We start from the raw sequence: 126,436 nt of genomic DNA on the forward strand, positions 1-126,436 counted from the left end.
ACTCCTTTCTCTAACACCTTCCAAGACCACAGCCCTTACGGTTGTAACAGTCAAGCAGAGGCATCTGGAAGACATCTGTCTCCAAGCCCTTCAGAAGCCCTCTGCAACATCTCTGCCTGGCCAAGCTCTCCCATCGCACCTTGAGCCGTGAGGGACTGCAGTGATGCACTGGTTCTCTAGCAGACATAAAACATGTGTTGCTGAGTGCCAGATCTTTTTCCCTTGGCCTGTTTATAAGAAAGGATGTCTGTGTCAGGCAGTCCTCACTTGGCCAGGCTACTCAGCACATGAAAGACACCAGTTTTGTGCCGTTAGTCATTTAGGCTGCTTGTTTTTCCCCTGCAAAACCAACATTATCATATCAGATTTAACAATACCTGTAGGGTTTAAACCCCTGGTGCTACATCTCATGGAAACTTTGGGCCAGACTCTGAGCTGGTATAGATGGGTATAGCACCACCAAAGTTGTTTTCAGCTGCTGTAAATCGGGAAGGATCTGGATCCTTTGCCCCTGGTGTATCCCTGCATGTGTTGTGACTTAATAAGCAATAGCTAAGAATAACATGTAGTCTCCCAGCCTGAGTGCTGTGCAGAATATCAAAGAATTTCACCAGGAGTGTAATAACATGACTTTGTCCTTCACAATCATAAAAACGTCCTCACCTCTCACATCGAGGGAAAGAGTGAAGTCACATACCCCCTAAATTATACTGAAGTCAACAGAAGCAGCAAAGTCCTTATTTTACCTGATGTTCCACTTGAGAAGGAGCAACGTGAGAGCCTCTGTCATGGCAACTGCTCGTCCCTAGCAGACGAGCTGTCTCCAGGCCTCTCCGATTACATCTCTGCTGTTATAATTCATATCCTGCACTTATTAGCGATAAGGTCAATGGGAGCAAATACAATGGGAGCTGCTGAAAACTCTTTTGTTGCACATGCTCCCAACGACACTCACTGTGCTACAGAAACCAAAAATAACTTCCTGATCTCCCAGAGTGGCATGGAAAATATTTCCCTATATTTTCTAGGTTATGGATAACTTCCCTTCTTTAGGTTTGTGGTGGCTATTTCTCCAGGAGGGCTGAACACAAATATCCCTTGGGGGCATGTGTCATTTTCCTCTGTGCCCTGCAGAAGTGCTCTCACCCTGGAGATCTCCATGCCCTCCTTACAAGGGCAGAAAATCACTCTCCCTCATTTCTCTGACTCCTACTTATGCATACCCAGCTTTAACTCAGTACTTTTCCCTTTCTTTCTTTTTTCCAACATCCTCAGCCTTACCTTTTTACTAGTATGAGAGTGTGAGCTCTCAGTGCATGCCCACAGCAGAGAGCAGAGCGTGTCTCTGTTTTTCCTCTAAATGAAATACACGCAACTCCTGAAAGTCCCAGAGGCTCTTTCCTACTTGTTTTTAGGCCAAGAGGAGAAAGTGCTCCAGGAGCTCCATTTCTTCCCCAAGAGCAACCACATCTGCAACTGCTAGACAGCACGACAGCAATGGACCAGGAAAATTATTTCTGCTCAAGCAATCTAGATTTTTTTTTCCTCTTCTTACCACTTTTCCATTTCTTTCTGTGCTGTCTGTCACTGCCTTCACCTGGCTCTGGCTCTGAGTGGCAAATGCAGAGATTGTCTCTCTGCACTGGCAGGGTCTGCTCTGCATAAAAGCTCATGAATTATCTTTGATGGTCTGCAAATGCTATTTGGTTTTGACATACAGCTGTAAACTCCAGAACCACAGTGAGTGTCAGAGGAGACAGGAATGGGATATGAGAATCCAGCCATGTTGAGAGTGATCAAGTATATCCAGGGGCCTCTGTGAAGGTCAAGTCCTGCAGATAAGTCACCATATCATAAAAGCCATTAGAAAAAATTGCTTTTCTAGTGAGAATCCCGGTTCCTTTCCCCCCATGTATCTGAAAAAACAACTCTTACACACAAGAGATGAACCTAGAACCATTATTGCAGTGACACCTGGAGATCTCAGAAGCCAGCAAAGCCCCATTGTGCTGTCATATGGAGACACATGGCAAGTCCCTGACCCCAAGTAGGATAAACAGGCAGGGCAGAGAGGGCAGAGTAGGGACAGGCAAAGTGTTCCCCTATTGGGCAGGGAAAGAAGGGACTCAAAGCCCCATCACTATATTGATTATTGCACTGGCCACAGAGAGGGATTCCCTTGCTGGGACTGATCAGTCTGGCTGACCCCAGACTCCCAAAAAAGCACATGAACTTCTGTGGTTTTAAGTATGCTAAAGCCTTTGACTTTCCCTGATCCAGCTGCAAAAACCACCAACTTTCTTGACAGCTACAACTGTGGTAATGACTCATTGTCAGAGCAAACATCTGTGTCTCATCTAACATATGGTGCAGCACAAAAAGGGACCAAGTTATTCTGTAAAGAAACCAACAATGACCTGCTGATCAGGCCAGGAAGAGGAAGGCTTCAAGCTGGTTTGCGCTGCTCTGCAGTCTCTAGAGTACTATTAACATGTACAAGGATATGCAAGACCTGGAACGGGGATCACATGCCCTTTTCTGACCTCATATGCTGCATTCAGTTAGAGACACACAACTTGTTAAAGACCACAACTTGTTAGCAGCCAGCTGCTTGGGAAGCAAGCCTGGATTCAGTAGGAAGGATTGAATCCTGCAGGGCAGGAGTAGGATCTCCTCTGAAAAGCAAAATTCCCAACACTCACTGTACCAAGCCTGCAAGGAGTCCAGGAAGCTCTGCACACCTAATTCTGCCAGCAAGAATGTCTTCTACTTTTAACCTACCAGTAGAAATAGCAGTGACACATGTTGTATGTGTGCAGAGCGGTGTGTTTGCTCTCTCAGATGGAGAAAGAGGATAAGCAGGCAGAGTTACCATAGCCCACTGATATCCTATCACAGAATCACAGAATCATCGAGGTTGGAAAAGACCTTGAAGATCATCCAGTCCAACCATGAACCTCACACTGACCGTTCTCAACTCCACCCGATCCCTCAGCACTGGGTCAACCTGACTCCTCAACCCCTCCAGGGATGGGAACTCCACCACCTCCCTGGGCAGCCCATTCCAACGCCCAACAACCCCTTCTGCAAAGAAATCCTTCCTAAGAGCCAGTCTGACCCTGCCCTGGCGCAGCTTGAGGCCATTCCCTCTTGTCCTGGCGCTTGTTACTGGATTCAAGAGACTCATCCCCCCTCTCTGCACCCTCCTTTCAGGGAGTTGTAGAGGGCCATGAGGTCTCCCCTCAGCCTCCTCTTCTCCAGACTAAACCCCCCCAGTTCCCTCAGCCGCTCCCCATCAGACCTGTGCTCCAGACCCTGCACCAGCTTCATTGCCCTTCTTTGGACACACTCCAAAGCAGGACATCCTGCTCCATGTCCTTGGAGCTAAGTGATGTTGTGGGTCACACTGGGAAGGGCTGTCCTCAAAAAGCCACTGGTGGTAGTGGGGACTTAACCTACACTGGGACATGGTTTGAACAATTGCACTTTGGGGTGCAATTCAGAAGGATCCTCTGCACAATCCAGATGTGCCGTGATGGCCATGAACCCCCAGCCTCCAACATGGCTCCAGTCATGGGGAAGAGGGCCTGCAAGCCTGCAAGCTGGACTCAGTTATGGCCCAGCTAACAGCCAAATGCCATGCTGGGGGACAGTTGAGCCACCCAGGAAGTCTGGGAGCCTGGATATCATGCTAAACATGATTATTTAGCCTTTGGATACCTCGGTCAGGGCCCTGGCTTTGCAGCAGGCAAGGAGGCCAGCTAGCTTCAGGTCACCAGTGTCACCAGAATCAATGACTGGTATCTGTTAGGAAAACAGCCCAGAAGTATCCTGCTGCATTGTCACCAGCATGTTACCTCTGAGGTCATGTCTAGTCCAATCTTTTAATCAAAGCAAGGTCTGCTATGGGAGTCAGACCACGTTCTTCAGGGCTTTACTTAGTCTTGTCTTGAAAACCTCAAAAGATAGAGATCGCACAACCTCGCCCTGTCCTGTCCATCCAGGCAAAGAGCTGATCTGGGAGTCCCACTGAGCAAACCGCCACCTCCTTCCCCTGCATTGGCTCAGGTAATGAAGCCATGGGTAGCCCTACTCTGTGGAACATGGGGCCTACACATCCACTGGAGCTGAGCCTGTAGCACCTCCAGGACCAAGGAAGGCTGACACATCCCTGTGTACATGGGGAAAAGCTCTAGAGACATCAAACCGTGCACAATGCTGAAAGTCCAGTGTAGAACTTGCTAAAATAGTCCAGAGTTGTACTTGTTGCCTCTGCTCATTGCCAGCTTGTCCCCTGCCTTTCCAAGAGCTCTAATATCCTACTTGGCTCCCTGCTTTTACTCTCTTGAGTCAGGCAAAGCCACAACACTGCAGATGAAATGAGAACTGCCATCCCAAAAGATATCATCTCTTGGTGGCTTGGCATCATGATCCAGGCCTTGAAGGAAGGATAATGCAGGAGCAGAAACTCCTGCTTCAAAAGGTGCCTCCACACAGGCAGCAGAAGGATCTTGGTGGCAGTGAATTGCTGAAGCCTTCAAAGGGACCTGGGAGGCTGTCTCAGATACTGCTGCTGGGAAAAAGTAGCCTGGACTAAAGGAGGAACAACCTTCTGGTTGCAGTGTTGGAGTCTGTGTGGGGCTGGACACATCTGCTCGCATACATGGGTGTCACATGGTGGCTTGTGTCCTTCACTTGCAGGTCAACATTGATACACACAGGCAAAGCATAGCCCAGGGTCTCCCTCAGGCAGTTTGATGGACACTGAGAGGGAAAGAAACATCTTTCCAGTGAACTGCGTGATGTTTGCTTCTCTAGCACTAGCAAGGCCCAAATTATGTGGGGTGCTCCAAATGAGAAAAGCAGAAAGCTCCTCCAGAACGCTGGAGGTTGGGTTTTGTACTGAGACTTATGGCACTGGGGAACCTAAGGACTTTCAAAAACCCAGTACAGCATTTCAGCCTTAGCTCCCAGCTGCTGCTGTAAAAACCTCGCTTTGGAGTCTCCAGCCTGGGATGTCCAAACAGCTGGCCAGATGTATTGGAAGTGTGTTCTTAAAGTGGGAAAATGACCCAAACATCTCAGCTATCACTGCAAAATCCCTCATTCAGTTTCAGATCCATTGAGGAAGGGAAGAGTTCAAAAGAGTTATTCTTTATCTAAATCAAATTTGGGTGTTCAAATGCTCCCCTGGCATCAAAACTAAGGTAAAAGAGCTTGAACAAAAATCAGGGACATGGAGAAATCTCCTCCCCTCCTTCCCTCCCTCCCAACCAGCCACACAACCACTGCCCAAAGTCTCAGGCAGTCTTCTTGGACCTTGCACCATTGTCTCTCCTAACTGCATTGTCTCTCCTGCGTCACTACAGACTTACACCCTTTGCCTCCTTAGGTCCAAGCCCATCTGCTGTCTGGACCAGACCCACCACAGGGCACATGGTCTATGGCCATTTCTCACCCCCATGTGATACCCACCAATACCGAGATGCAGCTCACTTCACACCAAACTCCTCCTGTGGTCTTGTCCTCCATCCCAAGCCAGATCCCCTCCAAGCCTATGGGTTCCTACTTTCTTCTCACCTCAAACCAAGACCCCAGCCCTTAGTCTCTGCTCTCCACCTCCTTGACCCTGTTCTCCCTGATTCCCTGTCTTCCTCAAGAGAAGCCTTCCCTACACCCATCCCATAAACCTTACTAGCCTCCTCTTCCTCTTCCGTGCTTTCGACATCCTTCATGGCCCAAACCATGGGTGTTTCAGAGCCAGCCCACCCCAGTGTAGGGAACCATTTGGTTTACTCCTGTTCTCTTATGGGATCAGATGTGACAGCAATGAACACAACAGAAAAGCTCACACTAGAGGCAATAGGACTGGACTGGACTTCAGATCTAATGACTGGGAACTATTTCAAGTGTCAATCTTTCTTCTTTGTTGTTCTTTATCCAAGTTGAAGCTAAATCTTAATCTCCTTAATCCCACTATTTCCATGTGAAAGGTCTGCGGGCAATGTGGGAGATAAACTCATTTATTTCTCTTAGAAGTTATGTCAAGGAGCACAAGGGAAGATCCGCCTAGGCAGGAATTTTTAGCTACAGTCCCCCAGGGTGCGAGAGACGTGTTCTTTTTTCAAACCTGATTAATTCTGCATCAGTTGGGCACATTACAGACACCATTTTCCTGAAGTCTACAGTGTATTCCCTGGGCCACAGCTGCTGCTTCTGCCACTACTTGCTATTTGTGGAGTGATTGCATCTGACAAATAGCAACGGGAGAGATTTCAGGAATGACTCAGAGGCAAAGGCAATTTCACATCCAATTTTACATCCAAGGACAGCTTTTCACTGGTTACAGAAATACGAACGAATGAGGCTTATTCCCGCTGCAGCACCCTCTTGGGATCTAGTTGAATGTCACATCTTAAACCATGGGCAGTCCATCGCCCGTCAGCTTTTCTCTGCTCCAGGCACAATGGACAATGACCATCAAGTCCTCAGCACATTTCTTGGGTTTCTCCCAGGTTGGTGACAGCATGCCAGGGTTCGATTCTACCCTGGAGGAGCTGACAGTGATGGGTCACTCCATCCTGTCCTACCTTTGTGAGTCGCCAGGACTTACTCACTGGCTTTTGTCTCCCAGCCTGGGTGTTCTGAGACAGTGCACGCAGGTGTGCTGGGATCTTGCTTATTTGCTCATCTAGGGGTCATTTACACCTGCCATTTTTGTATCCTTTTTGCTGTTTGTCCCTTCTGGTGTTTCTACATCATTCATCCAATCTCCATTCTTGCCAGTCTCAACATTTCCATTATAACTCCCCAACATACGCAAAATCCCTTCTTCTGCTGACAGCATAACACACCTTCACGATAGGGAAAGGTGTTGCAACAGAGGAATCTGCACACATAGACCGCAGCTGAACCAACCTGGTCTGAACCTTGTCCGTTGCCCTTTCAGGCCCACAAAGGGCATATCTGGGACGAACACACACTTTTGTGCCTCCCACCAACCGACTAAAATATGGGAAAACACAGGGGAATGGCCTTGCCTGGGAGCAGTGCCATTCAGCTATCTGGACAGACGAAGGTTTGCTGACTGCTTGATGGTAGCTTAGAAAGGCATGTCCATCTATGCTCAACAGCAAAGCACATCTGAGACATTTCAAACACAGTCCCAAGCTCCTGTGGGTAATATTGCAGGATCAGCAAGTTCAGGCTATTGCTCTTCAAATCCCTTTGCTAAAAGCAGCTGTAAAGTTTTAGCCGCTATGTTATAATCAGCCAAGAAACATACCCTGAGCCAGGGTTGTATGTTCACACTGAGCTGTTCCTAGGGGATCATTTCTCTTTACCAGTAGTGTGAATTTATCTCAGGGAGGGCTAAGACAACAGTAACCCTCGCTTCCTCCCCTCCAGCAGCATTCAGCAGAGCACAAGCTCTCTCTGCTCCATCCTGGGGAGATCTGTAACATGCTGTCTCCTCCTGTCAGCCCTGCGGCCATATGCAGCCCTGGCATGGTACTATCTCTTCCACTCCTCAGAAGTCCAACTAGCCCGTGTTCCCTTTGGAAACAAGTTTCTGTGTTTCATCACCAGAGACAGATGTTGGCCTCCTGTGTGCCACCTCAGAGAAGACAGCATGTCCACCAGTTTTGCAGCACATGGCACCGCTGGTGCAACCTGCCAAGGTCAGCATGGTAAGAGCGTCCTTAGGCTGTGGTGATGAATTAGCCACAGCAAGCAACCAACATAGCAATAACGAATGCTCAGGTTCCATCAGGGTAATCAGAATTGAGTCTGTTCCCCTTCACATCTAGTCCTTCTCATAATGCTACCCAAAGTCCATTCAGGAAATAAAGCAGCAAGCGGCAGATGTCAGTAGAATAGCTTGCAAGCTGCAATGTTGCTGAGCTTCTGATACAATCCCAGAGCTGGCATAATCCCCAAGCAATTAAAAATGGATCTTGAGTGCTCAGTTTCCAAAGCACCCAGGATATTAATTGCTGGTGATGGAACATCAAGCAGGGTGGTATATGGCCACAGTGGCAACTCCCCTACACCTGCAGGACCCACCTGCTAATGGAGATCTAGAGAGCCCTTGTCCTCCACTGTCGGTAAAGTTGCCCCTGATACCATGTCCCTGTTAGCTCTCCACATAGAATCATAGAATTGTTTAGGTTGGAAAAGACCTTTAAGGTCATTGAGTCCAACCAGTAACCTAACACTGCCAAGTCCACCCCTAAACCATGTCTCTAAGCACCACATCTACACCTCCAGGGATGGTGACCCAACCACTTCCCAGGGCAGCCTTTCTGCGCTTGACAACCCTTTCAGTGAAGAAATTTTTCCTAATATCCAATCTAAGCCTCCCTTGGTGTAACTTGAGGCCATTTCCTCTCATTCTATCACTTGTTACTTAGGAGAAGACACCAACACCCACCTCAATACAACCTCCTTTCAGGTGGTTGTAGAGAGCGATAAGGTTCCCCTGAGCCTCCTTTTCTCCAGACGAAACACCCCCAGTTCTCTCAGCAGCTCCTCACAAGACTTGTTCTCTAGACCCTTCACCAGCTTCGTTGCCCTTCTCTGGACACACTCCAGCACCTCAATGTCCTTTTTGGAGTGAGGGGCCCAAAACTGAACACAGTAATCGAGGTGCGGCCTCACCAGTGCCGAGTACAGGGGCAAGATCCCTTCCCTGTCCCTGCTGGCCACGCTAGTGCTGATACAAGCCAGGATGCCATTGGCCTTGTTGGCCACCTGGGCACACTGCTGGCTCATGTTCAGCCGGCTGTCAATCAACACCCCCAGCTCCTTTCCCGCTGGGCAGCTTTCCAGTCACTCTTCCCCAAGTCTGTAGTGTTGCGTGGGGTTGTTGTGACCCAGGTGCAGGACCCCACCTCTGTCTCTGCTTCTCCAAAGCAAGGAGCATCATTCATACTGCATACCATGGGAACAGAGAGACCTGCGCCAGACTGTGCCTGTCAACTCAGAAAACCATGTGGACAGTAGCTGCTGTTGCTCCCAGCTTTTAGTTTTCAGAATCTGGCTTTGTTCCACATCTCAACAATATTCCAAAAGTTTTGAGTTTGGATTTTTTCCACAGAAGAAGGTGACAGGTGATATAGAGGAGGATGGATGAGGTATTTCTTTTTTTCTAATTGGGGTTCAATTTTGATGTGCTAACTTTGTGTTAAAATATCATTATTTCACAAGTTAGAAATAGTCTCAAAACACAAATTCAAAAAACATCTTTCAGAAATACTAAAACTCACCTTTTCTCTTACCATTAGAAAGTGGGTGAAATCCCCCCAGCTCTAGGAACCCTCCACTTCACAGTGAAGGCACATTTGCCTCCCAGGAGAACATCCTCCTACCTGTGATCAGGATGATCTGTGGCTACAGGCAGTGATGCACACAGAGCTGTCAGTCCAAGTGAGGGGTTGGAAATTCAGGTGGGAACCCTTCAGGGCAAACATGGCAAGTGCCACCCTTGCAGTTCTGAGCAGCATCACTCTGATGCACTGCCAGAAGCCAACCCTTGACCACCACCTCTGTAACACCAATGCCTCTGCACTCCAACTATTCCTTATTTTCCTGCTATAATTCCCAACCCTGGAAATTACACCTTTGTGCATCTCTCCCATTTCTAGAATTTGCCCATTCTGTGATTTTTTTTTCCTGCTCTCAGGGCTAGCCTCGAGCACCTTCACAGACAGATGTGCAGCGAGTCACTCCTACCTCTTTTTCTATGGTCTGATCCAAGGCTCAGCCTTTTCTTTGTGTCTTTTTGAAAGCAACGTGTTTCACAATGCCGAATCACTGCCTTCCAATTTCAGGAGGACTAATAGCAGAGATGATAATTAATATGACGGACAAGTAACAGTAACTACCAGTAGATATTAACACCTATTTTTACTGCCATTGTTATTAATATTAATAGTAGTAATTGCTGTTATTCCTCCGGCAATTAGAAGAGTAATACTGTTATTGCTGTTCTTATATGCTGTTGTCGTTGACCTGTAACCCTGAAGCACCTCAGAGTGCTGGTCATGGATGAAGACACCCCTGTTCTAGGCTTTCTATGAGCCAAAGCAGCCACAATGGCCCGAACCCCAAAACACAAGCCAAGAGGCTGCTTGGGGAGATGCTGAAATGGAGATGAAGGAGGTGGGGATGCAAGACATCAGCATCAGCACCCTGGCACAAGCAAATGGGTGCTAGCATGCAGGTCAGGATATCCAGAGGTGTTCCCCATCTCCAAGCAGTTATTCCTCCATGGACAGGAGGCAGCTGCAGGTTACAATGCCTAATTGTAGGTGTCTCCATGGGTGTTAGGTGTCTGAGCTCACATTACAGCCACCAAGCAGCTAATCAGCACCGTCAGTGAGGACTGATAAGCAATTTAACTGACTGGATGTACAACTAACCCACTTGCCTAAACATAAGCACCACACGTTATTTGGGGTGCTCGGATGTACCTCTGACTGAACCCCCTCTTTGTGGCACAGTTCCCCATCAGTTATATGGAGATATTATGGCTCACTGCTCCACAACTGCATGTTTATCCTCCATGATAAGAGGAGTCCAGAGCTCTGCGCTTAACTGATAGACATCAATTATATCACTAACACCGTAAGAGTTTTGTTTTGTGGCAAAGACACGATACTCAGCGCCTGATTTAACCCACAGTGCTGGACTCCTATATGAATCTCATGTCTGGATGTAAGATCTCAAAATGAGCCAAACACTACAAATACATTTTGCATATATGTGCACACTTCGATCCATCCTGGAAGCCTATGACACCTATGGATGAGAAGACAGTCCAGGTACATGTGCTGACCACATCTCTAATTCACCAGTCAGGAACCTTGCATAAACAAGTGTTGTTCTGCAGGTCACCCTCTGCTCTCCAGGAGCCACACATGAGAAAAGGGACTCTTTGTCCTCCCCCCAGCTATGCAGCAGGTTGTACGAGAGACCTCTCAGGGTCCACTCCCACCTGAATTATCCTGCAATCGTAGGCTCCTGTAACAAAGCATGGATGTGAACATCAAGCCCAGCAATGTGGTCTCATGTCAAGAAGGGCACTTTAAGGAGCAGTTTTTTGTTGATTCCAGAATAACAGCATTTGTCCCATTTGTCCTTTGCTCACATCAACTCTGTGCCAGGAGGCCTGGGGTCTCTGCCCTGACAGCAAAGCCCAGGTTGGCCTGGGCAGACCTGGCTGTGGAAAGCCTGCCCAGACAGGGTGGCTGGGGCACACCACTGCCTCAGTCCAACTCTGGGCAACAGCACAGCAGGGCCAGAACGTTATCTCTGGCCTCTCTCCAGCAGGTGACTGACCTTCCTGCTTCTGAACAGGGCTTTTGCCAACAAAACACATGATCAGTATTTATTTGTGAGCCAGGCAGATAGCTAACAGCAGTTAACCCGCTGCTATTACAGTCGCCTTTCCTTATGCGCTTTGTGAGGATGACAGCTTTGAGCCCTGGACTATGGCTACACAAACCAGACTGGCTCCCCGTCCCAGGATGCTTTTTCTTTTTCTACATCCAGGTCCTCCATTCACTGTATCTCATAGGACAACCTCCCTCTACCCAGCTGGCCTGCCCACACCATGGACAGACACATCTTTCCCCAGGACCATGAGTGGTGCAGAAGAAGTATAAAAAACAAAGCTCCTCCCTGTTAACCTTGGTGATGCTTGTTACATGGAGTCCCTGATTTCTTCCTCTTGGCCCAGGGCCTGATTTTTGTTACAGCAGGGCCTGTTCTTTGTTACTCAGTGCCCTGTTTAATCTTTTACACCAGGGCAAAGTCGAGATGGGACAGACACCGTGTTCCCAGGACCTCAGTGCTTGGGGAAGTGCCACACTGCTGGGACTCTCAGGCTGCCCGTCCCGCATCTGCAAGCCCACACCAGGCTGACCCAGGGACTCACTCCCTGCTGCGGCAGAGTCCTCCTGAGAGACTGGGTTTCAAACCTCTGTTAAGTCCACATCAAGCCACAGATCTCCCAGTTAATAACACTCCTGTTCTTCACATTCTGTGCCTACTTGACCCACACCCAGTTCCTTGCCTTCCCCACCCAAGAAGAAATTAACTCCTACCCACCCACAGCAAGACTGCCTGTCACACCCAGGGAGCCCCAGCTGTTACCTGGTGACCTGTTAACAAACACAATCTCTGTGCCACAATGCTGACACTCTGTCTGAGGCCGGAAAGGTGCCAGTGGGCATCCTGGTCCCTCCCCTGGGGTCAGGAGCACCTCTGCACTCTCCATCCTCATGCATTGAGGTTATTCACATTTCTGGTGGGTGAGCCCCTGGCCTTGTGCTCTTAGGAGAGGTTTGCAGGAGGAGAGATAGTTCATAGTATAACAAAGAGTTAGCATGGTGTGCAGAGCAAATACCCGATGTGTCAGAGAGCTGATACAACACTAACCCATCAGTATTTTGTGCAGCAGCAAGAACCAGCAGCTGGGCTTGATCTAGGAATCTCTTTGCAACATGTACTGTTGATGCAGCTCAAGGAGCTCTGTGTATGTCATTCACTGAATCGTCCTCTCACAACCCCAGAGCCCCAAGCACTGTAAACACTGTGGGAACAAGAGCATCAGTAAGACATAAACAGGAAGACTAAGAGAAATTTGTGTGTCACCGATGGGAGGGCCTTGTTTCCAAAGTAACTGGGTGGATCTTGAAACCACTGAGAGCAGGACTGGAAAGGACATGAAGAGGTGACCTCGTCCCCCCTCTGCCCCAAGGCAAGATCAAGCTTGCCTGGACGAGTCCTGAGAGCTCAAGTTTACCCTGCCCTTGAAACATTCAGGTCCACAACATTTGTTGCTCTGCCAAGTCCCTGCCTCAGTTTCCCTACCTGTAAAAGGAGGAATGACCAGAACAAGCGTATCCATTGCTGGGTTACTGGAGAGGAAGGAAGTGGGGAGGGAAACCTTTGGCCGATGGTTGGTGAATTGCAAACATCTGGTGAAAAGCAAGGAATAAGCCTGGAGCAGTGTTTACATATGGGTGTTTACACCTGCTGATGTGAGTTTGATACAGCTACAAAGTGCTGTCAGTGTCTTACGCAAGATGGTCTGAGGGTGCACACATGTGCATGTTTGGTCCCTCTTGTGCTCCTCTGAGCATCAGATGGGCATTTGCCTTGCAGAGGAGTTCCCAGCACACGGACTGTGACCAGATTTCCAAGGGATACCAGGCATCTCCATTTAATTGTTTGTAGCAAGCTTTGGTTTTTCATTCTATTGGGCATGGAAAAGTGTGGGAATCACTGGGCTGGATTTTCTAAAAAGGTCAACGTTTGGTAGATTAGGCCAGCATCCTACTTCAGTAAGGAGAGTGGCAAGAACATTATTATTTGTGTCCAATACTGCCTGTATCTGACACCCATGTGAGCACATGATTGCAAGTACACTCAAAAGGGTGTATTAAAAAGGGCGGAGTTTTTATGGCACTAATTGTGATACCTTTAAGCTTTGAACTCTACTGCTTTGGAAGACATCCTGAGCCTCCAGAGCTGGTTAATGTGGGTCCAGGTCTCTGGTCAAGACTTTGCCTGAATCAGTAACTCTCGATCCTACGCAATGTCATGCCACCAGTTTGGACTTGAATATTCATATTGCATCAAAGCAGGCCTCAGACAGTCTCTGTATGCAGCAGACATCTCAGAGAGCCTCACAGATGTCTACTAGCCCCTCCTACCACTGCAGAGAGACACTGCAGGATCTGCCCAGGACCTATAGGTTCTCAGTGGATTCTCCAGTGCCCCATATTAAACATTATAGCCTATCCCTGTGCAAGCAAGCACTTACCTTGCTTCCCACAGGTACCACTCCTACCCAGCCATGTGAGAGACAGGGAAATAAATGGGCACCATCTCTCCAGTAGGTATGTTAGATGTAACTAAAAGCAAGAAGAGAACCTGTTTGGAGACAGGAGGTGGTGAAGGCTATAACACAGGCTGTGGTTCATTGCATCCATCAGAGGCACAAGCCTATTTCAGCTGGCTGAGATCACTATCCGATGGGCTGCACCTCCACTGGAAAATGTGGGGAGCCACAAACAAAGCGAGGCTGAAAACCAGGCTTTTAAGCCCAGATGCTCTCCTGTGCTGTAACAAACATTCAAACACACATCCCAGAAAACTCCAGTAACTCCAATTTGCTGAAGGAGCGGGGGGAAAAAGCAAAGATGAGTAGAAATTTCTTCTCAAATTTGGACAATAGTTTTGGCACCTGCCAGAAGACCAGAGCAAACTCAGCTGAAGTTGATTCATTGTCCTATACCTTATTACGTTCCTAATTTAGCTCTTAAGTCACTGCTCCAGTCACTACTTAGAACACTAAACCTGTATCATTAAATCATCTCACAGCCCTACAGGGAACAGTTAAGACTCAGGATGGCCTCTCAGCATTACTGCACAATTTAGCTCTGTTTAATTCCTGTTAGCTGAGAAATATGATGAAAATGTATCTAGGAGACCAGTGATCAGCCATACAGCTTCTACTCTTGACAGATGCACAAGCCCAGCTTTCCATTGATAGTAATTGCTGAAAACTAGGACCTCGTGATTTATCCAAGGCTCTTGAAAGCTTGATATCTGCTGTTCTTCCGGCACGGAAATGCAAAGTTTAAATATAAAACCTGCCTTGAAAAGTTCTGTGCAATCCAATCAGCCAGTAAATTTCTTACAGTTGATAGCACAGTGATCCTGGCATAATCCAATGTTTCATAAATGTCTTAAAAGATTAAGGCATCATTTTCTGCCCAAATGACAGAGAAGATTCACATCTCTTTGGAGTAAACACTGGCAACAGTCTTGCATAAGAGCCAGCAATATTGCTAAAATTCTCCTCTGTGCTTCCTTACAAGGGCAATTACATAATCAGAAGCCTTCATCTATCAAAAGCAATCCTTTTCATTAAACAAGATGCACTGGTGTAAGTGCCCAAGCGCACATCAAATGGGAAGGAAGGGAAGGTAGCTGGATTGCATCACCCGACTGACCTGGAAAGAGGATTTTAACCATTTAATGACTCACCCCTGCTTGCTATTTTCTTTTGTTAATTTCTAGCTCCAGTTCTAGGAGTATGTTTGAAGGAGTGAACCAAGTCTCTCTGACTCATGAATCATGGTCTCCAACATGCGAGACACTGTGCTTACAGAGTCGCACATGCCCCATCCTTCTTTATAAAAGACAAGGATTGTACCTGCAAAGGAGAAGGGGTCAGAGGAAGACTCTGGCTGAAAAACCTGTGGGTGCAGCACTCCCAAAGAAACCTCATCTGATGCTTGCCAAAACTCTGAAGAACTAAGACACCATCCTGCTCAGCCAAGCTCCCTTAGGGACTAGTAGTTCTGCTGCTCCCTCTGACAGGGAGTCCTTTAGTTCCTAGTTTATCCTAAACAACAATGAGATCTGCAATTACTGCCTGAACCTTAAGGTCACTGCAGACAGGAGCGGGTGTCTGCGCGTGAGTTTGTCATCTAGGTTCTGTAGCATCCATGGAGAGACATCGTCAAGGATGAGATGTCCTAGTCATGCCTGTTTCAACTGACTATGAAGGGTGAATCTGACACAATCTGCAACCCCGCAACTACTTCTCTGCATCAGTTCTGCAAACAGATACAGCAATGGGCACTGTCTGCACCACCTCCTGATCAGTAGAGAGCTACAGGTAACAGTTGTCTCAGGAAAAATGACATCAAAAACCATATATGTGTCCCAAAGGACCGTGTCCAGTTATAAAACCATCAAATATGCTAATTAACGTGTTACAAAAGATCTCTGCTGTATTGCTAATGAGAGTCCCTGGGAGAGCCTAGACTCTGACACAGTTTGCTGCATCACAGGAAAGCCATGGGATCTCTTGCCCTCACTGAAGCTTCCCCTTGAGTTGGTGGCTCAGATTAGGACACATATATTGTTCTCAAGGGAGAGAAGGCCAAACTGTGCAGGGGCTCTGAGGATACCCATCTGGGTTTGGAATGGACCTCACATCTCTGCTTTTATTGGCTTTCATGGTGCATCTGCAAAGGGAAAGAAAATAAGGGACAGAAAGGACAGGATTTAACACACGCAATCTCCTCTCAGGCAGCTGAGTGAGGGATGTAATTCACTGAAGTGCCTTCCCCCAGCAGGAGAGACCTTCCTGACTGCTGCTAATGAAATAGCAGGAAACAGTATTTTCCTGCTCAGACCTGGCAAGCAAAGAGCACAGAGGGGGGATTTTTGGCAGAGTTCCTCCAAGGGACCAGAAGGTAACATGGTAATTGGATGAAGGCAAATGGGAAGCAAAGAGAAGGAGTCCACAACAGCAAAGTTGCTAGGGAGGAGGTCAGAATCTGTGAGACAGCTCAGGAGAGAGTAGTGAGCTGGAAAGAGAAAGGAAGCGAGCACAAGGAGGAAGAGATGGAGCGAGGAAGAAATGGGACAGGGAAAGAGGGGCAGGAGGTGGGTATCCCCAGAGAGTTCCCACCAAGGGCAGAACTGGAAGAGTCCTGACACACAACACAGATGTGACCTGCTAATGTGTCTGGGCCTCCTAGAGGGACCATCTCCCCTACAGAGCAAAAATGTGAAACCAGATGGATTTTGTTCAAATCCTGAAAAGATCCCACCTTATAGCCAAGCTTGTGATCTAAAAGTCACATGTTGTCTTTCACTGCCATTTTTCTGGCTTCAATTCAGGCCCCTTAGGTTTCAAGGCTAAAACAATGCAATATCCCACCACCACAACCCATCCAACTTCAATGCTTTACTCCAGCAAATAAATTCCTGACTGAAGCAGCAGCTGGTTCTCATGACTGGCAAAAGGAGTTGCTATAGCCAGCACAGAGACACATACAAGGGTGGAAGTTACTGCTGTGGCCCTCTCTCCTATCACCAGTATGACCCAGGACACAAAGCCATCCTCCTGCAAAGTTTTGGTGCTATATCAGCTCATCCAATCCAGAACTTACAGAGTGGGGAACTACAAACCCAAGAAGATATGGGAGAGTACCTACCAAACCCTTGCAAATCATTCACTGAAACGGACAAGCTGCCCTTGGAGAAGTGGAACAATGAAACCTAATTCTTTAAAGATTGGAGGGGTTATTAGAGAGAGAATTTGGAGATTTTTAGTGGCTTCTGCTCTAGGATAATATCTCATGTACTCATAGCATTGTATTTCCATTAGTGAAGGGACTGAAAGAGACTTTTCCTCTATCTGGCAAACAGTATTTGCAAAAGTGGTAGGAATTTTGATATCTACTATCTTTGGCACTTCACCAGACTCGGCTGAAATGGGTAAATGATTCAAAGGTATGAAAGAGTGAAGGGGAAAAAGCACATCAAGAGAAAGCAAGGTAGTATTAGCTTTTTATCTCTAGTATATCAGAAATCAACATCCTTAGCTACTGACTGGTATTCATTAGCTATTGCAGGATCTGGCCTTCAAAAGCTCTGAAAAGATGGCTCAGTCATTTCAGAGGTTCAGGATGATCTTGCCACTTCCAGTTAGTATTTTCAGGAAAAGCTGGGCACACGCTGAGAGGAGGAAAGTAAACACAAGGCGATTGACTGATTTTTTACATACGTTCACACAGGCAGTTGAATAGACTCATTGAAAGTGTGCTTCAAAGCCAGGCATGAGATTGATTGCAGAAAACAAAGGTTTTGGTGGAAAGCATTAGCACTGGAACTAAATATCTGTTGTGCTCTGTCCATGGGAAGGCTGCAGCTTATCTCCCGAGAAGTGAGAGAGCAACCCAATGCCACCAGCAAAACAGAAAACAGCAGCAGGCTTAATCAATAGCACTCAAAGAAGAGAAAGTGCAGGGACAAGGTGTTAATACTGTACTCAGCGTACAGACCTGCTCTAGGAAGGCACCTGCAAATACTCTAGGATGATGGTGGTGACACCAAGCTGTGTGGTGCGGTTGACACGCTGGAGGGAAGGGATGTGCCATCCAGAGACACCTGGACAGGCTGGAGAGGTGGGTCCATGCCAACCTCATGAAGTTCAACAAGGCCAAGTGCAAGGTCCTGCACATGGGTTGGGGTAATCCCAAGCACAAATACAGGCTGGGTGAGGAGTGGATTGAGAGCAGCCCTGAAGAGAAGGACATGGGGGTGTTCGTGGGTGGAAAACTGACTGTGAGCCAGCAATGTGCGCTCACAGCCCAGAAATCCAACCGTCTCCTGGGCTGCATCAAGAGAAGTGTGGCCAGCAGGTCGAGGGAGGGGATTCTCCACCTCTACTCTGGGGAGACCCCACCTGCAGTGCTGTGTCTAGCTCTGGGGCCCTGAGCATAAGAAGGACACGGACCTGCTTGAGCAGGTCCAGAGGAGGCCATGAAGATGCTCAGGGGGCTGGAGCACCTCCCCTGTGAGGACAGGCTGAGAGAGTTGGGGGTGTTCAGCTGGAGAAGAAAAGGCTCCGGGGAGACCTTAGAGCGGCCTCCCAGGACTTAAAGGGGCTACAGGAAAGATGGGGAGGGACTCTTGAGCAGGGAGTGTAGGGATAGGATGAAGTGTAACGGTTTTAAACTGAAAGAAGGTAGATTTAGATTAGATATAAGGAAGAAATTTTTTACTGTGAGGGTGGTGAGATACTGGCACAGGTTGCCCAGAGAAGCTGTGGCTGCCCCCTCCCTGGCAGTGTTCAAGGCCAGGTTGGACGGGGCTTTGAGCAACCTGGGCTAGTGGAAGGTGTCCCTGCTGGGACTAGATGATCTTTAAGGTCCCTTCCAACCAAACCATTCTATGATTCTATGAAAAAAGGCTTTTAAGATCAATTAGTCTTTGCAAATGATCCCCTGCGATCAAATTTCCATGGGTGCAGGGAAGGTAACACACAGGTTGTGGTGGGAACTGGGAATACCTCTCCATCCTCTGAGTCTCAGTGGGGTAAACATGATGCTGGGACAGTAGAAATGTCAGAGCCTGCACCAGACAGAAGAAAAAATACAAGGAAAACTGCTGATGTTGCAGCCAAGGGGATTGAAAAGCTGAACTGACTTAAAGCAGGTCACTTCCACAGAGCTTGCAAACTGCCTTCAAATTATCCGGTCAAATGAGTGTTAGATAAGCAGAGAGTCTTTTTGGGCCTTCGGGGGAATTCAGACAAGAGGGTTATTCAGCAGCTGGGTGATGACTAAAACTTTCTGAAGCAGGTGGGGGATAAATCACTGTTGCAAACCTCAGCTGGAGCTTCGAGGCAGGTTGAGAGGGTGTCTGAGGAAACCTGGCTGGCTGAGCTGCGGCGGGGGCAGGGTCCATCCTGCCCAGCTACCACATCCCTGAGCTCTTTGAGGAAGCTGATTTCAAGAAGGGTTTTTTCTCTTGGGTTTGTTTATCAGCCAGGTTTCCTAAGTGACTAGGAAATCCCCTTATGCAATCACTGTGCATGTCTGTAACTGTCCCCCTGCCCAGCAATTTTTACCCCACCAACCCAGGGCTTTCAGAAGTCCAAAGAAAGTTTTTTCCTACACACACTGTGAAAATGGGTGGGTGAGGAGAGCAAAGTGTTTGGCATCAAAGAGTTTGAGCAAAGCGTCATGGGGCCACAGTCCCTCTGTCCCCTCCATAACACCAGGGGACAGCAGCAGTCCCTGTGGAACAGCTGGAGGTGCCCACCCTCAAACACACATCAGATTGTGGGGATGGACAGGAGATGGAGAGCATTCCCATCTGGTGGGGACCATCTCTGCCTACCTGCAGCCAGGGCTGGACCTGCTCTGAGACCTCGGCTGTGTGCAGAGGAGGGACCTGGAGAGTGCCACATCTGTGGTTTGGCACAGGGCTATCACAGGAGATAGCACGGCTGGAGACGGAGAGTGCTGGGAGACAGGAGTGCTTCTGCCAGTGTGTCACTGCAGAGCTGGGCAAGCTGCCCATGCTCTTATGCCTGCAGTTCTGGCAAAAACTGGGATACAGATCTGTCTCCACGTTGGGGTCTGAAATCCTCTGAAGGAGGCAGGGGATGTGTGTCAGCTGTGCCAAGCCTATCCTTGTGACCCCTGAAAAGGGAATGTGCACGGTTTCTCCTGCAGACAGTGGTTAGCCGTGCCACATAAATCAGCTGCTGATGTTTCAAAGTATATCACTAAGGTTAATGAAGGATACTGAAGTCATCGCTTCCCCTTTCTCTTTCCTTCCCTCTCCTTTTCAAAACAAAGATCTTCTCCTTCCTGTGCTATCTGAGAACCACAGAATAGTTTCTGTCAGAAAGGAACTCTGGGCATCTCCAGTCCAATCTCCTGCTCTAAGAAGGGTTATCTTCAAAGTTTGATCAGGATCTTACCCAGGTGACTTCTGAGTATCTCCAGGTGTGGAGATAGCACAGCGTCCCTGCGCACCTCTCCCAGCACTTACCCATTCTCAGAGTGAAAATGTTCCCTTTGCTGTGCAGAGCAGCATAACAGAAATGTGCACACTGGTGTGAACGGATAAGTTTTGTGTGGACAAACCAGAAGGAACAAATGGCAGGGGAAGGGCTACACAAATGGCACATGCTGATGGCACCTAGTAGAACAAGTCAGCAAGACCGCAGCACATCTCCGTGCACCATCTCAGGACACCCAGGATAGGAGACAAAGGCCAGTGAGTAAATCCTGGTGACTCACAGACATGGGACAGAACAGTGAAATTCAACAGGAGGCATCCCTTGTCCCCCACGGCTTTGCAGGGAACCCTGGACAGATAACAAGTGTTTTTGTCCTGAACTGACAGGTACACACTGATTGGTGTTTGTGAGCATGAAGGTCTGAATGCAGTGAGCGATGATGGTTTTTGGTTTGATTTTGTTTTAAAATTTAATCAACTCCCCTCCCTACAAGCTCTCACATCATGCATTACTACATTGTTCCAACGCCATTTCCTACAGCCGCAACTTGTGTTTGTTGCCTCATCCTTTCACAGTGCACCTCAGAGAAGAGACTGTCTTCTCTATAACCTCCCCTTAAGCAGCAGAAGACAGCAATTACATTCCCCTCATCTTCTTATTTCCCAGGCTGGTCAAACCCAGCTCCCTCAGCCTTTTCTCATGTTCCTTGTGCTCTCCACTGGACCTGGTCAAGTTTGTTGGTCTCTCCCTTGTACTGGGAGACCCAAAATTGAACACTGTGCCCCAAAGTGAGGGGAATCATCACTTTCCCCAACCTGCTGGTTATGGAATCTGCAAGGCACATACAGGAGGACAAGCAACTCCCACTAAATTCAGTGACAGGTGAATCAAAGTCATCTCAGAAGAGCCTGATAGTCCAGCTCTCCCTCCCTGCACCACGTCTTCAGAAATCTCATCTGAGAACGAGCCAACAGATACCTCTTGTTACGTGCCAAGTATCTGGCTGCATGAGCAGTGAGAACAAGCTCTTGCACCTCTGGCAGCAAATCTTTAAGTATTTGCTAATGTGAACTAACTTTCCCCACTCCATTTTGTGTGTCTACTCCGCTCTGGCTGATAAATTGGCTCCCATGTCTTCAAGTCTGCTGAACAAAAAATAGTTTAGGAGCAAACCTAAGAGAAATGAACAATGGAAGGTTCCTGCTGGTTTGGAGATGAAAGGGTGTTTTTAAATAATTAAGAAAGTATGGGGTTTCTTCTTTACTTGTTCCAAAGCAGGAGCTGAGATTAGCTTTTAATTATTTCCTCACCCCTACAGCCTTCATTGGCAAGTTATTCCCCTGGCTGATTGAGCTCGTCATGGTCCAGAAGTCAGAGTGGGAGGCTGCAAGACAGGATGTCTGGGTTCCCTTCTGAAGCCTGTCCCTGACCTGCTGTGGGAAACACAGCTCGTCCCAGCTCCTGATGGGCCACATTTGCAGATGGCGAGGCCAAGTCTGCCTGAGCAGAGGTTTTATGCAGCATTCATCACTGCAGCTGTGGTTTCCACTTACCATTATGGCACTGGAATGCTTCCTTGCCTTATGAAAGTGTCAGGAAGATTCGCTGATGTTTGCCCAGTGCTGGACAGATGTGAGGACAGGGGAAAGATTCCTTCCTTCTCATTGAGCAAATGTAATTCTCTCTCATGATGTTTTCAAACCCTGCCAGGATCCCTGTGCTTGCCTTTGCCTCCTCCCCTCTGGTGGCCCTCGCGGACTGAGGTCCCAGAGCACAGCCTCTCCACCCAGCACAGCAGGAACCTTCTCATGGGAGAAATCACGGTTCTTAAAAAGCCCTTCTTTCTCACACCTTGCTTTTGTGTCCCTGAGCTCCTCTCTGGACATCCTTTTCCCCAAAGCTGACTTGGCCATCTGCTCTGGGGCATGAGAAGTGCCTCCCCAGCTCTCCTACCTTCCTCAGACTGCACTTGGGCTAAAGCCAGCAGCACAATGTCCCTTGGTCTGAGATAGTGGCGGAGAGAATTGAAAGTGGTGACGTACCACCGCAGAGGTGACCCACCCCACGGTGCCACCACAACAGGGTGCAGTTCAGCCTGGCTGCCACTCGCTCTGTGCACACTCTGCAATGCAGCAGCCTTTCTCCTGTGGGGGGCCAGCCAAGAGCTACACTAGTTCAAATGCACGAAGCCAAGACAGGACCTGCCTCTGGAAGAGACATCCCGTTCGTTTCAGCTGTGGTCCCACTGGGTTTTTCATTCTCCATGCTGATTTCCTGCATTCATTAAGCACCTTCTGATGCCTTGAAGGTCCAGTCTGAGCTGCCAGAGAGTCTGCAGCTGGGCTGCTGTGTCCCCCAGGTCCTTCTGCTGTCTGGGCACAGATCAGGGTCTAACACATGCACAGCTTGCAGGATGCACCAGACAGACCAAGTGTGGCCAAGCTGGTCACACCTGCAGCCCCATGAGGTTGGGTATGTCAGGAGCTCTGGTTTTGTGGTCACGTCCTATGCTAGGTGGACCTTCACTTCTTCCCAATATGTCCTGATCTTCTCCCCAGCTGGCACCCCTTCACCTTTCTCTTTGCTCTAACCCTTTCTTTAGCCACAGCCTAAAAAGAGAGCACATGCCACTCTTCTCCACATTGCCCCTCAAGAGAGCCGTGGCCATTTTTCCAAGTCAACACCACCACGGTGGCAAACGCCGTGGTTTTAATGAGCCCTGTGGGCAACAGCCACTGTGAAAGCAGAAAAGCAGCAGCCAAGCAGTATCACAGGTCTGCACAGATGAACTACTATTTGAGCAATGAAGAAAGAAATCCTATTTTATGTCACACTGCATTTTCCCTGCTCCACTCCCTCTTCGCTGCCTGGAGCATAGACATTGCGTTGGATTTGTCCCCAGGAACAAGAAGCAGGACAGCTCTGAACTAGCTCTGCTGTCTCATACAGCCCAGTGCCTGCAAAAATCCACATTGCTACCAGCCGAACAAGCTGATGTTGAGTGCTGAGCCCATCTCCGAGGCTCTTCTGGGTCACAGATCAGCACAGCTGTGGGGCAGGGGTGCCCCAAGTGCAGAGGGACAGCAGGGGTACAAAACCAGCAGCATCACTTCAGGAAAGCAACACACATCTGGCTGCAGCGGGGAAAAGGGGATGAAAAAATGCACTCACTTCCAGTTAAAGGCTGACTTCAGTGAACAGTGTTTGACTTGATGCCAACCCCAGAACCGGCAGATGTTGAGGAAAATAAGCAACCCAACAACAAAAGCCCAGAGCGAAGCATTCCTGCAGTCACAGGGGGAAGTTTCATGAGGCCTTAACCCACAGGATTTTTTTAAACCTTATTCTTTAACGCAACCAAAAAGAGGGCAGCCAGGAAATAGGAATCTCAGCTGTTGAGGGGACCTTCATCCAGCCAAGTTTTCAAACAGTCCTGAAACCTTTCCCATGAGATAGTTTCTGGGATGACCCAGCCACGAGCAGCCTCTTTCCATCCCAGAGCCTCTGCTGAAGCAAGGCTCCTGCAGTTGCCAAACTTCCCAGCTTCAACAGAGGACAGCAGTACGAGGCATCAAGGAGAATTTACGCAGAATACATCCACCTCTCATGAACAGAGAGCTGCCTCCCAGCATCACGGCTCAAGCTCATCCACCAGGCACAGCAGCACATCCTGGTCGCTGAGTTAAGCAGTAAATTGGGCTCCTGTTTAAGAGGAAAAGAGTTCCTGCAACGCACCATGGTGCCTGGCCGCAGTTTACTACTTAGCATGGAAGCGGTTGCCATGGCACTGCAAAGTAGGAGAATTTCTGGGCTGGCTAGGATTAAGCATCGGCTTTCTGAAGACCAGGCTCCCCTCACCAAGCACCTCTCTGGAATTTCTGCTGGGCCCTGCTCTGCTTTGCATGGGCACATCCGAGAGTCAAGGGGAGCAGCTCGGGAAGGGGTCCAGGAAACACGGCGGTGGGCTAAGCGCAGGACCCCTGCAAGCTTTTCTTGCAGGGAAACAGGTGTGTTGCAGACAGAGACATTACACATCTATAGGTCTCCTGCTTTTCATCTCTTTTGCTCAGCGGTTTGTGGCCAGCTCAGCGTCAAGGCATAAGGATGGCCCCCTCATCTCCGTGTCAAATTTTCCCCACATTTATTGCACAGGAAGCAGAGATTTTGCAGAGTGCCTTGATCACCATGTAACGGACCCACAAACCTTTCTCAAATGACTCTGGCTAAGAGGGACCAGTGACCAGCTGCTGTTTCACAGAGTCACGGGGTTTAAGGCACATGGGGTGTACAGTGCTAAGAAATCTGCCCTCTTGCAAAACCCAGCACTGACCACCTCTATCAAGCCCACAATTTCCCTTTAAGCAATAATTTTGCTGTGTTGATTTAGAGATTTCCAGCAATGGAGAACCTACTCTCCACCAGCTACCCCAAGTGGCTGGTCACAGTGATTCACAGCCTCCACCAGTTAAAAACAGGAGGGGATCTGACTGAGTCTGAACATATCTGGTCTCTGCTCCAAATCAGTGGACGCAGTTTGGTTTTCTCAGTGTGACTGGAGTGTTGTTCACCCCTTGGCACCTCCGGGTCAGCTCCTTCATTTCTGCACTTCACCACTGCTTTGGGCACAGCTGTGTCTGGTCATATCCAGTGGCTAAGAGCCGCCTGCTCTGTTCCTGCTCTGATCTCCCTGACTTCCCTCAAGGCCATAGGTCACACAAGACCTTCTCAGATGCTCTAAAACCAGAATAGCCACCCTAGGGCTGTGAAAGGCCAAACCAGCATCCTGCCTCTGCCAGGAATGTTTCTCTAAAAGAAATCATAATGAAGGTGCAGGACAGACACACAGTCATGTGAATGTTAATATTTGGGTGTATTTTTATTAGAACTCAACATCATGTGCTGTCAGAGTCTCCAGTGACCTCCAGCACACATTTTTTTGTGATCCTGGTAATGCCAGCAGCCTGGGACCTCAGTTCCAGCTGTCCTGCCTTCTTCCTGCCCCATGGGTAGAGGCAGGTAACCTGTCCCCAGAGCACCTCATCCTTCCAGCGAGAGAATGCTTTCAGCCTGGAGACAGACATTTTTGTTGCATTCAGGTCCAGCATGCAGCTTGTTCTCCCCAGGAGCAGCAGATCCCTGGGGACACTCTGGGGATCTGCAGCTCCCCATGCTGGAGGTGCATGGTGGTGGGGGGAGGACTGGGTCTGCCTTGTCCTCGAGTCCAAACCCCTGGCAAGCGGGTCATTAAATCCCTGTGATAACCCCCTCCAAGCTCTGATAAACCCAAACTGCACTAACAGCCTTTTGCATGACCTCAGTGACCTGCCAGATGGAGACCTTACCCCCTGTTTCCACCTCGCACATCTCTGTGGCCATTTCATCTCTGCTCTGGCTACCTCACCAATGCTGTTTTCTGATTTAAGTTGAACCTTCTCCCCAGTGTTCAGTGCTGTCAGAGAAGCCACCTCGCCTTTCAGCCACCAATTTCTTGGATGTCTACAATATGCAGCTCCTGCCAGCTGGGACACCGCAGGATCCATGAGCAATGGAAAAGCCGCAGGGATGATCCACGTAATGCCTGGGCTGCAGCTGGATCTCAAGAGGAGCAAGAGAGGGAAAGCTAGCGTGTGAGATCTGACAGGCTCATAACAAACCCAGCTGGCTGGCACGCACACTGAGCCCAAAACACCCCAGGCCACCCCCTTCCCACCCTCCTGATACCATCACACCCCTCTGTGTTTAATTAAAAAAGGATTAAAGCAGGCTGTAAGGATGTGGGTGATGGCTGAGGTCAGGGGGTGCCTTGCAAACCTACGCCAAACCCCACAGCTGGTGCTGGGACAGTGGGCTGTCTGCTGGTGACACCAGATTCTCCAGGACTAAGGCAGGTTTAATCTGAGGCCCAGACAATTTATCCTGGCTGCTTGTCTCTTCTAGCACTGGTCTGTAAGGAGAGCTGCTGGGCAAGGATGGGATCAGGGGTAGAGGAGCCTGCAGGGAAACGCTTATGCCTCTGGTAAGTGAGCAAGCAATGCTTGTGGCATGGTTCCAAAGCCTCCATGCTGTCCCACTGACCCTTCCCGGGGCTTTGTCTCCTCCCAGAGCTCACACCCTTATCCTGCACGAGCCACATGCAACCACCCCAGCCCTGGCAGTGAGGTTTGGCTCAGGCAAGCAGCTCTGTTGCAACAGTGCAAGCCGTTCCAGCCTGCTCCCCATTTCCCAAAATATGAATGTTTCACCAGGGCAGAGCTCAGAGGCTTTTCCAGTCAGCCAGATGCCAGGCAGGTGGGTCTTTCCCAAATCCATCCCCACAGAAAGCCCTGGGATCGTGTCTGTGGATGAGGCACAGTACCAAGGACTCCCCCCTTACCTGGCTGGAGAAGCCATGGTCAGAGATGGCTGGAAGTCACAGAATCACAGAGTCATCTAGGTCGGAAAAGACCTTGAAGCTCCTCCAGTCCAACCATTAACCTCACACTGACCGTTCTCAACTCCACCCGATCCCTCAGCACTGGGTCAACCTGACTCTTCAACCCCTCCAGGGATGGGGACACCCCCCATCCCTGGGCAGCCCATTCCAACGCCCAAAAACCCCTTCTGGAAAGAAATACTTCCTAAGAGCCAGTCTGACCCTGCCCTGGCGCAGCTTGAGGCCATTCCCTCTTGTCCTATCGCTTGTTACTTGGCTCAAGAGACTCATCCCCCCTCTCTGCACCCTCCTTTCAGGGAGTTGTAGAGGGCCATGAGGTCTCCCCTCAGCCTCCTCTTCTCTGGACTAAACCCCCCCAGTTCCCTCAGTCGCTCCCCATCAGACCTGTGCTCCAGACCCTGCACCAGCTTCGTTGCCCTTCTCTGGACACGCTCGAGTCATTCAATGGCCTTTTTGGAGTGAGGGGCCCAAAACTGAACCCAGTCATCGAGGTGCGGCTTCACCAGTGCCGAGTACAGGGGTGAGATCCTTTCCTTGTCCCTGCTGGCCACGCTATTGCTGATACAAGCCAGGATGCCATTGGCCTTCTTGGCCACCTGGGCACACTGCTGGCTCATGTTCAGTCACATCTGCACAGGGGTTAATCCTGGGATTGAGGCCTCAGTATCAGTGAGTTCACCTTCAAGGGGGACACTTATTCACAAGAAGATGGAGAAAACCCTAGCTGACTCTGAGGCCACTCCTGCCCTGCACAGAGGTCTCTGGGAGCAGAGTGGATGGCATACGTGGGTAACTCCCACAGGGAGACAAGCAGAAGGCAAAGCTCAGCAGGAAGGGTAGGGGCAAATGGAGAGACTGAAAGCTGGAATTTGCTACCACAGAAACAAGGACATGGTCCCAGGTCTGAAACCCACCCCTGAGTGATGGGACACTCTGTGTGGTGGCAAGAGAAGAGATGTCTCAAGCTGGTGGATGGACCGTACTGCACCAATGTTCCCATTGGGAGCCCCTGGCCTCTCAGCTTGTATTGTTGTACACAGAAGTGACCTGCAGGACGCAAGTTGGTCCCTCGTCAGCAGCTTCATGGCCCACCCAAGCCTATAACATGGGGCCGGTCCCTGCAGGGAGGACAGGTGAGTCCATGGCATGTAAGTGCTCCCCATTTTACCCAAATCAGTCTCACATCCCCTAAAGCATTTCAGTTCAGCCCCAAACCCACCTCTTTTGGAGTAGCTTGGCCATAACAAGCCTGAAGAGCTCAAAGAAGTTCCTCGTGGCCTTTTGAGCTCTTTCTGCTATGAATCCATTGCCTTCCCCTCCACAGCCAAAGAGCCCCTGCTCCCCTCAGAGCAGGCTGCTCTGCACAGGAGCTGACCTGTCTTTTAGGTATTTCTAAATGCTCCCAGTCCCAGCGACTTCAGTAGTTGCTGCTGTCCCCTAACCAACCCATTGTCCTGTCACCCAGCCTTGGAAAGTTTTCTGCCTCCTTACCTTGCACTTGCCAGAGACTGGCTGATTCATCCACTCTGCCTCAGACAACCCACGCAGCCACTGATGATTGAGTTACTTAACAATTAAGCAGAGCCTTAAATCTTTGCAGCACTTAACATGTATTGACTAATTAATCCAAGCGCCTATCTGAGGTAGGTTAGTTCAGTCTTGCGTGTAGCTTCCAAACATGCCCATGGCTGCCTCGCAGGTCAAAGGCAGAGGTGGTAGTAGGTCCACCATCCCCACTGCCCACACCTCTCCATGGGACCCATGCAGCACTGCCCCTCTGAGCTGTAGGACCCGCTGCGACTTCAGAGGTCACTGGGCCCAGGGGACCATCTCCCCAGCCCAGGGCTCTTGCAAAGCTTGCCCCTGAATGGGTTTTTATCCTGCATCTTCTCTGACCCTACATGGTTGCTTCATTCCCTGGCTCTCCCCCCACCAGCAGGTCACGTTGCACATCCAACAGCTGAAGCCAACTTGCTCGGACAAGCAACGAGCTGCCTCAAGCTCTGCCAGACCTTGAGCACAGGTGGGAAAAACCTTCCCCTGGGGTCCTGCTGGCAGACAGCCACGAGCCCTGCCAATGCAAAAGAACAAACCTGGCCTTCAGGATGGTGACAGGAGAGCACAGCACATTGCCCTGCTGCATCCTGCTTAAGTGCCGCCCAGAGGGAGCCAGGCTTTCCCCACAGCTTGCCCTATTAAGCCTATTCACACAGGCTGTCCCAGCCGTGTCAAAACCCACGTCCCAGTCTCGGCTGTCAGCAGGGAGCGAGGCCAGGCATGGGAGGCAGGGAACACGCTCCCTGCGTGAATGAACTGCACAGGAGCTTTGTGCAGATGAGCGGGCTGGGGAGGTGCAGGGACGCACCCAAGGTTACGCAGAGTCTGTGGCAGAAGTCAGTACCTAGGCAACTCCTAGCCCTGGGCTTCAGGAGAGGGAAAGGGAGGAGGTTTCCTGTATCTGAAGCTACAGGTAGAGACTCGGAGAGCTGAGCTGGGTTCCCAGCCACACAAGCCTTGGGGCCTGATACTGAGAAAATCACCTAACTTTTCCCTTTTTCCTCCAACGCAGTCACTTTTCACCTAGCCAAGACTAAAGGAAAATGCCACGTCCTTGTGTCATGCAGGTTCCCAACTGTTAGCTAAGGCCAAGGCAGACATTAAAACTCCTGGCCATGCCATGGTCCTCTTGCACTAAAGAGTGCAGGATCCCCCACAGCACAAGGACAGAGTCCCCAGAGGTATGTGACACTGTTTGACTCCCTGACACTAAAAGGCTTCAGCCCATCTGAGTCCTTTGAGCAGCTCATGCCCTTTCCCTGCCTCCCTGGGCTTCAGTGACATCCCCACTCCCCAACAGGCAGGTGATGAGGCTTGAGAAATGCTTGATGCACAGGACCTGGCAGCAGAGAGGCACTTCGTCAACCTGGGGAGTCACGAAGCAGCCAGCCGGAAGAGAGCTCAAACTGAACAACCTTGCTCAGAAAAGCCAGGACCAGCAGAGTCAGAATCTGCTCAAACCTTGTGGAGTCTATAACAGCAAGGTACTGGCTTGAAACAAAATGCATCAGCATGCACGTTAAGGCATCTCTGCTGCTCGTAGTGGTACCCTTCCTGTGCCCTCCATCTCACGCTGCTGAGGACGGCGTTCCTGCCCACCCCGTGGATACACCATTTGCTTGCTTTAACATGTGTCTAACACCAAAGGCAGGAGAGAAACTTCCTCTCCCTGTGAAATTTGCCCCAGAAAATCCTGAGTTGTAAAGCAGAGGAACTTGTAGACCAGCGCTTTACCTCTGGGTCATAAACCATCACATATACTAGGAGGGAATTTTTATTTTTTTTTCCTTGCTTGAATATGTGCTGATCTCATTCATCTTGGGAAAAGCACGGGGTGTTCTCATCCAGGCTATACCTGGCAAGCTGCATACACTGTGACAGAGGGAGCGAACTTCTGAGCAAGCTCTGCAGTGGCTGCTGCTGGGCTTCTTGTGGTTTATTTCTTGAGCGAGAGGCCGGCTTCTTCACCTGGCATTCTTGAGAGAGATGAAGGGTAAGTCAGCAAATCAGCTTCGTGCACTGCAAGCATCCTCTGCTTCAGCCATGGCAGAATTAGCTCAGGTTGGGATTTGCTGGTAGCTGGGCGAGAAACGTCTGCAGGGTTTTCTCCCCTCCACCTCCCCTGGAGGGAGAAAGCAAGCAAATGTTTTTAACGTGCTGCATGGAGGCAGGTTGCAGGAGCTGTGGTACCCGGCATGGCTCAGCAAGTACTGCCGGGGAAATCAACAGGGAACGTTCCTGATGCTATTTTAAACACCGGCAGAAAACTCGAGCTAGCAACACTGAATTTGACGGGGCTGCACAAAGCCAAGAGCAGCGACGGAGGCATGAGCTGCCTGCCCGTGTAGCAGGGATCCCACACACCACAGAGCGAGCTGTTCCCACCGATGTGTGGGCTGCTCAGTCGGTCGGTTGGTTTGTTGATATATTTGCTAACTACGACGTTGCTTTGACATGTCAGCTGGCAAGCCGGCGTCTGGATGCCTCGGTGTCACGCAGGCTCCTCCGTTTCAGCCCTGGGGAGTGCAGCTTAGACTCGCTGGCCGGGGTTAAAAATGAATCGCAGCTAAGCTGTTCCAAGGGATCCACGCTGCTGCCAACGTGAGTGCTCCACGCCTGCCAGTGCAGGTGGAAGTTGCATGTCGGTCTCCAAGGGGGGATGCAGCTCTTTGCCGGGTGACTGCTGAAAAACACCCCTGTTCTGCCGGGTCTCTCTGGAGCCTCTTGCCTTGCTTGCCTGCGAAAGGATGGAAAGGGCATGTTGCAGGATTGCTGCAGCCCGTGGGTGCTGCTAAAGGCAGTAGGCGAGATTAAAGGCGGTATCTGAGAATAAAGATACCGCAGCAACCCCTAGTTTAAGAATAATGAATATTGCAGGTCTGGCTACTGCAGGAAACGTCCCCTTTGTAAATGGTGCTGTTTGGAGCAAGAAGAGCAATTATGCGGATTCTGCTGCAGCTCATTTTGGTCAGTTTAATTTGGGAAGAGCATGTTTGCTGGCAGGTAAAGGAGGCAGCCTGGGAGACTGGTTAGGATGCAGAATTACCAGACCAGGCTGGTGTTTCAAAACGGTATAATAATCTCAAGGCAGGGGAAGACAGTCCGGTATGTTTTACCTTCTGAGATAGTCAGGAGGGCTCCTCTTGTCTTCATAAAATATTAAAAAAAAAATAATTTTCAGAGACAGAGCCTGTTTTGCAAAGCCCAGACACCACGATGATGGGCGTCGCTGAGACCAGCTGTCTTGCCTTCCATCTGAACGCCAGGCCTTCCCAGAAATGCTGTTTGTGCAAGCAAAACGGCTCAGCCACGGGGGCTTTTTTTAACGCCTTGTTTTGCGCGTGGGTGCGAGTGTGTGTCTGTGTTTGTGGGGAGGAGGTGTGAACTGCTCGTACCCCAAGTCTGACTTTGCAGCCGTGGTATTACTGTAGCTGTGATGATGGGTATTACGCAGGGCTGTGCTTTTAAAAGGAGAGCTCTGGCTGGGTTTAACATGACGATCATTCCTGACGCTTTCAGTGCTCACGGTCTCGGGCATCTCATAGCTACAACTGGTGCCTGTTTCTCAAAAGCTGGTGTCAAATGCCCAGTGCTACCAGGGGACATCCTGCACTGATGCAGCAAGGATACGAGGTCTGAATTGACACATAACTCCAGCTGGGGTGACGTACTGAAAATGGCAAGGAGGGCGACTTGGCAGTGTTGATTTGGACAGGATGGAGTTCAGAAAGGAGGGCAAATAGCAGCGAATCTTCCTGGAGAGGAAGCGACCAGGGATCAAAAGGGAGAGGAGGTGTTCGTGTGTGCTGGGACAGTTCCTGGAGTGTGGAGGGGGCGAGGGTATGTAAGGCAGGGACTGCTCTCTACACTAACTCATCACCGACTGTGCTCGCCAGCGAGTGCACAAAGCCACAAATGAGGGATTTTGTGTGCTTGCAAGAAAAGGGACCTTTGCTCCTTCCCCACTTCCCTATTAAACTTCGCATTGCAAACTCTGCTTCAGCTCTCCTTCCAGAGGGAAAAGAGCAGCTGCTGTGAAGGCTCATTTTTTAAAAGCAGTAGCACAAGGAACCTAAAGCACAACCTTCCTCCTGCATAACTTTAGGTCCCAGCGGCTGCTTCAGGACTGATCGTAACCAAACTCTTCAGCAGCGTAAGGGCACTACCTCTGCAGAAGCAGCAGTCTGCCATGGATTGCTATTTAATTTTCTTTCACTACAGTTTTTGCACTAAATTTATGGTCTGTATTATTTTGTTTAATGCTGTTGAGGACAAAGGGCCCTCTGTACTGAGCGACCCTATTAAAACATGCCTATTAAGCCTCACCCTATGAAACCACAGGGGCTGACTGCTGCAGGCTTTGGTGGCAGTTGTGCTGATGTTTCTAGTCTTGAAGATTACAGGAACTGAGCGTAGAACAACATCGCTGTTGTCAGAAAGGCTGGAGGTCTGGTGGTAGGAGAGCAAGAACGGTGCATGAGGGAAGGCTTACAGCTCTCTGGCTTGCAGAAGACCTTCCAGCTGTCCTTCACCTTCAGCCTTCACCCAAGGTGGAAAAGGAGCTGGAGGGCTGTCCCGTCACGGCTTGTTGGTAGTTCGTCAAGCAGGGGTTGGAAGGAGGCTCCAGCTAACAGCTGGGCATTCCTGTCATTTATTTCCTCCAGCACCTCATGCTGATTCATAACCTGGATCTCCAGGAATCTCTTCATCCACCTCTGAAGGATGGTCACTGCTTTGCTTGGCAGTGATCGGAAACCTTATAATCTGCTATTGAAGTGGGGGTAGCATTTTAGCCCTCCCACCTTCCCACCACGAAGGGACCAAGCACCACTAGCAAAGTGATCCCAGCTGAGCTGCTCTCCTGGACTGACATCCACAGGGTGCCTCTCTCTGCCATGAAGTCGTGTGTCAGCACAAGCTGCTCTGAGAAGATGGATCCAGACCCAAAACTAGGCAAGGGCAAAGACCTCCAACACCCCAGAGCAAGGGGGATTAGATCAGACACAAAGCAAACACCTTGCCAGTGGCTGCACACATGCACTGAAGTAACCACAGAGCCCACAGCTCCAAGACAAAAACATTAACCTGAACAGCAGCCAGATAATTTTTTATGACAATGCACCATTCTGGAGCAATTTTTCCAGCACATTCCATGCAAACAGGTTTTCCTTGAACACCGCAGAGCAGCATTTACCATCTCATGGCAGCTCTTTTTTTTCCCTAATTGTAAGGGGTGGGAGGGCTCTTCATGTATCACTTAGTGTCTCTATGCAGGTGAGCAGAGAGTCTGAGCATCCTCACAGACACAAAATCCAGCATTAAACTATTTCATATGACCAGTTCTGCTGAAGTCAGACAAGATCCCACCTCTCCACAGAAATCTGAGGCCTTCAACCTATCACATAGATACCAGACTAATAACATGTCCCTTCCTCTTCTTATCACCGCAACGGCCTTCCCAGGAAGGGTGTGTTGACTCTTCCCAGTTTGCGTGCAATAGATTGCACTGCAGAAGTGACGTTGATCCTTCAACACTGGCAGTACCTATTGGTGTCTGTGATATTTTGCTAAATTAGCTAAATTACTGGTGGTAAAAAGGGGATGTGGAAGGAAAATATATAGCATCTGTAAAGTCAGGGGAGACATCCCACTGCTGGCCCAACGCACCCTGTGTCCACTCTGACCTGGAGTTTGAGCTACTTTGAAAACAGGGAGTTTTTAAGGCATTATTTGTCCCAATTTATCAACTTTCATTGCACAACAGCACCTCGGGGCAGCCAGGATGTATCACCAGATGCATTAATTGTGCTTCTTGGTTAGTGGTGAGTGATGGACATGTGCTATTTGTTCCGAAGAGAATGAAATGGCTGGAGTCTCTCCCTTCCCACATGGGAGAGCTGGAGGGATGTTTCAAGGGAGCAGCTCTGCTCCTTGGCAGACACTCCTCTTTGATCCGAGCTTGCAAACTCATCAGGTCCCTCATTTCTGTATGCAGGAGGGAAGAGGAAGCAAAAGCAGCGCTGCCTCTCCTGCTAGTCTGACCCTTGGTACCCTCTACATTGGCCTGATTTGAAGAGCAGCAGAAAAATTGTATTTATTGCAGACAGTCTAACAAAAATTTCTCATGTTTTCTTATTCAGCAGAAAACTGATATTCTAATTCTTCCTTGATCAAATTGGATCACTCTGAAAAGTTCATTCATTTTAACCCACCAAAAAAAGGACTGGGGGGAATAAAACTTGAGGGAAAAGAAAAACCAAACAAAAAAATTGAGTAGAAATTGAGTATTTTCCTTATTTGCATTGTGACGCACTAAATAACGCTCAGAAGTGGCAAATGCCAAGGGAAAACTGTTTCATCACACAGTGTTACAAAAGAAAGAAGCAGCAAATCCTACAGTCATGCAAAGGTGGATTGAGCCCTGTCCCTGTGCAATGCTGGAGTCAGACTGAGTAACCTGCTAGGTCTCCTGTACACGTCCTTTCAGACCTATTTTGGGGTATTTGACATGATCCTCAGCATTGTTAGACACGGCAGCAGCTTCTGGCTGGAATCACAACTGTGTCATTAGCTGGGGACTCCTGTATTTGACTAATGTGTTCATGAACATTGAGCAAATACCTGTTAGGAAAGGGAGAGGATGAGACGGGTTTTTCTCAGTTTGTGGTCCGTGGGCCACCCATCACTGCCACAGGACACACTGTGCTTTGGCAGGGAGGAGAGGGAGTTTCAGATAACAACTCTCACACACACAAGCCAACAGAGAAAACAATGATAAACACACAGATTAAAATGCAGCTTAACTTTGCTTTAGCGACCTATGAAAACCACAGCAGCGGTATTGCACAAGGCGGGATTTGCACACTTAAGTCCAAAGATTAAGTGGCCACAGGAGTGAAAAAACTTTGACAACTGCTAATATATTATGCAGTCCTTGTCTGAACATTCTGAGCATCTGAATTTCCCCCTTAGTGAGCTGCATTAGGCTGCAGAGCAGCCGGCTATCGGGAAGCTTTGGCAGTAACGGCGGAGAGGCTGGATGCTCTTGGCATCCATTTTGACAAGTCTATTGTGCAGATGAGTTCGCAGAGCCACGCAGGGTACCGAGGAGAACAGTGGCCTCTTCTGCAACCGGGCAAGAGCTGTGGCTCTCCACACGTTGTACGGTATCCGCTTCAGCCTCCGGCACAAAGCCCTGTAAGCAACGGAGCCGGGACCACGTTGCCTCTTTGTATGAAGTCTGGGCAGACACATCCAGGTCACTCGCTCCAGACAGCATTCACGACCTGTGTTTTTACCATCTTCCAGTCGCCCAGAGGGGAGCTTGGAGCCTTGGCAGCAGCCCTGCCACTGTCTCCAGGGTCCCTGGGCTGCGCTGCCTGCTGGAGCATGGCCGGAGCGTGTGGCAGCTCAGGCACTTGGGAAGAGGCCACCACATCCTGCTTGGATGTGATGTGCCTCACACCACGTTGCCTTTTGGGTTCATTTAGACACACAGCTCATTCTGCACTGGCTGAAGGGAGATCCAAGTACAGGATTTAGCTGTGGCTCATCCTCCCTTTTCTTCTCCTCATTGATCCTCTAGGAGAAATAAATGAAAAGGAGAATGAAGGTCACCCATGGCCAAGACAAGTCCACCCTAATCTCCCTCTGGAGCCTTGGTGGAGTCCAGCATTCAAGCTCTGGGATGTACTGAAAATGAATAAGTGAGCAGGAAAGGCCAGATTCTGGTAGCTGTGAAAAGGAGAGGCACACTTTACCCACACCATTGAGAGAAAGGTGAGGGTTTCCCTCTGCTCCCAGGCTTTGGACACTAAGGTGCATGGGCTGGCAGACTGGAATACAAAACACTGTGCCACTCTTCTTGTCGGGCTAACAGGGAGAGACCGCACTGCAGAAAACACAATGGCTTCAGGATGATGCTCGAGGGTTCACAGTCGCGGGGGCAACTCAGTTCTGTGCATACTCCTTCTGTGCTTGCTCCTGTGGTATTATTATGCCTTGTATGCATTTGAGAGAGAAATAATATCTGTCTGACAGTCCATTCTTCTAGCAGATCTTCCCTTTTGTTTCTGAGGCCATCTCAAAAAAGACTGTTCTCTGCCATCCTGGAGAGAGAACCAAAAGTGCAGGATCAGCAAAAAAGATGAACTTGCTGCAAGTAAACTTGACACCCCCTGCAACACCCAAGAGACCGGAAACTTCATTTGCTTTGTTTCTACACAACTGATCAATTGAAACTAATCAATGAAAGACTGTGGGTTAGCATGTTCCTGCCTCCACCCCACGGGCTGGTGATGCCACCTGATCAGCAGATCAGAGTTAGCACACATGCTAACACACACGCAGGCACACCTTCCTCCACTGACATCCCTCCCACAAGCTTGTTTTGGCTCTCAGTAAGGAAAAGCCAGTTCAAAGAAATCATCCCGGATGATGTGACATCTCACGGATGTCTAATTATTACCTAAAGCTCAGCCTGGATAAAATAGAGTTTTTGATATCCCTTTCCTTCCAAGCCTTCTCCCTAGATCTTCTGAAAACACAGTGGGCAATACCATGCGTTATCTGCTATGCAGACACAGCTCCTGAATGCTACCTCATACCTCTCTTTCAAGGTCCATGAATTTAGGCTGCAGTTAAACCCTGTGGATTTTTTCAAGCCCAGCTTCTCCAGCCCTGCAGGTAAATCTCTTGCACGCCTCTTCCTTCCTTTGTCACTAAAGTACATTCCATGGGCCCTGATCAGGCTTCACTCTTACCCATTCAGGATGCCACCATGGAGATTTTTCTCCTAACCTCTCCTTTGTCTTGCTTCCCAGTCTGCATCCCTCCACTGGCTTCTCCCTTCCCGTAACAACAAACTCAGATCTTCACTCTCAAAGCCCTGTGACTTCTCTGGCCATGGCCATTCCCACCAACAACCAACCCACAAAGGCAACCAACCTCCTCACACTTTCTACCACATGTCTTTGGAAGGGCTCCTCAGAAACATCCAAAAATCAACCCCATGACAGCCCCCCCAGTCTGTGGTAGAAACCCATCTTTGCCCCCAGTAACTGCACAATGGTCAGGTTGCCACACAACATACTGGCAAACATCACTTTCCTTCCTCACGTTCCCCTGTTTGCCTGAGCCCACACATTTTTCTATGTCTTAATCTTGGAAGGTTTTGTTGTGCAGCATGCTTAGCCCAGCTGCAGCTTCTTGTCCTATGGCAACAAAACCCAGGAATAATAATAGCAAGGTGATGATTCATTAAAACCAATAACCTCAATAATTAGGCTTACTTAACATTTCCAATTGTATAAACAACTGAAAAAAAAAAGATCTTAAGCTTTTCCAATATTTTTTACTTTTCCAGCTTCTCACACAGAAACTGTCAGTACCGGGCACTTGTCTCAGTCATATTTCCTCTCTACACAACAGTAAATTCATAGAGTGAGGTAAAACCTTTATTGCCCATATTCTGTTAGTGCTAAACACTCTCCAGCACCTCTTTGCTTCCGAGCAAGGAGGAGCCCAGCTGCAGCCCTGCCTTGGTGCTGACACTGTTCCAGCTGACGTTGCTATAGGAAAAAAAAAAAACAAAGGCAGAACTGTCCAAGTTTCAAGTTCCTGAAAAATCTGTTTAAATCAGCAGGGATAGAGTCTGGATGCAAATTTCTCTCCAGATCTGATGGTCAGTGGGTGAATCTCTGCCATCCACCACTGCATTCAGCTGCTGCTGGCTGAAGTTGTACCCTGGGTACAGACTCTTCTCTGCTACCCCCCCCCCCCCCCGCTACCTGCCCCTCTCTAAATAACCCTTCCTGCCCACTGCCTCTTCTCAGAGACAGAGAATGAGGTGCAGACCAAGACAAGAGCTGCCCATGGGATTACAAGAGGGTGTCTGTGGGATAAAGAGCCATCAGAAGTAGGAGAGCACTTGGGATAAGGCACCTGAGGGACAGATGGGCAGGTAGCCTGGGGGCAATGGGGCAAACTGACTGGGACAAGGTGTCTGGTGAGATAAGGAGCAGTCCTGATGGCTGAGGAGACAAGGAGCCAGGGAGGAAGATATAAGAAGACTGAGCTGAAAAGGGGATCGCAGGGACCAAACTGGGCATCAGATCCCTAGGCAGAGCCTCACGCTCCACTCCTCCTTTCTCTGTCCTCCCTGTATTTCAGGAGCACCAAGACCTTGTGTTCAATTAATTGCAAAAGATCTCAGTACCCTGCAGCTCCCAGGCAGACTGGCAGCAGGAGTGGCTGCTGAACCAGTGCTGCCCTGGAAATGGCTACTTAGACCCCAGCAGGGCAACTGCCCTGATGCCAGCTTTGGGGAAGCCATAGTGTAGACAAGACTTCAAGAACTCGACCTCCAGGCTGTCAAACCTGTCCTATAGCCCTCACACACACACACACACACACAAAAAAAAAAACCCAACCAGTGAATACAATAATATGGTGTTAAAAATGGAAAGTGCTTATGGAGAGAGATCAGCTTGCTTTGTTACACAGTTGTATGTTCTGGGGTTCCTTTTGATGTAAATGTGTGAAATTACACATTTATTGCAAGATTCAAATGTAGCCATGGCAACGTGATTATCAAACAGTTGCATATGGAAGTGTAAATCCATACAAGTTTCTGGCTGGCAAGATTAAACTGCCCAGCGACAGGCCTCAATGTACGCCAAGCCCAGGCTCTCCATGTCCAAAAAGAATCAGTTCTGGCTTTTGTGCCCAGGAAAATTTCATTTCTTTGCATCCAGATTGTCTCCATTCAGCTGGGCTGACCACCAAGCAGATGCAGAAGGGCAGCTAAAGAAGCCATCATGCAAAAGATGCATCAAGCATCTCCCTGCACGCTGCTACATGGGGCAATGCTGCCTTCAACAGAATCACAGAATCATCAAGGTTGGAAAAGACCTTGAAGATCACCTAGTCCAATCATTAACCTAACATGGACAGTTCTCAACGGGACTGGTTTAAACAAACTCCTTTGCTCAGCCTTGCAGGGGACAAGAAGAGTTCAGCCAGGAGCTGTGTCTCCAAAGAGCAGGTTTAAGTTACACCTCAAGCAATCATCAGGCTGTATTCATAGATTTACGTGCAAGAAAACAGGCTGGGCAGCCAATGGCACCGTGCTCGGACCAGCCAGGGCATTCCCCCTCCCACGGTGTGCTCATGTGACACCTATCTGGTGACATCCAAAGAGGGGACAAGCAAAGCTGGCATGTGTGCTGGCTGCAAATAAGAAAAGGCTGTGCCCTTACGGCCTCAAAACCGTGACCTTGATGGCCATTGCTTGGAAACAGGGCCTGTCAATTAGTTTTCCACAGCCAGAAGTTACAGGCTGAGCCATAGTACAGCAGCCAAGAAAAGTCTTCTGCCTTCTCCCCTAGACACGAGGCAGGCTCCAAAACCTCACACAGTGGTGTTTGCACGTAGACTGTGCTCAGCTCAGAGTCCTGTTGTGTCCAGAGTGATGAGTATATCATCAGGTGGACTGTGAAACAACCACAAGACTGTTATTAAAAGAAAAAAAAAAAAAGGAACACGCACCCCAGCACGGAAACAGCCCAGTGGGGAGGAACTAAAAGTTTTAAATAGACACTCAAAGTTTGGCAGAATCTGGCTGTAAATGAAAACAGAGTAGTGGAAGTGCACAAATTTGTCCTTGTTTTGCTTTTTTCCAGAGACTTGAGATGGCTCTTTCACTGAGAAACATAAAAGTAGGGCAGAGTCCTCCAGCAGGCACCCGGGAGGTATCCACAGCCCTGAAGTTTGGGGCAGGAGCCCTGGCATCCCTCTGTAATCAGCAGAAAAGCAGGTTCTCTCCACAACAATGTGGTGATCAGCTTAGTCGGACACCTAAAACACCTGATGGCAATGCCCCCAAGCTGTCATATAGGAATTCACAGGATGGCTTCCTCAGTAGGATGTTCCTATACTTAATTAACCTCTGATCTCCAGCAGGAACATCTCTTGTTTCTGTCTCCAGCAAACAGCTCTTGTAGCGCTTTGACTAATAGATTAGACAATCTGCTCAAATCTGACACCTTCTTCTGCCCTACGTATTTCTGGGGACCCATCAAACCCCTTTTAACCTTCCCTCCTGCAAGGCAAACACACCAGAGATCCACCACGCTCTTGTTTCCAAACCTTCCAAGTATGTAAAGTCCCAGATCAACTGTCCTCAGTTTCTTTCTCTGCATTGTGAGGTTTTATAGCAGAATGTCTTTAATTTCTCTCACAGACTATTTTAAATAGTACTGTTTTACAGGAAATTTTTGTCTTGAAAAAAATACAGGTTTTTGTCACTAAAGCCCTTTCTCAGTAAACACAAGGCTTTTGATTTTAAAAGTGACAAATATTGGTTCTTAATTTAAAAAAAGATCAGTTTCCCCAAGCTGTTTTAGAAAATGAATAAAAAACTATTGCTGTGCTAATTGCTATTACCCAAAGAATCTTCACATCAGCTCCTGCCTGTGGCCATGCAGATAACAGGTCGTTCTGCATACAGACTTGCCCTTCCAGGCTGCAGCAGTTTAAGTATCTGATTTTTGATTAGCCATGAATTATTGCTAAAATAAAGGCCCTGCCATTAACGTTGCCTGATGCAATGCCCTGACTCCTGCGACACGGGAGTGCCGGCGTGCTGCCAAGCCATCCAAGCCACGCTGCCGCGGCAGAAAATGGACCAAACCCCTTGGAGAGGGGAGATGAAGATGTTGCCTGCACCTCCTCGTTCCCCTCGCTGCAGGGCCCTTTGTAGTCCTCTGATCTCCGTAACCAGAGAATACTAATGGCAGCACTGGAGTCTGAAGTGGCTTAAAGATTTTATTTTATTGCTGGATTAGGGCTGGGCGGGTATGAAATCTGCCGGTGCTCCGCTCAGAGCAAGTCAAGAGCTTTCTGCTGCTCGCTGACATGAGTATGCTGAGCGTACTGGCCTGCCCTGCTACAGCCCAGCTAACTGCTTTTATGAATGGAGTTAAAAACAACAGATGCTGTGAAGCTGTTGCTAAGAAGCTTTTTTTTTTTCCAGTGTCCTGACTGCTCTGGCCAATATAAGCCACAGCGCTCCCAAGCACTGCACAGCCCTGAAATCAAGGAAGTGGGCAGGAAAAGAAAAGCACAGGTTCTCTATCTGTTCTCTGCCTGCGTTTAGTTGAGCAATTATACAATTCCAGATATGTGATTATTCCTGGCAAGGTTTATTCATCTCATGGGAGACTTTTGGAATAACACAGTGCTTTTGTAGGGAGTGTCAACCACCAGGCAAACATGCTGTCCAGATCTGATTTTTTTTTTTTTTTAAATATGTAAGTAATTGTTTCTTTACAGTTTGGTCTTTGCCTTCTAATGACTCATATTTCTACCTTGTCAGCTTTCAACACAGGCCCTGCCCTCCCTCCCAGTACTACAGTCCTCCCAGATCTCACCCACTGTGCCAGGTCACCCAGGGTGAAATCGTGAAAGATGAGAATCCATTTTGTTGGCACCCTGTCCAGATGTTCTGCTTACGGGGGCTGCTTTTAGGGGGGTGCAGAAACCGTGGGCACGGCAGTCAGAAGGCATAAAAACGAGGCACAAGCTTGCCTCTAATACATTCCAATAGAGGTTTGTCTGTGGTTTATTATTTGGACAAATCCAGATGCATTTTCACAGACGCAGCGACAGACTCTGATCCCCAGCACTGCTTCTGTGCCAAGTGTCTCATTGCTGTTCCAGCCTCCTGCAGTGCAAAAGTTCTCTTCAAAATAAAGAGGAAGAAAGCTTAAACATTCATAAAACTAATTCTTTAGCTTTAATCTCAGTGAAATATGAAAGTATCTTTTTAAGAGGGGTTTTTTTTGTGTAACTTTTCCCCTTTCACTCCTCTCTGAAAAATGTATTCAACTTGAGGCAGGGAGCAATTATAGAAAACTTCAGGCTGAATGGTTAAAGCATGGCCAAATTGTAAAGTAATTGGAAACACAGAAAGGAAAATGTTTGGCAACATGGGATAAAAGGTGCTATGTAAGTGGAGTATTCATTTTTACTGCAAGCTCTCCTCTCTCTGATATGTTAATTGTGTTTTGCCTGATCCCTTGACAGTTCATTAATTTTTTTCCAATTGCAGGCTGTTGAGTGCAGATAAATTTCAGGCTATTATGGGAACACCCTAGAAGTTTGTATAGAAAGGAAACTCTCTGTTTCCTGTATCATCCTTCTGGGGATCTTGAAAGAGTTCACAAAAGCCACTTAACCAAACTTTCTTTGCTGGATAACGGAAGGAAAGGAAACTGTGAACAAGCAAACAACACTCAATTCCATGAGACAAGAGATACTCATAGGTCATTAGAGAGAAAGTAAAGTCAATGAATGCAGCGCACACACACACACACACACAGAGAAACTATCTTGTACTCTGACAGTAACAGGAATTTCTGCACGTATGCACTATTTCTGATCTGTGAAAAGGTAAATCATGCAAAGTGTCAGTGAGACGGGTGGTGGAATATCTGTCCCTGCAATGCATGAAATCTTTTCGCAGTTTTTTGCAGATTAAATAATATATCATGGGCTGAGTTGGAAATGGTCATGAACAGCTTCACTTTCTTCCTGTCATTAACAGCACGGTTGCCAGAGGTCTGCTACAACCAGCTCTGTATATTTTGTCACGTACAGATCGAAAACAAAGGTCTGAACAGCTGTAAGTTTTCTGGGGGTTGCTTCAAGCACAGAATTCAGACAGAGCTCAGAGGACTGGGACAAAACACAGCCTCAGGTGCACAAGTGCAGCCTCTGCCTCTGAGCCCTGGAAATATGGGGACTCCAATTTATAGGGTTGTCCCTGTTTCTGAATTTTATGCCAGTTTTCTAAGGATGTGAGGTTGGTCCAACAGTATGCCCCCTTTCCTGACAATTTTTAAACCTCTTGGCTTCAGCTGCATTTCAGAGGGAGCTCAAAATCACAGAGTGGGTGAAAAGCTGCAAGTTTGTTAAAGTAAGTGCTTAGAGAAGGAGATTTGCAAGTGCCTCATCTGGAATACAGATTTTGTGGTATTTGATTTGAGTAAATCCACTTGGTGGATCTTGTATCCGCTTAAACCACAGGAAAACTTCTGGTTGAAGTTTGCAGCCAACAGCAAAGCACAGACCTGTAGGAAGAAATAGTTTGGGGGAATTCTTCATTAGCAGTAAGCAGGGCAGAGTGGAGGGGAGGGAGTGAAAGAGAAGCAGTACAGCAGCATCTCTCATTTCTGGGAAGTGAAGTTCAAAAGAAGCCAGAAGGGATGACAGAAAGCTGACATCCCCTACAAAACACTCTTGTCCCTCTCAGAAGTGAAAGAGTTTCTACAGCATGTTGATTGAAGTTCAATATGAAAGGACAAGGCCATCTGACAGGTGATTTCCAGGACTATCTATTAGGAGAAAACAAAATAGATTTCAGCTCCATTCAGTGCCCCACAGTCCCCAAACACTGTTCTGAACTTCTCCAGCCACACTCCAACCACAGCCTCTCCAGACCACACTGAGAGGTCGTGGAGAACAGTGTTGCTCATCAGGTGTCGAAAAATAAACCTCTAAAGGCAACGTCATGGGTTTGTTGGGCATCTCAGGAGGAAGGTGGAAGACAGAGTGAACTATGGAGCCAGCACCAGCAGGTCTCCAGTTCGGGTCTGACAGATGATAAGAAAAACGGGAGGTGGATGATGTACACTCTGTACCTGTTGTATCATCGAAGAGAGGATTTCTGTCTCCAAGGGCACTGACTGGCAATTTTTGAAAGGCATTTAAGAAAATATCAATAGTGAAAACATTTTTTCTGGCAGATTCTGCAACATATGCTTCTGGTCTGACCAAAACCACTAACAGGGAAAAAAAAAGAGCAAGGAAAATACATGAAACTTTTGCCAGCTGGAAAAAAATTATTTTGTTCATATTTGCAGCAATGCATTCAGGCCAGTTCTTGTTTAACTGGGACTGGGGAGGGCCTTTTCTTGGCAGAAATACAACTGATTACTCGACAGGAAAAATCCAAACTCCTCAAAAACATTTCTCCTGGCCTCTTAAAGTTCTCCGCAGCAACAGTGCTTCCCTAGGGAGCTTGTTAAACTTCCCAAATAACCTCATTGCTAGGAACTTTCTCTCTTCTCAATTTTATTAACTTCTTTGTCTAAAGCTGTAACCTCTCTAGTCTGCTCTCAAGGTTGTAAATATTCTCCATTCAAATAGTCACCTTCGGAGCTTCTGTCGTCTTTCTGTGCTCTGGCCCAGGTGGGTGCTAAGAAGTCCTTATGGACAGTATCTGTCTGCACCCAGCGTAAATGCATCGCCAGTCCAGAAAAATGGGCTGAGACCCATTCAAGGAGAAAGGATCTTTATTTCAGTTCTGATATGTTCAGCAAATATTCCCTGCTGCATTTCATTCACTAACAATAGGAGAAAAAAAAACAGCAATACAAAACTTTTGGTCCTGCCAAAGCAGCCCTGGGTCTTTGAGGTACTTACGTCAGGAGCTTAGTTGCCAGGATCCCTTTATAATAAGGGAAGAAGCTGCTGAACTGATAGGATTGTCCAAGTAAGTAGAGCAGCAGGAAAGCATGTCCCTACTACCTTCCAGGTTTCTTTGCTGTTGGCACAGTGTTCACACACAGCTCTACAAAAGAGCAGTGCCACCTCCAGGTCCCCTTCCGGCACGTTCTGTCGTAGCCCTGGGAAGATCTGGGAAGTGTCTGAGGAAGATGATGAAATTGCTTGAGAAGGAACTGGGAAGTGCAGCTGTTTTTATAGGGGTCAGAAGTGAGAACTGGAGGGTGACTTACCCTTCAGTACTGCATCCAGCTCTGGAGCCCTCAGCACAGGAAAGACATGGAGCTGTTGGAGCCAGTCCAGAGGATGCCACAAAAATGATCTGATGGCTGGAACACCTCTCCTGTGAGGACAGCCTGAGAGAGTTGGGGTTGTTCAGCCTGGAGAAGAGAAGGCTCCGGGGAGACCTTAGAGTGGCCTCCCAGGACTTAAAGGGGGCTTATAAGATGGGGAGAGACTTTTTAGTAGGGCCTGTTGCAATAGGACAAGGGGTAATGGTTTTAAATTAAAAGAGGGTAGATTCAGAACAGATATAAGGAAGAAATTTTTTACAGTGAGTGTGGTAAAACACTGGACCAGGTTGCCCAGAGAGGTGGTAGATGCCCCATCCCTGAGGTATTCACAGTCAGGTTTCCAGCGCTCTAAGCAACCTGATGTAATTGAAAATGTCCCTGCTCATTGCGTTTGCGGACTAGATGACCTTTAAAGGTCTCTTCCAACCCAAATTGTTCTATGATTCTATGATACCCTGAGAGACACAATATTATGTGAAAGGGCCTGACTATTACCTGCCAGCCTCTGCAAGCTGAAACAAGCTTTAGGACCATCGCATGAGTCAGTGTGTGTGGTTTATCCAGCAGAAAAGTATTCCTTTTTTTTTTATGTAGGGTTTCCCACCAAATCAGCTAGATGAACTGACTCATCCTGAGCATATACAATCACCAGATGAAAAGGAAAGGAAAAGTTTCTCCTTTTGGGAGAAAATAACTTTTAAATCATTTTAGCTGTAAAGTGAAACTAGACCCCAGCAACAGCGCGGTATCGACACTGTTGCTTCAGGTAGAGGGACCTCCTCAAATCAAACTGCATGAAAACTGATGACTGGGGTGATATTGAGTTCTAGGAAAAGGGAGAAATTGTTGAACACAACTGTTTTGAGTTAATTCCAAAAACTGTGAATATGTCAGTGTTCACCCAACTTTTAGGGGGAAAGAGATAAAAGAACCCTAAAAAAATCTCAGTATTTTGCTGGGATTTTAATTTCCACTCCAGTCAACTTTGGGCTTTAGAAATGCATTTTATTTTTTCCTCAAAGTTTAAAATTAATTTCACATGAAGCACTTTGGGGTTGCAGTTGTTTGACTGTGTTTGGAAATTCAAGCAATTAGAATAAAAAGTATTCACCCAACTCATTTCAGCTTCTCGGTCACAACTACAACAGTGTGCTTGGGGTTATTCTTGAAACTTGGGTTGCTTAAGTCATTTAAATAGATTTCTATTTCAGAAACAAAATGAGAGCCAACAATTTCACAATTAAAAGCTCGAGGGCTACAAAACTTGGCTTCACCTAAGACTCTTAACATTGTTTTTATTATCTTAATCACTAGGTTCTTTACATACTAATTTTCCATCCCATTGCCAACCGGTGCCAATCCAACTCGCTTTTCCATCACCCAGGTGAGTGTTACTCATGTTTTCAGGGGGATGTAAAAAACCCCTGAATATAGTCAGCACAACAGTGTCTATTTTTGTGACTGCTTGTGGACCTCTGCTAACACTGAGTCATAGCTGCAGAAGTCACTAGCTTAGATGTAGCTCCGAGTTGTTTCCTAGGATTTTCCAAAAATACAGAGAACACTGCCCGTTTTCCAGATGCAGTTTTGATGACACAGGGATAAACAATTTGAAATCCTGTCTATGCTGGGACCCAGAATATTGCAAACACCGATTAGATACGTGACCGATTAGGCAAGGGGAGAGATGAGATAAATCACAACACGTGGTTGTAACAGGCCTTAGCAGAGCAGAGAGTAAAGCGAGTCCTCCAGGAAGGCTAGAGAGGCTTCAGATCCCACCTGGGTGATCAAAACAGACGTGCCCAATAACACCTGCATAGTTTGAATCCAGCTGTAGCTAAAAGGCTGCAAAACAAGAAGGTCATGTGAGTAGAGATAAATGCTCAGTTAACTAGAGGTCATGTTTTAGTGTCTAGAGCTATAGACTAAGCATTTGTGTTGCGTGACCAGATAAAATACGGTACTTTATACTGGACTAGCCCAACTGGCTTTCATCTATAAATTAATCCATGAAACGTTGTGTTGTTATGAGAAAGCATTAAGGAACCAAGATCTCTCAGGTGAAACTTCAGTGAAGTTGGCTTTCCGGCAGGCTGCAGGAGCCTGTGCAGCCAGAAAACTAACCGGTCTTTTTTTCTGTATTCACCAGTGTAAACTGGCAACAATACCGGCCAGCTTTCACCAGGGTAAGGGAAATGTCAATGAAGTCACTTGAAAATCATCTCAGACTTAAAGAGCCTCCCGTACTTCAGGCTTTGGTTCAGGATTTTGGGTCTTTGCAAACCCAATAAGATGAAAATTTATCCGTTTTTCAATTTGGCTTTGAGTGAAAATAGAGAGACCAAAGTACACATATCCCTGTGCAGCAATGGAAACCTCATAAACATCATAGTCATGGTTTAATATGAGGCAGCTCGGAAGGAAAACTGACTAATCTCAGCTCATTGCCCAAGCGGAGAGAAACAGAAAGAGTAAATAGCATAAAAAATAAGAGGTTCTGGTCTCTCCATTGCAAGGGGAGAAGTGACTGAACTGAACAAGCCCTGCAGTTCTCAAATGCTGTCTAGCAGCATTTTAACTGCTTTTGGCACTTAGGTGAGGACTGAAAGCCACAGTTCTTGCAGGCCTATCAAGTCATCCCTTGTCAACTATAAACTGCACTGGAGCTTAATTATTTTGCAGTTTTATTGTGAAGATAATTACAGACCACATAAATTCAAGAGGCAGGATAATTTTTGCAGCCATTAATACCACTTTTTAGCTGTGCAATCCAGGAAAATAATGATAGGGAACTCTCATTCTTCAAGGCTTGAACTCATGAGGAGACCTCCCAAGTGGCAGCAGCGGCAAACGCATCTTACAGGCTGTATTAGACTCTTGCCAGGATAACTGCTCTCAGTTTGAGCCTCCACCATGAACCGTTTATTTTCCATACGGGGATGGTGTGGGAAGGTATAGCTACTGCTTTTACTCCAGGTTTCAGCTCAGGAGAAAGGCAAAAAGACCCTACACCTGCACTGCCCTGTTTGCTTAGGACTGTTGACTTTGCTCTAGGGTGACAGGAACCAGCTGGCTCCAGATGAGTAAAATTTGGGCACGAGACAGGGCAAAGGGCAGGGTCACGGTCTATAGCTGCAGGTCCTGTCTGAAACCATTTGGCTCTCAGAATTCAAAGTCAGTTTTGGCTACCACAGGCAGCCTACACTGACCAGCAAACCTGCCTGTCTGGGTCTCAGTCACACACTCACACGCAGCATCCTGCTAGTCCATGAGACCTTCTGAAGACTTGTCTGCGTCCAGACAAAACACCTTTGGTTGGCTTGCCGCAAGTCTACAGGGTTCATCCAACAGGCAGAAACCAGAAGCATCCCAATGCTTTTAGGAAAAAAAAAACCAAAACAAAACATCAAGGGACATGGGCCATTTTATGCAGCCATTAAAGTTCCAGCTTAATGACAGCATCTGCTGGGGGAGAGTAGGAAGAAGGATAAACAGCAGTTTGAAGCCTAGAGCACGAGCTTCCCATCAGATATCTCACCCTTTGTAAGAGATACCCTGGGGATAAGTTACAGGCCAAATGTGTAAAAGTTGAGACTCATTTTTCATGTCTTGTTTACAAGTGTCCTGGTTGGAAGACCTCACCTGGGCTTCTGGGTGCTCAGATTTGCTTCAAGTCTGGCCTCAGGCTTCCCAAACCCATGGCCACTCCCCATTAGGAGACACCTCTAAGAGTTGGCCGTGTCAAGCATCATTAAGTCTGAAAGCAAGTCAAAACAATCCCGAGGGCTTTTGTCTATTCAGATGAAGAATTACCTTTTTTTAAAGTCACAGCTTTCAAGGGTTTAAGAGCAGCAGCAGTCTCATGAGGTTTGGATAATCTAGGAATCCCAGCGTTTCATATAAAGCAGTTCACACTAGATCTGAGCACTGGCAAACAGTCAGCTAAATCCATTATCGCATGATAATGCTCAAACATTTCATTAATTCCTAACCAGCTGTCCTCTGCTCCCTTACCCCTTTCATCACACAAACATTTCTTTAACAGTCTGAGGGAGGGGAGAGGGAGGATCAGACACAGCTTCGTAAAATTCCTTCACCCGCTTTGCCTGCGGCAAGTTATTTCTTTTGACACGCATGTAAAATAATATTGGGGGTGTTGTTTGTTTGGCTTGGCTGGATGGTACATTTTCATAACAATTTTGTAAGCCAAGTACCTGTGAAATAGAGTAGAGAGAACTCAGGGCAGCTTGTTGATGACCCTGCCGCCCGGTTAATTAACATATCTCATTAAAATAGGGAAGACCCCTTGCTCTAATTTCTATGCCAAGACAGAGGGCAAGGCTTTTAGAGCAGGATATTGCTCTCCAGTGTCCAGAGGTCCCATAGATTTATTTTTTCTTAAAGTCCTTGGGTACTACATGCCAAACCAACCAGTGGAAGCAAGGATTACTGAGGGATCAGTACCTTGGGGGTTTCTCCAACTACATGACTCACAAAATGGAAACATGCATAATAAGAATCATAGAGAGATTTTTAAGGTGACTTCTGGATACTTTCTTTACAGAAAGCTCTCGCTGAAATGCCTCAACTCACTACATATTGCCTAGGGATGCACGGAGGAACGGGACTCACAAACACCCCTCTCCTGAGGAGGGTCCTGCTACAGGCAGACCCTCACAAACGCCAGGAAGGAGAACGTGTCTCCAACCTCGTTCTCAACCACAGTTTAGGGGATTTTCTCCCAGTCCCACAAACGTCAGTCCCTCTCCCGGGCAAACACAGCACACGTCTGGACAGCACATCAGTCTCTTGACTGACACTGACTCCTTCCCTGCCAAGACTTGAGGATGCATTTATTTATTATGGGCTAAATATTTGGAGTTGAGTAAGAACCTCAGAGGGAAAAGGTGGGTCTGCTTCCTTGGATTTTTTTTTTCCACTCCCTCACTCTTGCTGTAAAAAAATTGGATTTTCCAAACTAAAATGTTTGTTTTATGGAAAACTACCCTTTCTGACTCTAGGCTCAGCTAAGGGCTGACAGTTAACAACTCTCAAGCGAAAATCGCATAAGGAAATAAAATGGAGAAATATCTGGACACGTCTGGACACGTCTGGACACTGCCAGAACATTGCAATGTCAGGGCGAGGTAAGGACAAAGCTTCACCACAACAGCAGGCAACAAAAAGGCGAAAAAAAAGGGGGGGTTTTCAGTTAAAGTGAGGTGTCAAAACGTCAGGTAGCCCTGATGTCACAAATCTCTGTGTAACAAGAAGCACATCTTAGAAGTTGTAACTACATCCACATCTTGGGATCCCTTCTTGGTGTTTTCAGTTGTGTTAGGGTCTCATATTATTTCTACTAAAGTCACTGAAGACTTTTCTCTTACCACAAGTCATTAGGCTTTTCTGCTACTACAAAGATATTTTGTTTCTTCTGTGGCATAAACTTTAACGTTTTATTGAGCTATACTACATACATGCAGTTGTGAGATAATGGATGTTGTTTTACTATCAAGAATAGGTGTTACACAGGGCTGTTGTTGGTACGGTAGCTTTATCTTTACCATTTGGCTAATTAAGATAATTATTTTGCCACATTTTTTCAAAAAGCTAGCAATGCCATTAAAATATTTATAAACATCAGAGTATGTCAAAAAACCCCATCATTCTTTGAATCAGCTTTGGGAATCCTCACCAGAAGATGGTTAATTTAGGGAGTTGTGCATGACTGTAGTCATGTACGCTTTTCTGAATTAGCCTAGGAATAAATACATATTGATAACAGAATTCTACAATAAAAGATTAATGTTTCTTGTTTCTTTAAGGCTTGCAATCGCAGTGTTTCTGTTAGACTCAAGATTCATATTGCTTTTTAATAGTGCATAGATGTGTACAGTTCTTCCATTTTGCCTTCTGTGGTTTTCCTTTTTCTTAAGTCTGGTATGCTTCGTGGTTTATTTATTCATGAGCTGCAGAGAAAGAAGTTCGCAATAAAAAAAAAAATTGTTTTGGAATATATAGTTAATAGCGTGTCAAGAAACAGAAAACAATTACACTTATGCAATGTTACGTGCATTTTTACATGCCACTCACACTACTTTATGCATCCCCAGTTTATGTAAGTAATGAAAACTAAATATTATGCTCCCCTGCCCAATGTAGTCAGCACAATTAAGGCTAGGAGACGTAAGTAATTGGGAATAAAAAACCACATGCCTGTGCTAAAAACAATGCGGTCTTTTATGTCAAGCGTGCAGGAGGTGCTTGCAGTGCGGTAGGACTGTGGTTGCAATCAGGACCAAAGCGTTTTCATTTCCTGGGGGTCGCTGCGTGTTGTGTATCGGAGATGGGAGGAACGCGAACTGCACCCTCGCAGAGAGCGGGCGATGGCTGCTGGGCACAGCTCACCCCGGTAAAGCGCTGGGCTGGAGGTGTGGAGGCTCACGGCCGGCAAGGCGGGATGGGCCAAACCTGAGGCCAAGGTGTTGTTTTTCCTCACGATGGAAGGAAAATTTTGGCCATGTTGGGCCGACATGTTTGCAGCTATCTCAGGTAAGGAAGGGCAGCCGCTCCTGCATTTTCCAAGTTGTTAGTCTGGAGCTGTACTTGACACAACTTTTTCGGGCAGGGGCGAGGAGCTCCGCGCCATGTCGCCGCCGAGTTTCTGTGGAAAACGCACACGTCGGCGGGGGCAGATCAGGCGGCGGCCTCCAACCGCCCTCAGGTTGCCGCTCGACGACTCAACGCGCTCCCTTTCCGGCCAGGAACTCCCCTTCGGCCCCGGGAGAGGTACCGGCGGGCTCGTCCTTCCCCCCTCCGGCAGCAGCAGCAGCGGTCACTACACCTGCCCCGCCGGCCGCCGCCCGCCCCGCGTTCCCCTCAGGTGGGCGCTCCGCCCGCGCCCCCCGCCCCTGGGGGGATGCCTGGTCGCCCCCGTAGCCCGCCCGCCCGTCGTCCTAGCAACGCCCCCGGCCCCCCTCGGCCACGCCCCCTTGTTGCATATTCATGACCCCCGGCGCGGGGAGGGGGCGGGGGCGGGGAGGGGGCGGAAGCGGAAGCGGGAGACGGTTTCCGAGGAGCCCGGTATAAAGCGGCCGCTGGTGCCCGGTATAAAGCGGCCGCTGGTGCCCGGTGTCGCTCGCTGTGCTCGTGCCGCTGTCAGTGACCTCACTCCTCCCTCCTTTTCCCCCTCCCCCCACCCTCCCCGCCGGCCGCCGCGGGCACCTCCCGGCACCGCCGCCTCCTCCCCCCGCCGCACGGAGCAGGTCCCGGGTGCAGGGGGAGACCCGGGGGCAGGTAAGGGGGGTGAAGGGCCGCGGGGTCGGGGGGGGCGGCTGAGCTGTGAGGGGTGCCTGGGGTGAAGAGGGGGCTGGGAAGGTAAGGAGCGGTTGGGGAGCTTTGGGGTGAGGGAGGTGAAGGGCTGGAGAAGGTGAGGAAGGGTTTGGGGAGAGAGATGAGGGGCTGGTGAAGGTGAGGAGGGGTTTGGGGTGAGCTAAAGGGCAGCTGAAGGTGGGAGGTTTGTGAGAGAGATGAGGGGTTGGTCAAGGTGGGGAGGGGTTTGGGGTGAGGGAAAGAGATGAGGGGCTGCTGAAGGTGAGAGGTTTGGGGTGAGAGAGAGAGATGAGGGGCAGGTGAAGATGAGGAAGGGTTTGGGGTGAGGGAGAGAGATGAGGGGCAGGTGAAGATGAGGAAGGGTTTGGGGTGAGGGAGAGAGATGAGGGGCAGGTGAAGATGAGGAAGGGTTTGGGGTGAGGGAGAGAGATGAGGGGCAGGTGAAGATGAGGAAGGGTTTGGGGTGAGGGAGAGAGATGAGGGGCAGGTGAAGATGAGGAAGGGTTTGGGGTGAGGGAGAGAGATGAGGGGCAGGTGAAGATGAGGAAGGGTTTGGGGTGAGGGAGAGAGATGAGGGGCAGGTGAAGATGAGGAAGGGTTTGGGGTGAGGGAGAGAGATGAGGGGCAGGTGAAGATGAGGAAGGGTTTGGGGTGAGGGAGAGAGATGAGGGGCAGGTGAAGATGAGGAAGGGTTTGGGGTGAGGGAGAGAGATGAGGGGCAGGTGAAGATGAGGAAGGGTTTGGGGTGAGGGAGAGAGATGAGGGGCAGGTGAAGATGAGGAAGGGTTTGGGGTGAGGGAGAGAGATGAGGGGCAGGTGAAGATGAGGAAGGGTTTGGGGTGAGGGAGAGAGATGAGGGGCAGGTGAAGATGAGGAAGGGTTTGGGGTGAGGGAGAGAGATGAGGGGCAGGTGAAGATGAGGAAGGGTTTGGGGTGAGGGAGAGAGATGAGGGGCAGGTGAAGATGAGGAAGGGTTTGGGGTGAGGGAGAGAGATGAGGGGCAGGTGAAGATGAGGAAGGGTTTGGGGTGAGGGAGAGAGATGAGGGGCAGGTGAAGATGAGGAAGGGTTTGGGGTGAGGGAGAGAGATGAGGGGCAGGTGAAGATGAGGAAGGGTTTGGGGTGAGGGAGAGAGATGAGGGGCAGGTGAAGATGAGGAAGGGTTTGGGGTGAGGGAGAGAGATGAGGGGCAGGTGAAGATGAGGAAGGGTTCGGGGTGAGGGAGAGAGATGAGGGGCAGGTGAAGATGAGGAAGGGTTCGGGGTGAGGGAGAGAGATGAGAGGTTTGGGGTGAGAGATGAGGGGCTGCTGAAAGTGAGAGGTTTGGGCTGAGGGAGAGAGATGAAGGGCTGAAAATCTTCTGGGTGAAGGAGTTATGGGGCTGTAAAGATGGGAAGGGAGTGAGGGGTCTGTGGGGCTGTAAAGTTGGGAAGGGTATGAGTGAGGTGAGTGAGACATGGGGCTGCAGTGGTGGAAATTGGAAGGGGTTGAGCTCTATGGTGAGGGATTGGGCCAGAGGAGATGTGGGGCTGCAGGTGCTGGGAAGGGATGAGGAATGAATGGTAGGATGAGTAAGGTAGGGTTGGAGAGGCTTGACTGGGGTGTCTGGGATAGTGAGTCCTAATGAGGTGAAGATGGGATGAGAGAGGTGGCAGAGTGCCACTCTGGAATTACGTTGGGTGTGAGTATGCTGGAAGAGGACTTGACAAAGGGACCAAAGATGGAAACTGGTGTATCTTTTCAGACTATTAAACTTCACTAGTCTGCCATTTGAATAATTCCACACTTAATCTGTAACCTCATCTCAGTGCTTTACCATAAACCAGTTGAGTCTCACCTCACCTACTCTGATATGATAGTGGGAGAGTACTGGGGGAAGGAATTACTTGGCACTAAACTCTTAAATCTCCCATGAAAGCTGCAGTTTTCCTTAAGATTATGTTATCAGTGATTTACAACTCTGAGATGTCCTAATTTAGCACTTTCAGCAGGTGCAGAAACTGTGTTTGACCTTGAAAAATACTCTCCCTGTGGGGCAGTTGTCTGTTGTAGCTATTGGCCTCCAGTATTCTCTATGTATAGAGGAAAAAAGGAGGGGAGGAAAAGATCTAGCCAAGGCTCTGACTTGGCACTGGGTGCAGTGAGTGAATTAATGTTGCTAGAGCTTGGGTAATGCAATGAATTACAAATGGAAAAGGATGGGAAAGACATTGCAGGATGTTGAACAGAGGTGATATTTCCTTCAGAAAAGATGTTACAAGAAGTGTACCTACAGGGATAGGCAGCACTAAGTGCAGAGCACAGGCAGGTAACTGCAACAGTATGAGGATTCATGAGAAGAAATTGCACTGTTACAGCATGTATCCTTACTGCTCTGAAAAAAACTGCTCTGGTATGATCTGCTTCGTGTTCTACTGCCTTGATTAGACAGTGCTACTAAAGTATTCAATGAAATATGGCTTGAGCAGGCACTTGAGCTCAAAGACAGAAAGAGCTGGTGGATACTTTGCTAGAATAGAAACTAGGAATACTAGTTTTGCTCTAGAAGTCAGGCTTTCCTGTAAATATCTGGCAGAAGTGGTTGCTGATGCGATTGCACTGACATAGCTTGTGTATGCCTTCTTACCCCCTCCCTGGTATTGCACAAGAGAAGGTCTTCCTCACTTGGTTTGTTTAATGATTATACTGGATTGATGAGATGTTCAACAGGCCTAATTTTTCCCTTCCTAAATAAGGAAAGGGGTTTCAGACAAGAGGTTAGGGTATTTACTTGACATGCTGGCTATAAATGCTTCCAGAAGTACTTTTTATGGTAAGTTTGAAAAGCTGACACTACCTTATGCTCCTAAAGCTGCATCCAGTAGTCTGAGGCATCCAAAAACACCTATGAGTTCCTCTGTCTGTGAAAGGTAGTGGCAGCTGCTGTCTTGGAAGTGAGAGCTTCATTCCTGTATTAATGAGATTAAATTGGATATTTAAGGGAGTTTTCATGACAAAATAATAATTTCCATGATGTAATGGATGGGATCAGTGGAACAACTTCTATTTTGGTTAGCAGAGACCAGTTTGCATGGGTTGGCTCGTGCCTCTCTAAGCAAGTAAATGATAGCAGTTCTTGCACTCAATTATGTACGACTGAGGCATCTTCAGTAAAATTGAAAACGTATGGTTCTATAGATAACCCTCTTGCGTAATGTGTTAACTCCTGCTGGAACCTGCTGCTCTCTGGGAGTTTGTTGCTGAGAAAGGAATGAGCAGTATCTGCTGACGTGATCTTGTTTGGATGCTATGGGGACTGCTTGCAATCAAAAGCAATCCTCTCCCTCAGAGCTGAAATGTGTCTTAGCAATTCAGTTTGTTTAAAATACACTTGTATTTTACTGCCTTAAGCTGACAAGGGAGGATTGTCTTCTGCTGGAGGTGACCTTCATTAGTGGTGAGAAGGTGGTTAGAAGACTGATGTAGCTGGTGAACTTGCTGCTCCTTCTGTGTCATGTTACAACAAAATTCATGAAGTGCAACTTTGTTCATGTGCCCTTTCAGGGGGGCCATACAAGTGAAATATTTATGTGACTTCCAACGAAGCATGGTGTAACTCTGAAACAATACACATGCTTGTATGTCTAAGTACATGTGACCTTAATTTTTCACACTGAAGCAAACGTGTAGCCTATTTCAGGAGCTTTCTGAAGCAACTGCCTTTATTCTGCTGTGTGGCAATACAGGCTCTGAGGAGCTTAGAGAAAGCAGGCTGAATTTGGACCCATCTCACAGGGCTGTGACCTCAGAGGTTAATTACCTTTAAACTCACTCTAGTCCTGGATTCACTGACAGCTGGAAAGTTAGGTCTTGGTAATTTAATATTGCTCTGCTTCTGTGCTAAGGCTGGAGTTGTGGACTCTGCCTCTATCCCTGTATAAACTTGTTTAAATGGACCATTTCTAAAAGCTATGAGAATACTAACATTGGATGGTACCTGCAGAGTATTTCACCAGTGAAACTGTATCTAATGGGCAAAAAAACCTTCTTGAAGTCAAAATGTGTTGCTAACTGAGTAGTTTAGAAGAGATGCTTAAGCTTTGAGAGGCATCTTATAAATGCCTAGGTAGGAGACTGACTGAAATTACTGACTAGCTGCTAGATAATGCCTACAGTTGTATGTAACACTTCTGTACTTTCAGCAGACACTGATTTAAGCAATAAACAGTTCCTGTGCACAGTAGCATTTGATCTTGTCTAGCGTAATCTGTAAAATCTACCTGTGATGTACTGCTGTCATTCTTGGTTGAACAATTTATGACTTCAAGCTTCACTTTCTAGAGTAGGTAGCGAGTTTCACTCAGTGTGTGGGCACCTCTACTTGTGCATTAGGCAAAAACAGTGAAGCCCTTTCACGTTGCCCATCACAAGCTGCAACTGGCAGCTCTTTGAGCTTAACTAACAGTCTGTATGTCTGGTGTTACTCCTAACAGTAGAAGCCGCCCTAAAAATACTTGCATCAAATGATCAAGCAGTGTGTGTTGAGCAACAGTGCACGTGGTGGTGTCATGCTTGAGATTAAAAACAAGCTTCACTTGCACTTCAAACTGACTTTAGTGTGATAGCTGGTGTAAAAGCACATTGAATAGAGGCAAAGCTACTTGTGTTGAAATGGGGCTTTCCAGTTGATCTGCCAGGAGAGCTGTTGTGGAAGTGATGAGGCTGTCATGTGATGGAGGGGGAAGCTTCAGCAGCTTGCAGAGTAGTTCGTAACATCAAGAGCTTTGTGCTGCATTTTAGTTTTGCAAGGGTCACTCCCATGACCTTTACCTGTAATACTTGCAAGACCCCAGGCTGTGACCTATTCCAGCTCTAGACATAAGATTCATCAAAACTACACTGACAGTGGCATAGCCTTGTGTGCAGTTGTTTCCATTAGAGAAGGCTTGACAAATTTGGTAACTATTCTGTTAGAGCTCCTGATCCTTCAACTTGCAGCTCATTGTCAGCCTTACTAAACAGCTTCCATTCAACAGTGGTTAACTCAGGTAATACAGAGTGCAACGATTGTCACATGGGTTAATATACCAGTGTGAAACTGATAGGAGTGTTTGCAACAGTACTTTTCCTAACTGTTTAACGAGTCCCATAAACTTTCCAGTGGAGCTGTGTATTGAAATCACCATACAGACGGATAAAATACGAATGATTCTGGCAAATCCAGTTGCTGGAAAGTTGAAGCAGAACGCCTGCTGTCAGGATGTGTGTAGCTTGACAGATAGCTGGTGTTTCAGTTGGAGAGTCACCTTCCAGATGGGAGATCCTGGACAGCCCAAAAACCAAGCCTGGAAGCAGACACTGTTTAAGCTGTGGAGCTCTGTGCTGTGAACTAAAGACTTTAGATGCTTTTGGTAAGCTGCTGCTGGTCAGGTGACTGTTGCATGGTCTGTGGCTTATCACTTACCCACACATCTTGCATTTGGGTCACAGCCCTACTTGGAGTAACCACCCAAAACTTCCACTGGTAAAGGATATTATGTCCTCCAGCTGGGACTGTAAAGGTCTCTTGAATCCAAGCACTGAATAATTATTGTTATCCTGAATAAACTGGTTATTCTGTTATGCTTCTGTATCACAGTTCACTCCTCCAAGTGGAATAAGATACTGTGCATGAAAAAGAGCTCAGTTTGTGCTATTAAATCTAGACCTCTGATAGAGTTGCTGGGGAATGAATTTGCCTCAAGTTAAAAGCTGAACTTGAGGCATCTCAGCAATGGATTTGGAGCACTGCAGTGTCTGAGTTGCTGAGTGGTTTGTGTGCTGTGAACTGCCATCTTAGGGAAACTGGCACACAGTAGCTTAAATAAAGCCCCTTAGTGCTGTTATTTCCAACAAGTGCTGTAAAGTCATTTAGACTGCGACTGGCATACTGCATTATAACAACTCATGAAGTGGCCAGGTTTTCTCATCAAACTTGCTCTTGGCAAGTGACTCTGGCAAGCATCAGGATACGAGGCTTTTGTTGGGTAATGATTTGGTTTGGCTTAGGAGCTGCTTCTGACCTTCTTTTGGCCCTTCCTGGCATGTGGTCTACTCAGACATGAATCTCAATATATAAGTGATGGGAGGTTGGTCTCCACAACATGGACAACTAATAAAAACTCTTAAACCCAGTCAGAGCTAGGGAAGACCTGCTTTCCAGGACCCCTGTCTATGAAGGATATAGGCTATTAAACTAGTCTTTAGCTTTAGGACACCTGGCTGGCTTGACACTTTAGGCTTGACTAGCAGTCTCTTTTGCAGTGTTAAATGAAGACTAACTAATCTCGGGACCTGAGGTGCTCTGGGAGTGGTCTGAGACATACTCTCCTTGCAAGACTGAAATTGTCAGTCAATAGCTGCTACTCATGTAGCAAGGCATGAAAGGGTAGGAGGTAAACAAAACTTAGCCCTAAGGAATAGACTGAAGATGCTTTTAAACATCTTAGCGTGTAAACAGCAGCAGGAAAGAATTACTCCTGAATTGTTTTGCTAAACTGTATCTGAGATGGATTTTATCAATGTTTTGGGGAGAGCAAGACTGGTGCTCTTAGTGGAGTGGAGGGAGAACCTAGCTTCCTCATCTTGTTTTAGAGGAGAGCGCTAATGTTTTTGTAACTGAAATTGAAACCAGTGTTATGCTGACCCTGCATATTTTTTATCCTCTGCTGGCTGGCCTGGACTACTTGTGCATGCAGTATAGTTCATTTATTTTGGAGACTTGAAAACAAGCCATTATCACCCTTCAGTGTCAGATAAATAAATGATCTAACTGGGGGCTGAACCCAAAGTGCTCTTTTACAAAAGCACAACTGCATATCACACTTTTCTTCATTCTGTCCTTGACTATATGATTGGCCTTCCTGGACCACATCCAGAAACCAGTGGCTTAACCCAAGAAGCGATGACTACAGAACAGTCAGATTTCTGTGCCACTTAATTTCCCATCATCACTTATATGCAGCAAGCAGTCTCTCAGAATACACTTAGTCTCGGTGCTGTTTTAACCTGTAACTTGCTTATCAGTCATATGGGAGTACAAATAGGGGGAACAGGAATCAACTATTAAAATAGCCTTGATAGTGGATCTTTGCTTCCAGGTAACAAGAGCTTCAGGGTTTGTTTTTTTTTGTGGGAATGGAGAAGACACACATGCAGGGTAAAAATACTCCTCCCATTTTACGAGGGGAACATCTGAGCAAGTATACTGGCCTGTGCAGTCTGGCTCCGGGGACTCCCAGAGGAGTGATTTGACAGTTTGAACTATTGCTCCTTAGAGTAGTGTGGCTGGCCAGCTAACTCCCAGGAGTTCAAAAAATAACCCAAAGCAAATGCATGACTTTAACACTAACACATCTAGTGCACATGTCACATTTCAGACAGCAGACAGATCTGGGGGAATCAGATCGTGATGTAGGTTTGTTCTTTTTCTTGGCTCTTGTTCTGCTCCTAACTTTAGCGTAGAGAAGGGAAGAGGCTTACACTTCTCAGTGTAGGAGTTCCACTGATTGTTTCCAACATCATAGCACTTCTGGGCGCTGGCTGCCATTCACATTGCTTGTCACAGCCTAAAAGTCAAAATGTTTAGCTCCTTCAATGGGCTGAAAAGGGGAGTGACTTGACAGTCATCTGTATTCTTCACATTCCTACAGTTACTGCTGGCCTTACAGTTGAAGCTTTTTGTGCTTCTTTGCTTTCAAATCACCTTTTGAATTTGTCATCTTCCAGGTATGGACTGTTCAAAACTCTCACTATGCAACTGCACCATAGTAGATCTCAGTCTACTGGAGAAATGGCATTGAACCAGATAAGATGTGTCCTCTTCCAGATGGTCATTCCAGGATAGTTTGTGTGACAAATTCAGGGTGCCACTTGAAAATAAGCCTTTTGACCCTATAGTACTAGTGGGATCTCTAATCTTCTTTGTATGCATATGAGCTGGACTGGAATGCTAGATGAAAGGCCATGGTAGATACACTTTTAACTGTGTAGTAGCCCCCAGTTAAGCTGTATATAAAAGGGTTTGGGTCCCATCCAGTGAATCTTGTGCTAGCATCTTCCATAGATTCCTATTCATCTAGTGGGCTTGGTATTAAATTGTTAGTAATTCTTTTACTACTTAGGAACAGTAGGATATACTTGTGGGCAAGTAATAGCCTTTGGTGTGATGACTTAAGATAGAACCTTACTACTCTGTCTCAGGGTATTCTTAGCCTGTTCATGGCTAGATCTAATTAGTATCACTTTGTAAAGCCTAATGTCTCAGGGATGTTCAGTATAAATTTAACTTTGTACTCCTTCAACAGATTTCTTTGCATCTTCCTATGTCTGCACAAGTCACTTGATGGAAAGCTACATTTACACAGAAAACAGTGCTCAGTAACTGCAAACTACTAAACATACATGTTCATCAGACTACAAACTTTCAGCTCATTCCAGCAGCCCAACAATGCACAGTATTCCCCTAAGCTGCATTTAGTAGCTTTCTCTTCCTCATTAACTATGCTCCTAAATTAACACTCTTTCCAAGAGATCAGTTCCAGTTCTGTGTTAAGGCTGGCTACTGAATAACTGGTTGTAATTAATGCTCAAATTTATCACTGGCACAATAATAGCTACACTGTTCCCTTAACTTCAGTCTCTTTCAGAAGCTTTTGGTCAACAGACTCACTGTCTGGGTGGCTCTGTAAGGAGTCTGTGTAGGTATTTCTAAGTATCTCACTTGCAGGATCCTTCAGTGAACTTGATGACAAGTCGCCTTGATTGTGGATCACGACCTCATTCTGCCTACTTGGAATTTAGTAATTGATGAGTCCCTGACGGCCTTCACTGATCTTTGAAGTTTCAGGGGCTTTCCCACTGACAAAGCCACAGGCTGGTAAGTGGCCTGTGGTCAAACATCCCTACTAGAGAAAGCTTTAAATCTCTACAGAGCAATTACTGTATTAGACTGAATATACACCATAGCTTACAAAAGATGAACTCTTTAAGCAGGGAATAAGATTACAGAATTACATGAGGAAATTGCTGCAGTCCAAATGATCTGGAGATCTTGCCTCTAGGAAATGGGATAAGAAAGCTGCTGCAGTTCTGTGCTTCAAGCAGTCTCAGTAAAATTGCTTTGTACTTGAAAAAAAAGTCTGAACTGGAGAGGTGTTGGTAATAGTTCCCCAAGCTTTAATACTAAGGGTATATTGTCTAATAAAGGGAGAGTCTCATGGTCATGTGTTCAAATACTTCAATTTTTTTGTCTAACACCTCTACCATGCAATATACTGTCCATCTTGCATCTAAATTAATGTGGTCAGGGTGGAAGTACTGTGCAAATGAAAGCAAGACTTTGCTTATCTCCAGTAGCAGCATTCAGTTCATTAATATTGCATCTACCTGTAACTTGAAAAATGAGTGGAAGCCTGCCAGTGACGAAAATTAAATAAAAATGGGTTCCTTTTGCTTCAGTAACTGTCCAGCATCCTTTCTAATTCTTATCTGGTGTGGTTATGCTAGTGCCATTGTAATGCTTCATTTTCTTGCTTGCTGTTGATGTAGGGATTAAATAACTTCCTTTTTAATTGGGTGATAGTGATATCTTTTCAAATAACAGTAAGAGTACTGGCTGATTCTTGGCTTTCACTGAAGAAATTTTTAAAATCTTGGACTAGGCTGAAAGCAAACCAGGAAGCCAAGGCTGGAAACTTCTCAGCTCCATCATGTCTCATAAAGCAAGCAAGAGCCCAGAACCCTCCTTCATTTGTTAGCCTCACAGGACAAACTCTAGCTCTAGGAGTTGTTTGATGTGGGCAGATAAGACCAAAGTTGCACAGGTCTGTCTTTTTGCATCTGAAAGGGTTTAGGCTTGTAATAATGGTGTCACTCTTCCAACCTCTCAGGAAAGAATGAAAATATAGAAGGCTTACATGAGATGTATTCATCTCAAATGCTTATATCTAATTTAATGTTAGAGCCGCATCCCCAGACTTCTAAGTAGAAGGTTAGGCACAGACTTAAACTGCAGATTGTGCAGGGAAAGCTTGAAAGTACGGGGTAGCTTTTCTGAGTTAGGTGCACAGTTTCACTCACGATGTATTTGGGGAGGATGTATCCAAAGTGACAGACAAGCATCACTGTTCGTGATCTAGTGGGATTCGAAGTATGGCTTTAGTGTGTAACTGCCAACACTTCTGAAGTCAGCTTAATCACAGCAGATTGTAGTCACACCTGCTCTTAATGGTAGGAAGTGTTTAATAGAAAGCATGTGAGAAGGGACATACATGTGTTCAGTTTATTTTTGTACAGTGAAGAAATCTAGGATCGGGTCACTTGAGATCCTACCCAGATGGCTGGGTATGTTACCCCATGTCTGTCCTAAAGTAAACTGTTTGGATTACGTTGTTTGCTTCAGTAGGAATTAACATTTCATACTGAACCTAGGAAACTTGTATCTATGCTAATTTCAGTTCCATGTTCTGAAGGCTGATAACAGCTTATTTGCAGGGTTTTGCATGCCATGTGAGTGAAGCTTTAAGCCTGGTTGAAACTTATTTTTACAAGACAAGTATTCTTTCATTAGGGAAAATACAGGATATAATCGCATATTTTGTATTCATCCTGTTTCTCCAGACTTTGTGTATGATGAGTGGTAAGCAAGGGCATATTGAGTCCTCAAAGATGAGCTAAAGAAGTTTTCCTAGCTGAAACTTTTGGTTACCTGCAGTCAGTGCAAACTGCAGTGTGTATAAATAGGAAGAACTTTACAGACACCACATGAATTCTTCTCCTGCAGGATGTATTTTTTCCCTAGTAAATCAATAATTTGTTATCCCCTGTCTATCCCAATTAAACTGCTGCTTGATTGAAAACCAGAATGCAAGCTAAGGATAGTAATGTTACATTGTGGCTGTTTTAATGTGGAATTGCAACTTAAAAATTTAAGTATCTTTTGCCTTAAGAATAAAGGTTTAAGAAAATGTAAGTGACCTTTTGAACTGTTTGGTTTAGTATATATGGTGGTCTGTACTTCTCCAGATATGTTCATGGGTCAGAAGTCTGCCTTTTTTTCAGAAATATTTTAATAGAGAAATATATTGAACTTAGGAATCTGCTACTGGAAGAACAGAAACTTAAAGCTGTTACAGGGTAATAAATGCATCTTGCTTAAATGAAATAACAGGGTCATGGTGCCCCTGTTTTGTCTTATTAAATTTTGGCTGCTATGCAAAGCAACATTAAAACTTCAAGTCTATTTAGGCTCTTAAAACCTAAAACATTTAAGTATATATAATGCTTAACTGTGTGCTTTAATCAAATCCTATTCGTCCCAAAAATCTGGCAGGTGATTGTTCAAACAGTAAACACATTAGTGTATTGCATAAGCTGGTACTGTAATTGAAAAGTAAAATGACTAAGCACAGTGTTCTCAGTAAAGCTGCCAAAATAAAATACAGCCCAGAAGGGCAAGCAATGCTTTTCATTAAAATAAGCTTTAACAACCATGAAATTCTTCACCCTAAGGGCTTCCTCACTCTGACAAGTGACTAAAATGTAAAATGTCAAGTACCTCCACGTGCTGACCAGTAACTTGCATCAACTTTAAGATCTTTGTTAGTCAAATACTGAATGTACTTTATTGTTCACAAGCTTCAAGAATCTAATAGTTTTCCTCCTCAGTTTCCTGTGTTATCGCTGAAGGTGCACAGCTACACATGCAGCACATGCACATGTCTGTGCCTTTGCAGAACCTGGTAGCTAGGCAATTGTATGTGTGCTCGCAGTTGAAGATGTGAGAATTGGAAGGAGCAACTTCAGCTTGTAGAGTCATGAGAAAGTTATCAATGAATGTGGCAAGGAAGGAGTGAACCTGCTTTTTGTCTTATCATGGATAATGACACTTCTGTTACTAATAGCTTGTGGAGAATATGCTATAATTCTGGTTACAGTTTGGGTCAATCATTACTTCGCTGATCTCTCAATCACTTCATGTTGTCTTTTCAACAGTTTTTACATTTGAAACCTACTTTCAAGCCTTTGTTTAAGTAGAATAATCTCATGCCCTTCAGATCTGTAGTCATGTTTTCTGGCTCTTATCCTTTCTATTTCCTCCCCCAGCTTTTTCTAGTTGCTTCAATCTGTTTATGTACAACATGCTTTGCTCACTGAAGTGTTTGGGTTGAATGTTGTGCTTGATGAGGAATCATTAGTCATGTGAGGTGATCCTCACCTCTGCTGTAACACTAGGACAAAATAAGAATATCTACTTTCAACAGGATACTGACTTGGGTTCTGCTTCTGCGCTATAATCAACAGGTCTTCCTGAAAAATATGTAATTCCTTCTCTAGTTAACCTGCTAGCAGGAGCAGTGTTTGAATAAATATTTGCTGGGGTTTTGTCTTTATTTCAGACCGTCCTTTGCAGTCCTTACAGATCTCTCTTCAGTAAGCCTGCTCTCGGTGCATGAGCTGATGATACTGCTGGACCAATTAGAAAGCTCCTGAAACCCTTCTTAGAAATACTATTTTGGAGTCGGCTACTCTTCATAGCAAAAGTTGTGGAAGCTGTTGCAATGTTCTCTAAGTCCATCTGAGCATCCTACCCACTTCTGTGGTGGTTTCATCTAAAGCTGCCAGAGACTTATTATAGGGATGCATGGCACCTACTACTGCTTATTAATAAGACCTGTGAAATCCTACATAACACCTTCATGTGTTTGAGTAGGATTTTTCCTGGAAGACTTCGGGAGTGACTAAATTCAGGCAATTCCAGTTGTCTAGAATCAATTCTAAAAGTCTCTAACTGAAATCAGAGAAGGCCTATAACAAGCTGTCTGATATGCCAAAAGGTTTGCAACAGGCTTTTTAGAAATTCTAGGCGAAATTAATGTCACCAGTCTGACCTGGATAATTCTGCCAGTTGCTCAAAGCCTCATTTGATATTTTTGGTTTGCCTGCTCTTAACAGCCGTATAATTTAAGAGGGTGTAACACTTCAGAAACTTAGGACTAATATGTACATCACTATATCAAGATAACAAGTTTTTGTCTTCTCTTCAAGGACTTAGTCAAGTACATTGTGAAGTTGTTCCTTAACCTGCATGACAAGTCTGTTAATTCCAACATACTGTTGCCTATAAACACCTTGCAAAAAGTGAGGGAACTAGCCCAAAGCAGTGAAATAACTCAGGGGCAAATGTGCTATCCCTTATCAATTCTGTGTGTGATAAATGGATTTGGCTAGTTCTGATGTTAGAGAAAGGAATCCTGTAAGTGTTAACTATCTTCATGGGAACTGGGTTGGAAGCCAAGCCACTATCTTGTACCAGAATAAACTGATAAGAAAGTATTCAGTTAAAAGTAGAGCAGTTATTTAAAGAAATAGTCTGAAGACCTAAAACTCTTTTGAAAAGATGAGATCAGGTAATACTGTGCAGTATTTAGTCAAGTACTTGACTTTGGTTTTGCAACTTCAACTCATCCCTTGGTTGTAGGAATTATGACTGTCCTCCTGTTTTCCCCCACAGATAAAGCCTGTGATTTCCTTTGGAGCACAAAGCATCCATTTCTAAAATTTATCTAGTCAAAACCACCTAACAGCTTCAACCAGGTGTATGTGTGCTCACATCATACTTTATCTGACCCCTGCATGTGATTAGTGATGCTTTTTGCTTGGGTTGCTCCTGTGGACAGTTGTCATCTCCTGGAAGATGAACATCAAGTCAATTTTGAAAATGGAGAAATTAGTATATTATAGCAAGGAGAAGCCACCAAGAGTTGATCAGGAGCAACAGATCAGGGAGCTGGAAATGTAACATCTAGAATACTGTAAGGTCAGGCCTAGCTTTCCAGGGGAGCAGTGGGAAGACTCTGCATCCATTATACTTCTAGGATCAGAGAACAGAAAGCAATGAAAGTTTAAAGCACAGAGCTGAATGCCCTAGCTCGTGGTACGCCTGTTCTCAACACCTGCTGAACCACAGATTAAACCAAAGCAAAGAGTAGAGGCTAAAAATGTTGTACCAGTATTTCTTCTACCATACAAGCAGAGCAGCAGAGGTGAAGCCAGACTGAATGCGAGTGGAGAAAGATGAGGAAAAGTCAGTGGTGCAACCACAAAATTTAAGCAGCATAATAAAGGTGTGTGGATGACAGAAGATGAATGGAGAGCTGTTTAACTATTTTCATGAAGCCCATGCTATTGCTGTGTGTTACTCAAGAATGGCCAGTTTAGAGAAGGCTCCTGTCAAACTGAGATGCATAAGCAGATAGCTTCAGTGCGTTGAAGGCAGCATTCATTGATCAGTTCTTCCTCAAAATGTTCTGTGAATAACTGTACAGCCCCTGAGGTAGGAGGTCTCTTAATGTTAGGTGCATGTTAGACTAATGTTAGACTAATCTTAGACTTTCCTGAGCAAGACATTGCTGTTCCTGTTCATCCTTCAAATCAACATTCAACAAAATTCACTTTCTACTTCACATTTTTTTAAAAAATTCATACTAACTACATCTTGGAAAGGAGATACTTGGAAGTCTTCATCTATATTAACTTGATCAGTTCTGGAGTCCTGAATTTAAGTTGTAGCTGTTACTTACGTTGAAAGTATACTCCTGTAGACTATGGAGTCCCTTTTTTCCTTCCTCTGAAGATGGCTTACACTAACTGCATGTGTATTCTGATGTCTCCTTAAACAATAAAGACACAAAACCAAACCTATTCTGTCAGGTGTTCAGGTTGCTAGTTTTCCGATCTCCCAACTGAATTTCCCCCTTGGCTTGAGGCTTCAGGATGTCTCCAGGGTAATAGAATGAGAAAAATTGCTTGTTCTCTGACTCTAATGAATGTACTTCTGAGTAGGGGAGCTGATGCACTTCTGAGGATATTAGATGTCTAGTAGGATAACCTGCCAACTCAACAGTTGCACTTCAGTATCACGCTATTCTGTGTACTGAAATTCTGGCATTTCCCTCATTGCCCTGCTATTCTCATATGCTGCTTTCAGTGCCTGAAAGTATTAAAACAGCTCTGCCTACCTACAGAAATACCTGTGATACTATCTGACCACAAATTCATTCTGCCCCTGAGAATGATCTCGAAAGGTTCTCTAGCTGGTATGCAATTAGCTGTGCATAAAAGAAACAACCACTAGATTAGCTTTGTTTTCCAAACAATCAATCATGCTTGTATAGGCTGAACTTCTCACTACCATGTTCTTTATGCCAGCAACTCTGCATCTAGAAAATGACTCAAGTGCAGTCACTCTGAATCTTACAACTAAATCAATGTTGACTATGATTTGTTGATTTTACATACTCTTTTTACACAGAAACTTGCCTACTGGAAAAAGCCTGTCAGTCCAGTAGAATTATTGCAACAATATTTTGTCCTAATGAACATTCAAGAAAAGCTGCTTTAGTGTGTGTAAGATTGATTCACTGAGGATATTTTCAGTAACTCAAGACCGTGTATCTGATAGTAACCTTCAACAGAAAATGCTTGTGAGAGAACAGATGCTTTTCAAACAATGTTTGGGGGTTGAGGGGGGAGGAAGGCCAAGCAATACTCAAGCTAGGTAAATGTGGGTTAGCAGATCTACGGCTTGCATGGTCTGCTTGTGGTACCCTGGACTGGCTTGTAACAAATAGTTATAGTCCTTTTAACCACTCTGCTCCTGGAAAATGTCTCTGAGGATTTAAAGGGGCATAAGATCTATGCTCTAGATGATACAATAATGCTTAGCATTGTGTGGGTGAGATCTGCCCCATCTCACAGCACAGCTTTGCACTTAAAGGATTCCTTAAATCATATGTAAAACTTCCCTTGAAGGATGGCAGCTGTATATTTTGCAGCAAGCATACAGGAGAAGTTGATGGACTGATAGAGCATGATCAAACTGTCTGAATGTGACAGGACTAAACCTAGATAGTGAGATGTGTTTACTTTCATGTTCACATGCAGAAGGTGACTGTCAGCTGTAAGAACTGCTCCAATGATTGCGCTGATACAACAGGAGACTATAAAATCACCTCAGCTTTGGTACAAAACTGCTTCAAGCCTCATCCCATAACAGTCCGGATACATGCTGTTAAAGTGACATGAATGCTGGAGTTTGTGCATCCTATAAGAGGAGAATGGCTGACAGTCATTCCCAAATTAGGTAAAAGTACCAAATTCTGACAAGCCTTTGCCAAGTATTTTGTAGTTCTACAAAGTCACAAATGGAAGAGGTCTGTGTCCTCTAAATACTTCCCTGCTAGCAGGTCTTTATGTATTGAGTCCAACTGCCAAGGACTTGTAGCCTCTTATTATTTTAGCGTGTGTGTCAGTAAATATCTTATCCTGCCAGCTCTAACAGGGTTAGAGCTTGGCAAAACACATTACTAAAATAGCATTCGTTCATAGTCCAAAATCAAAATATGTCCTAATCGAGCTGCTCTTAAATGTGGCCACCAGCTTTTTACAGGGTTGCTTATAAACCAGCTGTCTAAATCGTCTTACTTGTGCTAAAATTTTCTAAAACAGATGGTTTCTAAATACTTTATCAGCTAAAGTGTTGTCTGTTTGTTACCTGTATTTCTTTCTCCTAGAAGGTATAACTCTTAAATGGTGTATCAGCTACTTAAAGTACTGTTTGTGGAAGTTCTTACTGTATTGTTCCTAAATGCTGTATATATGGTGTGAAATCAGTGTGGTGATGTGACCCGTCTAAGGACTGATTATCCATATTACTGGTCAAACAGTGTTTCTCTGGTATTCTTAAGATTTATTATTGGTGTTAAGAGGGGATTCTCTTGGTTATTTATCTTATACCTTACTTAAAATACACAAGCTGTGCATCACTGCTAGGTCAGTTCAAAGGTTTATTTAAATAATTGAGAAACTAAATCAAATAGCTGTACTTCATGGCAATGAACATAAACGTGTCTGTCATGCTGGTATTTGGAACAGTCTGAAACTGGAGCAGGGAATCTGCTCAAGTGCTCTAGCTATACTTTTTATGGAATGTGCTTTCTCAATGCTTGTTTGTAATCACTTGGTTTCAAAAGGAGACACTGAAGATGTTTACCAAAGGTGCTGCACCATAGAACTGCTGCTCTAACCTATAGCTGTTTCCTCTGTTAGCACCACCATTGTGCATTGCAGGCTTGAGGTCAGGTGGCTGAGAAGCAGTTCTTTTCCTGCAGCTTTTGCAGCACACTGGGAGGAGGCAGGCCTCCTTGCATGCCAGGGAGGAAGTAAGATAGAAATTTATCTCAAAACACCTTTATTCCTTTCTTTCAATACTATAGTGGTCAGCTCTGTTTTAACACTTCATCAGGGGATGTTACAGTATTTTATTTGGCCCAGATGGAGGAAAGCTATGTGAAGCTGGGGTGGGGAAGAGGCAGAAGGGATCTCCTTTATGCTGACAAGAGACAGTTTCCAGCAATCGTGCTGAATCAGTGTGGGCTCAAACTGCAGGTTAGGCTGTAAACAGTTGCTTATTACCAAGTTATCATAGTGATGATGTACCAGTTTGATCTGTGAGTGCATTCCAAGAAGACAAAATGGGAATATTTAGTGCAGTATGATATAACCAGTTATATATAGTTGTTTACAAACCCTTTGGAGAATCTGAAATATGAGAAACTTTCTGTGTTGTTTTGGTTTTTCTCTGAGGGAGTAATTATTTCCTCAGAGTTAGTAAAGATCTGGCCAAAACCTAACTTCCCCATCTTTGTTGGAGGGTGAACAAAATTCTATGGATGCTTTCAAAAGCTTACTTTAACAGAGTTTTCCAAGATTGAATGATGGTAATGCATTTAGGGATGGGTAATTGGAGATAATTCCAATGAATTAGACTTTGCAGATGTTAATGATATGCTAGAGGAAGTCAGCTTGTGAAGATCTATGCTGTGCTCTTTTTCTGTCTTGATCTATTGAATAGCTTCTGTAATTGTCTAATACATATTCTGGCAGTATTTGGGTTTCTTAAGCCTTTACAGCCTGAAGAAACCAGCCTGCAAATTTTCAGAGCAGTGAATATAATTAGTTCCAATGCTAGTACATGAAAATAAAATACTGCGTTCTTCATTGTAGGTACAGTAACATCTGCAAGGAATATCTAACATTGCATATACAGACTATGTAATTGGTCCTGGCTTGACTAATTTTTAAGGATGAATATTCATGTCTCAACCTATTATAGAAAGTATTGCTCATTCTGGAAAGTAATTAGCAAATGGTTACACTGGTATACTTTATTTCCAACACTGTGCAATCAGGAGGACAGCCTTGGTGAAAACTTGGAGGAAAAAAAATGCTAGTGGCAATGATGTACTGATAGGATTATTCTTGCACCACCACCCCGCTGGGTTAGATATTGTCCTTCTGCAGGAAGGTAAGATTGTTCTAGTTAATCCACTTGGTAATGTATTAAGATGTTCTCTGACGATAGCCTTATTTTTGTTTTGCTCTGTCCTACCTCATCAAGACAGAGGGAATGAATCAATTTAATTCTGATGGGAGATAATTCTCATGTTCAACATGGTTTAAAAACTTGAGGATGTTTTAGTGGGTCATACTTAGCTTGTGCCAGACTGAAGTTTGACTGTGCTTATCTAAACAAATTAGTGGATTTTCTTACTGAAAGTTATTTGCAGCAGTGTCAGACCGTAACAGCATATTTGCACACTGGCCTGAGTGATCTCCATCCCCCTGAGTTTGAGTTCTTTGTGCTTATGTGGAGACTACGTGGTTGTGTTTTGTTTGTAAAAGTACTTAGCTGTTAGTGCTTGGTATCTTGCCCTTAACCTTTATCTAATTTTGGGGGTAGAACCTGCTACTTGGAGATCCAGCTGTCACAAGTAAGGCATGCCTGTGTCTTTGCTGTAGTGTCAAACTGCTTCTTGGTGCCTGTTCTAGGAGCAACACTGGTCCCATGTTTTCCCCTAGCTGGGAAGGCTTCTCTATTGCTATTTATGCCCATACCACCTTACCTGTTTACTTGTTTAATGTTATCTGTATTAATAAACATGAGGGTGATGAGACCATATATGAAGTTTTCTACCTAGCAATGAAACAAAAAATAAATTTAATCAGATAATGCTACCTCCCCAGTTTAAGAAAATGAACTATTTCCTACTAAAAACAGCAGCAGCAGTGATTTAACAATGTAATCTGATCTAATATTAGTAACAGCCTGTGCCTTTAGGGAGCAGTATAATATCCAATCCACTGAATAAAGTCTGTCTCTCATTCAATTCTGGATCATTTTTAAAAAGATGGCTTCCCAGAATGGTTTCATTAATTTCAGAAAGACCCATGGTTTCCTACATCTCTTCCCCAGCAATATGATCAGGCTGGGGAAATGACATTGGCCCCCAAAATATAACAAATGATGAAATAGTGCTGTCTTACAAAGATGTTCTCCCTGATGTCATGAGGACCTGCATCTCTCCACCTTATGTCTTAAGGTTTCTATTTCTCCTTGTGTGTCTGGGCAGGAAAAAGCCCATCAGGGAGTCTGTTGTGCAGAGTGCCATCTGTGACTGTATTGCCATGTCTTTCAGCGTGAGCCAAAAATCTTACTCTTGGTCATTTTCTGAGGAAGCTGGAAGGGAGTGGGAAGAGTGTCCAAAGAAAGCAAGGGGCCTTCTAGTCAAGGCCATGCTTTAAAGAAAGTAGGCGGGAAACCCTATGGAAGCTTTAGTATTGGCAGGGCTGCAGTTGGAAGCCTGTTTATGTCAGGTTTTAATAATTTCTGGAATTTTGTATACATACTGCAGAAAGGGTGCAACATGTCTTCATTAACCCTTTTCAAAATGAAGTGGCACACCCACTTGCTCTTATACATGGGGGGGGATTGTTTGGATATTTTTATGGATTTGTTGGAAGAGTTGAAGATGTCAGATATTCAGCCTTAACAGTAGGAGAGCTTCCAGAATCATTTGCTTCTGTTAAATGAGTCTATTTTTCAGAAGTTATGCCCTGGTTTAAACAGCAAAGCAGAGGTTGTAAAAGACATCAACTGGATTACAGTGTATGAAGAGTCCTGAGGGCAGGCAAAAGTTTGCGTAGCAAGAAGTGGAAAAAATGCTGCTTCTCTGTGTGAGGTGGATTGCTCCATATCGTCTTCATTTGCAACGTGCTGCAGAATGATTTTTTTTTTTTCCCCTCCCCTTCCCAGACCTTGCTTTAGTGGCCTAAATTGTGTGGTAGCCTCCAAAGTAGGTCATGATGCAAAAGCACTGTGCTGGTTCCAGTGGCTTTTTTTAAAAAGAAACACTCAGGTTTCAAGATGAACTTGTTAAAAAATCTCATCTGAGCCTTCCTTTGGTGTCAGTTGTAGGGTTGCTTAGGCATGATATCCTTGTAGAACAAGCTGGTTTATGGTGTTGTGGTTCAATGCCTTTGATTACCTGAATGATGAATCAAATGTTAGGACATGTTAAATGTGGTTCTTCATTGCACCCATTTAGCCTTAACCTTTTTCCTTTGGCAGGCTTTTAGTGATTCAAAACAGGTTAGTCCAGTTTAAGACTATTTTAAAACTAGAGGTTGACTTTCCTTTCAGGATCTGGAGTAATGTTGCTCACTTATGGGACTGTTGTTAAGTAATATGTGGTATAATTGCATTTTTTATAATTATTCCTGAACAAGTATACTCTTTGCCTTCTGGCAGGGTTAATACAGTTCTGTTTTTAGAAAGCAGTAGCTAAAAATCTGTGTTTGCATTTAACTGTGAGAAGTCTTAATGGGAATTTAAACAGCAACCTGCCTATAGTCGCTGCCCATTTGAACCCAAGGCCTCATGAATGACTCGAGTGTGTCCAGAGAAGGGCAACGAAGCTGGTGCAGGGTCTGGAGCACAGGTCTTGTAAGGAGTGGCTGAGGGAACTGGGGGGGTTTAGTGTGGAGAAGAGGAGGCTGAGGGGAGACCTCATCGCCCTCTACAACTCCCTGAAAGGAGGGTGCAGAGAGGGGGGATGAGTCTCTTTAACCAAGTAATAAGTGATAGGACAAGAGGTAATGGCCTCAAGTTGTGCCAGGGAAGGTTTAGACTGGATATTAGGAAGTATCTCTTTGCAGAACGGGTTGTTGGGTATTTGAATGGGCTGCCCAGGGAGGTGGTGGAGTCCCCATCCCTGGATGTGTTTAAGAGGCGGGTTGACCCAGCACTGAGGGATCTGGTGGAGTTGGGAACTGTCAGTGCTAGGTTAACGGTTGGACTAAATGATCTTAAAGGTCCTTTCCAACCTAGATGATTCTGTGAGATTCTGTGACTCATATGATGGTGCTTCTAGAAAGTCACAGGATTTCTTGACTCTAAACTTTTATGAAGGAACAAATTAATCAGACCATGGAAGGATATGGCCCCTTTGCTGCAAATAGATTAGTTAAGCACACCTCTCCGGCTGGGCCAAAAACTCCAGGTATGTTTTTCTAGATGCTTTTCTTCCTACTGCAGTGGCTGAACACTTGAGTCTTGACATGGGCCAAAGAAACTTCCCCTGTGGCCAGTTCTGTTACTATAAACAGCTGCTAATAATTAGCAACAGAGCCACAAAACAACTGGGGAGAAAATAGCTGCCTGTTGGCTAAGCAAGTGGTTATTCTGCCTTGCATGTGGCAAGTACTAGGAGGCAGAATACGTGATAGCTCTCACAGCATGACTGAAGATCCTTCTTCTGCCTTCTGAAAAGGAGGTGTCTTGAGCTAGGCAGGTGAGTTTGCTTTTTGACCCTGTAGCCACAGGGATCCACTGACAACTTCTTTTCTTTGTGAGCTGTTGTTCCACACTGGTTTTGGTTATTACTACCCAAAGGAATACTTGTAGATGCCCCTGTTCCTCCCTTTCCCTGTTATGTTGGTATGGATCCATGCAGCCATGCAATCAGATAAAACCAACCCGACTTTATAAATGTTTTTTTAGCTTCTTCAGTGTGTTTTTTGTTAGCTTGGTTTTCAACCTAGATCAGTTACGGCGCCTGGTTCACTACTTAGATGCTTGTGTGGCTGTGCAGGAAGGGGTGGGAGTAAGGAACCTGGGGCAAAGAAAAGGAAGAACAGACTGCTGCTTTTAGAGGAAGTACTTGTTTATGCCAGTTTAAAGTAATTGAGAAACCTTAGTGCAAGCAGTATAATAAGCTGGTAATGTATTTTATGTGATATTCCTATGCAAGCAGCTGACTGTAAAACAAAACTACCCTTGCTAGCAAAAGTATAGTTCGCTGTTACAATCTGAAGCTGTGATTAGGTTTGTACTGCAAGGAGTATCTATCTGGTTTCAGCTGCTACTACCTCTTTAAGTGGAAGCTACTGTCCCTGTTGCAGATTTGTAGAACAAAATTAATCGTGGAGGAGTCATCTGTCCAGAATCTGTTGGATTGGCATCTTACGGAATCATTTTTAATATATTTTGAGAATCGACAAATTTTTGTGAGGGGGGATGAAGGTCAGCCTTGCTTTCAAGAGCTGCTCTTTCACAGCAGCATGCTATTTGTCTGTTGGCATGGTGGAGCACCGGAGGATTTGAACTCAAAACATTAGTAATTATCCTTGGACATATGCCATTTTACTCTTGAAAAGGCACAAGTCCAAATGATGTATCATTTTGCAAGCCAGTTAGATGCTGAAGCAGAACTCAGTGTCCATTTTGCATTTAATTGTAGAAGGAATAATAAGTGATGTTTGTCTGCAACACACAGGGGTAGAAGTGTTCAGCCAAGAATTTATTTAGTCTGAGAAAAAGCCAGATAAACTCAGAATGCTTTTCCTTCCAATGCTAATATTAAAGCTATACTTAAATCAGTCTAGATAACTTTTCAAGAGATGGCCAGATGACTTAAACCTTAGCATAAATCAACTTGGCAGAAAAGTATTTAGCAAATAAATGGAATGACTGGGCAATTACAGGCTTGCCAGCCTAACATGATTCACAGGTGAAGTAGTATGGTTACTAGTGTGTGTGTCTGTGGGATGAGCTCATTGAAGAATTGAAGGAGGGTAAGGTGTAAGACTCTGGGAGGAAAGAAATCTTGTCCTATTAGACTGGCAACTTCTGGACTCTTACACTTTTCCAGTCAAGCATTTGAATATTTCATGATGTAGAAGCACACCCACATTGTCTTTTTGTTATTTATGGTTTTCTTGATGTGTCATGCAGAATGTCAGTTTGGATCACTAACAGATCCCAATGACATCTGTGACCAGAATCATTAAAGCCTAGTTAAGTTCTGTAAGAATTGGTTCTTAGCTGGTTTTCCTTATGGAGTTAGTGGTAAACAATGAAAAGACATTTGTATGCAATGATGGCTCAAGGTGTCTCTTCATCCTTCCTTTCAGTGTCAAGAAGGTAGAACTCTTTTAAACTGTAGAATCTTTGAGCTAGAGTGCTTTCTACATCAACTAGAAAACAATTCCTGTAGAGTGAAACTGAATGCAGCTCTTCATGATTTGAGGAGACTTTGATCAATCTGTATACTTTCATGTAAAAGGAAGTAATGGTAATGTAAGAGGCAGATCTTGAAGACAAGAGATGGCTAGGTAAGTGATTGGAAGTTAATGCAATAAACTTTAAAGACCAGGATGAGAGTAGGGGGTAGTTTTCCTCTGCTCAATCTCTGCCTTGTTCCCTTAGATATTTAGTTGTGTTTGGACAGAACTGTTTCCATCCTTTTCAGTTTACTCATTCCAGTTTTTCTTCAGCTGTGCTTATTTTTCTCTGTTAGGACTTAGGATTTTGTAACTAGTGGACACCTACCCTGTTGAAATGAATTGTTTCTTACACCAGTAAATGCCTTAAGGATTGCCTAATGGCTTCAGAGGAAAAAACCCTCCTGAAGATTTGAAATTTTCTCATGGTATCCGGTATCCAGTTGGGCCCATTTAACTGTTATCTCCTTGCCAAGCTTTATTACTGCTTAATAAAGTATGTGTGTGATTACCTGAAACTTGCTGCATACTCCATAGCTTAATTAAAGTCATATGCTTTGGCACTAGTTCAGAAATCTAGTTGCTTGTCAAACAGTACATTCCTATTCCTAGTTAGCAGGAGATATCTGGAAACATGCGTTAAAAACAGTTCAGCCTTAAAAAGATTTGGGCAGGATCACTGTTAACCCCAATTATTTTGGTATTGATGGGTGTACTACTAATCTTTTGACCTCCAGATGATGGTATCACAAATGCAAAAACACTGGTTGTCAACCTTTAAGTCCTAAACTTACAAAACACACAGAGAAGTGTGATAGAAGTCATTTGCCTGAGGCATTGCGTTGCGTAATTGTCTAGTGTGAGCTTTTTGTGCATCTCTAGCATCTTAGTGCTTGCTAGGGAGAAGAAAACCATTGAATTTTGTGGGCCACAAGTATGACCTATATAACTCCTCTTTCGAAAACCCCAAGGAAAGGCAGTAGTTTTCCTCTGGTTCTTTGATAGTTCGTGTGTTTTGTCTATGAACACTACCTATTTGAGGCACAGGATTATTGTGATACATCCTTGTCCAGCCTGTAATGTGTTTTGTGCTTCATGTAGCCATGTTATGACTTATGTCTAGATGGATGATAGATAGTAAAAATATAACAGATAAGATTACAAGCAATTTGAGCAGCTTTTATAAAATTTTGCTTACAGATTAGTTTTCAGAATATATTACTTGCCTGTCTTGTTGAAATATTAACTACTGCTTTATAGGGTTTGTCATTGTTGCAGTGTGGCCGAAGGTCAAAGTAAAATGTGCAATTAGGTTGAAGAGCTAGAGTAATCGGTCCCCACCTCCCATAAACACTTTGCAAGGTAGGAATATTTCTGTATCTAAACTATTCATACCCAACCTCTGTACAATACCCAACATGAACTTGTGTCCATGGCTGAAATTCTTCATTCTACTTCCTTTTGTTGGTAGTGAAAATTCCTTTTAAAACTTTATGGAAAGTATAATGAGAGTGCATGGCAGAATGGGGGACATGGTCTCAGCTTCCTGAGATAAATGCCCTCTAATGTGCCAGCTAACACTTTTAAATTATTTTGTTTAGCTGCTACATGGCTGGATGGTCAGAAGGGTACAGGTGAAAGGGAGGCTGTCTCTGAAACCTTTTGCCTCTTGACATCTGTTTGAGGAAGGGATGTGAGCTCTCTTAGTACCTGTTCTGCTTGAATGAGAGGTAAAATGTAAGTCTAATTTATCACTTAAGAAATAGGCCAGCATTATCATTTTTTAGGTGGAGTCAGTGCAATAAAGCCTTTGAACTGCGTGAGTAAATGGACTTCATTGGGAATTACCATGGATATTCAATATTACAATTTTTTAAAATTATTGTCAATTAAGGTTTGGCTTTACTAGCCAACGAACATGAAAAAAGTTTGCTAGATGCAGATGTGGGAGCATGCCCTCTTTGGTGTTTTAATCCACCTCCTCTTTAGATGCCATTTAGTTTGGAGTTCTTTGCTGCATAAAAGCTTCTGTAATATTTACTTCCAGCAGGTGAATGAATTTGTCTCCCTTTTTGATAAGGAAGAATGCCACTATTCAAACTTGCCAAAATCAAAATGAACTTGGAAGAAACAGCAGCAGAATCTGGATCGGTCTAAAATGAGTATGAACACAACCTAGCAGGACTTACAAAAGAACTGGAAGACCTTTCTGAGAGGCTCTTGTTATTCTCTGGCTCTTACATTAGACATGCACTTGGAGTCAGATGAAAGTGCTGCAGGAAGACTAGCGTTATGCTTACCACAAAATTGGCATAATGGAACAGTAATTCTCTGTTCCTTTAGATAAAACCTGTCCATTGTGCCTCTTGCTATTGCAGTTGAATACTGTAACTGCTTTTTCTGGCATGTTTAAAATATACTGTTCTTATCTGTGTCAATTACAGCTTCAAAGTCTACCTCCATCTATCATCCATTATTCCTGTCTCTTAAATTATCTGATCATTCCCCATCATCTTCCACTTCAAGAATAACTTTTTCAGTCATCCCTTAAGAGTCTTGCTCAAATGGGCTAAATCTCAGATACCCTCTTTATTGTTTCCAATGACAAATGCTCCCAGCCTGTGTCATCCTGCTTGTGTATGCAGGCTGCCCCAGTGCATCATAAAACATTCTGGAGTGATGAACAGCCTTCCTCTCTGCCTCATTCTGCTACTCTGTAATTGCAGCTTGAATGAGGTGCTTAGGGAAATTGAGTTAAATCCTTCATAGACAGTTGACAGGAGGGGAAATTAAGCATAAGAAAACATTAGAGACTTTAAAGCCATCTTGTGCAGGAGTGTTATCCATGACCCGTAGTCTGTAACACAACATACATGTTCTGAGTGATTTCTGAATAATAAGAGCTGATATATAAACTTTTAAATTCTACTGAATGTAATTTTCCCAGAGTGGGCCATCCATTAAACATTTTATGATTAGTCTGCAACTAAAATAATTGCTCCTACTCTGGAATGTGTATTTTGTAGGTTTTACTCACCCAGGACTTGTGTTATGAAAAGCGGATGTGTGTTTTTCTTAATACACACAGTACTTAACTATATGCTTATGATAAACTAATAGCCCTTCAAGGATTGAGTTGAAACCTCAGACAGTAAAGCAAAGTAAGAGAATTGCATCCCTTCTCCCTCTTGATGAGTTCAACACTGTTAACTCCTGGAAGGAGGCAGATGAACTCTGCTGCATGCAGGAGCTTAGCAAATTCAAACCCTGACCGGTGGAAAGAAGAACGTTTATAAAAACAAGGTGCTTCTGAAAAACTTGAACAAGTACCTGTCTGTGCCATAATTCACTAACCCTAGGCGGTGCATCTCATCTCTTCCTGTTAATTGAGTGGGTGGAGAAATGCTTTTCTTGAATCCTTTTTGTTCTGAGCTACTTAATGCTTATAGATTAAAGCTTGGCACTTAAGACTTGGGTTATGGCACTTGTGTTCAGTAAGTGATTTTAACTTCTCTTGTGATTTAAAAGTTTGGTTATCTCAAAAGCAAAATATAGTATTAAGTTGTTACTGAGGTGATCAAATCAGAGAACAGTAATCTTGGAGATCCTGAGAGGAGAAAAAGCCCAGACCAGAAAAGATGTGTTTGAATGGAAGAACAAAATACCACGCAATAAAATGCACTGGAGGTACAGCTCGAAGGAGGGTATCCAGGAGGGAGTGATCAAGATGATGTTCCCCTGCTGCACTTGTAGTAGAACAGTGTGTCGCTGAAACAGAGTTGCTGTTGTGATGTGCTTTAAACCCCAAACATGTCATCTTTTTCTTAAGGCTCATTTTTAGGTTCACCACTTAATGATCTGGTTTATGCTCTAGCCCACAGAGGGTTTTTGTTGCTACAACTGAAGGGACAGGGAACTGCAGTGTGGGGACTTCTTAGGCCAGCTTTGCTGCCACAGCCAGCATCTCATGGAACCATAACCCTGAGGGGTTTTGTCCTGGGATACGAGTTCAGTCTCACTGTGTGCACAGATGTTAATATGCATCTTTCTAGTACAAACATTATGTAATCTGACTCTTTATAAAATGCTTGCTTTCTTTCTCCTAAGTGCTTAAACACATTTTGGTTGATGTGGTACAGTGTGTATGTCTGCTTAGACTTTGTCTGTGGCACAAAGGAGGGGGAAACACAGAAGAAGCTTGTCTTACCTGGTTGGAATATATTTTAATGCATGGTAGAACATATTGTACCATTCTACTCTCATGGACTTCAGGAGCCTCGTAGCATGTGGGAGTAAGATGCTCTAGTCTTCTGTGCAGATAGTGGAGATGGATGTGTATGCTGTATATAGCTTCATTAGAAGCTTAAATATTTAAATATCAATCCTTCCAGTTTATATTTCTAATGGCTTATTCTTGCTCATGCTTGCTTGAGGAATATCTTCATTATAAGATGGTATGATGGTTACTGCAAAGTAATTGGCAACTTCCAAAAGTCTAAACAGATGTCTGGCCAGTGAGTAAATGGTAATTGATGAATCATCTTCCTGGCATAGTACTAGAATATCCTATGCTGCTTCTGAAATGGAACCTGTATTAAATTTCCCAGAATTTGTTGGTCTTGTGCCTGATGTTCTGAGGATCTTGGACAAATGCATTGATACATTCTTCTGCGGCTTCATGTAGGACCAGAAACTGGAGGAACTTATGAGTACAGTTAAGCATCCTCTAACTATGAGGAGTAACTGCATTTCAATGGAAAGTCCAGAGGTAGGAGGGAATGTGGAATAAAAGACCCTACATTAGGCAAGGACAATGGAAAGCATTAAGCAGGAAATAGGGTATATGGTTAAGGGGGGGAGGGGGCACAATATCCTGAAAAATGCTATTGAAAATTTCAAATGCTTGCTTTTCATTGCAGATTAATCAGCCACTCGATGGGGATTAACAGTGGAGCACCTCTTTGTGTCGCCTTTCCACCTCTCTGTAGCAAGAATAACAACTTCAGCACTTCTTCAATAATAATTATGAAACTGGTATTAACTGAATGGCAATTATGGATTTTTAACTCTAACTCACAGTAAACCAGCAAGCCATATGTTGAAATTCCTACCAAATAGCTTTTCATTCTTAATGTCTCATATCTATACAAGAAGTTGCAAGATACCTGTTTGTACAAGAGGAATATAAGCATTACTTGCCTGAGGAACAGAAGCTGAAAGAAGACACCCTAACTTGTTCGTGGAGTTATGGTAGTATTATTTATGTAGATATAACAAATATATATATTTTTTATGGTAATGAAAATGGCTCCCCAGAATGCTGACTCGGAATCTATGCAAGTTCAAGATCTACCTGTGGCACAGCTTCAGAAAACAGAAAACAAGGAGAATGAAAGCAGGGAGGAGACCATTAGTGAAGGATCCATAGACCGGATTCCAATACGCCTGTGGGTGATGCATGGTGCGGTAATGTTTGGCAGGGAATTTTGTTATGCCATGGAGACAGCTTTGGTAACACCCGTATTGTTACAAATTGGTAAGTAATTCTCATTTCTGTTAATAGAAACTTTCTGTATCTTTTTACATCGATTGAAGTCAGAGGAAGAGGGAAGTAGGATCTGCCAACTGAAAACACACAAGGCAAAAAGGATTTTGTTTTTGTTGTTGGCTGTGCCACAGATTCAATTGCATGACTGTGAAGTGGGAAGGATTTCTATATTCATTCATCTTCTGTCTAATAATTGCTTTCCCCTGTAAAAACTTTAACCTGATTTAAGTGTAAAATTCTTTACTAAAAGGTAAGTGTCCTAGAAACTAGAAACAACATTAGACTATAAAGGGCTGGAATGAAGCTTTTTCATTTGTGGAGAAATGCTTCAGGTTACAGTACTCTAGAATAAATTGTTAGATAAATTGGCTTTTCTGACTACTAGTGGAATATTGCATTTATTTCCCCTAGTGAGTCTTGTTATATGTGATTTAATCTGCCTGTAACACATGAATATATATGAATAAACCATGTTACCAATAGATTTAGATGATAATAATGGGGGGTAATGGGATTTAGAATAGGAATAAACAGTGTCAGATTTTATGATAAGTACTGTAATTAGGTTTCCAATAAACTGCTTACAGTATTAACAGTATTACCTTATCAAATGCAGAAAATCATGTTCTTTATCAGATAGCAGAAAATATTACATGAAACTGAATTAAGTACTAGACTGTGTGTGCTTTCAGGAGTGAATAAACAATGTGTGTGCACTGTATAAGTGTGTAATATATGCACATTATGTTTGCTTTGGCTTATACATGCAGTTGTGCCTTACAGCATGCTCAGTCGTGGCCAAACAGAAGCACCTGACCAACCCTCTGAAAGAATGTTCATTGAATACTATTTACAACATTGTTTAAAAAATTCCAGGTTAGCATCTGAAAACATCTGTATCTTTATATCTGATATGACAAAAGGGCATAAGAGACTGAACTTGTGAGCATGCAACACAGATTGTATGGTGCAGTCTTCCTGCAGTTAAAAACATGTTTTCATATGAAATTACTAGTCTGTTTCTTTTGAATCAGAGGGGTCAATCAGTGCAGTTAGGGCCATGAGAGATACTGATGAGTTATGCCTCCAGGTTTTCCTGAAAATTTTCATTTTTCAGAGTTCATCAAATGTCGTTTTCAGATCTATTGGTGGCATAGTTAAAATAGATTATAAGTCTTCACCAAATAGGAGCTTGCTGATCAACTTGACTTGCTGAATAAAACACATGCAACTTCATCTAGGAATGTTTATAATGTGCATAACTTGTTTTGAGAGTCTGTCTTTTGGGTAAGTTGAGATTTAGACTTAAGTAATTTGTACTAGCAATGTTGGTTCAATTACTGTCTACCATGAATGCAAAAACTTACATCCTGCTTTGTGTGGAGAAGACACCTAGTTTTTGCAAGTGACCTGTACTTTTTGGTTCACTTTCTTGTTTGTGCTGGCACTTGGATGTTTAAAATGTTTAAATAAGCTGACTTTACCTTACCACAGAGTAAGGTCAGACAGTGTAAATAAATGTTCTTAATTACTGACCAGTCTACTAGTTTACATTTTTTTGGTGAGCTCTTCTAGCAGATCTGTTTCCTCCTGATAATTGAGAAATATCTCTTCCCTTCCTTCCCTAACCCCAGTGATCACAATAACATTGGGATTTGGGGGAAGGGAAGAGAAGAGCTCTCTTTTCTGTAAGAGCTGGCAAACAACAAAGCAATGCAAAAGGCTGTGGGGATGCAATGATGATGTTCCATGCTGTAGAGATAACTGGAGGTAGCTGGTTACAAATGTTAGTGCTTTGGGAACGAATTGAGATCTTTCGTGCTCTGGCTCATGTTTCCTTAGTGGGGGAATAAACAATGTTGGATTCACTGAAGGGTTAAGTTATTCACGGGTGACTTATCTAGCCTGTTTGGTAATTACCTCTTACATGATTCTGTTTACCTTTATCAACCTCAACATCTGTCTGCCTCAACATGAGCTATATTTATTCCTCACTGGAGGGGGTTGCATATAGCTGTTGAACTGCTGTAATATTCCCTTTGCTTCTTGTTTTGGTAAAAGCAATATTCAGTTGTTTTCTGTGAGATTAAATTGGTTTGAGAAACTATTTTTGAGAAGTGGCACCTGGGGAAGTGTGGTGATTCAACCAGCAAACTCTGCTTGTAATAAATTGAAGAACCAGAAGCCTTTTGGGTACTCTTCCTTACAGATGGATGTTGAATATTAACAATTAAGCTCTACAGTGTGTGCTTGTGTTCTATATCTCAGAAAACTTCACTGAAATAATCTGAGATTCTTATCAGATACCACTATTAAAACCTTAGGCACGTTAGTATGATGTTGCACACTTCGTGCTTGCAGGTATTTGATTTCCCTAGCTGTTTGTGTACCCTGGGTCAGAGGTGTAGTTATGGTTTGACAGATGAACAACCTGTCCTACTTGTTCTGTAAGACATGAGATTTCAGCAACTGAAGGAGATAGTCCCTTGCGTAGTCCCTTTTCAATTCAACAGAGGTTGAATTCTTAATGTGTTTAAATTTCCTGAACTTTTGAATTCTTAACAAAAGAACTAAAGGCAGCAGTCGGAGCTGCTTGGATGGATGGATACTGTGAATTGGAAAGATCTGGAAGTGCCTGAGTTGCTCTACCCCTACTGAAACAAGTTCTGATTTGTAACTTTAATCTTTTGTCTTTATTACTATGCTTTAGATTGATGTTACATTGCCTTGTCAGAAATGCAGCTACAAATCTAGAACAGTCTTGTAGTCATAACTGGGCTTTAGTAGCTTAGCAACCAGAACAAGCCAAATATATATTACATGTTTTTTATTCAAACTTGCTCTTTGATTCCTTGCTATCTGCAGCTTAAGAATTCAAAATGGGGCAGCTAACTTGTTTAGAAGAATTCAGAGGATATAAAAACATGCCAAATACGAGAAGTGGCAGGCTGACTCCAGATAAAATTATATTAGTTGGTATTTTTACAAGTTTTGCTCTCTAGAAATCTTCATTAACGTTTTTGAGACCCATTCAATCAGCAGTTCTTTGCAGCCAGCATTAAAACTTCAACAAAAAATAAACTGTCAGTGCCTTCAGTGCTCTAGGTTTACTTGTTCATTGGTCTAAGGTTTTTGAGAAACTGAGTGATTTCATGTTACTCTTGAGTATGTTCTGTGCATTAACAGTACTGTCGGCTTCCCCTGTCACATTTCAGCCATGTATTATAAACTCCATTGGAGCAGGATGAGACCTTTGTTTTCTGAAACATCAGGTACTTTGTGCTGCTTATCTGTGAGAGGGAATTAAAATCCCTGTTATTGTTTATAAATGACAGTGCATTTTCTTCCATCATTACATTTGGCTTCCAAGGATTAAATCTCTAAAACTCCTTCTGGTTCATAACAATTCATCAAAAATTTAGATACATTTTAAAAATTATTTTTCAAGGGATTTTGAGTGAATAAGTGAGGAGAAACTGATGACTGATATGGTGTAAATTTAGAGAAACTTAGCTTTTTGAAGAAACCTTTTCAATGAAATCACAATTCTGTTAATCTGAAATTGCCAAATTATGTTATTATATAATTATTATTAAAATATTAGAATTATTAAATTATGAATGGCTTAAAGTGTTATTTCAGTTGTCATTCAAGCACAAATTAGGTTGTAATGCAAGCAGTAAATCCATTTTAGTTCTGAGGTGGGATCTATGTGCCTGTTTCATTAGGACTACAGAAGGGGAAAAAAAATGTATTCTGTGATTTGGGATGGCTGCTGCTTTCAACATGAAAAACTTGCTGTCTGACTAAAGTAGTGGTAGCTGTAAACATAAAGTTTCACATTTTATATTTAATATGATAAAAGCTTTGCCAAGCCTTTACTGTTGCTTCAAAGTCTCTTCCCAATGCTATCGAGTGTTCTATGAATAGTTAATAGGCACAGAAGTGACTGTCAGCACCAGAACTGTTCCTCATTCCCCTGCATAAATTAAATATATTACACTTAGTGCTTTTAAAAAGAAACTATGTACATTTACATAAGGAAAGACATGAACAGTTTACATGTGCTGCTTACCTTTATAATGCCACCTAAATTTAGGGATGTTTCTCTGGTATACAGTACAGGAATACCCTTGATTTTTATGCATTTCATATCTGAGTGCCTATCTGTGATGTCATTACTTTGTTTTGCTGTGAGAGTTAATGGGCTCTTGTAGTAAACACTAGCTAGTCTAGCATTAAATATTGAAGTTGGTCAGTTTAAGCTTAACCCTGAGCATGATGGTGTTCCTAGACAATAACACTAAGGAATAGCATTTCTGGAAACTGTATTTCAGTGGTAATTAGTAGATTTTAATAAAGTGAAAGGCTGAGCTAAGCAGAGCAGAATACCATAGGTTACTTTTGTTTGGAAAACATTCTTTCTCATTATATGCTTTTGAATCAGCAAAATACTGTAGTCAGTCATGTCTCATGAGACACATTTCTGATGTCTCCTACATGTAGAAAAGCCGTTTGGAGGTTTGGGCTGTCATTTCTCAGTTAAAGCATTTAGACATAATATTTCAGAAAAAAATAATCATCTGACATTCAGAATTCTTCCAGCCTAAAGCTTAGCAGAACATGCTTAAAGGGTCTTGAAATCTAGTTCATGTGAAATTGCCAGTATGGAAAAAGCGTGTTAAGCAATAATTCAAACTGCTGATTCTGAAGAATCTCAAAGTGGTAGCTGAGAAGTTGTCATGCTGAAGAGATTTAATATTATGGAGTGAACTTTTAGTATGAAGTAGTGAATCTCCTCATTGAAATTTAGTGTTGATACCTGTCAGGGAAGAATACGTGTAGGTAAAAAGGAGATTATGGAGATGTATTTAGAAACCAAGCTTGAAATGTTACAGATAAGTTAGCTTTTAGGTATGTTTCTTCAAAGGATTTAAGGTATCAACTGCTGACTCAATTCAGTGTGGAAGGGGATAGTCTTCCTAAGGCTAAGCCTGAGATCAAAGGAAATCCAAAAACCTTAAAGAACTGGTGAGAGAGAAGGGAACAAAGGGATTGGATGAGCTGTTGGAGACTGCCTATAATTCAAGTGAAAAAAGGCTGACTGGCTGGAAAAACCCACAGATGGAGGAAGCTCTTCAACATAAAGGAGCACTGACTATTTCAGCTCAAGTGTTGAGTTTATTCCTCATCTCTGCCAGAGGTTACATTTGTTATATGTATTTATAACTTTTTACAAAGCTCTATCTTACCGTTTGAGCTGTGCCTTGTCTTACCAGGAAGAAACAGAGTTGCTGTAACCTGCTCTTTGACTCTCAAAGTTAAATATCTGTACAGTCCAGCTGCATCTGGTCTCCCAGACATAACTGCATTCGATGCTGAGAGTGAATTGCAGGATCTGAATTCCTCCTTGGAAGAATTAATGGCTTGGGAGCTGACCTGTCCCAAGAGGGGACTACCACAGCTAACCTAAGACCAAGAATTGAATTTACAGTGGATCCAGAAAACCTAGGATAATAAACACTTAATTAAATACATTTTTCAGCCATGTTCGCTTTGAAGTTAGTCTTTAGGATCATGTAAAGTTTGTATTCAGATCTCAAGTGGTGGAATGTATAAAACTGCAAATATTGTGCCTGAGGCACATGTTAATTGCCCTATAAAACCTCCCCACCCATCATTTTTTACTTATTGACTAATTTTATGCCCACTGAGGGGTTGTGCAAGACTAATTTTACTGTACGTTTTTAACCAACAAGCAAGTCAGTAAGGTTTTCATATTGTGTATCACTGTTCTCTTGCATAAAGTATCTTTTGACCTCAAATCAACAGCAGCACAGTTTTTGAACACATGTAGTCCTTAGTGGAAAGTTTGGCTAAGGATAAGCTTAAGGTACCTTTAAAAGAAAGGTGCTATGCAACTATTAAGATTTTTAATCCTGGGGCAGTAGGAGCACATGCTTCATTTTCATATCAAGGCAAATGCCACGCAGTCTGGCAGTTGTGCAATAACTGTTACTTACAGAGCTTTTTTTTATATCAATGTTCTGTTTTTCTTTAAGTAACACTGAATCTGTCCTTCAGAGGCACAACTGATAACACATGGCAGATTTTCAGCTGGGTAACACGAGGATTCGTGCTGGCTTTGGGATTGTACAGACTGTGTGACTTTGGATGAATAGCCTTACTAGGAAAGGGAAGTTGAGTGCAAAGGAATTCAGAGCCTTCTCCCACAGCACGAAACATGTTTCCTATTACTTAGCAGTAGGTAACTTTTTGTTCCCTTTCTTTTTTTTTTGCTGAATAAGGTCTGCTGAAGAAGCTGGTTCTAAAACAAGTCTCATACTTGCTCTGGTACTGTTTTCTCCCATTCCAAATCTCTAACAAATGTCCTTGATCTTTTAATTTTGTGTACTGTGGGAATGTTAATACTTTTTTCCCTTAGCATAAAGAATGTTCACAGTAAAAATTGTGTGTGAGGACACTTTGAATCCTCAGAAGATTTCCTTTTGAGAGCTTGTGTGATCTGAGGTTAGTGAGAGTGACTGTATATGACATGCAGGAAACACTAACAGGTCTGAGAACTAGGGATAGATAGAAAAAGCATGCTGCAAGACAAAGAAAACTGTAAAAAATGCAGACTGTTGGCTCTTATAGAAGGACAGAGGTTTAAAAGCAATTTTTGATTTCATCATTATCTCTGTTCAAGTCCACTTTTTTTCTGCAGCTATAGTCATTTTAGTTTGATTTGTAGGAAGAGCTTGAGGCCTCCAAAAATCACTCCCCAAGAAGGAAATGGACATACCTACCTTTATGTAGATGCTTCTTTTCACTAGTAAATCTTTCCTGTCTAACATGCTGCTGTCTTTTTGTCTTGAGTAGCCAAAGTTTGAGAGACTAAACATTTTGGAATGACTTAAGAATATTTTTACATGTTTCCCTTCTTTCCCAAATCTCTTGTTCTCTCCTTCCCCAAGGAAATCTAGAAAAGCAGCAGAAATAAGGGCCAGTTAATGCTGCTACAGGCTAATAGTGGTGAACTGGTTATGGGACTGCATTAAATTATAAGGAGATTAGTAGCCAATGGCTTTTAAATTCTTTTGGTCTATTGTAAATGTGCTTTTTACTTCTCTTTTAACATTGGGTCACTGAATTGTCTTACAATTCTTCCCTCTCACACATAATGGACCCACGTTGTTGCTATAGCCAAGATAAACCTATGTTTTCTTCTGCTTTCAAGGGCAGCTTTGGAGTAGAAAGGGACATGTATAGGACTTGAACTGCAGGACCCCTGTATTTTTAGTGCTCCCTTACTAAGATTTCCTGTGGGTTATGGGGAAAGGATAGGAGAAGTAGGGGCAGAGTTTGGCCTCCTGAAAATGTGCTAAAATTGAGTGGTTTTAAACATGCATCCTAGCCTAAACCCTTCCTCTTAATCTGCTTTCCACCCACATACACTCTCTGACAAATTTTCAAAGCCTGCATCTTTTTATACTTCTGCCTAAACACCCTCTAGGAGAGCAAGATGTCAGGTGAACCTGTGAATGTTTGTGCATGCACAATGGCTGCCTGAGTTTCTTTTCTGTTCAGAATTTGAGTTTGACCCGCACCTCTGAGAGGTAATTTTGCCGTAGTGATAACAGATGAAACACAATAGTACTTCCATGTTCTTTATTACAAAGTAACTGCCACCAGGGCAATTTTCCAGCAAGCAATTGCCTGTTCTTTACTGTAAAAAGAAACCTTTCAGCTCTTTGGATGGGGTTTTGGTGATGGAGACTTGCAGATGCAGAACCGAGATTCGGGTGCCCAAATTTTGAAACTTGCAATGCCAAGACTCAAATCAATGTCTTCCTGTTGAACCTGGATTGTGAAACAGGTTATGAAAAGGGAATGGCTGAGAACTCCTTAATGAACAGGAGTCTTCTCAAGGAAATAAGTTTAAGACACTTTTGAAATTAAAAGAGCATCAACAGGCTGTTGCCAAATCACGTAATGCCTTAATAAAGCTTGCTTCAAGAGGATTGTCAAAGCTGCAGCCCCTTAAGCTCTATTCTCCTCTGAGTCTCCTGTGTGCTTGTTGCAACAGTATTTCTGTTGTGACGTGCCCTTTGGGACTCCATTTTAATCATCCTGCTTTAACCAAACAACAGTTGAGAAGGTTTCAGATGCACTTCCTGCAGGCTATTTTGCAAGAAATTATTGGAGAAGTTTTGAGATGCTGAATCAAGTTGATAAAATGTAATACAAATCCACTTAAACAGGGAGAAAACAGGCCATAGATTTTATTTACATTGGTTTGGATAAAGACCCAGTAGCTCATGTAACTCCATAAACATTTTGCTCTCTCCGAAGTCTTAAGTAACAGTGGGTCCAAAGTGGCACAGATGCAGATTTTTCATGAATAGATAAACCTAGCACTATACTGTCTTAACATTTGGTGATCTTCAGTTGGAACCTCATAGTGGATTTTTTGTGGTGTAGTAGAGGCAGAGCACGGAAACTGAGTATGACCTGGTTTTCTACAGAAATTGGATTTAAAAGGGATTTCATGAGACAAGCAAGTGTAACTTGCCCACAATCAGTGACCTGAAAGCCTAGATGCTGCAAAGAACAGTAAAATGAGTAGGCAGTGAAGGGGAAGGAAAGACTTTCAGCTATGGGCAGGTAATGGCTGGCAAGAGCACTAAAGTACTTAAGTGCTGCTAGACCTAGTAGATGATTCCACTGGTGCTTTGAAACTGAGAAGAGATTCAAGTCCTTCATTTATTGTCACTCCTTACTTGGGGAAAAATGGGTAATCCATGCTCCCACTGCTGGAGAGGATGTCTAGCAAACAAGGTTCCCCCTTCCAGTCACTGTCACTGGAAACTGTTTCATGTCACATAAAATAGCATAAAAGTTCATGAAACCAGGTCTTTGAAATAACTGTGCTGTCTCTGTAGCATCTTGGCTGTTCCTATTCATATTGAATTCCTTTGTAAAGTAGGTGCTTTATGAAGTTGTTTCAACCTTGAAATGCCCCATGTCCATGTGACATTCTAAAGATTTGGATGCAGATACCTTCTTGGGATTGGATAATCAGAAGGATTTGAGTCTGAGTTTGTATTCTGTATAGGGAGTGGTGACTGCTGCGTTACACTGCTCTTCAGCAAAGTTAGATGCCATCTCACCGGGCTGTGAGGAGTGCTCCATGTGAGGACAGAGCTGATGTTTTGTGTAGACACAGGCCCTGGGCAGCTGGAACCACTCAGACACTCCTGCATGGGACCCCACCAACATTTTGCATAGCAGCTGGAGGGAGACTCTGGAGAAAAGTCAGATAACCTTAAACTGTGGCAATAGAGCAGTTGAATACTGAAATCACAACTTCATCTACCTCCCAGATTACAAAGTAAAAAGCATTTTAGTGAAGCAAGCTTTATGCAAATAGAGGCTGAATTACCTGGAAGCCAGAACTGTGGCCACAAAGTAACATCAAAACAAAATGTCACTGTGACAGGCAGAAACAGCTTCCACGATCAGCTCAAGAAGCCTTAGAACACTTCCAGACCAAGACTACTTTTCCTCACAGAAGTGCTGATGTGGAGAAAGGTGAATAGAAAGGATCAGTCCCTGCCGTGGCCTGGTTTTGCCCTTGGTATCAGTTTTGTCCTTTGCACCACGAGGCAGTGCAACCTCTCCTAATATACCAATAAATTTTGTATAGCTTCTGTTCAGATCATCTTAAACTTGAATTTCTATCTTCTGGATCCTGATTTATGTTCTTTCTGGCTCAAGTGATAAACTGAGCTGGATCATTTCTATGTGTTCTCATGTATGGACTGTTTAAAACCACAAATTTCCTCCTTTTATCAGTTGTGCTGCTCTGTAAACAATGGTCTTTCAATAATTCGCTGTATCAGAATTGAAGCCCCTGAGGATAATCTGCAAATTCCAAAAATATTCTGCTGGCTTTAAATGAGCTCTTGATCTGGAGGTGTTTTAATACCTCTTACAAATGTTGTATCTGGACACTTGTGGAAATTAAAGTATTTCTTTGGAGAAGGGAGATCAAGTTCACTTGGAGATCAATACCACTTCAGTAGGTGGTATTAAATTACATATTCTAAAATCAGTATTAAACTTTGTCACTCTAGGAAAAAATCTTTGTGAATCTAAACCCAACAGCACACCTCAGGTATTCAGATAAATGATTGTTTATCAGGGTTAATTAGTTGTAGTGAAAACAGTTGCAGTATTCACTGTTTTCCTTGCTTGATTTGGAAAGTCAGGCATAGTGTCTCACCAAGCCAGACATTTTCTGGCAAGGAAGAGTCATTACAGGCATACCTGCTGTCTTACATGGAGTCCATCAGGTGACTTAAAAATGATTGTTTATCATACTCAGATGCAAATTAAACAATTTATGTAGTGATGGAATGCCACTGCAGCCTCAAACATCTGATCTGGTGTTTTGTTCCAAGCTACGACAGAAATGAAGAACAGATGCACTGTGCTCTGCTCTTTCTTTCTTCCCTTGAGTCATTATTCCATAAAACTTTATAAAATCAGGTTTCTGGTTACTAGCCTTCAGTGTCAGTTTATCACCTCTGTACTGGTTCTGCACTATATCTGCCTTTTTAGAAAAATTGCTTATTTGAAGGGTTTGGGTTTTTTCACTAAGGGATATTCCTAATATTAATGCCTTTGCAATATAAATTGCTTAGTTTATACTGACTTTAAATAAGAGCAGAAGGAAACTTTGTCATTGGTCTGAAAATTGAGTTTAAAATTTTTTCTTTCCTTTTTGGTTCACCAAATGGGAATACGTGAAGAGCACAGTTTACAAACCTGAACTGGCTATTATCTCAGAGGTCATCACTAGTGCCCTGGGGTGAGCAGCAGTGTGGACACCCCTTCCCGAGTGATTTGCGGGGTCCCCCCAGATACAGAGATGCTGTGTAATGGTGGGGAAGCTGAAGAAGTGCATGGGGGACCTTTCAGGATATTTGGGAACAGAATGAGAAAACAAGATGATATAATCAGTTAAAAAGTTGAGGGTGGCTCTTTCTCTGTGATTTAATTAAGGAGTAGCCCTAACAATTGCTCCCTCCTTCTCTAAGGTAAAAGCCTTGGATCGTAAATCTTGTGCCAGGGACTCCATCGGTTTGGGTAGCAGCCAGCGTGTGGGAGAGGTTATGGATGTAACCTTTGATTGACAGCTGGCTAAACAGGAGCCAGCAGTGTGCCCAGGTGGCCAAGAAGGCCAGTGGCATCCTGGCCTGTATCAGCAATAGCGTGGCCAGCAGGGACAGGGAAGGGATCTTACCCCTGTACTCGGCACTGGTGAGGCCACACCTCGATGACTGTGTTCAGTTTTGGGCCCCTCACTCCAAAAAGGCCATTGAATGACTCGAGCATGTCCAGAGAAGGGCAACGGAGCTGGTGCAGGGTCTGGAGCACAGGTCTGATGGGGAGCGGCTGAGGGAACTGGGGGGGTTTAGTCTGGAGAAGAGGAGGCTGAGGGGAGACCTCATCACCCTCTACAACTCCCTGAAAGGAGGGTGCAGAGAGGGGGGATGAGTCTCTTTAACCAAGTAATAAGTGATAGGACAAGAGGGAATGGCCTCAAGTTGTGCCAGGGAAGGTTTAGACTGGATATTAGGAAGTATTTCTTTCCAGAAGGGGTTGTTAGGTGTTGGAATGGGCTGCCCAGGGAGGTGGTGGAGTCCCCATCCCTGGAGGTGTTCAAGATGTGGGTTGACATAGCGCTTGGGGATATGGTGTAGTTGGGAACTGTCAGTGCTAGGTTAACAGTTGGACTAGATGATTCTGTAATTCTGTAAATGAAGGGGAAAGTTATTTTTCTGTGCTGTGGATTCCTACCTCATTGATGTGGCAAATGTGTTTAAAATAAGTTTTCAAATGTTTTAAAGCCGTAACCTTCAGGAGAGAGGTTTGGTACAGCTTCCTCTGTCAGATATGAGAGGATTGCCAAATTAAATCTTTAAAATTATTTAAGTTTCCTTTGTTGGATGACCAAATAATGCTGTGTTGCTGACTATACCTGTAACTCGTCTATAACTCATTCTATTCTTTTATAAGTTCAAATGACAAGAAAAAGGTTACAAGCAGAGTGATGTGAAATAAAACTACTTTTCATAATATGATAAAAATACTTGTCTGGTGGTTTGGAAAACAGTTCTGTTCTACTTTGTCCCCATCAGGGTCTAATTCTCATAATTTGCAAGTTTGGAGAGGAAATGTTTGCTGTCTTATTTGTTGGTGTCTTCTGCTTGTTTAACTTAAGTTTTTATTGGTAAATTTATCCTCCCTTGCATAGCCTCACTGATTGTGAAAAGTAACACATGGGAATAAAAACTGCATATAAAAGTCTGCGGTAGGAAGTCTTTTTCATCTTGTGTGATTGCGTTTTATTTCAAACTATCAGTTCCAGTTATTTGGTGCAAAGTGACTCCATGGATCTCATTATCCTTCATGTAGAAATACAAGTCATGTAACTTTTAAACAGTGAGCCAGGGGGTGGGGGAAGTCACTCCTCAGGGCCACAGTGTGTTATTTGGAATGCTGCCTGAGACTTGAGGGTTAAGTTCTACTGTAGTTACCAAAATTTCCTGTGTGTGCAATTTTGTAGTATGACCCTGCAGGCTCAAAATACTAAGATCAAGATTTTTATATAGCTAGAGTTTAGGAGACTTCAATGTGAAAGCAGCTCTGCATTTAAATCTCTCCAGTACATGTGTAGAACATGTTTCATTGTTCAAGCCAAAACATACAATTTTATAGACGAAGGTGTATCAGAAAGTTTGGAAGTTTGAGGTGGGCTACATAAACCCCAACACCATCTTTTTAATCAGCCCTCATAATTTCATCTGAGAGGGTGGTTTTCTATAATACCCACAATGCTATAATACCCACAAGGCAGGCGGTTGGTGGCATGAATAGCTATAGAGGAAGACCATTTGGGGGACACACACTCACGCCCTCAGTTGATTAAAATTCTCAGTATGATAGTCCTCTTACCAACATTCTATGTCTAGAGATTAAAACAGCTGGTGGACTGCAGTGTTTTTCCTGGAGCAGCAGTCTATATGGAAAACCATGTTTGCAAACTACAACCTGAAGTTCATTTGTTGAAGCAAATAGGAAAAGCACTAATAGGATTTATGTTTCGCTTGATATAGCCACATGAGGAATTAACCTCAATAAAGGCAACTGCGTAGAGGAATGCAGTTTCTCTTTAGGAGCTTAGTGTGGGTTATTGTCAAAATTCTTCTGTTTTTTTTTTTTAAGTATACAATGAATGCATTAGAAGAATCAGTGCGTTTATATATAATTCAGCAACACCTTTAAAATAGCAAATAATTTAAAAGTGAATGCAGTATTACTGTTCTTTGACTTTTTTAGCTGGTAGAGCTTCTCAGTAGCACAGTTGTGACGAAAGTGATTGTAGGCAGAGTGTTTATTCTTATCATAAACAAACCTATAGTCCTAAAGACTTTAGAAAGGCCAGAAGGTTGATTTTGCAGTGTAGTGACAATAAACAATACACTTTTTGTAAGCCTTTTATGGGAATGGTGGCTTTTGGGGAGGCTTTGAGTATTGAAAAGGGGCATAAAGCACTTTGAGACTGCATGACATGAATGGCCTAAGGAGTATAGGTAGGATCAGTTCAGCTTTTTCCCCTCTGACTAGTTTGGGCATTTCTAGCTGGAAAAAATGCCTTCTAGAATATGAAGCTTATATGAGGTACCAATAATGTTTATTAGCTATTATATTTTTTTGCGTTGGATCAGCTAGGGTAATTATAGAAGGAGCTGCCTGCACCATTTACTGACCCTTAAAAGGACTATGCAAATGTGATCCTGTCTGAAATGTAAAGATCAACTGTCTGGTCAGTAATCCCCGGGAAGATGAAGGTTCTCAGATGGCATCTGCAGGGTACACAGGCCAAAAACCACCTTCCTGACTCACTGTTTTCACATGACTTCCAAGTGTGTAGTCAAGCCTAAAAATTGGGAAGGAGGATGATTTTTATCAATGTGCAAAGACAAGCTCCTGGTGTTTTACACCACTGTACACTTACTGTATTTTCTAATACATACAACTTCAGGCTGAAAATGAACTGTTTTCTTTGCTGCTTATGATTCAAGGGCATGAATGTTGTGCTGACCATACTGGCCTGACTGCCTGCTTGACAAAAAACACTTTTTTGGCCACCTTCAAGTCTGTTTGCCTTCCTTTTTCAAGTTCTGTTCCAGGATACCCTGACCAGATGCCATGCTGGGCTACCTATGTGCCAGTCATTTGTTTGGCACTGTGAACCAGATCCTTCATGGTTTCCTAGTGCATGGGGGTTGGTGAGGTAGAACAGACACATCAGGAGTAAACTTCTGCAGTGAATGAGAGTTTCATATCTAGGTGATGTCTTCGGGCCCAGTGTTTGCTACAATGGTATTTTAAGTTTTAACCTCGAACGAGTCTCATAAAATTTGGGTTGTCCTAGCTGTGCTCTTCATCCTACCCTTGGTTAGTTCTGTTAATTGTACTTCTATCTCCTCTTGAGGTCTGGTTAGAGCAGTGCAGAAGGGTGGTCAAAGCTTCCCTTATGCACGAAATCCTTGCACTGCAGAGCAGCACAGGACTGGAGCACCCAAGGGCTCAGGCTGCACCTGCTGGTGCCCCCTCCCACCTATAAGTAGCCCCATATTGGATAGGTCCCCATTAAGCAAGTATGATTTTAATTGAACACTTGTTCTTAAGCAGAACAGAGAAGTCGTTGGTTAACCAGATTTTTTTAGGGGGCGGGAGAGTTCAGTCTGGATTGAACACCCAGAGTTAACAGTTCAGGTTTGGCTCTACTTGGAGGGAAAAATAGATGTTAACACCAGTTTTTGGTTAGGATTTGATTCAGCTGTGTAAGTAGATGGTCATATTCTGGGGTATTAATGTGTTAATCGCTGCAACAAAAGCTCCACTGTTGATTAACAGAACAATCTTGCGAGTTGGTGCTGAAAGATTTTCTATTGTATATGTAAGAGTCTCTTGAGTTTGGGAATTTTAAAGTGTGTCTGAGCCGAAGTGCCTTTGTTAATAAATTTGCCAATATTCTAGAAGTGGTGACGAAAAAACCTATTGAGCTTTGGATAAACTGGGATGCTGCATATCTTCAGGCAACACATGTCACTGTAATTGATGTCTAATCTTGCAGTGAGACGGAGCGGTGAAGTGCTGCAGCGTTACGTAATGCGCGCGGAGTCGAAGTGGGGCATCACGTACAGCTGATGCATTTTAATTACATCCCGTGAAGGCAAGGGAAGGATTAGCGTGGCAAAAGAATTTCTTGATTGCTGCATTCATATACATGTCTGTATACATTTAGACGCTTGTGAGTGATGGGAAGTGGATGCTAGCGTGGTTGCACGTGACCTTTGAGTCCTTTTGTATCTGCAGCTTGCTTAACTGGCCAGCAACTGGAGACAGCATTTGCAGCCTGGGAGTACATACACTGACACTGTGAAGTGAGCCTCGGGTGGTTATACTGATATATATGTATAGTTGAATACAACCTGTATTTTTCTGGGACTGGAAAGAAAGTTCTCAGCTTTTTATTTGGTGTAAACACCTTTGTTATATCCCTAAAACTGCTCTTCAGTGGAGGTTAAAAGGAATTTTTTTTTTTATTACTGCTGGTTCAGCACGAAGTTGCATCAGATTTAATCTATGTTCAATTTCAGCTCATTAAGCACTGTGATGTAAATTTTCTTATTAGTGTCAAAGTGATATATTTCTAAATATTGGTTAATAAGTGGGAGAGGAAGAAAAGTTAAAAACAAGTTTCCCAAGAGCCAAAAAGGACGGCATAGATATCTAGAAAACTCCAGTGAATCAGTTTCAGCAGTCGATAGGAGCCCTTGGCAATGTTGCATTTCCTTGCTCTGTAGCTTAATTTCGTGCTGCAGCATGGAGAAAGCTCATTTGGCACTGCCAGTATTTGAGTATGAAAGGTTCAGCTTCTGGTTTAAGTAAATCTGGCACTTTTCACTGGTCTGAACATACCTTGGCAAAAATAAATACCATCGTTTTGGTAAGGGTATCATTCAGCACAATGTATAGGAATTGCTAAGCAGCTTTACTATAATAACAAATCTACAACAGCAAGTGATTCTTTGGTCTTTCCCAGAGGAGGGCATGTGTCATGTGTTGCCTTTGATTCCTCCTCTTCAGCAGCGGCAGTAGCTGCTAATATTGGCATATATATCTATCTATTAGCAATTGCTTGATACATTAGATAAGAAAGTAGAAAACTGGATTGTTGTAAGGGCAGTAAGCTAGAAGGTTACTCCTGTGGAATTAGGTTAGTAGGAGGGTTAGAAACTTTAAAATAAATAATTGAAGCTTTAAAAGCTTTACTTGACAGCAGTTGTGATCACACTAAAAGGAAAACCAGATTTGCCTGTCTGTAGATGTGTTCTTTCCCCGATGCCTCAGACCTCAGCTGTTCTCAGGCTTTTGCTCCCCCTCTCCCCCTTCCACACATACCTTTGGCTCGCCTCTCTTAACATATGCTTCTCTTACCTGACACAGCACCATAAAACTGAGTTATAAACTAGAAATTGTCAGGGAAGCCACATAAACCTTTCTACAACTTTGGCAGTATAGCAGCAGAGCTTAATGAAACACGGATGACTCCCACAGTTGCCAAATATGAGAAGGGGAGGACAGTTGTAGGAGGTTGAGAAGCAGTAATTGAGCAGAGACAGCAAATGGGAGAACTGGATGATGAAATCCTTTAAGAGGCCTGTCACTTATTTCCTTAATTCCATTTTTCAAAAGTGTTATTTAACCCAACGTGTTTGCTGCTGGCATGCTATTGCATGGGTAATTTCAAAAGCTATTGCTGTACCGAAAGGCAGAATAGCTCTGCCAGAAGGGGATATTACTCGTCTGCAGCTTAAAAACACCTCCAGGACTCTATATGTGAAACATCGCACTAATATTTCTGTACTGAAGCTGTTGAAGAGCGAGAGCATTGCTTTATTCCCAGTTTAGTTGTTGTTCTTTCAAAATGGGTGGCTCTAGTCTAGTTGTAATAGTTTCCAAATTTTTGCAAGTTGTTTCAGCTGTGAAAGCGTGACTTGCTTGCATCCAACTACTAAGGAAATTTAAAATATGAATTACAAGTTTTAAGGAAACGTTGGACAGTTTTTCCAGCATCTCTAACCTGATTTCATCCTTTTAATATTGTGTTAATTATTTGTTCATATATTTCAGCTTCCTATAGATCCAGCTTTCATCTGTAATCTTGTCCTTACGACAGGGAGTGACTAAAGCAGAAACGTAGGGGTATTCTAAAGGCATGAATCTGCTGTAAAAGTTTTGGATGTCAGTGATGCAGGTAGCGGATGCCCATCCTGGAGGAGGAAGACAGACAGTGCTCCAGCCCTCTCCCCTGCAAAGTATCACTTTGGTCCAATGAATTTTTCCTGGTGCATTCAGGGTGGGCTGCAGCTGACTTTTCCTGGTAGCTTTGGAAAGAATTTTCTGCATTTTGCCCTTGGATATCAGTCCTTTGAAGGTACTGTGCTTTTTAAGTCTGTGTAATATTCCTATTAATTATTTGTTCTCTTAATTATTACTCCCCTCAGTGCTAATAACCCCATCCAAGTGGAGGAATTGTGCTTTATCCCTCCACTCTCATGTCCCACAACTGATTCCTCATTTGCACGGAGGAGGCAGCTCTATCCTCACTTCATATCATCCGGAGCACTAACAGACCAGCTGAGCGGGGCCGAGAGCCCAGCACTCCCAGCCTCGCGCAGACATCCCTGCTGACAAGAGCTAAACAGGAGGGGGAAGGAGAGCATAGACTTCTTGCAAGTGGGTGATAGTTTGTGCTCCAGAAAAGTATGTTCAGATTGCAGAGTGCACGTACTCCTGCCTGTAAGATGTATGTGATGTGCTGACAGCTTGCGAATGTTGCAGGCTAAGCAGAAGAGCTCTTATTTGACAGGCACAAGAAGAATTTCAGGATGTGAATTTTACCAGTGGGAAGACTGAAGCCACAGTTTTGATATTTTTCCTATTTTATGTGATGTTTATTGCAGTAGGTCATTTCTGAGACACTGAGTGAATAAAGATCCCTGCCAACTTGCTAGGCTATCATTTTTATGTAGAAAGCTAGCAGCAATTAAAAACCTCACGGTGCTGATTTTATTGGGAGTTTTTCCACCTGCACTCTTGCAGCTAATTTGAGGCTTGTGATCACGCATATTGGTCAGTATAATTTTTCTCCAGTGTTGTTGTGCTGTGTGCCACTTGTTCAGAATGGCTTCTGAACAAGGACTCGAGCAAGTGTCATCTTAGCATACAGGCTGGGCAGGCATAATTTAATGAAGAGCAAAATTTTCACATAAAAATGAAGTCCAGTATAGGGCTTCATTTCTTCTCACACCAGCTGTAAGATACTGTGCATTAGGAGTGCAAATTAGAGACTCTCTCATATGATATGAGACTCTGATTTCAAGGAGTACTTAATGTACTCCCACATTTGGAAACTGCTCAAATCATGGTAATGGGCACCAGGAGAAATTACTGTGCTTTTTCATATCCCTTCTCTGTTGGTCAGAGTTCCTATTTCAATCCAGAAGTTAGAAGGTGGTTTCTCATGGGTGCAATAAACTCAACATACAAGTGCTGACTGTACTGCAGTAGTGCTCAGACCACCACTCAAGCCTATTCCAGTGCACGGATTCAACATATATTGGCTCAGGTATGGTTTTTTTTGGCAGCTTGGAGTGTGTTACATGAGCTCTAAGCCATTGGAAGCCCTAAAATCTGAGGGGAGATAGCAAGAAGCTAAAGGATTTGTGGTTGAAGTTTCGCGGTGATACAGTTGTCAAAGCAGGCGTGCGGCTTGTTTGCAGTTTCTCTGGGGCACCCAAATGTGTGGCAACTGTATTTTTATTTTAAATGTAAGGGAGTGGATATTGGGGTGCATTTATGAAATTATTTCAGCTACATCCTGAAATCCCTATTCCTCATATAGACACTCCAAAGCTCAAATGCTTGAGTTTGCAGTGGTTTCTAGGATTCTGTAGTAACAAGATAAAGAGCAGATACTGGGGTTCTAACTTTTTCACAGCTTTTTGACAAGCATTGGTTTTGCTTGCTTACACTCTTTAGAAAACTGCAGTCTAAACAAAGCAGCTTGTATAAGCAATGCATTTTTAAACAGATCAATGTGAAATATTTTTAGCAACACGCAGTGTTTTATACAGGGATGAAATTGTGGAATACCAAGTATTTGCAGGGCATGACAGCTTCTTATGTTAGTTCAGAACTTTGTATGGTGTTTACTTTAAGTGTATAAACAAGTCTCTAGGTGATGATTTCTGACAAATGAAAATAGGAGCCTAGCATCCTATTCCCATATCAGATCTTATTGTTAAGCTTATAAAGAACTATTTTTCCCCCAATAGAACTTATCAAAAAGAGGTTTTGAATAGAAACTGCTGCATGTGACTTAATCTTTCTTCCATGTAACTCGTGACCTCACGCAGCCCTTAGACTGATGGTGACACAGTGAGCATTTCCTGTGAACCGTGAGCGGTGCTGGTCCCACTATTGTTGGGCACTTTTTTTGTCTGGGAAAAAACAAACCCTTATTTACTAGAAGCCAGTGTCCTGTTTGTTTGTAGCTGGCTGGGAAATGCCATATTACAAGGGTCTCAGTGGCAGTCGTAGCTGCTAACAGAAGTTGTTGTTGTGTTTTGCTCTTTTTCTCACTGATTTGTATGAGACTTCTGAGTCTGCCTTGTGACCTGCTCCAGATTCAGTTCACGGCACAAATACTAACCTTGTTTATCCAATATGTTTTTTTCCTCCTCGGTGTTTCCTCAGATTAGCTGTCCGTAAAAGGCTAAATAATAATCCTCCAGTTATTATTCCTCCCCCAAGAGGCCACCAGGTTACTTTTCCAGGTTGGTGGATGGCAGTTCGCTCTCAGAGCTGCTACCTGGCGCGGCAAGCACAGTGGTGGAAAATTACAGGCAAAATAAAGGAACAGCATTGAACTGGTAATGGGTCGTAGCTGCTTTAGCCTTCAAGTCCGTGTGAGTTTTAGCAGCCTTTGGGAAAGGCATATGCTGCATGATACTTCTCTTGGTCATGCAAAATCAGTCCCAGCCTAGTTATAGCCTGTTCCAGGTGGGTATGGCAGCTCTCAGCAGTTGGGACACTTTACATTTGGCTGTAAGAGGTTGTGGCAAGGCAGGCGTACGGATGACAAGCTTGCTGGGCGGTACTGCCTTGAAATCTGGTCAAAACCAGCATCCGTGCATCTGTTCTGCACATCAGAGACTGGATGCTGCAGGGCTGCTGGCCGGGCCCATCACCGTAGCCAAGTTTATTTAAAATACATGTTGCATCCGAGTCCTTGCCACTAGATGGGGGTATCAGAAGGAACTTCTTGGTGTCAAAATATTCCCTTTATCTCTTCATTTCTGCTCTTCATTGTCTTGTCCTGGCTTGGATGCCTTCTTAACTGTCTTCCCGTTTAAAAATATTGTATAAAATGGTGAAGTTCTGTAGGTATAGCAGCATATATACACAGAGAAAGGAACCGTTAGGATATGTAGTTACCTTCCTCAACTGCCTAGTGCCCTTTGCAGACATAATTTGTATAAAATTTCGTTACTGGAACTCATTCTTGTGAGGCAGCAAACCTCTGGAAGACTTGGGTGGTTTTTGTGTTGTTTATATATATGTATATGCACACGCATATGTATACACACACAAAATCTCTTTAAGTATTTCAGTTTTCTATCATCTTACTTATTTAGCTTCTACTGCCAAATCATGCGTGCCAACCTAAATATGCATGTCGTGTATGCAGACATTGAAGATACTAAAACCACAACAGCCTCTTCTAAGGGAAAAAAGTATTTTGGGGTTGGAGTTCTCCTTGTCTGTTTGGAACTTTCCTCATTTCTATGAAAATGTCTAGGGCTAAAGCAAACCTACTGTTGAAATGATGAAGGCCCTGTAGACTCTGCCTGTATGAAGCATGAATTTTATGAAAAACATCTGCAAGGTATGTTTTGAAATCTTGCTTCATGGGGCAGTGGAGGTAGTGCTTAGTGCCATGGAAAGCTCTTTCTTGGAAGACCCGTGGTAGAACATGGCTGTGAGCTTTACAAAAATCTGACTTTCCAGCAACAGTGCTGAGCGCAGACGTCAGAGGTGACAACTAAATCTATGCAGACAGAGAAGGCTCTTCTAGGCACCAGAACTGTTGTCTCGCAGAGTTTTGGTTGACTGGGTACACTACAGCTTATCAATAACACATCTCAACTTTAAGTTACAGAAAGCAAATGCAAAAAGTAGCTTTGGGTAACTGTCTTTACTACCCACTGCTAAAATGATTGCTCTGTTTGCATGCCCGTACGTTGTCCAGGTGAGGAGTCTGCTGTCCGTCAGACAGGTTCAGGAGGGAATTCTCCTACCAGCACATTATTTTTTCCTGTGCTGTTTTATTTTAGCTTGAATGTGCATCAGCTTCCCGCCAGGAGTCTTCTCTAACCCCGCTCAGTAGTTTTCCACTTGAGTAACCAACTAAATTCTAATGTGACAGTATCACAGTTTACATACTTACAGTAAAGTCATACACTTCACTTAATAAATTATAACTATTTTGAATTATGCATAACTGTATATAAAACATGTACGATGATTTTATAAACTGCTAGCTTACACTTGGAATGCAATTTATAAGAGCTCTGCCACTTAGGTTACAGAATTAGTCCTATAGCATGACTTTTCCAGCAAGAGAAAAAGCAGGTTGTGCTTCATGTTGATGGTTCCTACCATTATACAATCTGTGGGAATTGCTCATGTTTCATTTGAAAGTTATCCCTTTCCTGTTTATTTGGAGGAGCACTGAAAGCTTTTTAGAAATCCTTCCATTTCTCTTGGCATGGGGCTATTAATTCTTGTATAGATTTTTATCGTGGCCTCTTTTTCTAAAGATAGATATTTTGGTCACTAAAGAGGAGTTCAATAATAAATATCAAAGTGGTTTGTCTACAGAAAGATCTCCAAACATAATGTTCTTGGTTTTTTAAGTGTCCTTTTTACCCTTCCATAAAAGCTACATCACTAGCTCCATTCTGAAATCATTGAGATTCATGTCTTTTGCAAAGTAAGCCATTTTCAATGTAAATATTTGGATTTAGGCTTTTATTTATAATACTTAGATGTTAGGAAGATCACCCTTTTCAATCAGTGAAAATAAAGCCTTCTCTCAAGAAAGCGTTTCAGTCTCTTCTGACTTATACATGGCAAGATAAGACTCCCTAATTGTGGACATGTAACAGGGGTTGGGTAAAAAACCTTTTTTCCTTTCTTTTACTGACCTATAAAATCAAACCAGAATGCAGGCCTTAATCTGATTTTGAGTTATTACCTGCAAAATTGATCTTGAAAGTACTGAAGTCCAAGTAACGCTAGCAGTAAAAATCACTGTGGTTTTTAACAATCTTAGGACATTTTTATGACAATTGGTTAACTGTGGCTTTAAAGCATAAAAAACCACCTATCTTTCCAATTTAGAAAAGTGCAATTTTTACAGTTGAACGAAAAAATATTTGTAAACGGGTTTTAATTCTCTGCAGAAGTCACTTTGAATCAACATTTTGAATAGATTGAGTGTTCCCAGCAATTTTCTTTTTGTTAAAATTTGTATATACCACAGAGAAGTGCCATTGTAGCCTGGAGACAGACAAAGCAGTGACCACAAGGACAGAGGGACAGTGAGCTGTGCAAGCCCCAGTGCCCCTGAATATACACTCCTGTTGCATGTCCCTGCTGTCCTAGTGTTTCCTTGTTGTTTCTGCTCATAGTCTCCATTAAAACAAGTTGGTTGTCTCAGTGAATGCTGGAATATTAAAAGGAGAGTCTTTTAATTGTGTCCATTTTACTTCTGTCTAAGGCTGTTTATTCATATAAGATAGGGTGATGCTTGTAATGCTGATATCAGAGCTCTTGCTACTCTTCATTTCCCTGTGTTTATTTAAAGCAACTGTATGATTTATTGTAAAACCTTCCCAACATCTCTCGAGTGTTTACTGATGGATGAGCTCCACTGAGATGTCCCAGCTCATAATTCACAAGTCACAGCATCATTCACAACAGAAACTTCTGTTCCCAACATAGAGCCCTCTTGCAGTGATACGACATGAAATTGTTTCAGGTGTTGGTGATCACTACAATAAAGATCAGTGATGGTTGGTTAAGCTATAGCTTCTAAATTTGTTTAAAATAGCCTCGCTGTGGTGACTTGGCATGACACAATAGCAACCTCTGATGCACAACTGCTGCTCAATAGGATAGCTCTGAGGAGGCAAAATGGGATGAGTATTTACACATTACCATTTCTTCTATGTCCTGCAGAAAAATTATTCAGCCTAAACCATTTAGTTTTACATTCTTTGAACTATATATGAACATCTATATGCCAGCTCAGGCATTGATAAGTGTTCGTATCTTGGAGCAGGTGAGGTGCCAGTTAAACACGCAGTGCCTGAACCTGCTCGTGTGCTTGGGAAGGCTGTTGAACTCGGTGAAGTTAAAGAGAATGTTAAAACCACAGAGAGATGGAGGTTTTCCCTGCACTTTTATTGGGATTACTGGCTTGCTGATTTGCACCTATGATTAGGATAGGATAGCACTCATTAAGAGAAGCTGGGTGGTGCAGATAAGTGTTGGCGTCTGGAGAGATGGTGCTAACAACTGTGGCTTCTTGAACAAGAGCTTTAAACCTAATATGCCCCCCTACTAAGTAGGTCTCAGCTAAAAGCTCTGTGCCAGCCAAGACATCACCGAACAGTTGTAAAGGACATGCAAGAGGTAGTGGTTTGAACTATAACATGGACGAGGTGCGATCTGTACAAACACAGCCCTTTCCTAGAGATCAAAAAACCTGCCGCAAAAGGAGTCAGTAGTTACGTAGTAAGTGCTGATGTGGAGTATTGGCCTCCTGTACAGGCCTTCAGCTGCCTGTAACAGGGAAAGATGACTAAACCATGATGCCGTCCCCTGTGGGTGGGGCATTTATGGGCATATTTGGTCCAAAAACACAGGTCGGGTGGGTTTGGAAGAGACAAGTCTCTTCCAATAACTCTGTAGGCATAAGGCGGCTGTCGCCGTTAGCTTGTTCGTTAGCCAAAGCTGAGTGAAATCACATAGGTCCTGGCCTCAGACCCGGGTTTTGAATCCTGATGATGAAATTGGTTATTTATGGCAAATTTTCTTTTGAATTTTTTGAATATGCAGCCAATTGTCCTATAATATAATCTCTGTATCACCACAGAGCGCACAACAGTCTTGGGAAAACCTGATTTATCTCATGGAAGAAGTCAGCATTGTTAGTCAAGATTTGATGGTACTTTAAGCAGCAGGAGATTAGACTTCCACATTTGCAGCGTAGGCCATTTGGGACAGGGATTGGTATAATCCTGCTCAGTAATGGATGCCTCAGTGTGCTGAACAGGGAGCACAAGGTACAGATTGATCTCGCCAGCAAAGGTTGAATGCTACTCACACTCACGATACGTGGTTTTGAATAATAACTGATTTACCTTCCTAGGGTAAAGATACCAAGTTTTTTAGTCTTGGTGTCAGTTGGACTGCAAGAAATTGATTGGCTGGGTTTTAATGCTTTGCTAAGAAACACATCGAAGTGGTTACCTGACCTGTGCTGATCAACTGAGAGAGGGACAGATCTTCAAGGACCCGAGTGTAGCTGCTCTTCTGGGCCAGCCTGCCATCTGCAGGCCATTGCTCTCCATGCCGGAGAGGTGTAAAGCAGGGCTTCGGGGCTTGCTTTCCTTCTCCAGAAATTATTTGTAAAAAGTTGTTTTGTTTTTTTTTTTTAGTAAATATTACATAATAAATCCAATTTGTTTCCATCTGATCCTATGAAGAGTCACCTCAGTTCTGAAAAAAACTAAGGACAGTGGAGATAAGCCTCCTTAGATTTCTCTAGAGATTAATAATTGCTTTTTCTTTTGTTCTCCATTGTTCAATTTTATAAGTAAACGTGGTTTATGCGTAGAAATGGATTATTTCATATGACAGTCAAATTCTGTCCATCATTCTCAGTCCATTAAATCTAAGACCACCACCAGAAAAGCTGGTGCAGGGTCTGGAGCACAGGTCTGATGGGGAGCAGCTGAGGGAACTGGGGGGGGTTTAGTCTGGAGAAGAGGAGGTTGAGGGGAGACCTCATCGCTCTCTACAACTCCCTGAAAGGAGGGTGCAGAGAGGGGGGATGAGTCTCTTGAACCAAGTAATAAGTGATAGAACAAGAGGTAATGGCCTGAAGCTGCGCCAGGGAAGGTTTAGACTGGCTCTTAGGAAGTATTTCTTTGCAGAAGGGGTTGTTGGGCGTTGGAATGGGCTGCCCAGGGCAGGGGTGGAGTCCCCATCACTGGAGGTGTTTAAGAGTCGGGTCGACATAGCGCTGAGGGATCTGGTGGAGCCGAGAACTGTCAGTGTTAGGCTAATGGTTGGACTAGATGATCTTCAAGGTCTTTTCCAACCTAGACGATTCTGTGAAAAGGGTGATGGTCTTAGATGAATAGTACCACTATTATGTTCAACTCCTGTTGAATGTTAAAAGTTTTGCTGGGAAGGGGATATGCGTATACAACAACCAGGTGGCTTTCCAAGCATCCCAAAGATCTTTGTTTTTATAGGCCACAAACGCATAGAGGATGCAGCAAAGTTGTTTGGCTTCTACGCAGCGGACCGTGGCTGCTAGTTTTTCACAGAGGCCATCCCCACCAACACCCCTGTCAAAAAAAATTCAGCACGCTCAACAAAATTCAAAGTGTCATATTTTTGGACAGTAGTTACTAGTGATTCCACTTTTAGATCTCTTTTCTTATTAACTTCTATTTCAGTAACTTAAATATATCTAATTGTTACCTTCTTATTGCCCAGTTATTTGAAAGTTATATGATCTGTGCTTTCCTTAACTGGTTATTTTAACCATTGATAAGAAATCTTAACTGAGTTGTTCATCTGGGACAGAGCTTACTTTAGGTAAATTACTGATCAATTAACAGTTTTCAAAGGTATAACAAAATTTCATGTATAAAGTGAAATGTTTGGTGTGTACCACATAACCTTTACATCATTTTTCTCTTTGTTTTAGGTCTTCCTGAACAATACTACAGCCTCACTTGGTTCCTTAGCCCTATCCTGGGCTTGATCTTCACTCCACTTATAGGTTCGGCTAGTGACCGCTGCACGCTGAGCTGGGGCCGCCGGCGGCCTTTTATTCTTGCTCTCTGCATTGGTGTCCTCTTTGGAGTTGCACTTTTCCTTAATGGTTCTGTTATAGGTAAATAATGAGGAAACCACCTGTGTATATCTCTTGCTAACGTATCTGCTTTAAGATTTTTTATGTAGGAAGTAAAGATAATGATATGCCATTGATTTAACTTACGTTTAGAGTTAAAAATCATGAGAAATCTCTGCAGCACTGCGTTTGAGCTATCCATCTTGCATGTTTTTATTCTTATTCGAAAGTTACAGTGCTGTGCTAAGTATTGTGCAATCATAGCTGAAACTGGTCATACAGTGTTATTAATACAATGGTTGCCAGCATAATGTTTGCAGTCGCTGAGACGAATTTGGTCGATCCTTGACATGGGAAAATTGTAGCAACCTGTTCACAGGGAAATGTTTCCTGTTGTGATCCATTTTCCCTTTAATGCATATCTGGCAACACATCCTGTTTCCAGCATTATTTCAAAAATTATCTTTTCACTTTTTCTTGTGCTTTTCTTAGACCTGGTATTGAAAAAGTCCAGAACACAGTTAATATTTGTTTATCAAAAACTATGTGGGAAAATAATTTTTCCTGAGCCCCCATCAAAGCTGGTAAAAATAGTTTCCCTTGAACATAGTTTACTACAGAACTTAATCTACAATCTACAATCTCTTTGTAAATTTAGTGTAGGAGAGGTGACAGCAAGTACATTTGGGGAAATGTTTACATCATGGTTGGACTGATGCAAATGAAAGGAACTTAGCACCTAATAATATCCTCTTGGCACGCTTTTTTTTTGGGTTAGATGCAGCTCTATTGTGAAAAAGTTTTACTAATTGAGGGAAATGAGTGGAACATTACCTTGGCTCAGCATCTTAGCTTTTTAAAGCCAGATTGGGATGCCATATGATGGTTTTCAATTTTCTGCAAACTGCAGTGGACAAACTGTTCAGATGAATAACATTTAGCTTATGCTTTTTTAATTTACTCAAGCAATAAATATTAATTATTTGAATTGCGATCATATGGTAATAATTGTACTTTGTTGTTGTGTCTCCAAGACTTACTCCTCCTCCTCCAGATGTATGCAAGATGCTAGACTGCAGCCCTCTTACAAGATTTTAATTGATAGCAAGCTCTTACTTCCACACAATAGTTTAGGTCGGTAGCCATTGATAATGGCAAGCAAACCTCATACACAGTTTATAGGCTTATTTTGAGGTGTCTCACCTTCTAATAAATCAGCACAAAATACTGTCTTCAATTTGTCTCTAGTTCTTTGTTGCACAGTAATACAGTCTGTTGTGTAGCTTTCTAGAAAACCTGTGCTTTCCAGATACTCCAGTGTGGTACTTTTGTGCAATGAAACTTATTTAAAACACAGAGGTTCTTGTAATGAGCCGTGGAAGTGAGCTGTATGCTTTGTGCATCTGTTCCTGGCACATGGTTGTGGTAGATTTTGAATGAAAACCCTCTCCTGAAGAGCACTTTAAACACTGCTGTGCCTCTCTCAGGGGAGCCTGGAGCAAACTGAAGTGAGAGCTGCTCCATGGTCTTCTCTAGACCTGTTCCATCCTAGAGGATAGAGATTTGCCACTTACGCTCTATTTACATCAGCATAAGACAGCACTTGAGCTACTATTTAGAGCAGATGTACAATATGATAAAGCCATATTAATGTGTCTTTAATCGAAGTTTTTGAAACGGTGGTTTGTGTCACTTTTCAGAGAGAAAAGGCATTACTTACCAGTCTTTCACAAAAGGGGGTGTCTAGTGGTTTGCAGGAAAAGGCCTCATTTGTAACCAGATTTTCTTCTAGGTGGACCCTGTATGATTTTATTGTCTGTTATCTTCCCATTTTATGTTTGCACTTTCCTGTCCTTAGTCTCCAGTTACTTGCAATCCTAATTTCAGTTTGGGGCTACAGGAGATGCTGCAAAAACTGAGGGGGTCATTGTGCCCTTCTTCATAACCTGGCCTCTGGCAATAGGAGTTACAGGGAGGGGAACAAGGTGCACAGGAGTGTGCTAAAAAAGAGGTTCACTAATCCTGATAGTAACCCAACCACGTCCCAGGCGAACAGCTGTGTATAGATCTTACTCAGCTCTCCTTCTCTCCACTGCGTGCACTGTTCAGGTTTCCAGCAAATCTAAAGCACTGACACCCTTGGTGTTTTCTGCTGTAAGATTCAGCCGAGCGTGGAACACGTATCAACTTCTTTAGCATTCAGAGGACTTAGTATAAATGAGGAATGAATATGCAGGAATCACAGCGCTTGAGATTTAGATGATTTTTGGCGGCTTAGCCAGTTCATCTCTTTCCACAGTCATTTTCATCAGTTACGCTAATGGTTTTATCAGTCTTGCATGTGTAACTTCTAAATCTCTCTGATTCAAGTAATCCATGCTTTTGTCAGTGTTTCATTTCATGAAAAATTCTTCATTTATACACTAATGCTGCCTTTCTACTCTGTAGACAAAAAACATTTCATCCCGTGCTGTCAACACAAGCTGACTGATGCTTTTTGCAATGCAAAGTACCTTCGTGTTGCTTCATCATTAGAAGTTTTGCTTATAAAAATGATCTAGAAAATATGAATGCTTAAGAAATGCAAAGAGAGAGGTGAAGGGGTTAAATTTCACTTTATCCGACCATTGCATGTCAGGCACCGTGTCAGGAATGCTGTCAGCAGTGGGGTTACCTCTGTTTGTAACTGACAGATGAAGTATGTCATCTTGCTTTTGGGTGCTCTCCTCTCTCACCATGGCTGTCTTTTATGAAACAGCCTTCAGCATTTGAAGGAAAATACATGCAAGAAACATGAATTAATATCCAATGCTCTCAAAGGTTTAAAAGATACTTTAAAAATAACATTTTGAAAAATAAATTTCAGTCTTACAAAGGTAAAAACATAATCTTTATCCCAGGCCACCTATGAAGCTGTCCAAGGGTTGAAATTGGCATTTTATTCTGTAAAGGAATGTTTCCAATGAGTGCGTTGACCATCCTTTTCTTAAGGAACTTAACCTTGCTCTTAGTAGTTTTCCCTTTTTGTCTGACATGCTCAGATTCCTCTTCCATTCTTCCTCAGGTCTGGCTATTGGCGATGTCCCGGACAAGCAGCCCATCGGTATAGTTCTCACAGTCCTTGGCGTTGTGGTGTTGGACTTCTGTGCTGATGCAACAGAAGGGCCGATTCGGGCCTATTTGTTGGATGTGGTGGACAGCGAAGAGCAAGACATGGCCCTTAACATCCATGCGTTTTCAGCTGGTACGGAGTTCGTCAGTATGTTTTTGGCAGCTGTCAAGTCGTCCTGATGACCAAGTTGTGACTGAATTGATTTTTTCTGAACTCACTTCTCTTTTTTTCTCTTCCACAGGTCTTGGAGGAGCAATCGGTTATATGTTAGGAGGGCTGGACTGGACACAGACCTTCTTGGGTGGTATTTTTAAATCTCAAGAGCAAGTCCTTTTCTTCTTTGCAGCCATTATTTTCTCTGTCTCCGTTGCTCTCCACCTTTTTAGCATTGAAGAAGAGCAATATAACCCTCAGCAGGACAGGATTGATGATGGAGACGACACACTTTCTAGTGTCAAATTCAGTGGTAGTCTCCCCCCTCTGAATCGACTGAATGTAATTAGTGAGGAAGAGCCGTATGGAGCCTCTATGTTCCATGACGAGGTTCAATCAGAGCATGATCTCAATATGGAGTTCCTTGAGGTGAACATTGTAAGAAGTAAAAGTGACTCGGTTCTGCACATGCCCGATGCTACATTGGAAATTGAGTCAGAGCTGCTTTTTCTGCATGACATCGAACCCTCCATTTTTCAGGATGCTTCATATCCAAACACTCCCCACAACACAAGCCAAGAGATCATGAAGTCAAAACTTAACCACCTGTCTGGTTTCCTCAGGGACAATGAGAAAGAGGAGGAAATGTTGCTTGATAATCGCTTAAATGAAGATAAAGTCCCAAACGTGAATGGCTCCCTACCAAAAGAGTTCCTCAATGGACACGCTAGAATAGGCATGAAGCAGTCTAGTACTTCAAACTCCATGCGAAGGCGGAGGCACATGTTCTACCGTCAGCCATCTTACACCTTCTCCTACTATGGCAAAATAGGCTCCCACCGTTACCGCTTTCGGCGGGCCAATGCCATCGTCTTGATAAAGTCCTCACGCAGCATGAATGATATCTATGACATGCAGAAGCGGCAGCGACAGAGGTACAGGCACAGGAATCAGAGTGGCACCACAAATTCAAGCGGAGACACGGAGAGCGAAGAAGGGGAAACTGAAACCACTGTCAGACTCTTGTGGTTGTCGATGCTAAAGATGCCAAAGGAGCTGCTGAGACTGTGTGTCTGTCACCTCTTAACTTGGTTTTCAATCATTGCTGAAGCTGTGTTCTATACAGATTTCATGGGACAGGTCATCTTTCGGGGCGATCCAAAGGTAAGAGAACAGTTCCCATTGGCAGACCTGCCTAGTTACTCGTTTGAGATGTGCTCGTTACAAGAAAACAGCTTTGCGTTTGTGTTTGTTGCAGGCCCCTTCTAACTCAACGGAGTTACATGCCTATAATGCTGGAGTTCAGATGGGATGCTGGGGACTGGTAATTTATGCTGCTACTGCTGCTGTTTGTTCAGGTAAGAGACTGCACTATCAGACAGTGGAATGCACCTCTGATACGTCTTTGCAAGGTAAAACTGGCTCTGCTTCAGTTAGCATCTGCCTCCTTGTTTGGGGTGAAGGCTATTTTGGAAAAGCACTTCATGTGGTCTTAAAGGGAGGGGCTTCTTTAAGAATCAATATTAAAAAATTCCTCCAAATATAGAGGTGGAAATATGAACAGATTGGTTAAGTGCATAAAGCACAAAATGATATCAGAGGATATTGAATGGCATTTAGCTAGTCATCAGGAAACTAAAATTATGCTTTTTAGAGGATTCGAGCATATGTAAGAGGGTTTTTGCAAAGACTTTTTAAAATCAGAAATATAAATATATATTTCTGAAAGTCTTTCATGCTCTCTAATAACAGATAAATCAACTACAGACAGTTTGGGCGTGGAATGGACTATGAAATTGAGAGCTTTTGCCAAACTTAAATTCTGCCTTTTGCAGCATGTGTGCGGGCACGTCTGCACAGATCAGTATGGTGGGGACTGCCTCTTTGTTGAGACATGTCCAGTTGAAGCTCAGGTGGGCAGCTTGTTCCTGCCCACAAATTGAAACGTGGCTATAAATGCCAGTGACCTGATGGCTTTGTTTAGCGAATGTGCTTGCATTAGAAACTGGATCTCCTCTGTGCTCAGAGTGTACCTGCATGGATAAAGTTAATAAATAGGTAAAATTACTAAGTGGGCTGAGTGGACCATGATACGTTTGAGTCTCAAAGCATTTTGCTCTGCCTCAGAGTTGTAGTGTGGTTTAGGCAAGTCTCTGAGCTCATTTGTTCCCCGGTTTCTGAAGCAGCAATATGTCCTTTTCCCAGTGAGGGCTGAGCTGTGCTGCTAAGACAAGCCCAATAACACAGTGAGTGTCAGAGTCCTAAATAGCGTATCGAGCTGTCATGGCCACACAAAAACTTGACCAGTTAAACTGATATTTATGTTTTATTCTTGATCTCTGCAGCCTTGTTGCAGAAATACTTGGACAACTATGACCTTAGTATAAAAGTGATCTACATCCTGGGCACGCTGGGTTTTTCTCTTGGCACTGCAGTGATGGCTATGTTCCCCAACGTGTATGTCACCATGATAATGATCAGCACGATGGGAATAGTCTCTATGAGTATCTCCTACTGCCCCTACGCGCTTTTGGGACAATACCATGATATTAAACAGGTACGTGGAATATTTTGAATATTTTAATCAAGGCAGAGCAGTCACGTTTCTCTGAAGATCACAGTGGCAAAATGGATTTATTAAATCTCATTATTTGAGATGCCAGCTTTGTTGGGATGTGTGCCAAAGCACAGATTAGTCCTTGATGGTAAATAGCAAGAGCTGCCATTTAAATCAGATGGTATTAGCGTCACATTGGCTCAGTGGGGTCATGATTGCTTCACCCTGTGCTGAGGTATAAAAGGATTTGGGTGCATATGAAGAGAGATGAAATAATTATTGGAGTATTTATTATACTCCTAGTTGTTACTACTGTTTCTGACGTATTACGTTAGCATTACTCAAGTTCTTCACAGTCTTAGATACTGAGGTGAGCCTGGAAATGCAGCTGTAGGTTTGGGGAGATACAAGGCAACGAGGTCAGGTTTACTTTCCATTTCTTAACACTGTTCCATTTGAATTACAAATTAGAGGAGGATTGTTTATTTTAACATGTTTCTGCACTGGGATTGGGAGGGGAATTCCATTTTATAATCATAAAAATCATTTCCACCAACTGTTTCGTGTAAATTTTTTTTTTTTTTACAAAATGGGGAGGTGTGGCTGGACTGCCTAGAAGAGAAGGATCTGGGGGTTCTAATTGACAAGCAGCTGAACAGGAGCCAGCAGTGTGCCCAGGTGGCCAAGAAAGCCAACGGCATCCTGGCTTGGATTAGAAATAGTGTGACCAGCAGAAGTAGGGAGGTGATAGTGCCCCTGTACTCTGCACTGGTGAGGCCACACCTGGAGGGTTGTGTCCAGTTTTGGGCACCTCAGTATGAGAGAGATCTCGAGGTGCTGAAGCGAGTGCAGAGGAGGGCAACGAGGCTGGGGAAGGGCCTGGAGGACAAATCCTGTGAGGAGAGATTGAGGGAGCTGGGACTGTTCAGTTTGAAGAAGAGAAGGCTGAGGGGGGACCTCATCACTCTCTAGAACTACCTGAAAGGACATTGTAGAGAGGTTGGTGCTGGTCTCTTCTCACAGGTGATTAGTGACAGAACAAGAGGGAATGGCTTTAAACTGCAACAGGGGAGGTTCAGACTGGACATTAGGAAAAAATTTTTCCCAGAAAGAGTGGTCAGAGAGTGGAAGGCTGCCCAGGGAGGTGGAGTCACCATCCCTGGGTGTGTTTAAGGGTAATTTGGGTGAGATGTTGGGGGATGTGGGGTAGGGGAGAACTTTGTAGAGTGGGGCTGATGGTTGGACTCGACGATCCCAAGGGTCTTTTCCAACCTGAATGATTCTGTGATCTTGGAGCCACGTTCACACTAGGAGTGCCCCAGTAAGTGTCTACAACTTGGTTGTTAGATGAGGAGGCCGTTGATAAGCGGCTAAGGAGGCTGTTGCTCTGGACACGTACAGCCTGCATGATGCACAGGGATGGCATAAAGTTGACCACGTGGCTGAGAAATTCGAGGAAGATACTAGTGTTGAAATATTTGATTTCATCTGTTGTTTTACCTCCTAACACAACATTTCTTGTCTTTTTCCAGTACATTCACCACAGCCCCGGGAACTCAAAGCGAGGATTTGGCATAGACTGCGCTATTCTGTCATGTCAGGTTTACATCTCCCAGATCCTCGTGGCCTCTGCCCTTGGCGGTGTGGTGGATGCAGTTGGCACAGTCAGAGTCATTCCCATGGTGGCTTCAGTGGGATCCTTCCTGGGTTTTTTGACAGCTACCTTCTTGGTGATTTACCCCGAAGTCAACGAAGAGCCAAAGGAAGAACAGAAAGGACTGGGTCCTCCAGAGACAGCCGAGGGCAACGGCACAAGCACCGAGAAGCCGACCGTGCTGAAGCTGACGCGCAGAGGAACTGCTGCGTCGGAGCTGGAGGGCGAGTCGGCCGTGTGAGGCGTCACTTAATGTTCACCCACATTCCAGGGAGTGCAGGTGCAGGATCAAGAACTTTTTTTTTTTTTTTTCCAGGAAAACAAATTAGGATCTTCACTACTTGTAGCTAAAATTGCAGAAGAAAATGCAGTTTCATGCAAAAATGTAAATGAAATTCTGTAGTCCTTAATATAGGTTTGAACAGGTAGCTATGATGCTAATTGCTTTCTCTACAACTTAGAAACATCATTTCTGAACACTTTTTTATTAAGAATACATTTAGATTTTGAATAAGTTTTATTAATCTGCATGAGACTCACAGTGTATACAATTAGCAGTTAGAAAAAGTAAGTTTTCAGCTGTTTTTAAACTAACTGAAAATGGAAGCTATCTTAACTTATAGTCTCTTGCTATTTTTTTGTCTGAACATTTCAGATTTCACTAGTGTAATAGCTGAATCAAACGCTTAGACATCTTGAACAATTTTTTTTCATACGCATGATATTATTGGTCTGACAGCTACAGTTCTTTAACGTTAATTTTAGACTTCATGTTTTTGTTAGTGCAATTACTACAGAATAGTTTTATTTGCAGTTTCTTTCAAGAAAAACAAAAGCAATTACTGCAGTTTCTAAGAAACTGCCTTGAATTCTTTTAGTCATACTGTTCAACAACTACTCCCAAGTCTGCTGCTTGTCCGGAGAGGGTGTGTGATGTGAACTGTAGATGGAAGGAGCAGCAACTGGGAGAGGTGACCAGCACTGACAGGTTTTTATCACAAGTGCTGAATTTTATGAATGTCGTTGGAATACGCTGTGACAATTTTTAGCTGGGAGTTTTGCGTGCTGGTGAACTCGGGGGTTTTCTTGGCATTTAAACCTAATCATCTCGGGATGAAGCTGCCGTGGAGAAAGGGTGTCTCTGGGGTCAGCTTCGTGGGAGGGGGCGTGCGGATTCTCTTTCGTAGGGAAAGGAAGTTGTTGATTAATTGCACTTTTTATGATCCTTTAACCTCCTGGCTGTGAACGCAGCAGCCAAGGTTAAAGGCATGGTGTCAGTACAACAAGGTAAACCGAAGGCCTACCTCCATCATTTTATGGCATAGTCTGGGTGTATAAAAATCTGTGTCAGAAACAGTTTTTAGGCCTTAAAATTCAATCCACTAGCATGTGTTGCTGTTCCAGTCCCTGTGTCGGAGGAATTACAGGCTGGAGCTCTTCCGAGCTGCTGTACCCATGTCGTCAGCGCAACCTCCACGCCCCCTTCCTTGATTCAGGACATAGCTGTAGTGCAAAGACATTTTTTCTGTGAAGAGCTTGAAAGAGTTGTGCTAATCTGATTTAAAATAGCGTTTGGATCGCTAGCAGTGTGCCCCAATCCACGGGCAGCCAAGGCTCAGAGATCCAGCAGCCATTTATAGCAACTTTAGAAACCGAACTTCTGTTTGTCGTCTTATAAGAAGTGTTTGTGATGCTGTTTACTCGTTTTCGCATGGACCTCCGGGCTGCAGTCAATCCGTGTGCTGAGCAGACAAATCGCAGCTCGTTGTAAGATTTCTGCTGCCTCAAACTTCTCATACTCCAGTACTTTAAAATGCATGTGTAAATCATGCTGCAATATAGTCATTCAAAAGAATATATATTTCAAAATGAAAAGCAGTTTTGAATAAATTACTTGAATTGTCAATGTATTTAAGAAATGTATGTTTTGGTATATTTGAAGTGAACGCGCAGTCTCGGCCAGCATCGTTGACAAATTCCTGGTGGCACACGTGGGTTTCTTAGCTGAAGGCTTTCAGTCGGTGCTGATGTCCTGTGCTGTCGAGGGTGACAGCGTTGGCTTTAGGCTGGTGAAATCGCTGAGTACTAAAGTACACGTCATCACACAGGACTTAGGTTGGTTGGTTGTTTTTTCAAGTGTCTTGAGAAAGTCTTTTTTTTTTTTCTTTAAGGTGAATATATTTTTATTTAGAACACATACTGTGAACTGTGTTCAGAACAGGGGAATAATACTACTGAAGAATATGAGACCTTATTGAAGAAATCAGTTGTGAGAAATACTTTAACTGAACTTCTGCCGTGAATTTTATCATCTCAGTTACATTTAATATATTCTGGTGATGTTCATATCTAACAGAGATGAGTTGTATTTCACTCTATAACTGGCATTAATGTAAAATACACACTGAGTTAGATATTTTTAAAGTGGCTTTAATATTTTATTTTTAAAGCTCCTTGAAGATTCTGGTCTTGGTTAAATGAACGCTGTCCAGTACTCCTTATTTTAATCTCTACTTCTGGAAAGGTTCTTCTACAGTTTAAAACTCTGCATTTTCTGGCCAGTGCCAGCCATAATTGCCCTTTTTCCCCATGAGTTTCGTGGATCGGTGTGGTTTCAGATCGTCATTTCTCCACTTCGCACCTTCATAAGACAAGATTTCTTTCACAGCACCATCAAGCTGACCAAGGTCTAGCTGCATAGAGGGAGGAGAAGTTGAAGCTCCCTCGCACTTCACACCCAGCAGAGGGAATGTGAAACCGTTTTGAGGGGTGAGCTCACACACATTTATTTAGCTTTCTCAGTCAGAGGAAGGGCGAGGAGGGAGGAAGGACGTTTTGAACCCAGAGGGTTTCAATCCAAGGCAGGGCAGGTCCAATTTCATCCCAGCCAGCATTTGGCATAGCCTCATTTGTAAAAATTTGACATTAAAATCCATATTTGGGGTTGTTTATGGGGCTGTTTGATTACCATTCGTAACGCGTGAATATGCACAGTGCCTTGTAGCAGGAAGCTCTGTTTCACTCCCCTGTAAAGCTGAAGGAAATAATTATCCATTGTAAACACGCTGAAGTATTTGTAGTAGTGCCAGAAGAATAAACTTGGGAAAGCCCCAGCCAAAATATCTCCTGTACCTTGGCCAGCCTGTGAAACCACCACGCTGGCTCCTGACACCTTTCATAGTAATGCTTTTTCTTGAATTTGAGAGAGTTTTCCTAGCCCTGGCACTTCTCAGGGTAGAGTGGGCACTGATTGATTTCTTTACGTGTCCCTTACCTTATCTTTTGATACAGAAATGATTATTTTTTTTGGTCATGATTAAAAGGTAAAGTAGTAAGATTTTATGTGTTTATTGCCCAAATTGTGGGAAGAGAGAGTTGAAGGGGCTTTATTTTATTCCTGGTGATAGCAAGCATAATTTTTTTTGTTTGTGGTATTACTGTATAGTCAGATTCATCCCATGTGCTCCTTCTCCTTGGACCTTTACTGCAGTAGGCTTAAGGTTTAGTGGTTTCATTCTGTGTTGCTCTATACTGTAAACAATTTTCACATATTCTGCTACAGTCCTTCTGGTGACATGTAACACCTTGGACACGAGACACCGTTAGTGCTCAGATTCTTGAGTGCTGTCATCAGTAAGCTGCACGTCTAGAAATATTTCCCATGAGAGCAGAGAAGCTCAAACTTTAACCACTCGGAAGGGCGTAGCGTGGATTTTGTACCATTGCGTTACTGCAGGAGTCCGGTTGGCTCTGCGCTGTTCATGGATGGCAATTTCAGACTCCAGAAGCAATAATTTCTTAGGAATGTTTCTCTTCCTGCTGGTTAGATGACTTTCATAGAGATTTATTACCTAAATAGCCTTTTAATAACATGAATCTGGTCGTTTGCTAGCGCTGGCAGTAAGCAGTTATGGAAAGATTTGGGTTGTTCATCATCAGAAGGGAGGAAGCCAGTAAATCCAAGGGAGGTTAGTGCTCCTTGAAACACACAACGTCCTTTTCCCCTTTCACTTGGAGCCTTTTTCTAGGCTATGAAATACTCCTGGCGTGGTGGGCAGAAAAGGAGGCAGCTGTGAATTCAGCCTCCCAGTTTTCATGCCGGTGCTGGCATGCGGCTCCCGTGGTGAAACCGGCTTGCGGGAGGTTTTCCGCTGAGGCACGGAAGTGAGGGCTGAGCCTTTCTCATTCCTCTCCCATCTGCTCTGAATCCCCCCAGCACTTGGAACGACAGCGACAACAGTGATTATTGCCAGGTACCTCATTAAAACCTCCGCTCCATCGTTAGAAGCGCATCCGCCCGCCCGCGGTGAGCTTGGCCTTCCTCCGACATCCCCCATTAAAGGCAGGATTTTTGTGCCTACCAGTGGGGCCTTGCGTGTGGGTTGAGGTCCCATTTACAAATAAAGGTGGACAAAGTCACAGTTTGTTCCTGGGAGAGCTCCCTCCGCGTCGGGGCAGGAGCGGAGTTCAGGGGCGGTTTCCTTCCCCGAGGCGCGTCGCAGGGGTCAGCAGTCGTGTTCGGCGGTCACTCACGTTTTCAATAATTTTTGCGTAGACACGTAGCCAGGTTGTGTGACACTGTTGTTCAGTCCCTGCGACGAATTGTAGTTCAGTCACTGAGAGTTGGGGTTTTTTTAGGTGCGTGTGTGTGTATCTGTGTCCGTGTGTATATGCATTTATATACACACTGCTCGGGCCAAAATATCTTTGGTGGTTGTGTGCTCGTCGTCACTGTACTCAACAATGTTTTCAACTGAGTTCTTCCAGGTTTCCCTCATCCTAGTCCGATGTGAGACGAGCTCAGCTATAAATATGTATCCTATTTAAATGAATAAGTAAACTCCTGCATGATATTCCAAGCACATGTAGCAGCTTCGGCATCTGAAGTATCTATTGTGAAAGAGAAGTTGGTTTTATTTGCAGCTGTTTTGTCCTTGTTTCCTTTTAATAGGCCAAATAAATGTAACGAACACCAAATGTTGCACAGAAATGTTGTTAATGACTGTGTAGAAGAAATACCAAATTTTATTTTTCTTTGCAGAAACTTTATGGTTACAGAGAGTCCTCTAGCTGTTATTCTTCCTTAAACGACAAAGCTGAACGTTTGTAAAGTGCGTCGAAAATGGTCATTTTTAAAAAAGTGGAGCTACCCAAAGTTTTCTGTTTCTCATGTTGCATCCAGAACGAGCCATTGGCAGAGGCGAGCTGCGGGAGCTCAAATATCGACTGGTGTTTTGATTTCAAGGCTCAGCAGCCAGGTCAGTTAGGAAATCAAGTTAGATAATAACAAAAAGATGTTCCAGTTTTTGCTGTAATTTAAATTAAGCTCACCTCCTGGAAAACCGATTTGGTTTGGTTCCTCAACCCAGGCAGCCCTGCGGACTTTCAACCTCACCTTCCCTCGCCCCGGGGAGCACGGGGGACTGCAAGGGGTGCCCGGGAGGGAGAAATACCTTCCCTTCCCCCCCATCTGCTAAAATTAAAAAGCTTTTGATGACCTTGCGACCTGCTAAAACTTTAGCGGACAATCCAGGTCACGATTCAATCTGATATGCTCTGACACGGGTTTTTTCTTAAATTTTGAAGTTGGGGGTGAAGCTCTAGGAGCATTTAGCTAAACTAGGGATCACCTTCTTTAGTCTGCACCTATTCAGTCCTTAGTGATAGCCAAATTGGAGTAAATAGCCCCAAAAACCAGAACTTTTCTCTCAACAAATTGGCGGTTCCTAATTTATTTTTTTTTTTCTGATGTAACATGAACACTAAGCCCTTTTGGTAGCCAAATGACCAGCTTATATTAAATGCCTCATATTAATAGAAAGCTGCATATAGGCATCTCATAGCGGGGGAAAAAAAAAAAAAAAAAAGAGAATATTTAGTTCCTTTGTGAACTGGCCATATGACAACTACTTTTTTATCAACTTATTAAGTTGGGGCACTATAATAGCTCTTGCTGAGTTTAGCAATGTTTATAAGCATGTGTTAAACACATAATGTTGTTTTATGAGGAAAAAGGGATAAAGAAAAGTAACGTCACAGATGAATGTTTGAGTGCGTAGACGGCATAATGTATGTATGGTTTTATTTCTACACTGTTGAGCTTATTTTCTGTTTTAAGGTTAAAAAAAGAGATTTGTTGCATGAGAACTGTTTTATTGTGTTCTGCACTTTCTGTTCTTTTTGTATAATCTTGATTATTTTTTTTTCATTTATGCCTAGAAAAGAAAAAAATCAGTTTAGAAATATTCTACTCCACAAGACATTGTGTTCCGATCCGTTGTTCTGAAGTTCGATCTTAATAAACATTTCAGTAAGAGTTGGTGGCTCGTGTTCCTGTGTTGTTTGTAGGGAATGGGAGTGGAGGCGTGTGTCCTTCCTGTGATGCTGCTGCTTCTCCTCCTCCTGAAGCTGTACAAGACAAATAATACTCGTCTGCTTCTCAGAGCTTAATTAATACTTCTAAAAGTGCTACGCTGGTGTGGGATCCTCTGCACAGGAGAGCCTGAGAGCATTTCAGGAGGAAATAAGGTCAGGCTTTATTTTGAAACCAACCATAAACAAAGAAACCAGTTCCCATCCAAACTGATGAACCACGTGGAGTGGTTAATTAACCACTTCCGAGCAAGGAAAGAGGGGAAAGCTGAGGGACCTCTGCATCAGATTACAGATGCCAGCTGACAGAGTTAAACTTGCAGTGTGAAGAACTCTTGTCCTGCTTTCATTTCCAGCAGTTGGAAAATCTTGACTGATTTGTGACTGCTCCTGACAGTATTTCTTCAGAATCAGTATCAATCAGAGCAGTTGATGCCCACACAGTGTTGGGTTCATTTTTGACTAGACCCAGCTCTGCTGCACTCTTTTCTTAGTGGACCTGAGGTTAAGGAAGAAGTGAAAACATAAACCACACTAAATCTGACTTTAGGCCTGAGCAATGAATTTGCTTTTTCACCAGCACCAAGGGGAGAGCATGGGTCCTGCCTTACCAGGGAAGGAGCCACTCCAAATCCCTACCCAGAGGAGGGCTGTGCTGGTTTTGGCAGGGGTAGAGTTAATTTTCTTCATAGTAGCTGGTATGGGGCTATGAAGTGTGGGGGAGTGGCTGTGCAGGCTGGGGTTAAACCCCAACAAGGGCAAGAGCCTCCCCTCTTCACCCCACCAAGCTCAGGGGAGAGGCAGGGACTGTCCCCCATTCCTGTCCTCTACTGGCACACTTAAAAGTGAAGAGGCCAAAGGGATGTGAAAGCAGCAAAGAAATAAACCTGAACCTCCCTGGGCTGGGCTTTGCAAGGTGTGACACTGAGCCTGTCTGTGTCTACACACCTCCTGAGTGTCCTGGGTCAGCCTCACCCCCGTGCCAGGAGCGGGAGGATGGGGCAGCCCTCTTCATCCTTTCCAGTGCCACGACAGGAAACAGAAACCGCCCGGGTGCTGCTGTTCCTGCAGGGTGATCCCCAGCGAGGAGGAGGAGAGAAAGCACAATGAGACATGACTCAACCCCAGGCCCTGGGAGCAGGACAGTGTGATCCCTGGCCAAGGGCACCGGGTCCCTCCACGGGTGGGAGTGGGGCACCGGGTGCGGGCGGGCCGGAGCATGCAGAGGAAGAGGGGAGGATGGAGGAGCAGCGTCACTCCCTGAACTATTGTTCAAATTAAATGCAGCCACTACAAAATAGCTCACAGTGGCCTTGGAGTGGCTGGGAACAGCTCGGAGAGGAGCCTGCCCCCGCACTGCCCCTGCTTTCCAGTCTGGAACAACCAGTATCTTCCCCCCTAGCCCCAGTGGGGTCTGTCCCCGCAGCCCTCGGGCTTTGCAGCAGCTGGGGTGGCACCTCTCCCACCCTGAGGGCACATACAGAATCACAGAATCATCAAGGTTGGAAAAGTCCTTGAAGCTCCTCCAGTCCAACCATGAACCTCACACTGACCATTCTCAACTCCACCAGATCCCTCAGTGCTGGGTCAATCCGACTCTTCAACCCCTCCAGGGATGGGGACTCCCCCCCTGCCCTGGGCAGCCCATTCCAACGCCCAACAACCCCTTCTGCAAAGAAATACTTCCTAAGAGCCAGTCTGACCCTGCCCTGGCGCAGCTTGAGGCCATTCCCTCTTGTCCTGGTGCTTGTTCCTTGGTTCAAGAGACTCATCCCCAGCTCTCTGCATACAGTGCCCATGTCCATCACCAGCTGGAGGAGGAGGTCATTAGGTATTGACAGAGGAGAACCAGTGGCAGCTTGTCACCGCCTCCATGTGGCTGCCGCAGGGTGCAGGCTCTGTGCAGTCGCCCCACGCAGGCACCAGGCAGAGCTGAGACCTCGCGTGCTCCCAGTGTCACGTCCCGCTCAGACAAGGCAGACAAGCGACTCAGATCCGCAAATCCCCAACGGGTTGGACAACGGTGAGACAGGTCTCAAAGTCCAAACATTTATTAACTTCCCACAATGTACTAATTGGACACACAATAATTGGCTAAGGATATAACAAGTTGTGGCAAGCAATACAGTATGCCTTCACCCTATGCACCCCGTGACTATAATTTCATCTTGCGAGTGTTTGAGGCATTCCTTAGATCAGCCTCAACTTTTCTCTCTTTCTCAGGCTGTTTCTCTCAGTCCATGTTCCTTGCAGGCCTCATTTTTCATCTCTCACACCCAGACCCTGTTCCCACCCGCTCTGAGCACAGCATTCACTGGGGAGGTGCCTGCAGGGTGTCACATCTCCCAGGTGAGGATGCAATGGGGTGGGCAGCTCTTCCCCCCCCAGAAAGGGGCAGGGGGCAGCGACCTACCAGGGAGCCGGCCCTGGAGGGCTGCAGCGATGAAAGGGGAGTCGCAGCAGGACAGTGGCCCAAATCCTGGGGCCAAGGGCAGTAGGAAGCTGCTGCTCCAGCTCCCAGCCCCAAGCAAGCAGCACTTGCCTCCTTTTCTGGACTGGGGAGGCATGTCCTGACACGTGGGGTGGCACAAAGGCCACCCCCTCGCTGCTGGGAGTGGGGCAGCTGTGCTGAAGCACTGGGGTAAAGCACCATGGAGAGGGGGGGATCCTGCAGCAAACATCCTACACCTCATCCTCAACCCCCAAACGGCAGCTGACCCCATCGCAGCTGGGACCCACATCAATGCCATGCAGAGAACAACAGCCCCCACCCTGCCATGGGGGGTTGCTGCATCCCTGGGCAGGCAGGGGGAGAGGGCTGGGAAATGGATGCAGGGAGAGCAACAGAGGCAAATAATTCATGGTGGAGTGAGGATGGGGGTTTGCTTCATTCACTCTAAAGGGCCGACAGCAAAAGGCAGGATTCAATCTGTGCTGAGGGAAAAATGGGCCTAGTCTGACAACTAGACCCAGAGCTGCTCACGAACACAGGCTGGAGGGCAGAGGAAGGGGCTGTTTCCTCTCTCGCTGCGTGGCCTGCTGGGGAGATCCCAGCCAGCACAAGACAGCCTGAATTTCTAACCAGCTCCTGTCTCCACGGCCAGGTTATTTCTAGAAGCAAACACTGCCATCCCTTGGTTTGAATCACAGATTAGCTCAAGTTGGAAGGGACCTGTAAGGATCATCGAGTCCAGCTCCCCACTCCTCGCAGGACTACCTAAAACCAAACGATATGACTAAGAGCATTGCCCAGGCGCTCCTTGAACTCTGACAGGCTTGGTGCTGTCACCACTCCCCCGGGGAGCCTGTTCCAGTGACCGATCACCCTCTCAGTGAAGAACCTTTTCCTAATGTCCAGGCTAAACTTCCCCTGACGCAACTTCATCCCATTTCCTCGTGTCCTAGTGCTGGTCACCATAGAGAGGAGATCAGCACCTCCCCCTCCGCTGCCCCCCTTAAGGAAGCTGTAGACTACGATGGGGTCACCCCTCAGCCTTCTCCTCTCCAAGCTGAACAAGCCAAGTGACCTCAGCCGCTCCTCCTAAGTCTTGCCCTTGAGGCCTTTCACCATCTTGGCCACCCTCCTCTGGACACACTCTAATAGTCTGATGTCCTTGTTACACTGAGGCACCCAAAACTGCACAAGTACTCGAGGTGGGACCCCATCACTGCTGTGTAGAGTGGGACAATCCCCTCCCTTGACTGTATAGCTGTGCTGTGCGTGATGCCCCCAGGACACAGTTGGCCCTTTTGGCTGCCAGGGCTCACTGTTCACTCATACTCAACTTGCCATCAACCCAAACCCCCAGATCTCTTTCTGTGGGGCTGCTCTCTGTAGCCCTCCCGTGTCACCTGTCCTTGCTTCTGATGTCCATACACTTTCCTTTTCCACCTAAGTTCTAGAAGATCCCTGCTCAGCCAAGCTGGCTTTCTGCCCCACTTGCTTGACTTGCAACACTTTGGAACTGTCTGCTCCCGTGCTCTTAAGAGATGGCTCTTAAGAAGTGACCAACGTTTATGGACCCCAATAGCAGATTCCCAGGGGACCTTCCTAACCTGCTCCTTCAGCAGCCCAGAGTCTGCTCTCTCCCTGTCCAGGGTCACAGTCTTGCTCCTCTCTCCAGTGCTTTGAAACTCAACTACTTTGCGGTCACTGTGACCAAGACAGCCATCACTCACCACTTCACCCACAAGTCCCTCTTTGTTTACAAACAACAAATCCAGGAGGGCGCCTTTTCTAGTCAGCTCCCTTAGTACCCACACCAAGAAGTTATCTTCAGCATGTTTCAGAAGTTTCCTGGACGTGTTTGTGACCACTGTGTGATATTCCCAGTTGATGTCTGGGAAGTTAAAATCACCCATAAGGACCAGGGCAGCTGATATAGAGACATCCCTTAATTCCTTGTAGAATAATTCATTGGTGTCATCGTTGTGGCAATGAGATCTGGCAAGTCTCTCATTGTCGTAGCAAAGAGCAGCTCTGAGGACCACAGGGGATCTGATGGTCCCTTCCCTCCACCAAGGTGCCTGTGGGAACTGAAAATCCACTGAAAACTGAACAAAACCCTGCAGCGCTCTTCCTGCAGGTTCATTTCCACAGCGATAACGCTGGAGCAAAGCTGAAATGGCAAGTGAACACATACCTGAGCTTCCTGTCACACCAGGAGACAAACCAACGTGCCGTTGTGCTCGAGTCAGTTGAGTTGGTATCGCTGGGC

The 126,436-nt window shown here is 44.4% G+C and overlaps 1 protein-coding gene across 7 annotated transcripts; it reads left to right on the forward strand.

The window, feature by feature from the left end:
• The first annotated feature begins 30,802 nt into the window (after positions 1-30,802).
• Positions 30,803-121,665, forward strand: SLC45A4 (solute carrier family 45 member 4). 7 transcript variants are annotated; one of them, XM_074831903.1, is made up of 9 exons: positions 52,301-52,498; positions 68,497-68,695; positions 80,874-81,490; positions 107,724-107,912; positions 110,935-111,114; positions 111,224-112,299; positions 112,394-112,493; positions 113,481-113,692; positions 115,225-121,665. In XM_074831903.1, exons 3-9 carry the CDS (start codon positions 81,247-81,249, stop codon positions 115,585-115,587), a joined length of 2,364 nt encoding a protein of 787 aa, XP_074688004.1. In that variant the 5' UTR covers positions 52,301-52,498; positions 68,497-68,695; positions 80,874-81,246; the 3' UTR covers positions 115,588-121,665. The 7 variants fall into 7 exon arrangements, with proteins under 7 accessions (XP_074688085.1, XP_074688348.1, XP_074687913.1 ...); XM_074831984.1 differs by lacking the exons at positions 52,301-52,498; positions 68,497-68,695 and adding an exon at positions 30,803-30,941; XM_074832247.1 differs by lacking the exons at positions 52,301-52,498; positions 68,497-68,695 and adding an exon at positions 51,975-51,991.
• The last annotated feature ends 4,771 nt before the right edge of the window (positions 121,666-126,436 follow it).

The sequence above is a fragment of the Strix aluco genome, chromosome 1 (genome assembly GCF_031877795.1).
Source record: "Strix aluco isolate bStrAlu1 chromosome 1, bStrAlu1.hap1, whole genome shotgun sequence".
NCBI lineage: Eukaryota > Metazoa > Chordata > Aves > Strigiformes > Strigidae > Strix > Strix aluco.

Coding starts and splice junctions, on each gene's coding strand:
- SLC45A4 (XM_074831984.1), top strand. CDS start 81,247: ATGGTAATGAAAATGGCTCCCCAGAATGCTGACTCGGAATCTATGCAA. Junction 81,491..107,723: donor ACCCGTATTGTTACAAATTG/GTAAGTAATTCT, acceptor TCTTTGTTTTAG/GTCTTCCTGAACAATACTAC. Junction 113,693..115,224: donor AATACCATGATATTAAACAG/GTACGTGGAATA, acceptor GTCTTTTTCCAG/TACATTCACCACAGCCCCGG.